Source organism: Mytilus trossulus, chromosome 6 (assembly GCF_036588685.1).
Source record: "Mytilus trossulus isolate FHL-02 chromosome 6, PNRI_Mtr1.1.1.hap1, whole genome shotgun sequence".
In the NCBI taxonomy this organism is placed as follows: domain Eukaryota; kingdom Metazoa; phylum Mollusca; class Bivalvia; order Mytilida; family Mytilidae; genus Mytilus; species Mytilus trossulus.
Genome location: NC_086378.1, coordinates 77,012,278 through 77,141,895, shown reverse-complemented (window position 1 = coordinate 77,141,895; position 129,618 = coordinate 77,012,278). Strand labels below are relative to the sequence as shown.

Genomic DNA, 129,618 nt, shown 5'->3' with positions numbered 1-129,618 from the left:
CATTGCACAAGTCATGTCTTCTTTGACTATTAATGACGTTAAAATACTAAATCCCTGTGATGTGTTTTAGTCGATTTTAGTCTCTGATGCATGATTTTTTACTATTAATTGGTTTTGGCTTTTAACTAGCTGTCAGTAACTGCGAGTACTCTCAAATCGTATTTTCTTGTTAATTCGACCTGTTGATACTGTTTATAATGCTTTTTTGTCATTTTTTATTTATATGGATCTTGGCTGTATACCAGCTTTGATTATTTGTAATATCTTCAATTTTTCACTTATTCTTACAACATTTGTATAAACTTCAAGATTATAAAAAACCGGTTTTTTTCTAAAGTGAACATTGATTGGTTAAATATTTCTCAGTGTGTTTGAATTTGTTTGATAGCCTTTTGGTCATGACTGTTTGTCTCTAATATTTAATTAACTGTGCATTTGTATTCAGATATCGCAGATCAAATTTATTCGTTCTTTGTGTAATCATACGTTTTTTGATTGAGTTAAGTCTGCTAATTGATATTTTATCGTATGTTTTTATATGTTGTGATGTTATGCTATTGTTTTAGAAAAAGGGAGAAGGTTTGGGCCCATTAAAACGTTTAATCCCGCTGCAAATGTTTGCACCTGTCCTAAGTCAGGAATCTGATGTACAGTAGTTGTCGTTTGTTTATGTAATATATACGTGTTTCTCGTTTCTCGTTTTGTTTATATAGATTAGACCGTTGGTTTTCCCGTTTGAATGGTTTTACACTAGTAATTTTGGGGCCCTTTATAGCTTGTTGTTCGGTGTGAGCCAAGGCTCCGTGTTGAAGGCCGTACTTTAACCTATAATGGTTTAATTTTTAAATTGTTATTTGGATGGAGAGTTGTCTCATTGGCACTCACACCACATCTTCCTATATCTATGTAATTAAAACAACCAAAAAGAAAATCTCAATTCTTTCTGTTTCCGTTCTCAGTTTCCGTTCCGTATTCCGTTCTGTTGTCCGTTTCCGTCGTTTAGCAACGCCCCAATCTAACAGAGACAAAATATCGTTGCTTTAGGCAACATGTATAATGGTCTCAAAGCGGGGGTTTTCGTTTCTGTATTCTGTAATACTAGTACTATAGTTTATACCATTTTTCTATTTATACTCTTTAATATTGTAAGCCATTTTTCTCTATTCTTTAAACTTTTTGCCAGTTATTCTCTTTATATTTGTACACCTCATTATTATATCTTATCTATTTTGGGTCCATTGTCTCTAATATTTAATCCCGCTAGTCTCTATTCCTTAAACGCCATCAACACTTTCTAGTATAAGTCATCATATAGCATTCACAAATGAGCAATACTAATAACGAAAATAAAATAAAAACAATTGAATGCTACTCGCGGCCATTTCAAATGTGAACTTGCAGAAATTATTTTTTTTATCATATGATGTTAATAAGCAAATAAATTATCGTCCCGTATGTTTGTATAATACTGGCAGATGGACACTCGGCATCATTTCTTACATGGCCGTTACTACATTTAGGTAAATGAGGCAAATGCATCATGTTGGAAATTTAGAAATTAAAACAAAAGCTTGTCTTTATATCAAATTGTTTAACGGCAAGTATCTTGCAAGAAGCAAGTCCTGTTCCTTCTATAACGTCGCCCCTGTTTTTTTCTGAATACATTTGTACATGTTTGTCTGTAATTTTTTAGTTTCCAGAGTTGATTGTCTATTGTTTTCGTTATATGCTTTCTATTGTCAGTTCCTGAGATTGTCTTTTGTTCATTCAATTTGATTGATTGTCCTTCTGTATGACTATTCTCGTAGTGTTAAATTTCATTTGTTAATTATATTATTAGTAATTTCAAGTTTTATTATATATAAGGACCTTTTATTTTAATCTAAAAACTGCTTAAAATTGTAGAAATATTCGAAAGTAGCTCTCGTTTTTACAATTGCGATGACCTTGAGGTCATTCCGATGTATTGCTATCGCCTAGATTTCAATTATGTATATTAATTTTGGGACTGTAACCGATCTATGAATTAGATAAATGCGCGCACATAAACGAGTGCAAAATAACATTACTAATAACTAATCGTTTGATATAAATACATCTCTTCAATGAACTGATCAAAATATTTTTGTTTAAAACATAAATTTATAACATGAAAATTTTTTGTAGTTAGATATATATGTGTGCTCCGGACCATATGAATATTTGGACCATACGCGTATGGTCATGGCCATATTGTCCGACCATACGTGTATGGTCCGACCGTACGTGGACGGTCGGACCATATGAGTATAATATTCGTTTGGTTATTAATGGGCCGGACCATATGATAAAGACCATTTATTAGTTGTTGGTTTTTTTTTCAATAACATTATAAACGTTTCAATGATACAAAAACTTTATATATTAAAATACAATGATGGTTACATCAGACATGACAGTTTGTTAATTTTATAATTCAAAAATTACGTAAAAAATAAATATTGATGCCGTAGTTAGTTTCATCGCTAGTTACATTTTTGCATGAAGGCTTAGGGCGACATTTACTACCACACGGTATCATGAAATTTTTGCATCTGCGAGTCTTGGTAGTGCACGATCCTTTTCAGTTACACTTTTTTTTTGCGAGTGAAAGGCTAGTTTTTTGCAGCTTAATACATTTATACCGAGGTCTGACCATTCTGATCTCTACGGTATTTTTAAGAAGCTCTTACAAGATCTCAAATATCGAAAATCGACTGGAATACACCATATTCACAAGACATTTAAAATAAACTATGTTACTTTCCAGTTACTTCTTGCACGGTAACAGTTCATTAAGAAATTTTTGGAATTTAATTATTTAAGTCGACATATTGCCATTCACCCTTAATAACAAATCGGCAATGGTCATCGGCAATGACCATCGGTTTAAAATATGTTTATAATAGTTTTGACATGTAAATAAAAAAACTTTATGAAACTTCTAATTTTTTTTAGCTAATCTTTTTATCATAATATAATAATAAAATTACCTATATAATAACGTCTTTTTAATGAACGGTCATGCCATTTGAAGAGTTTAGAAGTAAGCTGTATCAGAATTGTAATAACCCCAAACATACGCGTACGGTCAGACCATATGAGTATGTACCCATATGGACATGACCATACGCGTATGGTCCAAATACTCATATGGTCTGGAACATATATATATATATATAAGTAAAAAAACATTGATAATATCAATAGGCACGTACCGAAAAATTGTGTTAAAACATGCGGAATAATATCTCAAAGAAAGTTTTGCTGCAATACCGACAAGGAACGGTAACCCTGTAATTGTTTGTGCGGGAAAATATGAATGCTAACTCAAATCCAATCTGTTAGAAAAAAAACCCGATTTTTTACAGAAAAGTGTCCGCCATGCACTTGCATTGCACGGTTATTAGAATAGTAGAATAGAATTATATACAAATGGATGGAAAGCATATGTACATGTCACTGTTATTTTAATATAATATATAATATCAAATCAATGTATACTGATTTGTATAACTACAATATAATATATAGTTATTACGGTGAAGTTGAATTTTCTGTCATTTATTCATCATCCACGAACGATCTTGTCCCTGAAAAAATATATCGCTGTACATTAACCTCAGTTTCAGGTAAAGAGATATGTAAAAAAAAAAATTCTGAATCAAGAGTTGTACATGCCAACCTATGTCCAGATATTGTTAGAAATTGTTTTTGAAAAGTTACGATGCTACTGGACATAGAACATGTCCTTTTTTAATGGAAAATTAAACTGTTACGGTATATTACAGAACACAAAACTGGCTTTCATTGCTGTAAATACAAGTTAAAAAGCTGACGTGGGTTACATTAAAGCTAGAAATCCCAATCCTCCGGCATCAAATATTTAACACGAAAAAGCACACGACCTTTCGGCGTTTTACATTTGCGCCGATCTGCATTTCATTTGCGCCGATTCTTTTAATTTGAGGGGTAAACTTGCATTTAGCGGTGTCCAGGTCCTAAATAGAAAATAAAGAGATGCGGAGTAAACGAACACAAAATCGCACACAATACATAGAAAAAATACAAATTATCAATGAACAGGCCTTTATTCTTGTTATTCATGAATGGAGCTGGAGGGTTTTCAACGAGGAACCAGAGCATTTATACCCATTATACAATAGCCACATAAGTAAGTGCATCGGGCTACAAACACAAAGTGTCCTTCTGCGATCCCCATTCCGGGGAGAAAATTTTCAATCCACTATAAATAAATGTGTTTAAACTAACCATAGCCATATACTTGACTATGTGGAGTACAAGGGTTTTTTCTTTATCCTACATATTTGTATGTCTTTTGATATTGTTCCTATATGTAAATACTTAAAGTCTTACACTGTATCTATATATTTTGCTCCGAGACCAGAATATAAAAACATAAATAAAACAATATTTGCGCTTTAGATTTAAAAAGGGTCCGACAGAAACCTTCCAAATGCAAGATTTTACGTCATTGTTTCCAGTTCTCCTGGGGTTCTTTAGCTCTCACCTCGCCAAAAATATAGTTATGCTTTATTGTAATATATAAACTGATCAGAGATACCAGAACTAAATTTTGTTTATACGCCAGACGCGCGTTTCGTCTAGTACAAAAGACTCATCAGTGACGCTCGAATCCAAAAAAAGTTAAAAAGGCAAAATAAAGTACGAAGTTGAAGAGCATTGAGGACCAGAGGATAGTCACTATCTTAGAATCCTCTCCGAACTTCAAAGTAAAGATCACGCACCCTTATTGTTTAGATTGAAAAAGACTTTTGAATCCGTCGACATTATCTCCGATTAAAATAAGATTGATCTGACAACCGCTGACCTGTGCATGCATACTTTAAGTTTAACGGGATAGTTTTCTTGTCAATTTAAAAGTATTTACCCCCCTTGTTATTGAGATCCTGTAATCAATCTAGACTAAAAAACAAGAAGGAAAAAATAATAAGTAATGAAAATTGAATGTTGAAAACGAATGTTGAATGTTGGGAAAGTTAATGTTGAAAACGAATGTTGTTAGTTGAAAATCGGATGTTGAACACGAATGTTAAATGTTGAAAACGATGGAACTTGAATGTGAAAACAAACGTAGAATGTTGAAAATGGATACAACAAAAAATAAATAAATTGAATGTTGAATGTTGAAATCGAATGGTAAATGTGGAATTCGAATGTAGAATATGAAAATGGATACAACAACAAAAAAAATGAATGTTGAATGTTGAATGTTGAAAATGGAAACAACAAAAAAACAATTTGAATGTTGAATGGTGAAATCGAATGTTGAATGTTGAAATCAAATGTTGAATGTTGAATATGGATGCAAGAAACAAAATTAAAAAAGAATAAATTTGAATGTTGAATGTTGGAATCGAATGTTGAATGTTGGAATCGAATGTGTAATGTTAAAAAATGGATACCAGGGGGGAAAATGGATGTTGAAAGTTGAATATTGAACCATATTGACATCCGTTTTGTCTCCTGCAAAATGAATGCGCGCAAATGAAGTGTCACATATGATCTAGCATATAGAAAATAACGTTAATTTAGTCAACATTCAAATTATCGAATAATTTTATCTTTGAGTATGGACATTTTGTGCATGTACTGATTTTAAACTGGTATATATACATTCACCTTTGACTTTTGTAACAAATGGTGTTTTTCTTTTCTCTTTTTAATGTTTTATACAGCCTTCATTTATTATTGTTATTTTTTTTCAGTAAACAGCTGTGATTATGTTAGATTGATTAATCAATTAACATTCAGATATCAAATACTTCCTCATAATCAATTCAATTGTCTTTCAATGTTCTAACCTTGTTGAATGTCTCTCAGAAAAGGTAATGCAATTCTTTATTCTTTTGATTATATTTTGTTTGTTTTTAAGAGCCAGTCTGCTATAAAACCATGCAAATTCTCATATTTCGTCCAAATTGGTAGTAATAACTTTTCAACTTATATATATTTTCAAAATCATTGAGTATTTATGAGTAAGGATAAAAAAAAATGTGTTAATTCACACTACTTCTATTTAACAGCCTTATTTGCATATTTATTAAAAAAAAAAGCAAAAAAAATCACCATATTTAGGTACTTTTTAAATGCCTGGATAATTGATATTATCTTGTTATATTTTGCAAAGAAAATTATAAAAATTAAAGAAAAAAAGCATGTTGACATATTTTTACCTTTTGGCAGGTTGCCAGAGAGGTTCGTGCAACAGATTATTAGATAACTTGCATGTAGTACATGTACTCAGTAGGTGTTTTCTCTCAAGATCATATTTATTATTTTCAACTTTTAGGATTTTTTTAAAGGGACATATCAGTTCAAAGTCAAAAATTTAGCCTGGCAAATATTGGTAAATTGGTAAAAAAATGCTCCCTTATATCTATAAAATGCTGTGATTGTAATAGTGTTTGCCCCTTAATATTTTAACTAAAACTGATCAAAGTAGACTTATATTCCGGACAATAACGTTAGTTTAAGTGTATAGATCTTTATGATTTTTTTCAGAATGTTAAATACCACAAAAGGAAGTTTGTGTCGATTTTGGGGATGATGTTCCCAACCGTTTAGGAAAAGGGGCTCAAAACAAGCATTTTTCAGTTTAAGGATAATAACTTGTGTATAAGTATTTCAATTGCTCTGATATTGTATCAAAATATTTAAAACCACAAGTAGAAGGTTTGTATTCGTTTAAATTGGTCATGGGGTCAAAGTTAGGAATTGAGGGCCAAAAAGGGGCCAAAAAAACAAGCATTTTTCTAGATTAAAGACAATAACTTGTGTGTAATTGTATGGATCTCTCATAAAATGGCTGCGCCCTGCGGAGCACCTGGTTTTCACATACTTTTAATTGATGACAGTCTTTTAAAAAGCTTGCTATATGAACATACTTATACTTTAACAAATCTTCCTCTTTGAAACTTTTGATTGAAATGCAACCAATTAAGGGGCAATCACTCATTGAGTGTCTAGATTAGAAATTTGTGTCTATTAGAGCGTATGTAAAAAAAATGTGGCCATTTTTTTTTATCTACGAAAAAAGTTTATATGTGCATATATAATGTGCCATATAAAAGTTTTTGGTTTATATCTCAGATTAAATCAAGATAAAAGAAAGACATTGAGTTGACCCTACTTCTTCAATAATCGAAAGTTTTCCAAAATTATCTTGAATGTTCCCTCTCCAAAGAGCATTTTTTCCTGTTTGTTAATACTTTGAGATTTTGATTTTTAGTCCCATAACGGCTAACGTCTAAGTTGACTTAGGTTTGAACTGCATTTGTCTGTCTGTCAGTCTGTCTTTGTGTCAGGTCGACAAATCAGACGTTTTTGTGCTTGTAGATTTTGATTTGATATTTGGTTTATTGATTTATCATGACAGGTCAAATTCATTATACACGCTTTAAGCTTTTCTCTTTGTTCAGTTGAAGCCCTTTCTCTAGAATTAAATTTTTGATGAAATACTTATTCATTAGAAGATTTCTGTTCAAACGGAAATAACTCATTTTTTTAAAGACAAAATGACATTTAGAATGTTTTTTTCTTTTCTTTGGTATTTAGTGATTCATTTTTGTTCCAGTCTGATAATTGTGTGCAGAGTTGTGGTCTTTAGACATATTAAATTCACTAAGATAGTCAGAATTCAACAAGTTTTTTCGTTTTGCTTGGAGATTTTGTCCCGATATTTTTATGTAGTTTACACCATGACAAATTATAGATCCATTATAATGAATTTGTTACGGGTTGGGGACTTTGTATTACTCGCAGAATACTTGTTTTTATAAAAAAAAAAATCAACTCTGATGCTGCAAAATTGTTTAATATTTAGTTAGAATAGATATTGATGACTTTATATGTTAAATTTTTTCAGATCCATTAAACTTTTACTCTTTTTTGCTTATACCTTCATCATGTTCATTCATGACTAAAAACTTGTATTTAGACCATTTTGCACGTTTTTCCTTACGGTAGAACACCATAATATTACATGTATACAAACAGTAAAATCTTACCATTTTAATGCAATGTAAAAAAAGAAGATGTGGTATGATTGCCAATGAGACAACTGTCTACAATTAAGAGACCAAAATTACACAGACATTAACAACTATAGGTAACTGTACGGCCTTCAACAATGAGGAAAGCCCATACCGAATAGTCAGCTATAAAAGGCCCCGATAAGACAATGTAAAACAATTCAAATGAGAAAACTAACGGCCTTATGTATATAAAAAATTCACAAAAAACAAATATGTTACACATAAACAAACGACTACCACTGAATTACAGGCTGCTGACTTGGGACAGGCACATACATAAATAATGTGGCGGGGTTAAACATGTAAGCGGGATCCCAACCCTTCCCCTAACCTAGGACAGTGGTATAACAGTAAAACATAAGAACGAACTATAAAAATCCGTTGAAAAAAGCTTAACTCATCAGATGGATAAAAATACAAATGGACGTGGCCGGGTAATTGTATGTCTGTTCAACAGTTTAACAATTTATCTGTGTATGTTTGTTTTTATACGACCGCAAAAATTATAAATGTTGGTCCTATATTGATATGAAATTGTCGTTGTTATCGTCGTCGTGGTCCAAAAAAATTTGGTTTGCGCACTATAACTTTAGTATTAGTAAATAGAAATCTATGAAATTTAAACACAAGGTTTATGACCATAAAAGAAAGGTTGGGATTAATTTTTGGAATTTTGGTCCCAACAGTTTAGGAATTAAGGGCCAAAAAAGGGTCCAAAATAAAACTGTTTGATTTCATCAAAAAATGAATTATTGGGGTTTTTTTATATGCCAAATCTAACAGTGAATTTAGATTCCTAATTTTTTGTCCTGTTTTCAAATTGGTTTACATTAAGGTCCAAAGGGTCCAAAATTAAACTTAGTTTGATTTTAACAAAAATTAATTCTTGGGGTTCTTTGATATGCTAAATCTAAAAATGTACTATTTTTTTTATTATGGGCCCAGTTTTCAAGTTGGTCCAAATCGGGGTCCAAAATTAAATTATGTTTGACTTAAACAAAATTGAATATATGGGGTTCTTCAATGTGCTGAATCTAACCATGTATTTAGATTTTTTAATATTTGGGCCCGGTTATCAAATTGGTCTACATTGAGGTCTACAGGGTCTACAATTGAACATTATTTGATTTCATCAACAAATTGAAGTTTTGGGGTTCTATGATATGCTGAATATAACCATGAATTTAGATTTTGAATTTTTGGCCATAATAGGCAATGTCAAATTAAGTTTTTTTAAGTTTTAAAGTTTAAGTTCTTCGATCACACTCATTGTGTTGTGTCAACTATTTAATCCAAATCCAAATTCAGAGCTATATCAAGCTTAAATGTTCAGGGTTCGATCTCTGCAGTCGTATAAAGCTGCGCCCCGCGGAGTATCTGGTTATTACATGTGGTTATGAAATAAGTTTTATTGCAATTTGAAATATTTGTGTTTGTCTCAGCTGGTAGTAATAGGCCAACTGTATTTTACATGTCTTATTCCCAACCCTCAAATTGCTAGAGATTACATTCTAGGAGGAAACTGAACATTACTGTTATGTCCATTGTTCTCCAAGAATTGACATAGTGATAACTAACTGGTATATGTCAGCGTCACAAAGTTTCATTTGCAGTTTTATCAGGAACTACTAGGAGTAGTCTCTTTATATTTGGCATAAAGCTGTATCACAATATAGACAATATAGTACTTTTCTAGGTAAGAGGCACAATTCTATGAAATTCACAAAACTATTCAATCTTCCTCTTTTCTTGAAATAGATTACATGAATGTACAAGGCTTTCACATTTATGAATCATTATCAAATACAACAGGTTTTAAAAAGTTAAGACTGATCTCAATTGTGGCCACTTTGAATTTAGACAAAAAGCGTCTAAAAACTAGACTATTATAAAATGCTAAAATTGTGAAGAACTCATGATGATATTACTTGATGAGTGTGCATAGTATTGTAAATAAAACAGCCCATTTTTAAGTTTCTAAAGTAATTTTCTTTTGAATAAGTTTATGTTTTAAACATATTGTAAAAATGCTCAGTTTAGGGGCAAAAAAGGGGTCTTACCGGGTTTACTCCTTTAGTATATTTTCTAATTTATACTAAGTTAAACTTGGTTTATTCAATTAATATAACCAGTAAACATTAGTTCAGTCATTATCTTTCTTATATTTTGACTATCACATACTTTTGAAAAGTTTCTTTTGAAACAGATAAAAAATCAAAAATTCGTCAAAATTGCCATCATGCCTATCTTTAATTATTATTTTATCGTAAAAAGGTATCATTTACCGAGCACTATTATCTTGAATTTTGTAGATAAATATAAAAAATTCATGAAATATTACATTTAATTGAGAATAAAACATGATCTTACAAGATTCAAGCCTTTAAGAATAGATAAATTTTGCAGAATCGGCCTTTTTTCAAAACCATGCAATTTCAACCTGTCAGTATGGGTATTGAGAAATGTCACAACTTTTTGAATTATCCTAATTTCCTTTCATTTTAAGTTGTTTGTTAAGATATTTTTTATAATTTAGCTGTATTTTTTTCTATAAAACAAAAAAAAAGGTCAAAATACCCTAAAATAGGCTTGAAATGGCCTTTTGTCTGTACAGCAATTGACAATTATCAAAGGTTCGGCATACACAAATAATGGCTGAATATTTTTTCAAAATATTTTGCACAATTAGTTATTACATATAAGTTATCTAAAATACAAAATATCATTCTGATTGGAATATTTTGGATTTGGACCCTTTTGCATGGTTTTATCACAGACTCGCTCTTAAAATAAGAAATGTAATGTTGTCATATCCTTCGAACTCATCAAATCATTCTTAATTAATTATCTAAAGCCACCCTTTCTTTTTTCTTTTTTCTATTAAATGATAATTAATTCTACCATATAACAGGTATGTATATTTGATATACACATACACAGGCACTTGTCTCAGAAAAACTTTTTCCTTTAAACCTTGAGTAAATTTCATTTTGAGACAATTTACATAGTGTGCTGTAAAGTAATTGCATAAGTTTAATTGAAAACAAAACAAAACACAATATCACCATTCGCGGGCAAACTTATCGGATCTTGGGTATCCAGATACAATTTTATTTTTCGTCACTGCTTTATCATTTAACGTTCACATAATAAACGAATCATGAAATAAGATAAATATCCAAATATTTCTATTGCATTATTATCAGAACAAGCTGCATAGGAATGCACAATTATGTCATTTATATAACCTGTACCAAGTCAGGAATATGATAGTTGTTATCCATTCGTTTGATGTGTTTGAACTATTGATTTAGCAATTTGATTTTGGGACTTCCCTTTTTGAATATTCCTCGGAGTTCAGTATTTTGTGTTTTTACTTTTTTTATAAGAACAGCTGGTAATACGTTCATATATTCTACATACAATGCCAGCTTAAAAAGTTTATAATGATTCACAATTATTAAAATATTAACCAAATATTTACGGGATCAAAACCCTACATAGATTCATATCTTAAAATGATTTGTTCTGACCGATTGGTCAATTGAAAGGAATGAAATATAATTGAAAGGGTTGAAATATCTACTTCTTTAGAACAGAAATTGAAAACCGATGTTAATTAGTAAATGACTGTAATATGGTTTTTGTCTATGAAGAAATAAAATTCAAAAAATGTGGTTCACACTGAAAAACTCGGGAAGCGGGTTTTTTAAAGTCTGCATCACACTTTTAAATTTATTTCGTATAATCAGAAAACATATTACAGTCATTTCTTAAGATTCAATTCTAAATTGCATTATTAACCGGCTTAAATCATGGCAAAAGGTTGATGACATTATGGTCACATGACAAAATTATGTCAGAAAATTATTAGTCAGTAAGATCAAAGGAAAATTTTGAAAAATAGCGATAATAATCAAAACTTTTATTATAATTAGTTATATCATAAGTAGTATCATCATTAGAATCCAACGAATAATGTTGAAACAGTTTTGAGTATTTTTTGTTTAATGCTCTTCCAGATTATACTAGAGTTTAATAGTTCCAAAGGCGAAACATATAGTGCAATGGTTTGATGTTTAGAAGAGAAGTGTTCCCTTCTATGTATTTAACGAATGATTTTTTTGTACACTGTTAAGGGGATGATCCAACCGTTTTCAAATGTTGGGTTCCCAACCCCGGATTATATATTTGTTGATGCCGCCGACCACACCGCGACGAAGTCGACGATGGAATGTAGGATCGATATGTCTCGCTTTTTCGACTAAAGTCGAAAGCTCGACAAAAAATATGCAATCCACTAGACTAAAGTCTTACCAAAATTTATGTACATGTTAATTGAGACCCAATGGAAAGAAATTACTATTATTCTGTGAAACAGATTGCCATTAATGCGTCAATCGTATTGATTTTTCTTTCATGTATGTTTTTTTTTAATTCATTTGAATTTTCAAAGTATAAGAATTACTAGTAATTGCTTTCTTGTCCCAAAACACCGTATATTCAACTTTTGTTTTTAAAACATGCTAAATGTTTATAAAAGTACATTGATGTCTAAACATACATTCAAACATAACATTAATGGCATTTATTTCAAACGTGTCAGAAAACACGCACATATAATTGGAGATAGCATTTTAAAAAAAAACACGGTTCTTTGCTGCACCCTTCTAGGCGAGCTGTTTCCCATAGATATGTGTTTGAGTTTTTGATCATAAATACTTTATTTGCGTTTGAGGGCACGAACCTGTGCAGGCCCTTTTAACAGTTAAATCGTTAAATAACTGACGAGTAGAGTAAACTCTTCAAATCCTTTAAAACAATAAATAAATGTTTAGAACGATTATCTTCATTTTTACATCGCGATGACCGTGAGAGCATTCCGATCGATATATTGTTATCGCCTAGATTACCATTACGCAATTTACGTTTTTGGTTTGTAACCGATCTATATAGATATAGGACGTGATAAATACGCGGACATTAACAGGTGCAATATAACATTCCTTATCGTTTGTTATACTAAACTAAGAGGGAAATCAATTCGGTAAGTCCTTAATCACATGGCAAAATCAAATAACAAAACGCATAAAAAACGAATGGACACTGAGAACTGTCATATTCCTGACTTGGTACGGGCATTTTCAAATGTAGAAAATGGTGGATTAAACCTGGTTTTATAGCGCTAACCCTCTCACTTTGATGACAATTGCATCAAATTCCGTTATATTTACATTGATGCATTAACTAAACAGACACAATGAATAAAATAGTCAAAATATGGGAACATCAGTCATCATCGTATAACAATTTTAAAGGGAAGAATTTAACAGAATACAAAATCTCTTATCTACAAACACATTCATTGATTTATGTGTCTGACGTCAGAAAATTGTATACGTCACATAGATTTATCGCTAAATGCGCATACAAACAATTCTAAAATTTACATAGGCAATGTTATCATACAGGGTTAAAAAATCAAAAATATGTAAGAATGAGTCCAGAAGTTATATATAGATTTCATAAGAATCCACAAATAGATAATTCCACCACGCGATTGAATGATTTAGACGTTTGTGGTTCAACGTATTTTGTAATTCATAATAGACATATTGTTATGCCGGCTCCCCGTAGCTATTCAGTTTCTAATATGCATGTATGTTGTTGTTATGATCCATGATCAGAAGTTGGTTATCGAATGTGTTTGATAAGTCAGGAAAGGCTTATTTTTGTATATATAAAACTATTAATTTGTATGATTTAAAACTGAGTATCATTGTTTTTGAGACAGATGATGTTTATTCTCGTACTGTTGGAAAATGAAAGTAGGCCATAGATTTTTGTTTACGGCTGTAAATAATAATTAAATGGTGATTCATGTTGGCATAATTTTACATCTTATAATTCGTTATGTTTGGGTTTCTTTTGTGTATGATTGCTAATTTCTCGGAACAGTTAAAGACTGTAAATAACTCTCGTTCCGATTTTCAATGTTGGTCACCGATCTAGGTGATACTTACATGTTTGATGTGTATTGGTTATAATGCTCGTTATTTGTTGACTTTCGATTGCTATATACAGTAGTTTGTATCTGTTTGTATCCATTACAAAAGTTTTCCAAGCTTTTAGTTGCATTTTAAATACTTAAACTATATTTCTCTTATGGTTGGGGCCTGTTATCTATTTCTCGAATGAATAGATAATTCTCGTATCACACTGTCCGGAGTGTGATACGAAAAAGTGATACGAAAAATGCGTTAATTTGATTGGCCAACGAAACCTCCTGAAACGATATTGCGGCATTTTCATTGGCTATTCTTTAGGTCATTGTTGACAGTTAAAGGTCACAATGATGTACATTTCCTCCATTGCAACGGAGATAAGCGATTTCTTCAATAATATAGAAAATACGCACACTTTTCACCTTATTATATATTCTTATTCAAATATTATTACATTCTGAAGCGTACAAAATGTTTCAAAAAGTCTTATGTTGAAGATTGACGACGAACAGGACATATGACGTCACAATGCAGTTATGTTCAAGCGACTGGGTCGACGTTTCGCGGATTTTTTTTATTGAGCACAAAAAGCATGTTTACCATAAGAGAAATAGGTTTCACAACTCGGGAGAATTAGATATCGTTTGATATCAACTCTCTTTATTTAATTTAAATAGTAATAACAAACTCGCCACAGGCTCGTTTATTATTATATTGAAATTAAATAACTCGAGTTGATATCAAGCGATATCTAATTCTCACTCGTTATGAAACCTATAATTATTCGTGAAGAACATGGCATTGTTTACTATTTTGTCACCGTTAAGGGAATTTCCCTAAGAAGAGTGATGGCTCGTGATTGGACGTCTTTATATAAGCTCAATTCTCATTGGTCAATTAAAGATATAAATACGTGTGGTTGACTGCGTCAAGGGAGTTAGCTCAAACTTGTGGAAAGAGTCGTATGAAATAGATAGATAAACTAAAATACAATTATGTCGGATGTAATGAGTTTAAAAGTTAGTATTGTGAAATATATTATATTATTATAGTTTATTAAAGGTGACGGTGACAAATCTAAGTCCTGGTGATTAAATCTCGGTGACGGTGACTATAATATCGGTGACGGTGACTATAGCTGTCGGTGACGGTGACTATATAATATCGGGGACGGTGACTATACTTGCGGGTGACGGTGACTAAATATTTTTGTCACCAGATTTGGAGATTCAGATGTGTATAATATAAATCAATGAAAATATAACCGTGACTATTGAGATAGTAACAAAGATAGTTAATTGAAGAACATATATATATTTATATGTTTTTAATATAACAGTTTGATGAAGAACAAGGCTTTTGATCTTGTTTAATATAACTATGATTGAAACCTTGGTATTAAGGATTTGTGTTAAAGAAAAGCTATAAATATATAGTTTATGAGTAGTATTCACTCTGGTGAATAATTGTAAGACCAACCATACCCGGGGGCACTGACCAGTGACAGCACCAAGAGTCCAGACTCGTTCCAGTATTTTATCTCATTAATAAAATGTTGAACTTCATTATTATTCTATTTCATTTTAATGAAAACAGGACTACAATAGCGCATTAATACACCTTTATTGGTATATAATTCCTTCGTCCTATTTCGGGTTTAGATCGGTGGTTTAAATTAAGACACCTTTCTCGACCTCTAATAGATTCCTTTTTATGTAACCCTGTTATCTCTGGTGCCCGACTCTAACGCCAGAGAGGCAGCGTAACAATATATCATAATGACATAAGATAGAACAATATCATACTGACGGGATCTTTGAAAGTACAAAGTCACGTTATAAGAACCAAAGAAATATAAAAAAAAATCGCATATACAAAACACAACACCAAAAAATGAAAGACAGTACAAACACATTGACGAGATGTATAAGTACCGAACCACGTCAAACGGAAATCACATAAAAACATTCAACAGTAAAAGTAATATTAATAATAGAACAAGGACAAATGAAAGAACTATAAAACACGTTGTTAAGATGATAAACAACATCAGTACGCAGAATCTATACATCAAGACCATCGTGTATTACTTGTGAAGTCGATACGGAATATTTATCAACAATGTCTTGGTACCTTCCGATGAACTTTTTTTTAGAAAAAGGACGAGACGTTCTTTGACATACCCATGGTTCACCAACTTTCTACTCAGACACTGATGACGTTTTACAAGGTCTAAGTAGGAGCTGCAAGCTCTTGAATATCTAATAAGTTGGGAAATATATATCCCATATGCAGGTGAAGTTGGTATATTGCTACTAAGGTGGGGGAAATTTATAATTTCGAAATTAAAATACATCTCTTCAATGACTACTGATAACAATATTTTGATTAGAACATAATTTAAGAATATGAAAATAATTTGTCCTTAGAAATATATATAAGTAAAAAATCATTGATAATATCTATGCACACGTACCGACAAATTGTGTTAAAGCATGCGGAAGCAATTCAAGCGACAATCCCATCAAGGACCGGTATCTCTGTATGGTAGAAATTTATTTGTATTGCAGTCCTGTCATGTAATGTTGTCATTTTAATGTTATATTTAACATTGTCATAAAAGCGATAGGTTAGGCATGCAACAAAACCAGGTTCAACCCATAATTTTTTTTCTTAAAATGTCCCTGTACCATGTCAGGAAAATGGCCATTGTTATATTATAATTCGTTTCTGTGTTTGTTAAAATTTTAATGTTGTATTTCTGTTGTGTCGTACTTCTCCTCTTATATTTGATGTGTTTTCCTCAGTTTTAGTTTGTAAGCCGGATTTAATTTTTTTTTCTCAATCAATTTATGAATTTCGAACATCGGTATACAACTGTTGCCTTTATTTGTTCAAAACAAAATGTTAAACGATAAATAAAGAGAACGTGATGAACAATCTAAGTTTGTAAGCTTTAATCAGTTGACCTAAAATAAGCTATTACATATTACAAAAATGTATATGTAGAATAAATTTGCAAAATTTGACACACCTTGTGAAGGGCATGCATATAATCAATTGTCTAAAATAAAGATATTAAGATTAAGATTGAATATTTTTATAATACTATTGGTTGTGGGTAGTAACCCGTGCTGATGGAGGTTAGAAAAAGCTTATCATAATAGAGAAAAACCTCAACATGATAGAAGACAAACCTCAACATGACAAAGAAAAAGCCTTATCATGATAAAGAAGGAAGTACCATAGGGCAGTTACCGCGCTCCATAATATAACCTATTCATGCTAGATATGAAATTTGTTTAGCCTTTGTCAACTTTGAATATATTATCAAATCGCCGTGTATGATTACAATTCTAAAGGTATTGTTTTCGGATCACTAATTGGATCAATAAGTGAGCTACCATTTGATTTTTAGGGGGGGGGGGGGGGGGGGGGGCTAGGATGAAATTTGAAGAAAAAAAAGGCAGAACAGGAGTTTTGAGTAAAAAAAGGCAGGATGAGACACTTGCCAAAAAAAAAGCCAGGATGACAATTTATGTTAAAAAAAGTCAGGATAAACTAAAAAAAAAAAAAACAGGACCGGATAGAGTGAAAAATAAAAAGGCAGGACAGAGATTACAACTAAAAAAAAAATTTCATCCTAGCACCACTAAGGGTATATGAATAATATGAATAATTTGAGGGATAAAACAATGGTTGTGAAATGTAGACAGCACATATTTACCTTTGGTAAGACTTCGTTTGTTTGATCAAGCTAACCCAGAATTACAACTTTTATTAGATTCTTCTGCAAAGTGTAGATTATATAAATATGTGGTAACAAATGTATTTTTGCAATTTTATTTACAGAAATGCATTCCTGTACTTTTTCGTAAATGTATAACAAGGATTCGTTTGTCTTCACATAACCTATGTATTGAAACTGGACGTAATGTTGGTACTAATAGAAATGAAAGAAATCGTATGTAGTGTGATTTAGGAGTACTAGAGGATGAATTTCATTTTATCCTTCAATGCAGTAGACATACTGATTTGCGAAAAATTATATATAAAAAATATTACTGGTTTAGGCCATCAAGATTAAATTAATAGAAGGATTGTCAGGTGAAAGCACAAAACAGCTTTGTAATTTAGGAAAGTATATACATTTCTCTTTTTAATCAAGAAACAGTTTATTGTAATAAGAGATACGTTGTATTGGTAAAACTTCTGACGTCACCTATAGTTTGTTATGAATATTGTTTATATTGTTTGTAATATGCCATATGTATACACTGTACATGTACTTGATTATACTGATGAGTCGTAAGGCTCAAAGTTAATAAAGAATTTGAATTTTGGTACATGCATAAACATGTAAGGCGTCCATTGCATTGCAATTTTGAAAATATTTCATCTTGGTTATTGCAAAGTAATAGATTTACTAAAATGCTGCACATGTACTAGTAATTACTTAAAAAACTTTTTACATACGCAAAATAAACGGCTTGCTCTGTAATAGCTGATTATATTAAAAAAAGTGTTTGCATCCATAATTCACCAAGGAAAACAATATTCTTTGCGTATTTGTTTTCTACTTTGGGGTCAGAGGAAGACATGGAAAGGAATTTATTTCTGAATAACCTGCATTTTTACCCTTTTGCCATTTCAGTATAGATTTGGTACCAATTAGCAGATTTTCCATGGAAATTTTGTATTTGATGTACATTTTTATTTGTTTATTTTCCTACACTCAAAGTGTTGCTTTTTTGATAAAATTCCATCTTTTCCATTTTGTTAAAAAAAAAAAAACTCGAAAGCGAAGATGTGATAACAATAATAGATGTTGGCACCATGTAAATTCACACAAAATTTCATTGAAGTTCAGGGTTAAAGAAAACATACTAACCGATAATATTAATTACCAGGCCAATAGTCAGTACTTTCAATGATTTATCATAGAGAGGGTCTTTCTCTCTAAATTAATAGTTAATCAAATTTCAAATTATTCGAAACTCTTTGTTTGTTAACACCTAAAAAAACATAGAGGATAATAACTTTTGTCAAAACTCTTTAGAATTTTTGGTTTTCAAAGTGTTCGCTCTTTATTATATACTGGTCAACAAAAGAAACGATACAAGACTTTTTTTCAAATTAAAGATAAAGTTTTCCATTCAGTGGACCAATATTGAAGGTAGTAATAATTAATCATTATGGAAATATAAATCCGTTAAAAAAAAATATATTTTCCTTTCGTGACGTTTTTTTCGCTTTTTTTTGTTTTTTTACAAAATTCACATAAAACGACAATTTTAAAAAAACAAGTTCCAAATAATGATGCCAACCTCTTATTTAAAGGTAAAGACAGTGTTTGCCATCAAGTTGTTTTTAAAAATCATACAGTTTCTTCGTTTATTTGTTAAGCAAAGTTTGTCCCCACGAGAAATCGTTAAAATGTATTCATTATCAACTGATTTACCATAGACAGTATGTGTAAAGTGATATTCAAAAAGCGGTAACAATCTTAAAACTTATCTGAAAGGTTCCAAATTTACTGTGTGTTGTTTTCATATCTAAAGCATTGATTTGAGACGGAAAAAAAACACAATATTTTTGCATTTTTTGAGATTTCAAAAAACACTTTTTTTCCCAAAAATTTGAAAAAAACAATATTTCAACCCATTACTTACATCATGAACATTACTTGATTATCATATTGAATATTTTTAAACAAATTTTAAATTTTATTTAGAACTTAGAAAATTATGTGTCGATTTTTTATTCAACTTTCCGCAAAACTAATTTGCACCCTACGATCGTTTACACTGAATTTAGATGCTTTCCGACAGGTTTTGATTTTCATTATCACATGTGAATACATTGCAAATGAATGCTTTTTAAAAAAGTGTATCTCATTTTTCTTATATTTAATACTTTTTGATAAATTTTATTTCAAAGTCGTGTATCGTTTCTTTTGTTGACTAGTATATTAGGTATTTCAATTGTCGGATTTTTTAGGGGCAACCCGCAAAACCTAAATAGAGTCTTTGGTGAATTTATCATTTTTCTCTTAAACTCGTTACAATTTGAACATTTAAAAGGTGGTAGACATTTATTTAGAGACTTACTTCACCTTACAAAGGCAAGACAGTGATAATATGAACCAGTGGTGGATCCAGTGTATTTAAAAGGGAGGGCGTATTCCATTAAACGGAATCTTTAAAACCATTTGGACGATTTTAAACTAAACCCAGCAGGCACACAACGTTGAACCGACGTTGAAAATATGTTGAAATTTGGTTGTAACGTTGATCAACGTAAAATCAACGTTGTATCAACGTCAATTGTACCAACGTTTAAAACACGTTGTTGTATCAACGTTGATTTGTGGTTAGAATTTTCAACATTGAACTGCCAACATTGAATCAACATTGAATTTGAGTTCAATGCTTTAATTGGTTGAAAATATAACGTTGATAAACGGTTTAGTAAAGGTTAGTGACTTTAAGAGTCAATCAAAATTTCAATCAAGATGAGATTGATCGACCAAATTTTATATATTCCTTTTTGCTTAATTGATAATTTTTATATTGGTTTAATGATGTTTTTGAATAAATTCAACGATTAATGTTTCATATATAAATTAATCTTTAAATTGCGATAAAATTATTATATTATAATTACTCGAAACGGATATCTTTTTCTGATTGGCACATGCGTAGAAGACAGACATTTCGAATTTATTTGCGCCAATTTGGTTACCACATCAGTTGCTTTCGGCAGTGTAAAGTAAGTAAAATTTTCATTTATTGTTTGATTTAATGATATATAATTATTTAAGATATACAATCATTACAATAGTGAAGCGATTACCGTAATTATATGAGTATAGGCCTGGTTATTTAAGCAGATCAGATATAATTTACAATTATACACACATGTAATCTCGGGAACAGCAAGATTGACCGTAACATATATTTGCACATTGATTGGGTGCGGCAACTTATTATGGTAAGACTTGAAAAGGGAGAGTGTTTTTATGAACATTGATTTGGTAATTTAAAGCAAAAGCGTAAGGCAAAGAATTATATCATTGACATTGAAGATACTAGGATGGCGGAGTCATAATATATCATGGAACATCGGTTGAACTTTGAAAACAAAATATTCGTCTGGCAAATAATACAAAATAAATATTAAAGTTCACCTATGCGATCTCATATACTAGTTCTTTAACATGTTTTATATGTTGATATAATTAAAACAATGTAAAAGTCAAGGATTTACAACACATGGCATTCTTGACCTTAATTGCCACACATTCAAAACAAACAAATTCTTTTCTCTGGGTCAGAATAGATGTCACAGCATGTATTCCGAGGATTTATCAATGAAGCAATACGGCAGATAAGAAACATGTGTGACCATAACAAATTAGTACACAATAATCTGTCCAATTTCAAAGTGGTCTATATGATAACGTCTAAAAAGATGCTTTATCAATTGACCGTATTGAATTATTACAGCACAAAAAAAATCAAGGAAATAAAAGAAATATTATTTTATTTTTAATGTCTAAACTTAATCCATATGCATGTTAATGAAAATTAAATAAGACGTATCACTAAAGACTGGAATATATTGCAGTTTGAAGAAAAATGTAAACACAGGTTCAAAGTTTAGCAGCCATGCCGAAAGTATCTATTGATGAAAGATCATGAAAAATTAAGATGTAAAATGACATATATTGATATAGTTAAGTATACGTGAATAATATTTATTTTGAATTTTATTAAAGTAAAGCATCTTGAGATGACCATCGAAAGCACTTAAAATTATATAAGGACATTATTGTATCTTAGGAGGAGTGTGGGTTAGGATCGCGGTGCTTGCGGAGCATCATCTTATATTCATATGAGTGACTGTCAAGATCTCGGTGCTTGTGTTGCATTATTGTTTCTTAAGATGAGTGACTGTCAAGATATCGGTGCTTGCTGTGCAGTATTGTATCTCAAGATAAGTTACTGTCAAGATCTCGGTGATTGTGTTGCATTATTGTATCTCAAGATGAGTGACTGTCAAGATCTCGGTGCTTGTGTTGCATTATTGTTTCTCAAGATTAGTGACTCACGATCTCGGTGCTTGTGGTGCATTTTTGTTTCTCAAGATGAGTGACTCAAGATCTCGGTGCTTGTGGTGCAGTATTGTATCTCAAGATGAGTGACTGTCAAGATCTCGGTGCTTGTGGTGCATTATTGTTTCTCAAGATGAGTGACTGTCAAGATCTCGGTGCTTGTGGTGCAGTATTATATCTCAAGATGAGTGACTGTCAAGATATCGGTGATTATGGTGCAGTATTGTATCTCAAGATGAGTGACTGTCAAGATCTCGGTGCTTGTGGTGCATTATTGTTTCTCAAGATGAGTGACTGTCAAGATCTCGGTGCTTGTGGTGCATTATTGTTTCTCAAGATGAGTGACTGTCAAGATCTCGGTGCTTGTGGTGCAGTATTATATCTCAAGATGAGTGACTGTCAAGATCTCGGTGCTTGTGGTGCAGTATTATATCTCAAGATGAGTGACTGTCAAGATATCGGGGATTATGGTGCAGTATTGTATCTCAAGATGAGTGACTGTCAAAATCTCAATGCTTGTGGTCACCCTTGAGAGGGTGAAATTGGTTTATTATATAAGGAATTACTGAAGCATGACTTGAGCCCTCCCACTCTTTCATGCAGTCAGTGGACCCCTAAATTAAATGAAAATTTCAGGATCCGCTACTGATTCCAGAATCATGTTGGATTTTCAGTGAAGACAAACTTCCCGTAATGCTACAATAATAATTATTGAACTTAAAGTTTTTCAACCAATTATTGAAAAAATGTAAGATCACAACAATAGTGATCTCCTAGGAAATATAAAATCGGAAAGTCCCCTTTGAAAGGTTTGGATTTCAAAATTTTGTAAGCGTTGTTTTTTTAGGAGGGAATTGACAATTTGAAAATGCTGCAATTCAATAAACGTATTTTTTTTTGTAGATGATGTCTTACCAAAAAGTCCATGTCTGTAAAGTACATCTCGGTTAAAAAAGAATAAATATGCCTATGGTGCCCAAGCTTGACCGATTGAAAAAATAAGAGGTGATTATTGAAATATATACCATTGTTTTTTTTCGCATAAAAGTGTGTGAAATTTGTCACAATTTCTTTTAAATGGGCTCTACATCTTTGTCTACTAAAATCTTAAGGTTTGTTTTTATTAAATTAATTTATTATTTACTATCTGAACTCAAGTTTTAAAAAACCTGTCATGTTAGCTATTACTTAATATTCAAAGAAATAACTATATCATTCATATGACACTAGTGTTCTTTATATGGGCTGCATAATGAAATTAACAAAGTTATGTTAAAGATAGTACAATAAGTTTTTTTTCTATTGCAGATGCTGTAGTAACAAGTTTCGAATGTTAACATTAGACCTTAATATGGAACAACAGTACAAGATGTCTAGCAGATGGACTATTTTTTTCTTAAATAAAATTAAATATTCAAATTGTGTTTGTTTGACATTGTAAGAGGCATGTGTGGGTAACTTGTTTTTTAACTACTGTGTTATGTCACACACATATTTTGAGTGTGAACACAATAGTTATTAGCAAAGCAAAATCATGTCTATTAGGAAAAGTGAAGGCAAAATGAATACCAACGACACTACATAATACATGTACACCAACCACCAACATATAGTTGTGCGACAGTTTTATTACACATAGAATGGCATTGATGGATATAATAAAGGGTAATAATTTCAGCTGTTAAAAAAGCTCAATTCAACCATTGTTTAACATCCTATTCTCCACATTTACCACATTAAAGTTTACCTGGACACAAATCCCACCTATTTTCAAAATACACTGATCACAGTTCAACAAACATTCGACCTGATTTCAACATACACTGACCACAGAACAACCAACATTCGACCTGATTTCAACATACACTTATAACACTTCAACCAACATTCGACCTGATTTCAACATACACAAACCACAGAACAACCAACATTCGACTAGATTTCAACAAACAACAACCAAAATTCAACCAGCAATCGACTTGTTTTCAACAAACCTCGACCAAATTTAGACCGAAATTCAACCTATTTTCAACGTTGAAATCTGACGTTGAAACAACGTTATGTTTTCAACGTCATATCAATTTTCAATCCAACACTACTTTTCAACATGGATTCAACGTTGAAATCTGACGTGTATTCAATGTTGATTCAACGTTGTTGTGCCTGCTGGGAACGAAAACCAATATAAATAGTGAAAAACTTGATGTAATATTAAAAAAAAATGTCGATCAAAAAGGGGGTCTTTGTCCCTTGCATCAGCACCTGTAAACAGTTTGAAATATTTCATCATAATATGACTTTGTGGTATGAAAACAAAGTGTTATGTTTGTGTACTGCCATATACGGGTCCTTAGTTGAATAAAAAATATATTATTTTTGTCAACTGTATGTGTTAGCTTTGCTATGTTTTAAAATATCATTTTTTTGTACATAGAATACAACCTGAAGTTTTTAACTATTTGAATGCTATATTTCATTCCGTGTTCTGGTCCCTTATCGCACTGAATGTGCGTTTCAAAAATAAATACGACGTGCGATTGTCGTTGAAAGTTTACAATTGTTCTATAAATAAATTCAGATAAGAAGATAAACACTGTAGCCTCTATTTACATGTATATACAATTATAGTGTGTGTGTGTACCTGGTGAAATTTGGTTTGTTTATACACAATACGAGACATTTTAAAAGCTAGACTTTAGGTTTGTATACTTTCTTAATGTTATATATTTGACTACCGTTTATGCTTTACTAGGCATATAAGCCACATAACGAGTATACAGAGACGACACGGTTAATACAACGTACATTATAAATATAATACTTAGAAAGTGTCCTTGTGAATTGCATTCTATAAGAATCATTGTTTTAGTCATTATTCTGATTATTGATGTCGGTGAATTGAATTTTTAGCAACCAGAAGACGCCCGCTAAAATTTGGTATCTTAAAGTCTTTTTGACCGGGTGTGGTAGAACTATTCAGAAAACATATGCCTTTTTTACAAAGGTGTTGTAATGTTTTGGATACTCTATTTTTCAATTATCGTGTGTGATAATTTCATGGAATTTGATGTTAGCTATACCTTGATCCACTGAAGAAAAGGTTCAAGTTTTATATGTTAAAAGAGACAAACACTAAATCATTTGTAAATTAAATATATACTTTGCAGTTGTAAGTATATCGTTACTCACAGACGTACCTCAGTTTAAGAGAATTACAGTAATTTATAGATTCTTGATTATGCATATCTTATAATTTTTCAGTACGGGCCAGAATGAAGAAAGTCGTATTACTTATATTGACGTCTGGAGCCTGCATAATTGTTTACAGTTTCATGATCTATTGGGATACCATGTACGGCGCTATTAAAGACAACATTCCAAAGCTCTATCAATTTAGGTCCAAGGAGCTCACAACAACACAAAGAAGCGATCAGGGGTCGTTGCAGTCAAATGACCAGAGTTTTACAACAGGGAAGACAATTGTTTCAACAAAGTTACTGAATAAACTATATTTGGAAAAATCTCTTATGCCTGGCAACTTTACAAATAGTTTAGTTACTAGTACTCATTTCCCTGTAAGGGAAAGTTTTGCAAAGAATTACATAACAATTACATTTCAAGGTCGCTTAGGAAACCTACTTTTTGAATATGCATCTCTTTATGGCATCGCCAAACACCATAACATGATACCAGTTATTAATGAAGGATGTCATTTAAAGAAAGTTCTAAAGATATCTGCTACTTCCGGTCAACTATTAACAAATGTTAAACGATACAATGAGGTAAAGGGTTGTACATTTGAGAACGAGGCATTTAATCTAGACAGGAAATTCAACTGGACTCTCAATGGATACTTTCAAAGTTGGAAATACTTTGTTGACAAAAGTGAACAGATAAGAAAAGAATTCAAATTTAAAGACAGTATACAACATGAAGCAACTAATCAGTTTCATAAAATTATAAATCTAAAAGGTATATCAAATACATCTACTTATATTGCCGTGCATGTGCGTCGCGGTGATATGGTGCATTCTTCTGTTATGACCAAATATGGATACATATCAGCAGATAAACGTTATATTGATGATGCCATGGCAAGTTTTCAGTTAAACTTTTCAAATCCCTTCTTTATTTTTTCCTCTGATGACATATCTTGGTGCAAGACTCATTTTACCAAAGAAAACACTGCGTTCATTCAACAGAAGAATTCACCGGAAGTTGATATGGCAATAATGACTAACTGTAATCATTCTATTATAACAACAGGCAGTTATGGCTGGTGGATAGCATGGTTGATAGGCGGTAACACAATTTATTATAAACATTATCCAGTCAAAGGATCTCAACTTGACAAAGTATTCAATTCAGAAACATATAGACCTCCATCATGGATTGCTCTCTAGCTTTAGTATTTACCGTTTGATTATGCTGAAACATGATAGACCTCCGGCAGGGTTGCCCTCTGGCAAGTACAAATGTATAGCTATGACAAGTTATTTAATTCAGAAGTATGCAGAGCTCTATCATGTATTGTACTGAAGCTATGACAAACTGTTTGATTCTGGAACATACAAACCTCTCGTCATGAATTGCAATGAAGCTGTTATACCTTATAAATAAACTCATCATAGTTACCAGGACTAAATTTAGTATATGTACTGAAGTGTTCAGAAATGCTATTAGACAGGATCGAATCGAGCATGAAAAGGTTTAAAGCCTTCTGGCAAATTGTTTTCTTTTTATTGTTGTTTCATTCGCTGACCTTTTTTCTGTCCATTTTGCTTTTATATAATATCATAAGGTGTAGATTTCAGACATTCTCAATTTCTAGTAAAGATAATATCCTTGCTGCTAGGTTTTTTTACCTAACAAATCATAATAAGGGCAATGGAATATATAGCATTCGTTGTTAAAAATTCTCAAATTTACGTAAAAAAAACTATACTATTGTTCTTTAATCATTCATCCCTAGAATACAATATACAAACAAGAATGTGTCCATGGTAAACGAATGCCCCACTCGCATTATCATTTCCTATGTGCAGTGGACTGTGAAATTGGGATAAAAAAAAAATGTAATTTGGCATTTTAATTAGAAGCATCATAACCTAAGGAACATGTGTACTAAGTTTCAAGTTGATTGGACTTCAACTAAATCAAAAACTACCTTGACCAAAAACTTTAACCTGAAACTTGCACTATCATTTTCTATGTTTCGTGGAATATGAAATTGGGGTCAAAAGTCTAATTTGGCAATTAAATTAGAAAGATCATATCATAGGGAACATGTGTACTAAGTTTGAAGTTGATTGGACTTCAACTTCATCAAAAACTACCTTGACCAAAAACTTTAACCTGAACAAACGAACGAACGGACGGAAGGACGGATGGACACACAGACCAGAAAACATAATGCCCCTCTACTATCGTACGTGAGGCATAAAAAGAAGATGTGTTGTGGAATGGAAAAAAAATTAAAAAATACTGAACTCCGAGGAAAATTTAAATACGGAAAGTCCCTAATCAAATGGAAAAACCATTATCAATATATCTGAATGTGAAATGAAATGAAATGGCTTCTTTGATCTTCTTGCTTTTTAGCAAGAGTGTAGGAACTCAGATTCATAAGAACGTTCAACATAGGAAGAGGTCGGCAAGGAGAGTTGCACAATTCGTTCCATTAGGAATGCCGACAATTTGTTGAAAAAATAAACCTCCAAATTCAACAAAATGCTGTCAATAAGAAAGTCCAGCATACTGATCACTTGTTCCTATGTGTAGCTTTTTTTCATTATAAACTGTTTCAATAACTTGGTATCCCAAAGTAATTAATTCATAGCGCATACTAATACCAATTTTATATTGAAAAGCATTGTTGGTAATTTTGTTCTATTTCTTTTTAGACAATTTTTAATTTCACATTGGGAATGCGGTGTTCATGTTTGAAAAATCAAAAGTTTTGATAGACTTAGTTTCAGAGAAAGATCCAAGATTTAAAATCATCCAGAAATTCTTTTAGATTTTTTTAGAATCCAAATATGGTCAATACCAGTACGCGCGTAAACAGTGGACATAATATTTGTCAATATAATGGACCATTTCTTTATAGAACATGAAATGAACCGGCAACAAACCGTTGTTTGTATATAATTTTTGAAGCTAAGGTAAATCTTCAGATGTGTTGTTCAATATTTTTTTTTATTGAAACCATGAATGACTCATGATTCGCCAAACTCTCATCCTTGTCAAATGATAAGTTGTTTAATGTGGGATTGCCCATTAAGCAAAAAGAAATCATTTGGAGGCAATTGTCATTTTTTTAAAGGTGTCTTCCTCGAATGCCAACATTTTATATGTTACCTATTGCTTGAATGCCAACAAAAATATTTCAATAGATGTTTATATAATAACAATAGGTGTTTTATAACTATTTTACAACGAAATTTTTTTTGAGTGGGATAACTATTTTACATCCCAGCTGTTTTAGATTAGACGAAAAACCATTTACAATTCATAAAATCTAGTTCAGAAAGCCACACAACCATTATAATATACTTTATATGTTAATATATGATGTGTACCCTTTATGACCCCCGAACACGATGAGTAGATATCAAACAATGTTAAGTCGCCCCACTGGCCAATAGGCCGACACTATATCGCCACTTTATAAAAAATCGTCCACTCTTCCTTCGTAAAATAAATGAAATTTTGACTGAAACTAAAAGGAAAGACATATATTTTTGCTGTCTATTTGAAATAATCTAAAAATGTGGTGCACACTGAATACCTCGTACATTCCTTAATTAAATGTTTGTTATCATATTGTCATCTGGTACACCTATTTAAATTAAGTTTTAATAGTCTTATTGTCATGTTTAAATGCGTTATAACCTATTGTGATTAGATCTTCTTATACTGTTAAAATTTTATCATTTGCTAATCATCTAAAAACTATAAAACCATACATTTGTATGTAATGATATACAATAAAGTGGATGTCACTATGTTATACAAGTAAGTAGATCATTACTACATAAGATTTTTTTCTCATTTTCGTATTTATTTAATGAAATATAAGCACCTTATCTAAAGCCATGCACCCATCTTGCCCTCGTAAGTCTAAAATATTTTTTTTTAACCATGGCTAAGCTGTATCGTTCGGCGATTAGTCTGGCGTCAATTTCACTGAACAAGTATTCATTGTTTAGGGGCAAGTTGAAGCTTATCTCTCGTCAGTGTTGACCTTGATACTATATCCCAACACTTTTAAAATTTCACTTCTGCTCTCGTACTATGAACAAAAAAAGCTTTTTTGTTGTAGAATATATATTTCCTAACTTCATGTATACCTTAGATTACCCCCAGTTGGTTTTGTTTGGTGGGGTTCGTGTTGCTTTGTCTTTAGTTTTCTATGTTGTGACGTATGTACTATAATTTGTCTGTTTGTCTATTTCTGTTTTAATTATAGCGTTGTTAGATCTATGAGTGAACTATCCCTCTGGTATCTTTCACCCCTCTCTTTCAACAAAACTATTTCTATTTACCTTCATTATTTCTTTTGGCGGCATTTTGTTCAAGTTTAAGGTTGTCTTTCTGATATCGTTTTATATCTCCCCCTTCTTTTTTTGTATTAATTGCATTTACAGTGTCATAGATCAAATTAATTCGATCAGTATATGTACACATGTTTTTTATACCTTTTGATTAAGTTATTTCATGATATTTTATAGTATGTCTTGCTTTGTCGTGATGTTACACTATTCTTTCGGGTTAGGGTGAATGTTGGCATTTATTAAAACCCCGCTGCATTTGTTATCACCTGTCCTTTGTCAGGAACCTGATGTACAGTAGTCGTAATTTGTTGATGTGGCTCATAAGCGTTTCTCGTTGGTTTTCTGTTTGAATGGTTTCACACTGATCTTTTGTCGGGCCCTTTATAGCTTGCTGTTCGGTGTATCGGTGTAAGCCACGACTCTGTTTCGAATGTCGTACTTTGACCTATAATGGTGTAATTTTACACATTGTGACTTGGATGAAGATTTGTCTCATTGGCACTCACAGCACTGTGGCACATCTTCTTATACCGATATCCCCGAACATTTGTTGGCGTTGACCTAAAGGATGTGCAGCAACACATGTCATTGTTGACCTAGCTAAAGTACCTGAACACTTGTCAGGGTTAATCTCTTTGGCTTAAAACTTGGTTGCAAATGTTGACCTAGATGCTGTACCTTAACGCTTATTATTGTTGATCGAGATCCTGTACCTTTAAATTTGTCTGTGTTGACATATACAATGTATATGAACATTGATCAGTATGTTACATTATTTATTAACAATCCCACAATATAAAAAAGAAGATGCGGTATGATTGCCAATGAGAAAACTCTCCACAAGAGACCATAATTACACAGAAATTACCCGGTAACACTGAACTATGAGGTCACTGTACGGCCTTCAACAAAAAAGCAAAACCTATTTCGCATAATGAGCTATGAAAGGCCCCAACATAAATGACAAATGTAAAACAATTCAAACGAGAAAACTAACGGTCTAATTTTTTTACAAAGAAAAAAATGAACGGAAAACAAATATGTAACACATCAACTAACAACAACCAGTGAATTATAGGTTCTATAGGATATGGAAAATCCGTTTAATCATATCTATTAAGAATTGAATGCTCCTCTTTACAAACCGTAGCTCATTTGTGTTTAAAAGCGTTGACCGAAGTCCATTTTGTATGAAGCACTTCCGTGCTTCATTCTAAAAACTGCCCACGGTCATGATCAACGCTTTAACAACCCTATGAAATTACAAAAAGAAGCATTCAATACTTATAATTGCATTTTTTCGCTAAGATAATGAAATCGTTCATTTCTTTAAAAACCATGTGCACTTTTTTGTGATATCACGTGTCATCATGAGTATTAAACTGCATTGGGACATAAAGGTGAAATTTAGTATGACGCACAAGCACTGTTATCCAGTCAAAATAGCAGATTCTTCTGAAACATATGAGGAATGTAATTATTTCTATATATTTGCAGGATTGCATTTAAAGATAGAAATATGTCTCCATGATGTGTGTGCGAGTTATTGCGCGTATTGTTCGTTTTATATACAAAATCTTGTGGATAGTTTTGCTGTCAATTGCTTTGCTAAATTTTTGTATCGTAGTAAAGCATCTGTATAATTCAAATCATACAAATAGAGGAATGGAAGACAGTACAAATACGTGGTTTCTCGTCCTGTGTACAACATTTGTGCCTACCGAAAGGCGAAATATCGTGTACAATAACACCATGAATAACTGGAGAACACTAGGTTCTGATATATTACCTGTGCTTTTTTTAAGTGATGAATACAAAAATGTAAGAGATACATTTATAAGAAACGGATGGAAAGTTTTCCCGATTGAGCATTCTACATTAGACGGAACGCCCATTTTACGTAATTTTTTATCAGTCATACAACGAAGTTTCAAATCGAAGTACGTTGGTTATGCAAATGCTGATATTCTCTTCACAGCTGACTTAAAAAGCTCTCTTTATTTGATTGACAAGCATAGACAAGTTATTCCAGATGAAAACGTTATATTCATATCAGGATGTCGCTTTGACATTGAAAATATTACATCAAAAGATATTTCCACGTATGACAAAATACTACAGATAAAAGAAGACTCTAAAAAGCACCCGCCCTCAGGACAAGATTATTTTATTACAGATTTCAATTATCCATGGGGAGTGATACCCGATGTTGTTGTGGGGAAACACAAAATTGACAACTGGTTATTAATAAATGCCATTGAAAATAATCATACAGCCATTGATGCCTCGGTTTCAATTACAGCAGTTCATCAAACTGTTGACTTGGGTTCATGGGAAAGTAGTAAAATAAATTCTAGTTCGAGTGACCATTTGTACAACGAAAACCTTTTGCAGTCAGCATTTGGTCCTATTCATTTCGCCAGTGGAAATCTCGATTGCTTGCCACTCTATATGACGTATACTTACGGGGGAAAAGATAGTGTGCTTATAGAAAGAACTGTATACCCTGTTTACTGTATTAGACAGCAGGTTTTCAGAGATTTGATTGAATTGGAAAGGAAAAATGCAGAATTGCAACGTAAAGAACGTGAAATACGACTTCAAAGCATGTTAACAAAGCCTAAAATTAAGGCTACTAAACCAACAGTTCTAGTTAAACACATTCATATCACACCAAAAGATGGTGGAGGAAATAAGGAACAAGTCGGACAACAATTACATGCACCAAATCCTAGTTCTCGATGTCATCTTTGTTTTCAAGAATTAAATCAATTACGAGACATAATAGAAAATGTATGTAAGCAAAACTACTAACATGCTTCGGCGAAGAAAATAAACGGAGATGTAAAAAAAGATTGTATATAAAACGTTTTAAGTAATTTGCAATGTATAAATAGCATATATAGGACATAAAGATATGCTCATTTGTCTCTGCAATATGATTCGCGCAGAATTTCAAAATTGAAGAGTGACTGACACAATGTGACAAATCCACCTGAAATTTAAATATCATCATCGAATAGCTTCAATTGTGAAAATCATGTGTTGGGTATTGCTGAAATGGTATTGTCTTTGAAAATAAACACTTGTATATTGTCTTCTGCAACATGTATATACCATATTTCATAGCTTAGATTTAACTTGATTTTATTTACCGGCGTTAACACATGTATAAGGAGTAGATTAAGTCGAAACCGTTGTATTTATGGAGCTATTAGACACCTGACTCAACAAGAATCACTAAAAATACAACTCAGTACAACATATCATATCCACCACCGACACCTGACTCAACAAGATTCACTTAAAATACCGCACAGAATAGCAAACCATATCAACCACCAACACCTGACTGAACAAGAATTACTAAAAATACCGCAAAATATAGAAGATCATATCAACCACCGACACTGGACTCAACAAGAATCACTAAAAGTACAGCACAGTACAACAGATATCAACCATCGATACTTTAATCATCAAGAACACCCCCCCCCCCCCAAAAAAAAATGTACACTAAAACCATCAACACCTGACTCAAAATCAATCACTAAAAATACAGCACAGCACAACAGACAATATCAGCCACCGACACCTGACTCAACAAGAATTTTTAACTAGAGGCTCTCAAGAGCCTGTGTCGCTCACCTGTGTTAGCTGATGCTTTGAAAATCCTGTAAAATAAGGTTAAAATCATAAATATTATAAAGATATCTAAAACATTACCAAACAACTGCAGAATTTCTTACTCAGGGGCAGCAATTAACAACGGGTTGTGGGATTCGTCTGATATTTCTGAAAATTTATATTTATGAACAATTTTGCCATCAGTTAGATTTGCTCTAAATGCTTTATGTTTATGTAAGCCAAAAACTACATTTTACCCATATGTTCTATTTTTAGCCATGTCGGCCATGTTGGTTTGGCAGTTGGGGTCATTGGACACATATTTTATTCTAGATACCCTCATGATTGTGGCTAAGTTTTATTAAATTTGAGCCATTGGTTTCAGAGCAGAATTTGTTTGTAAAAGTTAACAGACGATGGACGCAAAATGATGAGAAAAGATCACTTGACCTTTCAGGTCAGGTGAGCTAAAAATACAGCACAGTACAACAGACAATATTAACCACCAATATCTGACTCAACAAGAATCACTCAAAATACAGCATAGTACAACAGACCATATCAACCACCAATACCATACTCTACAAGAATCACTAAAAAATTAAAATACAGCAAAGTACAACAGACCATATCAACCACCAATACCCGACTCTACAAGAATCATAAAAACACAGCACAGCATAACAGACCATATCAACCACCAACATCTGACTCAACAAGAATCACATAAATTACAGTCAATATTAACCACCAACAACTGACTCCTTAAAATGGGACTAATGCCTTATTTCAAAACACAGTTAATTCAGCATTTGTGTTCTGTTTATAAAGAGACATACATTTGTACCTCAAAAATCCTAAAAGGGATGCCACCCAAAACACTTAATCTGTATTCAGTGGTAACAAATATTGTGTAACTGTTTTATGATATTTGGTAGAGGCAAGGTAAAGTTTGCATGGAAATGATAAACTCTAGGGAGGTGAAAGTGATACCACTCAATATCGATCTTGATCTGTGTTTAATATTTATAAGCATTGTGAAAATTTTTCATAAAATATGGTTGAATCAAACTAAAGCTAGAGAACATCAACAAATTTCCAGACTTGCGCTTGAATAAAATGATAAAAAAACAAAACTTTTGATGGAAAGGATATAGGAATATCAATAAACAATTATTATAAACACTATCGATATTACACATATAAACAACAAACAATAACAATATTACACATTTACATATATGTTCAGTTCTCCTTAAAGACATTTTGGTTTTTGATGACGCAGTACAACACTGTCGGATTTCAAAATGTGAGACCAAAGGCTGCAAAACTTAATTACAGATGCTGAATTCACTAGCAATTTGACCAAGAAGTCATATTTTACCAGAAGTTACGATGATCTGAATTGTAAATCGATAAATGTCGTCTACGGATTAGAGTGCAACCTTTGCGGATTGGTATACGTCGGTGAAACGAAAGGAAGGCTAAACAAACGTATGTGCGGTCATACATCAGACATTACCCTCAATGCTAACGACATTCTATACCAGCATTTCAATCAGCCCGATCATTCCATCGTTTCTATGACAGTTCGCATTATCGAAAAAATATACCATAGCTCTAACAATCCTAAACTTTTAACGACTCTCCGTAGACAAAATGAAGACTACTGGATAAGACAATTGGGAACTTATGGCTGCAATGACAAAATTGATGGTATAGGTATTCTATCTAGTCCTTCGTGTAACTCAGTGAATGTGATGAATATTTTCAAATCGACTCCTCGACGTAGACGCAGTCATGGTCATCGTCATTATACATCAACTTCTCTGCATGATGTCTCTATTAATGACTTGCTGCAATTCATACAAAAGCCGTTAGGTATTCATCACATTCGCACGAAACTTTATTCATTACCCCTTTCAAAACTTCATTCTCTGTTCAATTTATGTTTGGAATCCACTGTTACAAACCCTCATTCAAACCAATACAAACTTGAATCTATAATTTCGGATATTGCAAGTCACAGACTTTTCAAACCAGTTCGCATTGGAAAAGATGAAAAAGAGAAAAGATCTTTTCTTAATCTTTCCTTTGCCAACAAAGGTCTCGATGGCGTCAACCTAGGGAATATCCTTCATCATAAATTAGTTAAATCGAAAATACCTCCTTTTTTCAAAGACCAGTCTGTCCCCAATAATATCTTATACCTATACCAAACCTATTGCAACTAAAAAAAATTGCAGGATATCGATATTGACTACTTAACCTAAACCTCCTGATTGCTAGTTCCCAATTCAAATATAATCCTGCAGGCCACGTTATTACCGGTAACCTTAACATTATTAATAACACTTCTCTACGAAATGTGTTATCGAAAGGTCCGAAATATCGTGAGCCTAAATCCATCAATTGGAAATATAACTTTAAAATTTTGATGGATTCAGTCGAGGATTATGCCAGGCAATGGGCTAAGCGCGAGAAGGAAGACGTAGACTCTTTCCGAATGGACTAAGGCAGTGAGGTCGTTTATACAAATCAGAATTAAGAAACTGAATGGGTCCATCAATACCCATGCTACGTCAGTCTTTAAAGACCCAAATGTTGCAGAACACCTATCCGACCCCCATGACAAATATGTTGTTGTCCCCGCAGATAAAGCCCCAAATAACATCAATTTTGTGTGTAAAAGTCATTACATTAACTGCTTGATAAACGAATTAGGAACGAATTAGGTATTGACAATTCACTTGGAAACTCAACATATACCCTCACGACACTTACTTAAAAGGAAATCCGGGATAATCATAGGTCTGTTCTATGTTCCTTTGGAATTTTAACCAAAGATGAAGAACTGGATCTTCCATAACTGTATTGGATACCTAAACTACATAAGTGTCATTACAAACAACGATATATTGCTGAGTCTTCCAAGTGCTCCACGAAACCTCTTTCTAAATTATTAACATCTATTTTATCAGCAATCAAAGATGGGCTTCAAAGTTATTGTGAAACTGCCTATTCTATAGGTGGCGTGAATCAGATGTGGATACTTAAAAAATTCAAAGATCTTTTAGAGTACATACAATCTAACTCTCTTTCATCTTGTAACAGTATTAAAACATTTTACTTTTCTACTCTTTACACAAGTATTCCACATTCCAAACTAAAAGACAAATTGAAAGAGTTGGTATTACTTTGCTTCATAAAAAAGAATGGCCAACGTAGATACAAGTATCTTGTCTTAGAGAGGGATAAATCCTACTTTGTAAAGAATCACTCTGATTGAAACAAAAAATTATCTGAAACTGACATTATCAAGATGCTTGATTTCTTGATTGACAACATATTTGTTACGTTCCGAGGACGTGTTTTTCAACAGACTGTCGGCATTCCAATGGGAACAAACTGTGCCCCTCTACTTGCCGACTTGTTTCTTTATTATTATGAGGCTGACTTCATGCAGGAACTTCTTAGGAAGAAAGATAATAAGTTAGCAATATCCTTTAACTCTACTTTCCGCTATATAGATGATGTTCTTTCACTAAACAATTCAAAATTTGGTGACTTTGTGGAACGCATCTATCCCATCGAACTAGAGGTAAAGGATACTACAGGTACAGTTAAGTCGGCTTCATATCTTGACTTGAATCTAGAAATTGACAATGACGGTCGGTTGAAAACAAAACTTTACGACAAAAGAGATGATTTCAGCTTTCCAATTGTGAACTTTCCATTTCTAAATAGCAACATTCCAGCAGCACCTGAATACGGGGTATATATCTCCCAATTGATACGATACTCCTGTGTTTGCATTTCCTATCATGATTTTCTTGATAGAGGGTTGCTACACACAAGGAAGCTATTAAACCAAGAGTTCCAAATGGTGAAGTTAAAATCATCCCTTCGTAAATTTAAAGGACGCCATCACGAGTTGGTTGACTGTTATGGAATTACCATTTCACAAAAGATATCGGATATATTCCTTACGTCGTAACTACAATCCCCTTCCCTTTCATGAATGTGACCTACAGAATTAGACTATTTACCGGATTTGTAATCACATAAGCAACACGACGGGTGCCACATTTGGAGCAGGATCTGCTTACCCTTCCTGAGCACCTGAGATCACCACTAGTTTTTTGTGGGGTTCGTGTTGTTTATTCTTTAGTTTTCTATGTTGTGTCATGTGTACTATTGTTTTTCTGTTTGTCTTTTTCATTTTTAGCCATGGCATTGTCAGTTTGTTTTAGATTTATGAGTTTGACTGTCCCTTTGGTATCTTTCGTCCCTCTTATATATAACATTTTTACTACAAATTCCTCTGAAATAATTGCAGCACCCAAGTTACTATTAAAATAAAAAAGATTACAATAACTAAGATGTAACTGTGCTCCTACAGGAATATATGGTACACGAACTATTAAAAGTGAAACTTTGAATACCCGAATCCCTAACTTATACAAAACAAAAACTATCTTTAAAAAAGATATCCAACGTATTTAAATTTAAGTATATGTTTTAAACTATCATTTCGATAACCTTTAGAAGCACAATCAATGTTTGTGTTCAGTACTCTCGGTCCTCGTATCTTTCTGCTTACATTCACCAAAACCCCGCAGAAAATCTCACATGCCACCGGTGCGTTCTAAAAGTTCACTGTTCTAAAAGTTCACTGTTCAAAAAGTCATGAACGTTTGTACAACAAAGTTTACATTAAAAATTATATAATTGTCCCAAATAAACAGCTGTCATGGATGCAAAGAGCTATTGGAGAAACAATTATTTTAATAAAAATATAAATCTTTGAAAGAAATAGTTCAAATATTTATAGTTTTTCACTTGCTTTCCATCACGATATAATTAACAAAACGTTTTTTAAAACACAACCAAATCACCCACCATGACAACATTTTGTCCAATCACAGAAAGGATTTTTGAGCATGCGTATTCTGTTGCCATAGTTAAGCGTCCTTAAGTTCAAATGGCACAAACCGAAAACTATACCGACTATGTCGGAAAAATAAAGTGTACAACACAGTAAGCGATCTGATTTAAACAAAGATCACTGATTCAACAAAGGATCTGACAACACTCTATCTTTTTTTTTTTGGTAATTATCACATCAGTCAATGAAATTTCAGCCTTCAAATTTTTGATAGTGTTCATTGGTGACAAAAACCAGAGGATCCCAATAAATGACATAAAACAGAAAGTAGAATGGAGTGCTTGCATATCCTTATTAGCAAAGCTTGAACAAAGGATATATGTTTTAATCAGATTGCCTATTTTGTTGTACACTTTATTTATTTTAGAAGTAAGTGCTTCAGGTACACTTAAAGTTGGACTCAGGGTCTGTATTTCAATTAGACTGCACAAAATAGTCATGGGCTTTGATCATTGTTGAAGGTCGTATAGTCCCCTATGGTTGTTAATTTCTATGTCATTGGGTCTCTTATGAAGAGTTGTCTCATCTTCTTTATTATATCCTAATAAGGATAATAGGATATTATGAAAACTCATCAAATCAAAGATAAATCCAGTTAATTGTATGTCATATTGAAGGTAGATTTTTTTTTTAATTTGAAGAGTACGGGTAAACAAATTCATTGTATTGCAGCTACAAACTATAACTGAAAGAAGTTAAGGCTGGCCGATGTTTAAAGGGCAGATAACTCAACATATTTTAAACACATAAACAATTCAATATTTATTGTATTCCTCATACAAAGAGCTTACTAGTAACATTCCATATCAAGTAAACAAAAACAATTATATGGCACTAATACCCAAGCAGAAGATTCAACAAATTGCAAAACATTGAAATAGTTAATGCTGAAGTTTATCTACATCCATTTTAATATCAACTCTTACAAAGCATGTTGAAAAAAAAAAAATGTCGTCTGGAAATAAAATTTCATTAATATTTATCAATAAACAATTGCAGAAGATTTTTTTTTTGTCAAAGGGTCATAGCAAATATTTTGTAAAAATTTTATGAAAATTAAGTGCAAGGTGTTCAGAGACACTTTAAGATTAATAACAGTATTTTGCCATTTGTAGTACTGGATCTCTTAAGTTAAACTATACCATTTTTTTTTTTATATTTTGGTGAAATTTTTTGATACATGTATAAGCAGATTAATATATTTTTAAGTCAAATAATGAATATAATATTATGCTATACATAATTATTTTACCCAATCAAATTGAACAGAGTATAGAAAATTTGAGAAAAAATCACTACAAATACTATATTTAAAATACAAATGAAATGTAAAAGGCAAAAATAAATAAAACAAAAACAGATCTTACTTAAATAAATATTAACAAAGTACAATACACAAGAAAGATAGCTTTAAGATGGGGGCAACATAAAGATACTGTTAAAGATTTTTGGTTGGTATTTATACTCAGATTGATTTCTTTAAAGACAACAATCCAATGCACCAATTGCGGCCATTCTGTCTTACATGTTTTAGTAGAACAATTTTGTGTTAAATATCTACAACAGCTTCATAATATTCATACAGATCAGGATCACAGAGCAGTGACAGAATAATATACTATTTAGAAGATGTTTGTCTATTTTCTATTTTTCTTAATGAAATTTATAAGTCCATTTGTAGAGGAATCATGTGATGAGACTGGGTCTTTGTCCTTCAGTTCTGGTTGGATGGCTTTAGCAAGCTGTTTGCCCAATTCAACACTGAAAAGTAAAAGTAAATACAGTTAAACTAATGGTTTGCATCCTCAGTATGCATCGTAACTATAAACAACTCCATCTAAACAGCAAAAATAATTACAAATAATATTTAGGATCAATTACATTCCCAATTTCAATAAAGCTCAATATATTTTAAGATCAGTTCAAAGTCATTTTTGTTTGACATGCGACAAAAGTCAGGGGAAAGAGAGCTATAGGGATAACTTTCCTTGGCTAAGGTGATGGTGAGGATGACAGCAAAGATGATAATGTCATCAACAATTGTTTAATTCTCTGCTTTGTTAGTTAGTTTTATAAAAAGTACTAGTGACTCATCATTGATATTTAATATAAAGTTCCATTACTATCAGTACTATCAGTACATATCAGTTTGAAGACTAATTTGAGGCCATGTCTCCTAGGTCATTGTCCAGTAACTTTGAATTAATTATCAATTTTCAATAATAATAAAATAATAATCTATCTTATTATTGTGTCACATATTGATTAACATACATAGCATACAACAATATTAAAACATACATTAAACAATCAATACCCAGCCATATTATTTGGCTTATGAGATACATTGCAAAAAATATATATTCATGTTCTTAAAAATCCAACGATACTTTGAAATACATTGTACTTTACTTTTAATAACTATGATTTAAGAGTATTTTCAACATGATTAATAAAACTTTGTAAGTAAAAAATATTTACTTTACTTGTATATAAAACTTCACACATATATGTTAAAATTTTACGTTAAGATATTGCAGGAAAAAAATCAACTGATATGCATAATTTTAAGTTAGTTTTAAAAATAGGATCCAATGATATTTTGTAAGAAGTTGCATTACTATCAGTTCATATCTGTTTTAGGACTATTTCAAGGCCCTGCCCCTAGGTTATGGTCCAGACACTTTAAATAAATAAGTAATCTTTAATGTTTAGGGTTCTATTTAAGAGTCTGATATAAACTTCTAACAATAGACAATATTTTCTATAACATAACATTACAGTCTATACATCTCAGTTTGTTGACCATTTCTAGACCTTGCCCACAAGATCATGGTCAAGTGACTTTGAATTAATAAGTAATGTTGCTGTCTATCAAATTGTCTTCTTTCTGAATTTTATGCTGACAAGCAAGACAGATCTCTGTCTCAACATTTACTTTACATATTCAATTGATCGAATTCTTAATCTGTTTGTGTTCAATATGAGTAAGCAATTAGGTTTAGAGTATACATACCCCCACTGATCATATGAGTTGATGTCCCAGATTGTTCCTTGTACAAATATTTTGTGTTCATACATAGCTGTAAAACATGAGATCCATGGTCATTGAATAATCAAGATATAATGGTGAACCTATAGATTTTTTGTGGTACTTGATATGTCGTTGAATGTCGTTTATTTAGCAAACTTTTATCAAACAAGCTTTAACAAATTTTGTTAACTTTATGACTTAGATGGGGAGTTGTCTCATTGGCACTCATGCCACATCTTCTGAGTTCTATTTAAATACATTTATGTTCCTCAAATTTATTTCATCACTATATCATTAGAAATGGCAAACATATTTGATGGTTGATGTTCATAATTATTAACTACAAAGTTTGATTGTTTTCTTTTCATTTTAGAATACTTATAAAATAAAACATGATCACTGAATTTGTTTATCTTCTCTCTCTTTCACGTTCCTGTTTTGTTAATGCAGTAATATGATAAAATTGTAAAACAACTTTGAAGAAAACCTACTAAAATGAGTTAAGTGAAATCCTAAGGGTTACTGGTCTTCAATTTTTCATTTACTTAATGCAATAACAGTCCATGACCAGAAAATACAATCTATAGAGATCAACTTTAACCTCAAAATCCTGGAGTAGCTAGAAATTGGTGTTATATAGATTCCTACACTGCAACAAGTGTATTACGATATTTCTCCACTTGAGACAGTTAAATTTTATTATTTAAAGCGCGAGGCTTGCCCCACACTTTAAATCACTAAAATTTAACTTTCGAGAGTGGAGAAATATTGTAATACACGAGTTATAATGTCAGAATCTGTTTCTCTAATGATTTTTATCCTTCTTTTTCAAAGATTTTCAGAAACTTGTGTTCTTTATATGCGACGTCATCAGGATTGGCACCTTTTTTCATGGCGTCACAATAGGAAAATTCAGAAGAAAACAAAACATTTAGACGTCATAATCAAATTTCGACTAAAAATTTGCCGAGAACATATTTTTCTCACACTGGTTAGGAAATGTGAAAATAGCACAAAAATTAGAGAAACAATATATCCTATATTCACCTCCGATACCTGATTTCTGGTGAAGTCATAAGTTATGACTCATAACTGATCTTTGCTTTAACATGTTTAAGTAACTGGGATTCATAATAATTTGTTGGATACCAATTTTTGTGAATTTCGTGGTTATAGGTGAACCACGATATTACATTTTCAACGAATGACAACATTTCTATAGGTTTGTATGCAGACTAGGGCAAAACCACGAAATTAAATTTCCACGTTAATTGGTATCAACCAAAAATAAATGAATCAGATTTTGTTGACAGCCTGTGATATACTTACCTATCAGCACACCTAGCATAAAAGGTGTTAATTTCTGGAATACTATGGAATTGCTGGGACGATTTCCTTCAAAAACCTGTAATGGCAAATGGCATTTGAATGGTACTAATTATTGTGTATTTTGTGAATCAGGGGCTCTGCTAAAAGGCATCCTTTGATCAAAGGTGTTAATATACCATTTGCAGTACAAAATAAGTTTTTCAACAATTTTTTTTTATATCGTGCATCATGTTGTATACAGATTTTGGTAAAATTCCAAAATAAAGAATCAATGAAATATTATTATTTTACTTCTCATATCTATTGCTAAAAAAAATTGATGTCAGTTGGTTTTTAAATACTTTAAATATATTAATGGCCTAATCTTAACAAAAATTAATAATAGCTCTAGAAAAGTTATAAAAAGACAGAACAATTTATCTTCTTTTTGCATGTCCTACATGTATATATAATTTCTAACCAATTTCAAATATATTCAGATTAATTTGATAAAACACTTAGAAGGCAATAAGATTAGATTTTTTATATCAGATTTTGATATCATGATGTCAGCCTAAGAGCCAAAAAGGCTCAAAGAACAATATCATGAACAAGGGCTGATGAAGGGTCTGATATGAAAAATGACAAGCATAAAACATAACTTAATCTGTTTAATTCTTCAATCAGAATGGATTTTTTCTCTCATTGATTATGTTTACTAATGATTTTATTCTGTACACAGAGTTGATTGATAAGTATCATATGAACTGTTTTTTCTTGGTGATCCTTGTAAACAAGGTCAAGGTCAGACTAATCCTACTAGGCAGACCTTACTATGAATTTATTCACCAAAAATAGTTAACCTATTGCTTATAGAAACAAGGTCAAGGTCAGACGAATCCTACTAGGCAGACCTTACTATGAATTTATTCACCAAAAATAGTTAACCTATTGCTTATAGAAACAAGGTCAAGGTCAGACTAATCCTACTAGGCAGACCTTACTATGAATTTATTCACCAAAAATAGTTAACTTATTGCTTATAGAAACAGACAAAGCCAAGATAACTTCACATTGGCCAATGTCAGATGATACCTGCCAGACAGACATGTTCACTGTATCAGTTGACTATTGCTGAGAAACAGACCAAACAACAAAACTTTAACATAATAACAATGAAATTGAGGTCAAAGTCAGATGAAATCAAACAATTGGACATGTACACATGATAATCTTTCTATACACCAAATATAGCTGACCTTCAGCTTACAGTACCCAAGAAATGGACCTTATCACAAAATTGTTACCTTAATCACTGTTCATTCAAAATTAAGTTGAGGTCAGGTGAAGCCTGTCTGACAAACATGTAAACCTTGCAAAAATCTCAAATACCAAATATAATTCACCTGCAACTCATAATAAGCTAGAAATTAACACAACAAAAAAAACCTGACCATAATATTGAGTTTCAGGAAAATGGACAAATAACAGACTGGAATTTTGTATTTTCCTGCTGGAAAAGCACATCTATATCTCGCATCCTGTAATTTACGTTAATAGCTAGAAAAAATTGTACTTATCAAAGTATCTTATTCAAATAAAACAAGTGAATCTGTGAACAGTAGCTCACTAATGATACATCTTTCCCACTAAAAGTATAAAGTAAACAGGAAGTTGTTGAATGATGAATCTGAAAACTCATCACATGGTATAGCTGACTCATATAAACCCTGAAAACAAATTTAGAAATCCTTGTAATGTAGTTCCTGAGGGATGGACAGATGGCCTGATGGATGGACAAACAGACAGAGGTAACACAGTATACCCCAACTTTTTTAAGGGGGTGTATAAAAATACTTTGACTTTCCATTTCTCATAGATGAAATCTAAAAATCAAAGATGTTTTTTTTCCATTCGAAGAAGAATATCTATTAAATTATTCAATATTAAAAGAAACGATTTTACCTTGTGAGGCAATATATTTTCTAAAGATTCTCCACCCATTCCTGCCTCTACCAGTTCCTCTAGAGCTTCATCTTTAGACTTTCCTTTCATTAAAGCTTCTGTCTGGGCCAGAAAATTGGATATCAAAATCTGAAATAATATAACTTCTGTTTAATACTTTAATCACCTAATTTCATTATCCACCAAGATAGTAACATATTTGAAAACAGTAGAAATATCTGAGATGAAAATGGGGTTAAAAAGCCTTGTAACAAGTAAAATTTACATGCATTTTTATTTTAAATCAGGTGCATATAACAGTTATAGTTGTTTTTGTAAACTAAAGCCCTCCAAATACAACTAAAGGATAGAAATGAGAGCAATCACAGAGCAAACTCGAATTAACAAGTAAATTAGAAGTTATAAAAGTTATTTCATTTTAATAATCAAAGCATAAAAACTTTTCCATTGTACCATTACTTTCATCCAAAATCACAAAAGAGTTTTCAAATAAGAGAGCTCATATACACACAGGTAACTATGTTGATCAAAGACTTTCACCATATGTTTTTTTCTTATACTTGACATCCCTTCTAGTAGTGGTGAATAATCATGTCAATTATTCATAACCCAACTCTAGGGTGATTTCGGCTGATTAATCATTGAGGCCCTAATAGAAAATATTGTAACTTTTAAAGTTTTAAATCAAATTATTTTTTTATAATGACTTTTATGTTATATATGCAATGCAAACGTACCACATCATGACCAAAAGAAATCTGAAGATTTTTAAAACTCTTTCAATCTGTTACAGTTCATCTATTGCTTGGAGATTTATCTGTTTGATTTCTTAAATAGGAAAAACTGAAGGACGCCTCTGGGTGCGGGAATTTCTCGCTACATTGAAGACCTGTTGGTGACCTTCTGCTGCTGTTTTTTTCTTTGGTCGGGTTGTTGTCTCTCTTTGACGCATTCCCCATTTCCATTCTCAATTTTATTACATTACATTTGTCCAAAATGCAATTCACATCTTTTAACTTGCCTCACTGTCATAGATATTACTATTGGACATTTTTATATGGTTCTAGTTTAAACATATTTTATTTGCTTAAATATATGCAAAAGGGATGAGACACAAATAAATCAAACTTATAAAGCAATGTCCCATATGTTTCTAGCATGTGTAGTTTACATTTGACCACATAAAACAACCATTACTTGATGATGTTTGCCTTCTTGTACAGGATTCTGGGTTTCTACTGGCATCATAAAATCACAGGGTATAAGCCTTGTTCCTGAAACGAAAAGGTGAACAAATGTCAGTCTACTGCATATACTGTGGATTTATTTTTATTCGTTGGGTACCAATTTTCATGGGTTTCGTGGGTACATCGGCAGTGAACCACGAATTCAAATGTTTAATGAATAACATATTTTCAACAGGCTTTGTATACAGCGATTGGCAAAACCACGAAATCAAATATCCATGAATTTGTAATGTGCATGTGCATGACCAGATTTTAAAGAGTTCCTATTTTTTAGCGTTTCTGTGTGCAGTTTTTTTTTACTCTTGAAATGGTATCACGTCTCTTCATTTTTCTTTTGGTATACTCATGATGAGGTAATAAGCCTTGATATCTTTTATTTGCATGATTCTTCTATTTATTAAAACAACTTAAGAAAAGAGAAAAAAAAATCCACAAAAATAAACGATTCATAGATGCACAAAAATAAAAGATTCATAGTTAAGACCCCATTTTCCACTTCAAAGACCTTCTTTAACCTTCTACCATAACTTAAAAGGCCTGAACCTAAATATCTAAAAAGTTACAACATGAAGACAGATCTTGAGTTAGTCTATCAGTATAAATGAGAAAAAATGGATAACATTCTCAATTGGATCTAATTGGGATCAAAATGATTGGGAAACACCCTTCTTCTGTATTTACCTTGATGTATAAGCTGATAGAATGCATGTTGACCATTGGTTCCTGGCTCCCCCCAGATAACAGGACCAGTGGAATAATCCACACGTTGTCCATTTCTGGTGATGTATTTACCATTACTCTCCATATCACCTTGTTGGAAGTAAGCTGCAAATCTATGCATATACTGTAAAAAAAATAGTAAATAAAATATCATTGAGGCCAAATAAAATGAATTGATAGATTTTAATTCATGCCTGCCCCACTAAAATACCCCCCTGTTTTTTTTTAATTTTCAAAATTTACAATTCCTGGATTTTGTTTATTTCAGTTACTAGTAACCGTCCGTTGATAATTCGTTTCATTCAAAACTTCCTGTTCAAGTTTGTTTTTTTGTATTCAGTTCTTCCAACAATTAAACCAAAATGATTAAGTGGACAAAGTTGGCTACTCTATGATGACAACATAATTACCAAGAATAGAGATTGATTACGAAAAGGGCATGAAATATCAAAACATCTGGATGAAAAACTACTAATTAATTTAAGTTGGCTTTATATCAATAATCAGTGTTTAATTTCTAGCTATTGATATTCTGAGAAAAACTTATAGTTCATATTTAATAGTGCGTTTTTATATGTTGTGATGTTACACTTTTATTCCAAGTGAAAATGAAAGTTTGTACCTGTTCAAAAAGTTAAAACCTGCTGCATTAAATTTGCACCTGGCCTAAGTCAGGAAACTGTTGTTCAGAGGTTGTTGTTTGTTGGTGTGTGGCTATCTAACCTACCCTTTTAATTTCTCTTATGAATAAGAAAGTGTCCATAGTACACAAAAGCCCCAATCAGACTATCATTTTCTATGGTCAGTGGACCATGACTCTAATTTGGCATTGAAGAAGGAAAGATCATATCATAGGAAACATGTGTACAAAGTTTCAAGTTGATTGGACTTCATCAAAAACTACCTTGACCAAAAACTGAAGCAGAACAGACAGACAGATGGACCTACAGGCAAATGAATGCACAGAACGAGAAACATAATGCACCTAGATGGGACATAAAAAGGAAATATGGCCTAAATTAACAATTTAATCTGTAGTGATCTTCATAATATTGTAATGTATATTACCTACCTGATCGTACGGAAGAAGTGCCTGAGTTTCAGCTTTGTAGAAGTTACTATACCATATACCAAGTAAAGCTAATATAACTGGTACCTAAAACAGAAATTATTGCACCAATTCAGTAAACATGGTAAAAATCATTGGTCTATTCACCAAGTAAACCTGCAATAACGGGTAACATAGACATAGAAACAATCATTATAGGATGATTTATTAAGTAAACTAAAATATTTCTTACCTGTGATTATTGCATCATTTAAAAGTTTATGTTCAAATATTCGAAGTTATATATTTCATTTTCACTGTATAAAATAAAGAAATCATCTGTTTTGACAGTAATTAATTCAATTTCTACAAAGAATAGCAACAGTTTAAAGTATCTAAAATTTATTTAATATCAATACTCTATTTTGATCTATATGTGTATTTTTTTTTCATACAAGAAATAGTCAACATTGATGTTTAATTCATTTTTTTTCTTATTTAGCTTTTTTATATTCTTTACATGATTGATGTCTGTCTTAAACAGTAAGATATATATCTTTTCCAGGACTGATTAATCTGTTCACATTACAGTACTCACATTTTGTTCTAAAGGAGCTGTGCAGAAATGCTGATCCATAAAATGTCCCCCAGCGAGTAATTCTTCAAAATTATCCATTCCTATTGATGCAAAAAATGTTAGTAAGAAAGCTTCTATATATTTATATGCACTTTTAAATGGTAAATATAGTTATTTCAATACATCTATACAGGCATGCAACTTAGAAAATCAGAAAATAAGTTAACTTAAATACTCTAATAGATATCAAAATTATCTCCCCTTGACCACTGATCCTTTCCTCATGCATTTAAATTATTATTTTATGTTTTTTCAATCACTCTGTAATGTTTATGTCATGTATTAATTAATGTTATGCTCATAATGGGCCCTTTATTTTAGAAAATAAAAAAATTGTATTGTATTGTTGTATTGTAATGTATTGTATACACATTTATTCTATTTTTGTTTTGAATCCTAATGTGGAATTCCTACCCAGCCCTACCGATAGGATGTGGCTTTTTATATACAAGAGCAATGCTATGAATTTTATTGATACAATGCATTTTAATTCATGTTTTAATTAGTACTCACTACTGCATACTTTCATTTCATTTGCTATAGACATTGTTTAAGCACTTGAAGTGTAATCTTACTTAGAATTCAACTATTGAAAATACTAATAAAAACAATCTATACTTACCTATAAATAATGCTATAAACATACCAATTGCTGACCACAAGGAACTTACCAATAAATAATGCTATAGACATATCAATTGCTGACCACAAGGAACTTACCAATAAATAATGCTATAGACATACCAATTGCTGACCACAAGGAACTTACCTATAAATAATGCTATAGACATACCAATTGCTGACCACAAGGAACTTACCAATAAATAATGCTATAGACATATCAATTGCTGACCACAAGGAACTTACCTATAAATAATGCTATAGACATATCAATTGCTGACCACAAGGAACTTACCAATAAATAATGCTATAGACATACCAATTGCTGACCACAAGGAACTTACCAATAAATAATGCTATAGACATACCAATTGCTAACCAGGAACTTACATATAAATAATGCTATAGACATACCAATTGCTGACCACAAGGAACTTACCTATAAATAATGCTATAGACATACCAATTGCTGCCCACAAGGAACTTACCTATAAATAATGCTATAGACATACCAATCGCTAACCAGGAACTTACCTATAAATAATGCTATAGACATACCAATTGCTGACCACAAGGAACTTACCAATAAATAATGCTATAGACATACCAATTGCTGACCACAAGGAACTTACCTATAAATAATGCTATAGACATACCAATTGCTGACCACAAGGAACTTACCAATAAATAATGCTATAGACATACCAATCGCTAACCAGGAACTTACCTATAAATAATGCAATAGACATACCAATTGCTGACCACAAGGAACTTACCTATAAATAATGCTATAGACATACCAATTGCTGACCACAAGGAACTTACCAATAAATAATGCTATAGACATACCAATTGCTGACCACAAGGAACTTACCAATAAATAATGCTATAGACATACCAATTGCTGACCACAAGGAATTTACCAATAAATAATGCTATAGACATACCAATTGCTAACCACAAGGAACTTACCAATAAATAATGCTATAGACATACCAATTGCTGACCACAAGGAACTTACCTATAAATAATGATATAGACATACCAATTGCTGACCACAAGGAACTTACCTATAAATAATGCTGTAGACATACTAATTGCTGACCACAAGGAACTTACCAATAAATAATGCTGTAGACATACCAATTGCTGACACACAAGGAACTTACCTATAAATAATGCTATAGACATACCAATTGCTGCCCACAAGGAACTTACCAATAAATAATGCTGTAGACATACCAATTGCTGACACACAAGGAACTTACCAATAAATAATGCTATAGACATATCAATTGCTGACACACAAGGAACTTACCTATAAATAATGCTAATAGACATACCAATTGCTGACACACAAGGAACTTACCAATAAATAATGCTATAGACATATCAATTGCTGCCCACAAGGAACTTACCTATAAATAATGCTATAGACATACCAATTGCTGACACACAAGGAACTTACCTATAAATAATGCTATAGACATACCAATTGCTGACCACAAGGAACTTACCTATAAATAATGCTATAGACATACCAATTGCTAACCAGGAACTTACCTATAAATAATGCTATAGACATACCAATTGCTGACCACAAGGAACTTACCAATAAATAATGCTATAGACATATCAATTGCTGACACACAAGGAACTTACCTATAAATAATGCTATAGACATAACAATTGCTGACCACAAGGAACTTACCAATAAATAATGCTATAGACATACCAATTGCTAATCACAAGGGACTTACCAATAAATAATGCTATAGACATACCAATTGCTGACCACAAGGAACTTACCTATAAATAATGCTATAGACATACCAATTGCTGACCACAAGGAACTTACCTATAAATAATGCTGTAGACATACCAATTGCTAACCACAAGGAACTTACCAATAAATAATGCTATAGACATACCAATTGCTGACCACAAGGAACTTACCAATAAATAACGCTATAGACATATCAATTGCTGCCCACAAGGAACTTACCTATAAATAATGCTATAGACATACCAATTGCTGACACACAAGGAACTTACCTATAAATAATGCTATAGACATACCAATTGCTGACCACAAGGAACTTACCAATAAATAATGCTATAGACATACCAATTGCTAATCACAAGGAACTTACCAATAAATAATGCTATAGACATACCAATTGCTTACCACAAGGAACTTACCTATAAATAATGCTATAGACATACCAATTGCTGACCACAAGGAACTTACCTATAAATAATGCTGTAGACATACTAATTGCTGACCACAAGGAACTTACCAATAAATAATGCTGTAGACATACCAATTGCTGACACACAAGGAACTTACCTATAAATGATGCTATAGACATACCAATTGCTGCCCACAAGGAACTTACCAATAAATAATGCTGTAGACAAACCAATTGCTGACACACAAGGAACTTACCAATAAATAATGCTATAGACATATCAATTGCTGACACACAAGGAACTTACCTATAAATAATGCTAATAGACATACCAATTGCTGACACACAAGGAACTTACCAATAAATAATGCTATAGACATATCAATTGCTGCCCACAAGGAACTTACCTATAAATAATGCTATAGACATACCAATTGCTGACACACAAGACACTTACCTATAAATAATGCTATAGACATACCAATTGCTGACCACAAGGAACTTACCTATAAATAATGCTATAGACATACCAATTGCTAACCAGGAACTTACCTATAAATAATGCTATAGACATACCAATTGCTGACACACAAGGAACTTACCTATAAATAATGCTATAGACATACCAATTGCTAACCAGGAACTTACCTATAAATAATGCTATAGACATACCAATTGCTGACACACAAGGAACTTACCTATAAATAATGCTATAGACATACCAATTGCTGACCACAAGGAGTACCTGCCTCCAACCCACTACAATTGTACAAAATGTTAGAAACACATATTTACATACATGAACAAGATGGTTCTTAACTGTAAAATGTTCAAACAGTAATGAGCCAAAGGCTTACATGTAATAACTTTTTTGCAGATTTATATTTTAAGTGCATGTCTAGACTAGCCCTTTCAATTTTCACCAAATAAGTTTTTCATCTGTAAGATTTTACTGTGGATTCATTTATTTATGTGGTTACCTTTTTTTAGTTGGTTGAGGAAAATTTTTATTTCCTTGGATATTAAATTTTTTTGTTTAGCTAATGTCTGCAGAAAAGCCTATATCATATCCATAATCACTGAACTTGTACACATTTTTGTTTAGGGGTCAGTTGAAGCATGCCTCTTGGCATGGGATGTTCTCGCTGTATTGAAGACCTATTGGTGGACCTCGGAAGTCTTTGGTTGGGTTGTGGTCTCTTTGAGACATTCCAAATTTTCTTTCTCCATTTTATAGATCAGGAAAACTCAAACTAACTAACTCTACCTTATCTAAACAGTTATTTTTTAATATTGGTTTTATTGTTATATGTACACACTTTCTCCATACTTCCTTTCCTTTAAGCAATGTTACTTGTTATAAGTCAGGAATAAATGTATGAACATTTATAGATATTAAACTCCATGATGTGAACCAACGCCTGTGTGAATCATCCCTTCGTAAATTTTACGAACGCCATCATGAGTTGGTTGACCGTTATGGAATAACCGTTTCACAAAAGATATCGGATATGTTCCTTACATAGTAACTACAATCCCCTTCCCTTTCATGAATTTGACCTACCAAATTAGACTATTTACCGGATTTGTAATCACATAAGCAACACGACGGGTGCCGCATGTGGAGCAGGATCTGCTTACCCTTCCGGAGCACCTGAGATCACCCCTAGTTTTTGGTGGGGTTCGTGTTGTTTATTCTTTAGTTTTCTATGTTGTGTCATGTGTACTGTTGTTTTTCTTTTTCAATTTTAGCCATGGCGTTGTCAGTTTGTTTTAGATTTATGAGTTTGACTGTCCCTTTGGTATCTTTCGTCCCTCTTTCGATAGAGTCCTTAGTATTATTTATAGATATTGTATCCACATTTGTCTGCCATAATTTCAAATTAAACAAATTCCTGGAACATTTTCTGTCAAAGTTTCACATATGACGTCCTAAATAAAAAGTGACTGATGCATAATGCCAGAAAAATAATTTGAGAGAGATCTAGGGTAATTCAGAGCATATTAAGCTATATGCTCAAAATTGTAAATACATGTACATATATCAAATAATATAGATGTATGTTAAAAATGTTATAAATATACTTACATCCCAGAATTCAAACATATTCTTCTCATTGATTCCAAAAGCTTTAACCAATGTCTGTAAAGAAAAATAATGAATCAAAATTAGTCGAACAAATTAACAGAAAAAATTAATTCAGGTCATACAATACATGCAATATGCATATACCATTTAGATCTTTTTGTTTATACCATGCAATATTGCTATTTTTTTCAAAATAAAACACATCCACTGAAAGATATTATTCTTACAAATAAATGGTTTTCACTGCAAGATTTTCACTGAAAAGAAAAACTAAATAGTTCAAACATTTTTCAATTCAAGATGTTCACAGATTTTTTTCAATGTTATCAAAAACATTTTTTTGCATATATGTGGCAAAATTGATGAAAAAATAGCAATTAAATAATAGGAGCAAAATAATAACATTCTAATTCATAAAAAAATATATACATGTGTTCCTTCTGAAATGCAAAGAAGGTGTTTTAACTTTTAAAAATCGCCGGTATATAGAAATAAGAAGATGTGGTAAGAGAGCTGATGAGACACTCACACTCCAAGTCACAATGTGTAAAAAGTAAACAACTCTGGTATTGTTGTTAATGTCTATGTCATTTTGGTCTCTTGAGGACAGTGTTACATTGGCAAAGTATGGCCTTTAACATAGAACCTTAGCTGACAACGAACAGCAGGCTATAAAAGGCCCAAAAATGTATGATGCAAAACATTTCAAACAGAAAAACTAACCGTCTTATCAATAAAACAATAAACCAGAAACAAGTATGAACCACATCAACACATTCCATATAAGTATGTGAAAGGCATTAAGTGTCAAACTAAAACTGACTGATGGTAATATATAGCAGTATTGTAAGTGTGTGCACTTAAGATTGTTTATCAATATCATGCACATTAAGGTGGTCAAAACACATATAACTTATTCATAAACTTATTTTTCCTCATATTTGCTACTTACAACATTAGTTGACAGAGCCACAAAGTGTTTTCCTACTGCACTTTTCTACAAAATAAAATGATCTTTATATTAATCTAATAAAACATCATGTACATTAAACATTAAACTCAAAGGTTTACAAATATTTTTGTCTTGAGTTTGTAGTTTGATATGCTGAACTTTACTTTTTCTTACAAATTTTATGGCCATCTAACATGTTTCTTCTACTTAAATTAACGGTAACAATGGTAACACATCAATGGCATATGAATTTTGAAATAGATAGACATGTTAGAATGGAGTACTTAATGTTAATCAAATTATGCAAACCTGTTCCACTAAGTTACTATCAATATTCATTTGCAATCCAGTTTTTAAATTCTCTTTCAAAACAATTGAAAATATATATCCAAGACAGTTCTAAATGTACAGTATTTTTTTTTAAGTTGATATCTAAACTATAAAACAAAAATTTTAGAAACTTAGGTGAGATGAATATGTCAGAAATATAAATAAAGAGGCCTCGTAAATTTCAATACAAGCTTCAACTTCAACACAATTACACAATAAAATCAATATTCTTCCATCACCATACTTATTTCTACATTTAACTATCTTTTTATTAATTTGAAAATTTCTACTGTACAATTCTCAATAAATAAATATTACTTACATCTTTAGCAGCGGCCAGAAACCATGCTTTTGCTGACTCAGCATTTGTTATTGTTTCCTGTGTGGTAAAGGTCTGAAAGAATACAAATGAAATTACAACTGTACATTGTTGTTCGGTGTGAGCCAAGGCTCTGTGTTGAAGGCCGTACTTTAACCTATAATGGTTTACTTTTTAAATTGTTATTTGGATGGAGAGTTGTCTCATTGGCACTCACACCACATCTTCCTATATCTATGTAGTCCCACACAAAATCATGATTAATGATCTCTCCCTAACTGTGTGGTAAAGGTCTGAAAGAATATAAATGTAAATACAATTGTACATGTAGTCCCAAACAAAATCATGATTAATGTTCTCTCCCTAACTGTGTGGTAAAGGGTCTGAAAGAATACAATTGTACATGTAGTTCCACACAAAATCATGAATAATGTTCTCTCCCTAACTGTGTGGTAAAGGGTCTGAAAGAATACAATTGTACATGTAGTTCCACACAAAATCATGATTAATGTTCTCTCCCTAACTGTGTGGTAAAGGGTCTGAAAGAATACAATTGTACATGTAGTTCCACACAAAATCATGATTAATGTTCTCTCCCTAACTGTGTGGTAAAGGGTCTGAAAGAATACAAATGTAAATACAATTGTACATGTAGTCCCAAACAAAATCATGATTAATGTTCTCTCCCTAACTGTGTGGTAAAGGGTCTGAAAGAATACAATTGTACATGTAGTTCCACACAAAATCATGATTAATGTTCTCTCCCTAACTGTGTGGTAAAGGGTCTGAAAGAATACAAATGTAGATGTAGTTCCACACAAAATCATGATAAATGTTCTCTCCCTAACTTTAACACTTTTAAATGATACAGGAAACAAAAATTATTTCAATCTATGACTAGAAGTATATGTAAGCAAAAGGCTCACAAAAGGATGCCTCTCCTCCCGTTGACGTTATTACACAATGTATTTATCTTGACATGCAGACAGACAGCCTTATCTGTAACACAATTATGTTGGTAAGTAACAATAAAATCTATCATCAGTAATAACTTTAAACACAATCAAAAGACAGAAATCAGACATACTCTTTACCTTTTTGTGTGGGGTTGTTGAAATAAATTTGTGACCTTGCAATCAGATATTCCACCTATATTAATGACAAATTGCCTTGTGTTCGTTATAGATAATTATAGATTATCGTTGGTCATCTCAATGAAATTGCTTTTCTCGCTTGAGCCAGCATGGCAAAAGTGAGAAAAGGTATCGAATTAAGATGACCAATAATAATCTGTTCATCTATTTTACCATTTTGAGACATTAAAAACCGCATATTTTCAAGTGGTAATTTTTCATATCACTCCACTGTGCTGTGAAAGGAAATTATCAGTCGGTGAGATCAAAGGAAAATTTTGTAAAAGTGATAAAATTGTGATAATGTCAAATATCATTAATATCCTTCCAGGCACATACACACTTTAAATTTTTGACAGTTTATGTACATACTGAAATTATGAATCCTATATACCACTAAATATGACTTTGGAATATAATGAAACTTATAAACAAATCTTAAGAGTAAAAATACTGTTGGACATACTACTGACAAAAGAGCACCACAATAAAACAAGACATTCTATTAAATTATTTTCAATAAATGTTATCATGGGTTTAAAGGTAAAAGCTCCTATTTTTTCAATCAATACATAACTTGCCTATACTATACCTACTTTTGAAGCAATAATAAACAAAGTTGTTTCTGGATTTAGATTCTTCAAGGTCTTTGCTAAATGTGTACCATCAATGTTTGATATGAAGTGAGCATTGGGTCCTTTCTGGTATGGTTGTAGAGCTTCTGTTGCCATCAATGGACCCTGAAATCAACATTTAATCAAATATTATGTTTTCACATTTTAGTTATAAAAAAAACAATAGCACAATATTCAGTTAAACTAAATAATTTGTGAAACATTCCCAGATGTAGATTTAAAGAGGAGACAGGCCCTTTTGACTACATATATGGTTAATACAGATATGCTGTACCAGTCCCACTCTGAAGGTTACCTTGATGCTCCCTTCCTAAAATATTCAAAATTCTGAAACTGCAACTGATTCAACCACCATTACACCTAATAGGATATCACCAAAACAGACTAGAATATGAAAAGAAGATGTGGTATGATTGCCGATCAAATTTTCAACTGTTCCATTACATGTTAGAAAGTTTCTTAATGGTCTTTTTCTTTGGTAAAACTCCTTTACCCCCGTTTAATGTTATATATAAGCTTTGTATACTTTGACCAGTTGGAAGTGATTTAGTGATAGCAAATTTCCTAATCATGAAATAAATATTGTAAAAAAGTCACACATTAACAAGGGAGCTAATTTTTAACTTAAAAAGTCACACATGAACAAGGGAGCTAATTTTTAGCTAAAAAGGTCACACACGAACAAGGGAGATAATGTTTAGCTAAAAAAAAGTCACACATGAACAAGGGAGCTTATTTTTAGCTAAAAAAGTCACACATGAACAAGAGAGATAATTTTTATGAAATAAGTCACACATGAACAAGAGAGATAATTTTTATGAAATAAGTCACACATGAACGAGGAAGATGAATTTTATCTAAAAGAGTCACACATAAACAAGGGAGATAATTTTTATCTTAAACAAGAGGCTCTCAAGAGCCTGAATCGCTCACCTTAATTCTTTTGGTTAAATCTCTTATCAATGATTATTTTGGCTTTTCAATTTATTTAAATGTTCTTTGGATCCTCCTTTTTTCTTCAAAAGCAAAAAAAAATCATTTTCTCCTATGTTCTATTTTAGCAATAGGAGCTATGTTTCTTTACATACAAGGAAATAAAATTTATACTAGATACTCTGAAACTCATTTAGCCTAAGTTTAGCTGCAGTTTAAAAGGAGAAGATTTTCTAAAGTAAGTCAACATGAACAAATTGTGAAAAAAGTCTTTAAAGGGCAATAACTCCTTAAGGGGTCAATTGACAATTTTGGTCAAATTGACTTATTTGTAGATCTTACTTTGCTGAACATTATTGCTGTTTACAGTTTATCTCTATCTATAATAATATTCAAGATAATAACCAAACTAGAGGCTCTAAAGAGCCTGTGTCGCTCACCTTGGTCTATGTGCATATTAAACAAAGGACACAAATGGATTCATGACAAAATTGTATTTTGGTGATGGTGATGTGTTTGAAGTTCTTACTTTACTGAACGATTTTGCTTCTTACAATAATATCTATCATGAACTTTGCCCATTAGTAACAGAGAACTATATTTGGTAAAAATTTACATAAATTTACCAAATTAATGAAAATTGTTAAAAATTGACTATAAAGGGCAATAACTCCTTAAGGGGTCAATTGACCATTTAGGTCATGATGACTTATTTGTAGATCTTACTTTGCTGAACATTATTGCTGTTTACAATTTATCTCTATCTATAATAATATTCAAGATAATAACCAAAAACAGCAAAATTTCCTCAAAATTACCAATTCAGGGGCAGCAACCCAACAACCGATTGACCGATTCAGCTGAAAATTTCAGGGCAGATAGATCTTGACCTGATTAACATTTTTATCCCATGTCAGATTTCCTCAAAATGCTTTGGTTTTTGAGTTATAAGTCAAAAACTGCATTTTACCCCTATGTTCTATATTTAGCCGTGGCGGCCATCTTGGTTGGTTGACCGGGTCACGCCACACATTTTTTAAACTAGATACCCTAATGATGATTGTGGCCAAGTGTGGTTTGATTTCGCCCAGTAGTTTCAGAGGAGAAGATTTTTGTAAAAGTTAACGACGACGGACGACGACGGACGATGGACGCCAAGTGATGAGAAAAGCTCACTTGGCCCTTCGGGCCAGGTGAGCTAAAAACAGCAAAATTTCCTTAAAATTATCAATTCAGGGGCAGCAACCCAACAGCAGAATGTCTGATTCATCTGAAAATTTCAGGGCAGATAGATCTTGACCTGATAAACAATATTACCCACTGTCAGATTTGCTCTAAATATTTGGTTTTTGAGTTATAAGCCAAAAACTGCATTTGACCCCTATGTTCTATTTTTAGCAATGGCGACCATGTTTGTTGATAGATCAAAATTTCGGATACAATTTATAAACTAGATACCCTAAGAAACATTCAGTTAAAGTTTGGAAGTATTTGGCCCAGTAGTTATAGCGGAGAAGATTTTTGTAAACGATTACTAAGATTTACGAAAAATGGCTAAAAATTGACTATAAAGGGCAATAACTCCTAAAGGGGTCAACTGACCATTTCGGTCACGTTGACTTATTTGTAAATCCTACTTTGCTGAACATTATTGCTGTTTACAGTTTATCTCTATCTATAATAATATTCAAGATAATAACCAAAAACAGCAAAATTTCCTTAAAATTACCAATTCAGGGGCAGCAACCCAACAACGGGTTGTCTGATTCATCTGAAAATTTCAGGGCAGATAGATCTTCACCTGATTAACAATGTTACCCACTGTCAAATTTACTCTAAATGCTTTGGTTTTTGAGTTATAAGCCAAAAACTGCATTTGACCCCTATGTTCTATTTTTAGCAATGGCGGCCATGTTTGTTGATAGATCAAAACTTCGGATACAATTTATAAACTAGATACCCTAAGGAACATTCAGTTAAAGTTTGGAAGTATTTGGCCCAGTATTTCCAGAGGAGAAGATTCTTGAAATAGTTTACGACAACAGACAACGACAGACGACAGACGACGGACGACGACGGACGCCAAGTGATGGCATAAGCTCACTTCGGGCCAGGTGAGCTAAAAAGTCACATGAACAAGGGAGCTAAATTTTAGCTAAAAAAAGTCACACTTGAACCAGGGAGATAATTACCAGATCTGATCCACCAATACCAATATTTACAACATCTGTGATAGATTTTCCTGTATAACCTTTCCACTTTCCACTGATAACCTCCTCTGTAAATTCTCTCATGTGCTGTAACACTTTGTTCACCTCAGGCATGACCTATAATATAAATTATCCTTCAACAAATCTTTTGGATTTCTTTTGTTTTCCTTACTCTTAATTTGAGAGAACAACTTAAGTAACATGCATAATATTTTACTTTCTAAAAGCAAAACATTAATATATGACCTCATACCCAACTCACTTCTTCAATTGATTTATTTCTTTTTTTCTGTCTGGGCAAGTGATATAGTTTTATCTTCTACCCCATGTGACAGTTAAATACAATTCAATCAAAATCAAATGTTTATAGATGCCCCAAATACCCTCAAAAACCTTCATGTTATTAAAATGTCCTTTCTGTCCCATGAAAGTAATTATTTTTTCGACAAAAACCCTATGCATTGCCTTACATCTTTGTCATTTACTAAGATAGGTGTGTTTGATCTGTTTCTCAGGGCAATGTGTAGTACAGCTCTGTCTTCTGTAAAATTAATCTTCTCTCCACTAAACATAGCCTGTCTCATTTCTTCTACTTTACGGTCTCTTGCCTGAAATAAGGAAATGTCGAAGTTATAAAATATTTACACTTTGTATTTAGCTTTCAGTGTTCCTGAATAGTGCCCCTGTTAAGTTTATCCAGAAAAACGCCTTGTAAGCATTTAAAGTCATATAATACTAGTGACTGGTGTAGGGTGTTCATTGGCTCAAAGGTGTCACATTGGTGACTTATGTTTTTGATTTATTTCTGAAAGCACTTTATAAAACCTATCTTAGTTTTTCCTCCAAATTCTGTCATTTAGTTTTCTTTTCATATACATGTCTGATACTTTTCCTTGTATAATCAAAATGGCATCAAGATTTTGCTAACTTTTATCATGTTATAGAATATCTGTGTTAACAATGTTAAAATTGACCACAGATAAGTTCCATGTGTCTAAGTCATGATCACAATTCTGTCCTCTTTTTCTCAATTGTGACATGAACAAATTTGTGTACTTTTCTTGAGCAACACAACATGTATATTATCCTTCAAGAGTAAGAGCACTTCAGTTCATCCAGATATTTGATTGGGTTTGTGTAGCTCAGTTTTTACTTTCTGAGTAGTGCTTTGAACTAAATGAAGACTGTTGTTTGTGTTTTCAATTTCAAACTATGATTTTGTGCCTGTACCTTTTTGTATCTTCTGTCTCTTTTAATACAAAATAGATGTCAACTTTGTTTAACATACATGTACATGTAGATAGAAGTAAGTTATGTGACCAATACTTCAAATAAAGTATTTGAAAAAAGCATTATAAAAAATACATTTTCTTAATCAAATTTATGCTCCTGTTCCACTTTAAGGGCATACCATACAGATTTGCTCCCATATTGAAACTTTGCTGATAATTTGCATATAGTCAATTTTTGCCTGACCAAATCAAATATGCAATAAAAAGTATACCTCCATATGCTACTTTTTAAGTAAAATGAGGTCAAAATTTGATAAATTTGCTCAAAATTTTGAATTTGTGGATGTATTTTTCCTTTCGAAAGAAATACATAACTTTTTTTTTCAAAGATAAACACAAGCTGTATTTGGTTAAATTATTTGTAAACTCAGTTTATATAAATGTCCTTTAATTGTACATTTTGTAGTTTCGAATAACTCATATTTATCAAACGTTCATGAATGTAGCCAAAAAAAAACAACATCATTTTTTGCTGAATATTTATCAAATTTAAAAAAATTACACAGTTGGCGTTTTCATCAAAATTGGCACACATAATCCCCTTGTGTATTCAAAACAAATGACATTTTAAAAATGAGTGGTCCATGAAATTGTTTTCAAGTTAAATAAGTTTGAATGATAAAAATCAGTCAAAAAACTGAATCATTTCCCGAGAAGTCATAGTTTGACATCGCTAAAATAATAATTTATGTTAGCAACATCATTACCTCCCCTGTTACTGGATCATAGGGCCTATGCCCTTAAAATCAATTTAGCATATACATGTATAAATATGTCTTACCTAGGAATGGGATTATTTGTAAATACAGATTTGTTATTTTCCTTGCAACATTCTAAACCATGTTAATTCTCCATGTTTTTTATATTGTCAGGAAGTTAGGGAGGCAGGTAGTTAGTTAATAAACATTATAATACAACAAAAAGGAATAATTTACCAGTTGAAATAACATCTTGAGTACTTCATCATTGATCAAGTTTTTGGAATAATCAAGGAGCAACTCTCCATTTTTAGTCAGCAAATTAATACTGAAAAATAAACAGTTATAATGGATTAAGTATCATGATTTACATGATTTATGTACAGCGAAATTTTATCAAAATCAATTACTATAATTTTCACATCATATTACATTTTGAGACTATTATGACAAGCAATGTATGCAATAAATTTAAGAATTCATTCATACAATTTTGTATTTTCCCAAAAATGTCAGTCAATGTGTGTTCTACAAGGATCTCCAGTCTCTCACCTTTCATCTGAAACCTTTGATGCTGAAATCTATTCTACAAAGCTTTGTGTTTTTGCATGGGTCTATGCATAGGAACGATTTTGTTTTGTTTTGTATTTCTTTCAGTGTGGTTTTTTTTTACCCAGCCAAATTTGGTGGTGTAATATCTTACATAGTCTGTCAAAAAATTCTTCTCATGTCAGTGCTGGGTTCATCTTAAACATGCAGTGAGATAAAAAAAATTGTATCTGTGTTGAAGGCCAAACTGTGACTTTGAGATGAAGAACAGCAAAAACAGCAGTGTGTTTTACAAAATTTACTTCTGGATACCATACAATGCCATACATTGCCATAACAAGCTTTTGTCCTAGTTTGGTAGAAGTCCAGGATAGTTTTAAGAAAGTTATTAAAAATTTTAAAACTTTAACCACAGAGTGAATGTTATGTTAACTGTCAGAAAAACCATTTAAGTCCATTTATAAGTAAAATACAGAAAAACAGGATTTTTTTTTACAAAATTCATTTCTGGATACCGATGAAGCCAAAAGAATAAAGGATCGCTAAGTCAAGATATGTCCTGTTTTTCAACAAAAGTTGAAGGCTTGACAAGTGTTTATTGCTGTACATGTACATATTTTGTGTCATGGATTGATACCCCATTCCTATTGTTTTATATTTTAACATGTACTTGTTATAATCTAATTTACCTTAGAAATTATATTTAAAAAATTGATTTACATGTATTCCACTTTTTTCAAAGTCACCAAATAGTTTTTCACATTTTAAAAGTCCTGTTCAGTCCTGGACAGATTGGAATGTTGCTGTTCTGCTTGCAGATAAATCATAATTTCTTGAGCTGCTTATATTTTATGTTGCTTTTGGTTGCTCTGGTCTAGAATGTTTTACTTAATCTAAGATTGTTGCTTATTTGTATTGCATGCCATGTATGTGAGTTTCAACTGTGTACTACATGTTGTTTTAAATATCAAATGGGATTGTTTTTATGTTATTTATATGTTTTTATATTCGGTCAAAAGCATTGTATACATATATTTGTACTACTTTCATGCCAAATCAAAATAAAGTTTCTTATCTTATCTTATTACCATGATCACCAGCATCTACACTTTCCACTTAATTCTGAATTCAGGTAAATATAATTAAACATTCATTATAAAAACTACTAACATGTTATAAAAGTATAAAAGACTTTGTAAATATTGCAATTTAAATGTGATTGAGGAACTTTAATTTTGTATTACTTTGTCCTAAATTTTCAGAATCAAGAAACATTACAATCATGACAATTGATAGTCATGGTTTTCATTGGTATTCTAGTCATTATACAATATATCCAAAATTGAGACTGTTTCAGCGTAGAGAATTTATTTATTTGGATTTTCTCGAATGATCACAAAACAAATGCAAAAGCTTATTATATATAAAATGTAACATCTTTATGCAAATACCCGAATATATGTTTAGAACATGTTGAACATGTTTATGATGTTGAAATAATAATAAGACAAAAAATTGAAAATAAGTTTTTGTAAGTTTCTCTTGGTATGAATAGTATTAAAACAGGTATATGTAACGGTTTATTTCTTCCTCTGTGATATTTTATCCTGAGGATAATTTTTCCTTGTAATTTTTTCCAGAGGAGTGAAAATCTATCTGTGTTATGCGGATAGTATCTACCGGTATATATCATCATAATCAAATTCTTCTATTACTGTTAACAGTAGTAATGCAACTATATTTCTACCTTACTTTTAAATTTATATTTGTACTGAGATCTGAAAACAACTCACTTTTACTTGTATTTCACTAACTTATAAATCATGATATTATTTTCACAATTATGATCTTTGAAATTACTTCTGGTTTTTCCCTATGTTTCATGATAATTTTCTTTTTAAAAGGATGATATCGACTTGAATATTTCAGTAAATTGTTTCAAGGATAATTTGTGAAATTATTTCCCATTATAATACACTTTTTTTTTTAACAATTTCCCTTTATTTCAAATACACTATTATTATTTCATAGTATTTTTAAAGGATAAGTTTTTTCTAATAACTATCATGACTATTCAATAAATTAACTACCCAGATAGAATTTCACGGCAAAGGAAAAAATATCCCAGGGAAATATTTTCCTGCGGATAAAAAAATAACAACAACTACTGTGACATTTTTTCCGGTATCAGGTTCGTTCGCGCCCAATACACTTTCGCACCCTATACGTTCGCACCAAAGGTCCGTTCGCACCCAATAATTGGAAAATCATAATTAGTGTTAAAAATTGCTTTGGTGTAAGTAAAACATTCAAGATTTTAAACGAAAAACAAAGAAGATAATAATTTTTAAAAGCTTGGTCCCTTTGATCTGAAACAATAAAATATAGCAATACACTATTATAACCAAAACATGATAAAATTTATACAACACACAAAAAAAAAACGTAGTCAAAATCTCACTTTATTTTGAAACAAGTCAATGAGACAAAGTTGTAGCAATACACTAACCAAAACATGATTTAGAGTTATTCGTCACAAAATAAAACGTTGACAGAATCCCACTTTATTTAGAAAGGATTTTTTTTCTTCAACAATACACTATCCAAAACCATGAAAACATGATAAAGATTTATTCAAAACACAAAGAAAATGCTGTCTCACTTTAATTTGAGACACTGACAATAAATATAAGAATACACTTGCCTAAACATGATTAAAAAGCTATAGTTATTAAACAGAAAACCAATACACCTTATCGCTATTTAGTCCATTCCTGGAAAAACAGTCATTTATACAACTTCCTGTTTAGGTCACGCGGGCCGAAAATGGAGGTCATCAGCAGTGAGCTGAGGGAGGAAAAACTTTAGAAAGTGATGATCAAGAAACTTAGATAAAGTATGATCCACTTTTTTCGAAATTAAAATTGAAGTAAAAAAACATTTTGTTTGAAGTATTTACGGTAGTTTAAACAGGTCTCATTAAAAAGTATCATGCACGGTGAATAGTTTAAACAAGGACCCAGATAGCTTCAACTGGATGAAAAAGTTGTGTAATTTTAGAACTTATCCGGAATGGAATAAATAGCTATCAGGTGTATTAAAATTGGGCGCGAACATGTAGGGTGCGAAAGTGAAAGGGGGCGAATATGAGTGGGTGCGAACGTGATTGGGCGCGAACGGACCCGGATTCATTTTTTCCTCCGGATCAAATTTCACCTGGTTATAATTTTGCTTTACATATACACCTTATCGCTATTTATCCGCCATTACTGGATCCCGTAAAATTTTGACGTCATAAAACAAAATATTGAGACTTGACATAAATCCATCCATTGTAAAAAAATGAAAATATAGAAAAAAAGCAAAAAAATCTTTATGGGCCCGAAAAAAGGGGAGCCATGCCCCCAAAACCTGTGACCAGGATGTGTTTTCTAACTTATATTTTTATAAAAACCTTAATTTATCAAATCTGGCTTCATCCTCTTTAAACATGTCTGGCATGTTAATTTTTGATCCATTTGCATCATAATATTTTTGTAGATTTTGCCATGCAGCTTCTGAGGTTAAAAGAGGACGTTTGATTCCAGCCATTCTGCAACAGAAATATGAATCCGTCTGCTTGTAACCTTGACCTTTTTTGACCTGATCATCTACATTAAAGTGGTGATTATTTCATAGTTTTGATGCATTGTGAAAAAAGAAACAATTTAAAATCAAATCAAATCTATACATAAAATACTCTTATTAAGTAGATTTTAATGAGACAAAGTTCTTTGACTGTCAATGCATTTCTGAGGTTTATTTTGGTTTACATGAAAATGATCACTTTATACTTCAAATTCAACTTCCGGTACAAACTTTTGCTGAATCCAAAAAGTGAAAAGTAATATTTTCTATCTTTGCCCCCATTTCCCTTCTAATAGAGATACTAATGAACTTTACAATTATACATGATGTTTAGATAAGTTGTTTTGAATTTGATAAGTATGTTCCTTTGGGTCTGATCATAACGACAAGTCGAAAATTATGCACGAATGGGAGGTTTTTTTCTAGTGTGAATAAGCCAGGAGAGGAGTAATGTACATATTTATTTTAAAGAAAATATTAAATTTCCCATGATTTAAAGTATATTTAAAACCCAATTAAAGTATATATTAAACTTCCCATTTATGGTCATTATTTGAATATATACCCTGTGAACATAAAGTTCATGATGAAATCCATAATTAATCATGTAGTTAAGGTTTGATTCAGCCCCTGTATACATCCACACCCAAGTTACACTGTATGGTGGTGCGCCTGACAGAGGTGAAAATTGCAGATTAGGTTACAGGACCCTGTGCAAAAACTCAGACAGATGTATATATTCTAAATTGGGTTATCCCTCGTCATCTTAAAAAACTGTCATTACTCAAAAAAGACAACTAAATTGTGTTTTCTTGACATTTGTTCATATACATGTACATGTAATATCATCATGTTAATACAGGTATCGGGCCCGTTCGCGCCCAATACACTTTCGCACCCTACACGTTCGCACCTCGCACATTTGCACCCAAAGTCTGTTCGAACCCTACATATTCCCCCCCCCCCCCCCTACTTGTTTGCAGCCAAAATTAATGCAAATTCAAGTTGAATAATTAGAAAGTCATGATTGTTGTTTAAATTGCTTTGATGTAAATACGGCATCTATTAAGCTTGGCATGATTAAAAAATTGAAGATTTTAAATGGAAAACACAAAAGATAATTGTTTTACAGTGACAGCTTAAAAAAAAAACGTTGTCAGAATCTTACTTTATCAGGTTGGGGACAACCCACCAAATGGGGAACTGCTCCCCAAATGAGTAACAATCCTTCATTTGAGTAATCATTTGGTAGTGCTAAAAAACAAAATTATCTTAACTGACTCTTTTTTCTTAAAATGGCACATATTCATGAAAAATGCAGCAACTTTTCCAAAAGATGATTATCCTTATCTTGATTTATTGAGAAGATACAAGCCTATGAAAAATCAGAAAATTTAACTATTTTCAAGGCTTCTAATTTTTTATTCAACACAAAGAAAAAGTTGTCTAAATTTATTTTGAGACAATGACAACAAATTATAGTTAAAGGATTACACTTGCCAAAACTTGAAACCAATAAAGAATTGTGTGCGAACGTGTAGGGTACAAAAGTGAAAGTGTGCAAAACTGCGAACGGGAGTAGGTGCGAACGTGAATGGGCGCAAAAACCATGAAAACAGATTAGGAATTGTTTATACATATATATCTTTTATCTGGACTTATTGCAGAAGGCATTGCCCACTGTTTGTTGCATACGTTGACATGATCATGATGATGTTGAAATGTAAACAATAATAAAAAAGTAATTTTTACATTGAAGACAAAAACATTTTTTGTAAAAGAGGGACAGTCATCATTGTCATCATGGTCATGGCTAAACGTTAAAAAGACTTACTTAAATGAGTGATTTTCTAAATCACTGATTCAAGTAACATTATTTCCAACAGTTGGAAGTAAGAGTTGTCTTTCTTTAATGATCACCTATTAAGTAGTACAAATTAAATTAATCACTTAAATAAGTGATTTAATATTATTGTAGCTTTGAGTATAGAATACTAATGATCCATGGACTAATTACAATGTATCTTTCTAAAATTATCAGAACCAGCATCTGTGTTGATAGGATAATCAGGTCATTTCAGGTGATGACCTTGTACTGAATCTAGGATTATCATCATTGATCAAAATTACTTCTTTAAGTATCAATGATTTCAACACCCCTGAACAGTGAAAATTTTATCCCAAACAGTAGAATTTTATTACATAATCTGAAAGATAAAACCTTGATCTATACAGTAAAAATACTCCCACTGCTTGGAAAAATCTGTTAACGGTATCAGTTTATTATGTAAAGCCATTTTTACAGCATTTTCAACTGGATTTTTGTGACAAAAATGTCGGTTATTGATTTGGGGATGCTCTGCGGCCAGTCAGTCGGGCAGCAATCAAATGTTGTCCGTGCATTAACTCATGAACCGTTCAACCAAAGCTTTTAATATGTTGTTACTGACAACTAAATGAAGGTCAAGTTCAATAATGGCGATTTTGACTTTTACCGTTCAGGAGTTATGGTTCTTGAAAGATTGAAAAATGGAGTTTCCAGTCGTGTCCGTGCATTTACGCATGAACTGTTCTACCAAAGCTTCCCAAATTTTAATATGCTGTTACTGGTGACAAAATGGAGGTCAAGTTCAATAATAACGATTTTGACTTTTACCGTTCAGGAGTTATGGTTCTTAAAAGATTGAAAAATGGTGTTTCCAGTCGTGTCCGTGCATTTTCTCATGAACCATTCTACCAAAGCTTTTCAAATTTTAATATGTTGTTACTGATGACAAAATAGAAGTAAAGTTCAATAATGACAATTTTGACTTTTACCATTCAGGAGTTATGGTTCTTGAAAGATCGTAAAATGGTGTTTCCTTTCTCGTTGTTGCATTTACTCACGAACCATTCAATCTAAGCTTTTCAAATTTTAATATGTTGATACTGATGACAAAATTGAGGTCAAATTTGATATTGACTATTTTGATTTTCACTTTCACTAATCATCAATAATGGTTCTTGTGATATTGCCAGGACACAAATAAATGTTAATAAATTGGGTTTGCTGTCGTTGTGACAGCCTCTTGTTTCAACTAAAATAGAATTTGCAGCTAAATGATAGCATTAGAGGCATAAACCTTGCTACTTAAAAGAAGCAAACAGTTCATGTTTTTTAATTTTACTAATTAAAAAATATTATTTTAACCTGTGTTTAAAATTATGGTAAAACTACAAAATCACATTTTGTGACAAAACTTTGAATTTCGAACTCAAATACACAACATCCAGGATGGATTTTGCTTTTTCCACCAGCCCAGTGTGGGCAGTCCACTCTATAATCTTTTATTTTTTGGGTAAACATATGGATTACAAATGCTTATCTGCTTTTTCAAGTGATTATACTTGCAAGTCTTTAGATTACTCAAAAATCACTTATTTCAATAACAGACAAATAATAGTACACAAGACACAAAATAGAAAACTAAAGACTAAGCTCAACAAACCCTATCAAAAACTGGGGGTGATCTCAGGTGCTCCGATGGGGTAAGCAGATCCTGCACAACATGTGGCATCCGTTGTGTTGCCCTTGGTCCTAAAATAAAAATATGGTTTGTTTCCCCAATCCCGACCCACCCTTCAAAATTGGTACGACTAACAAAATGTTATTGTCAAAACTATATCAAATATTATTTTATTCATTTCCAATTGTCAGGCTTGCTGGATCAATCAATACTGTTCCAGCCTTTTGGAATAAATAAAATTATTTCCCTTCCTACATTTTTACCTACATGTACCCAAATGGCTTGGCAGGGTTGAGATTGAGGAAACAAATTAAACAATATATTAATTTAGGCTTTGTTATTACAAAACTGGTAAATAGTCTAATTCAGTAGGACACATTCTTGAAGAAAAGGGATGGGGATTTTTGTTCTGACATAAGGAAAATATCCTATATCATCTGTGAAACGGTTATTCCATAACGGTCAACCAACTCATGATGGCGTCCATAAAATTTACCAAGGGATGATTTTAACTTCACCATGTCATGCATGTTCACCATTTGGAACTCTTGGGAGATATATAATCTGTATGCAGCCTGCATTGCAGGCACTGCTGGAATGTTGTGTAACATAGAATTGGAAAGTTCACAATTATGAAACTTTTTAATTCAAGGGGACAACAAAAGTGGCCTTATCAATCATATGAATAATATGTTCTCCTTTGTGGAAAACGTTATAACATCCTGCATGAATTTTTTTTTTTTTTTAAATAAAACTTTTTGAAAAAAATTTGAATTATTGTAAAAAATGTAAAATGATTAACATGATTAAAATTTTAAAATATGCCCATGATGACTATATTTTGAAATATACTTTTGATTCAATTAACAAAAAGATTATGAAAAAAATATGAAAATTGATAAACCTGTCTTTGAATAAAAGATATTTAATTCATCAAATCAATTAATGTGTGGGTGTTGCATTGCATTACAAAATGTCTATGTAACAGCTTGCTGTGTCAAGACATAATACAACTAACTTTGACATTTAAAACTATTTTGTTGTGCAACTTTTAGATATCATTATATTAAAAGTTATTTCTTCATAACATTTTTGATTTATATATCAGAAATATATTTTTGTACATGTAAGTATATTGTAAAAGACAGTATTTTAAAAACAGTTGATAACTATCTATTTTAACTTGTAAATGTTATCTTTTTCAATTTAAAGAAATGTGAAGAGATCTAGATTAGTAATAGCTTATTATCATGATTATGTTAGTCAGCACTGAATATTGCATTTTGAGCCAAGTCAAAAATGTATTTCTTTATTCAAATTAGTTCCTCTCATGGAATAAGACTTAAACCATGTGAACTTCCAATATTGAAGGGCAAAGAATTATGATTTTATTGTATAACCTAAATACTATATTAGACTATTTTAGAGAGGATAATAGTTTGGTCTGTGTATTTATCAAGTTTTTGGTTTAACCCATTCAAGGCTTTAGTTGGCAATAGGTCATCACATGGTAAAGGTTGTGTGGTGCCATTTGTTTCTTACCATGCTCACTGTATTTTTTATTTGTGCGTTAATTTGATAACCAAAACATCTTTAATCAACACTGTGGCTATGTGATTGTACTTAGTACAACAACTAGTACTGTATCATTAACCTGTCAACACTGAGATTGAACTCCGCATGTGATAGGTACATTCAACTCTTATTTTAATTGACAAGAATTGTCATGTCTTGTATTCTCCAGTCACTCTGGCTTATATATATTCTACAAATAAAAACTGACCATCATTGAATAACCAATCGTGTTAAAACTAACATATCAATCTTTAACCAACATGGTTTATTTATACTTTGATTGTGTCTGCCCCGCTCTCATGCCCCACAAACTACATCTCAATTCCAATATTTTAGTCTGTTACATAATAGTTTCATCTGGCCTAGCAATTTCGTTTGGTTATACATGTACATACATTTTGTATTTGCATGGATGATGACATGTGCTTCCGAATCTCCTGGACCATGGACAATTCTCCATAAACTGTTAATTCATTATCTATTTTATCATTTGTTGGATGCCATCTTTCTTGGATATCATGCACGCCATGGGTACAGGTTTGGGGTAATTAATTTAAACTAAATTAATGTATGCAGACGTTCACAAAACAATGAAATCAAATATCCTGGAAAATGCAACCACAAAAATAGGTACCTATTGGAATAATTTTTTATCAACAACGTATATGTATCTCTTTTTTGTCTCATTTTATGATTTCATATATCTTTGTAGCTCTATAAAGACAAGAACATCTAATGAAATAAGTATGGTGCTTGAGAAGAGGCAGAGATATGACCAAACCACTGAACATGTTTCTATTATATAAGAAATCAAACCATGGAATCATTGAAGAAGCATTTTTCTATGAATGCAGGAGGTAAAGGAAATGAAACGGAAACATCAAAATCTAAATTCTTCTTGGACATGAACAGCTCTTCGTTCATGTCACATGTTGTGAATGGATATGAAGGTGTGGTGGAGTACATTGATGCATGGAAGAAGTTTGATGGGGCTGGTACCCACCTTATTGATTCCCTGCAGAGTGCTGTGAAAGGAACATGTTATGAGAATCTTGGACAGGAAACCAGTAATGCCTTTAAGTCTGTTCACTCCAGTAGTAATGGCATTGATCCATCAGGAAAGTTGAGAGAGATGGAAAATTTACTGTTTGGTCTGAAAAATCAACTTGAAACAGGAGATGAGAATGACAGGTGCCATTCAAATTTACAAGTATGTTATTAAAGTTGACTTCATTATTTACATACCTGTCAAGTAGTAAATAATTTGTTAAGATTTTTTCATTTCAGTCTTAGCTAAATTAATGCTTAATTAAATGTGTTGAAGTAAATTTTGTTGCTAATGTTTGTTTTAGCTTAGGAACTCACTCATCTCCAAACCATTGACTAACATATTAGTAAAAACAATGATCCTGAATATAGATGTAAAATTGAACTCAATGCAGTGATCCCATAGAATACAGTATGTTCAAGTTAATTTTGAAATTCATTTGGTGATAATGTTCAAGGATTTGATATTACTTTTTAGAGATAGGTGAATATTAAAAAGAATTATTAAGATTTCCTAAAGGGATGTGAAAGTCCTAGTTTGCCCCTTTTTCCATTCAAATTTTTTTATAAATCGTTGATTTAAATTTAATTTATCTTTTCAGATTTTATGTCGGTGCTTATTGCTGTTCTTAAAAGTACAGTTAGACTACCATCAAATGTGTTCTGCCACGGTTGCCTCATTACTCAGTGTACTAGTCCAATCCTACCAGTGTTCAGAAAACAAAGATATTTTACTCCAAATGAGCAACTTAGACATCATACCTCCTTCCCCTAGGCAATCCCCTAGTCGTAATAACTCTCGTAAAAAACAAAACCAAAGCAGCTACTCACCAAAATTGCCTACCAAGCAAAATACTCTAAAATCATCATTTCTCTCACTCTTTGAAAGGAAGAATTCACCAGATGAAAGTAGCAGTGGAACTGCTTTTTATGTGGACATAAGTAAAAACGATCAAAGTGATGGACCAACTAAAGATAACCAGAAAGTGCTAAATAAAGATGTAGTTGTTGACAGTATTGAAGAGCCACATAGTGAGCCTAGGGGAGATGTTCAGACAGGGATTCTGGTACAAATAGGACCAGATCCAACTGATGAAGAACCACCAGAGACCAGTTTAATGAAACCAGTTAGTCCAGGTACAAATTATTGATTATGAGTATGATGGTCAAATATTTGCAGTTCACACATGCAATTGGTCTTTCTCTCTCAGTCTCTCTCTTGGTTTCTTTTATTCTAAAATATCAGCTGCTTGAAAATTGTCACAATGTGAATCTTATTTTGCTGGGCTCACTCACTTGAATAGTTAACATTGTGACTTGCTGCATATATTTTATGATATCAAAGTGTAGAAAACCCAATAATCTTTACATACATGTATTAAGCAAAAGTTTTTTAACTTCTCTGTATCTGCCAATTGTATTTGACCATTAACCAATTCTTATTCATTGTATTCAAATCAAAAGGTTTTGATTGATTATATTTTTACATTCATTTTATTTTTTCAAAACACATAATACTTAATCATGATAATATACAAACATGACAAAGTTACAATGTATATAAATTATTCTTAACAGTGCAGATAATTATAATTAAGTTAATTTTAACATTTCTTACAATCAATTACTAATATTTAAGAACAGTTTTGAGTTTCCCCCTGCAAAGTGACTAATATGTCTATGTTTTGTTTTATTTTTAAAGCAAATTTTTTAAGAAGTAATCAAAAATTGGGAGAGAAAATTTAAAGAGAAAACAAAAACATGTCAAAACAAAAAACAAAATAAAACTGATTTGAAATTCTTGGAAAAAAAGAAGAATTGGCCTTAATATAATTTTGATTGATTATGTTTTAAGTTATTTTTGGTAAAATAATACAAGATTGTTTTCCACAGGTTATACAAAAGATTGAAACTCAGAGAAATAGTTGTTCTGAATAAATTATTTGACAGTCTCATACATTACTTTATTAAGAAGATGTAAAAATAAGGAGATTTGGTATTATTGCTTTATTATTTTGGTCACAGACTAAAGAGTTTTTTCTAACAACCCATTAATGAATTTACTACACATTGTATTTAATATAGATATTGTTGATGGAATACATGTACTTGTATCTTTATATGGTTCTTGCTGTACACAAAGAAAAACTATACCAGTTATTCTTTGCAACGATAATTATAACATGTAGTTCAAAGGATGTCGAATGCAAGTATTCAAGAAAATAGGTGCTCCAGTTAAAAGATATTGCATTTTCCCATTATAATGAGACCTGTTTTACAGAGTATAGTTTGTGTATTGATAATTAGGACAAAATACATAAAAAGAAGAACAATGGATTGAAATGTACAATATTAAAATTTGTATTAGATACATTGATTCAGATTTTATCATTTTTTGTAGCTTTTGATAAGTTCAATGGAAAAAGCTTCAGAAATTCATCTTTCGCCATTTTTTACTCAAAACTGAAATATTTTAATCATTGATTCATTGATATGCCATATTTGTATATTTCCAGATCATAATATAGTAAAACAGACATCAAGCATAACACCTTTAGCATCTGCTGAAGAATTAGATAGTGTTATCAACTTATTGTCTGCATGTGGAACCCAGCCAAAACACATGGAAACCATCCATGAAAACCAACTTACTGTGCCAAGTATTTACACATCACGCACACCCTCTCCTGGGAGTGATGAAATGAGGCCAAGCAAAGTTCAACCACAGAGGCACTCAGAAGGATCTCTGGATTTTTCTGGAATGGGAGGAGTTGGTCGTAACACCTGGCCTCATCGCTCAAGCTTGCCTAGTGTAGCATTGAGTGGCCATATGAATTATCATGATGTGATGGGTACTGGGGGTACATTACCAAGAAGGTTTTCACATGAACTGAACCGTCCTAATCCAAACTTTCTAAGTCCACAGCCATCTACCAATGCATTAACTGGTTCTAACTGGTCATTCCCAGATTATAAATATGGAAACAGGACCTGGCCAATGAACAGCATGTCTGCACAATGGTAGGTATCATAAATACATATTAAGTTACAAACATATCGTAAAGTGGGTTATTTTTCGCTTATTTTCATGGATATAACAAAATCTCCAAAATAAATTCTGCTTAACTAAAAGTTTACATGCAAAGGTATTGATAAAAGTTTTAAATCCCCCCAAAATAACTGCCAAAATATTTTGTATACCTTATTCAATAAAAATCGTGAAAATTTACATCCAGGAAAATGACATGCTATACGGTAGTATGCTTGTTTGAGACCTTTTTGGAGAGAAATCACCAATTTTTTGTCTTAAATGTTATGAAATTGTACGTCATTTTTGCAGCAGTCTCTATCATTAACTCATAAGATAAATAAAAAAAATGAAAATTGAGGGTTTTTGGATGGGGTTTACATGATAGAGAATAATGGGCATATTAGATAAAGAATAGAGAAAATCGGCACAATAAAATAAAGAATACAGACAAATCACTATTCAGCAAAATGGATAAAGAAAATGGTAAATCATGGTAAATTGGCAAAAAAAAATAAAGATTTGAGAAGAATTGTGTGGTTTAATATAGATAATTAGTTTGCTTAAACATAAAAAAATAAATTTAGTTTGTTTGAAAAATAAAGCATTTTTTTAATTTTTTTATTCAATTGTTTTTATTCTCTTGATGGAAACATAATAATTTTGCTATTTAGTTCATTTGAAATATATAGTAAATTTCTGAACAAAAAAAAAATATGTTTATATCAGCAGAAAATAATAACCTTCAACAACAAATATACAACCAAATAAACAAATAAACCTGTGAGTGTGACAACTCTACTGCTACTTTTAAAGGTACCAAATAGATATTAAAATATCTATCCAGAAATGGCCCACATTTTTGGTTTTGTTAAAAAAAACATAGTTTATCAAGAAAAAATATATTTATTTCAGCTCAGATACTCTAAACAGTCTAAATAGTAGCTGGTCTGCTATACAGGATTATATAAATGATTTTTCTCTTTACTTTCAGCTCAGATACTTTAAACAGTCTAAATAGTAGCTGGTCTGCTATACAGGACTCTGACGATCTCAGTGACGATTCTTCCTGCGGAGAACAGTTTTTTGCTGTAGGGCTGGACCTTGTACATGCAATGGATTCAAAGTAAGCTTTTTGCAAATATATGTACTTTGAATAAACTAAATATGAAATTTGTACCATTGTTAATCACATTATTTCTAAAAGACCATCTGTGAAAAACATGAATAATAAACAGCTGCGCCATGAGCGCATGATACGCCTGACGTCTTGCGTGGAATTTTCATGCAATAATCAGAAATAGTTTCTAAGAAAGTTTTAAGCAATAACCATATATTGTTTTTGAGACACGGAGGGACATGTGAAACCCCCCACCTTTTTTTTTTTTTTTTACAAAATACTAAATATCACTAAGATAAAATTTTGAATCATCACCAAAAAGTATACACTACAGATCTTTACATTAATACAACATAGAAGTGTGTAAAGTTTTAAGCAATAATAAAATTGTTTTTGAGATACGACACAACATGTAAAAAAAAAACTCCCCCTTTTTTACAAAATACTCCATTACTCAAAAATGAAATTTTTAATCATCACCAAAAAGTATACAGATCTTTAGATTAATATAACAAAGACATGTGTAAAGTTTTAAGCAATAATCATAAATCGTTTTTGAGATATGGCGCGACATGTAAAAAAAACCTCCCCCTTTTTTACAAAATACTCAATAACTCAAAAATGAAATTTTGAATCATCACCAAAAAGTATACAGATATAAAGATTAATATAACTAAGAAGTGTGTAAAGTTTTAAGCCATTATGAAGAATCGTTTTTGAGATACGGTGCGACATGTGAAAAAAAACACCCCCCCTGTTTTAGTTACAAAGTGCCGTAACTCAAAAAGTTTAAATCTTATTTTCACCAAAAAGTATACAGATCATTTGACCATCATAAGAAACAACTATATTAAGTTTCATGAAATTTGGATAAGTCGTTCTCAAGTTACGGTGCGACATGTTTACGCCGGACAGACGGACGCAATTGAGTTTCCAATGATATTAATAAGACATTTAGAGAATTCAATCAAAATAGAAATTAAAAAAAACACTGACAAAAAAGGCACTAAGATGATAGATCACCTTTACCAGGTGGAATTTAATAAAACCATTAAAAGAATTTATGTCAGTTTTAGAATGACAGTGCAATCTGTGTATTACGACACAAAAGGGGAACAGAAAAAAATATCAGATTAAGCAGGGTGTAGGAATAATCTGTTTTTTTCTGCAAGGATAGGCATATTTCATGACCAAATAATGTGTTGATTATAGCAGGATGTTTTAATACTCAGGTGTCAGATTAGGCAGGTTACACTGTTTATTTAATTTTGTTGTTTATTACAATAACAGGAATGAAAGTAGTGACGAAGAAACAGACAAAAACATGAAGAATACAGATGAACAAAATGTTGTAAGTTTTACATTTTATGATTATTTTAGCTTTCAAATATAATTTACTGTATAAACTGATTGATATCACACTTATGCTTAGAGTGAAAAAATATCATCTTACAGTATTAAAAATTTGGAACCCTGTTTTGTTATTCATGAATTGTATTGAGTGTTTGATGGCAGAAGTATAGAATTCCTTAACAATATCTTTATAATTAGAGTTTGTATGAGAATTCACTAGCTTTCTATAAGACTTACTTTAACCTTATAATTGCATTGGTATTATTTGGGTAAAAAAAAAATCAAAAGAAAAAAATCAAGAATCTGCTTAAATTTTGGCAAATGGCCTTTTATGAGCTATTAAGGCTGAAATAAAAAGATGAATAAGTGTAATGGGCAAAATATTTTATCTTGTACAGTATGGGTAAAAAAATCAAGGATTCGTAACATCTAAAACAAATTCCAAAACCTCACCTTAGTACATCTTTAAAGGGAACTTTTAAAAATAAATATATCACATGTCTCATTTGAGAACTTGTCCTGAAATGATCTTCCATGTAATTTTAGGACATCTTGTCATCAGTATCATGGTCTCAGAAACAGTCATGGCCATCATCCAATCAGACTGCAGCTGTATCACCATGTGACCAAGGGAGAAACCAATCACATCGTCCATTATCTATGCAGTGGAGTGACCCCCTTGCCAATAGAAACATGTGGCCTTCTGCACCAGGTTTGACTTAATTACAAATTAATATACAAATATAAATTGAAAAGCAAAAATAATCATTGATGAAAGATATAAGCAAAAAATTACAGGTGCGCATTTCAGGCTCTTGATAGCCTCTTGTTTGAATGGTGATGTTCTTTTTCCCAATTCTTTAAATGTGTGCATATTTCCCAAAATCATTGACTAGGCTTGTGGCAGTTGTGACATTTTAGATTTCAATGTACAAAATATTGGTATACCTTGATAATTTATTAAGTCAGGTATTTTGTATGCATCTATCTATTTAAAGGTTTGGTATATATTTAAGTAAAAAAAAATATTGTTTTTATAGTTTCATAGTTATGGCTGATATGTTATATATATTTATATGTTTATTTTATTAGGACTCCAGAATGTTCAGAATATACCTGGCTTTGGACACTTACAATAAAGAAAAGAAACAGGGTACCAGTTTAAAATGGATTCCTAATGGTCACAGATTATTACAACACAGTATTGCTATTGTAGTCTATAACTTTCATATAAGGAATTGTATCAAGCCACTTTTTTTAATTCTTATTATTTATCTGATATTTACAATACAGTATAAACTCATCAATTATTATTTCAGTGAATATGGGACGCTGATTATTTTTTTTATTTTGACAGCAGTAATTTGAAAATGTTAGGATTCACAAAACAAATCTATTTATAGTTGATTCTATTCACACTTTTAAAAAATATCCCTCATAATCCCATTATTATACACATGATTTGCTTTTGTTTCAATTGATTCGACTTTAATTTTTGATGAGTTAAATCATCTGTTTAAATGATATCTGTTTAGCAAATTTTTTTCAGTTATAAGATCTCAATTATTTAACAGTTTAATAAGTTGTGGAAAATTAAGGTGGTACCTAACACTACAGGGATATAACTCTGTAAAATCAGCTGAACATTTTTTTAAATTACTTTGCGTTGTGAAGGCAATTTTAAACTTCTCAATGATCAAAATTAGTGTTTGTCAAACTGCTATATAACCAGTGTAATTTTTCTGATGAAATGGTTGGTTCAAATTTTTGGAAATTTTTATATTCTTGTCAAAGGGTCAAAGTAAATACTTATTCAAAATTTTATAAAAATTAAACAAGCCAAATTAATTTTGGTGAAGGTGTTGGGTACCACCTTAACACACACCTAAATGTGTTTATTTTTATTTTATAAGAAAAACTAGTCACCTTTTTATATAAACAAGCACTCATGTTTGAGATTACCTATTGAAATGTCATATGATAATGTCACATGACAACATGTGTTTGTTATTTAATTGACCTTTTCAGAATCTAAAGTACATAATGAGTAATCTCATTGTTCGTACATGAAAATGAAAATAACTTAACTTCATTGGTTCAATTTCCATTGTTTAGAATGTTTTAAACCAATCACAACATTTTGTTGAATGCTTTTGAAATTTTACCTAGTATGCAATAGATTCTGAAACGGCGAATTTCAAATTTATTTACCAAAATATTAGACAGAATTGAATTCCATTTCCATATATGCATGTTAATTTTGTTGTTTACAATATAGGTCTTGTTGGTTTATGTTTGTTAAGTTGTTGAAGTTGTTAAATACTTTTAAAGTATTGTCATTTTTTTGTTGTTTGATTTTATGATATTATGAATAGTTTTTGAAGTACCAAAAATTTACTTTTATATAATAGTTTTTCTTTGTCTTTATTTGATGATTAACATCTATAACAAAAATATTTATAAATCAATAAAAAGAGATGTTGAATATATATCAATAAGACACCAACCTAACATTACAAATCCTTAATGACAGATTTTACTTTGTGTCCTATTTAATCTTGATAAAGCAAATTTATAAAAGTCAAATACTTTCTGAATTAACATGACATACATTGATTCACATTACTTTTTCTTCCGTCTTTGATTACTTTCTTTATTCAACAGATGTGATTTTGACATCAAGCCAATTTTAAAATCGATAAAATATAATTCTCCAAAGACAATGTTGGTATTATATTTTTCCTTATTAAAGGGAAATAATCCAATACAATGTGTATATCATGTGATATCTTTTAATTGACTTCTTAAATTACATGATGTATTGTTCTGTGTAAATCTGAAAGGGCATTGAGATAACGGCACAAAAGTAAACAGTTTTAAATTACTGTTTAACAAATAATTATGTATGATGTTATTGTTTATTTCTACTGCATGATATTTATTTATTTACTCAAAACCAAACTATATAAACTTTTCCCCCAATGTGGATCGACTTAGTGATGGGTTTTCTGTTGCCCAATGTTTTTTAGTTTTTTTATATAGTATATTACAGAATGTTGTGAATCTTTTTATGTTTTTTCAACCTTTTTTTGACACTTTGTTTTCTCCTTTCCGTTTTTGCCATGTAAAATATATCCATTGAAAATGATGAATAATTACAACAGTTACATTTATATTTAAGATTCATATTGGTTGTTAATGGCAAGCATCTTGCTTACACTTAAATAATCTGTTTGCCAATTTCCCATTATTGACCCTGTAATTAGAGATCCTTTTTAGCTCACCTGGCCCGAAGGGCCAAGTGAGCTTTTCACATCACTTGGCGTCCGGCATCGTCCGTCGTCGTTATGAGATGACAATACAATACAGAGGCAGATCCAGTCATTTTTGAAAGGGGGGTTCCAACCTAGCCTAAAGGGGGGTTCCAACTCAATGTTCTGATTTAAAAACATTGAACATCCAAAACAAAAGTGGTGTTCCAAGGAATGACTTTCTTCCAACTAGTGTAGATTATAAAAATCTCTAGTTTAATCATATTCATTTTATTTTATTAAAAGCCATCTGAGAATCAATGTATGGTGCTATACTGTAGAAACAATTGTTTTCAACTATTTGACATTTTATAATGTCTTAAGGTGTGATGTTTTGCATTACTTTTGATGCAACATTAATATCTAAAGCCTTAGAAGTAGTTAGTTATTTTAAAATAGTCATATTTTTTAAAAATTTCAAAAAACTTCAAGCATAGAATTTTTTTTTTCTTTTTACACAATATAAAATATTCACACTAAGTATCCTTATCACTCCACATACTTTGGATTTGGATACCTGATGTGATACTGTTGTGTCATACAATATTGCTATTTAATTGATCTTAACTTGTCCTTAGAACAAACTTTAAATGCCATTAGACTGCATATAACTCAAAACAAGGACAATTAAAAGTTTTCTTGAAAATTTCAAATTTATGTACAAAATATCCCTTGAAAAATTTGAATTAAAAGAAAAAAAAATAATGAAAATATAACTGACCACTTTTTTAAGTTGCTTTTCTTCTAAAAGAAAGTATCTTTTTACATTTATACATTATGAAAGGAGTAGGTCGGGTAAGGGCGATTTTGGCCTCAAATTTCAGGTTCATCAAACGAAAAATTTTGAACACTTTTTAAACACTTAAGTGTCTATTTCAATTGATTCAATTATATTATGTAAACGATTTTAACTGATTTTGTCATTAAAAGGCTCCGATTCTAGCTCAAATATGGAAAATCTATGAAATATGCCAAAAAACTGTCAATTTTTAGATCGCTTTTGTCAAAAATGAAAGTGGCCGCATCCGTGTTCATCCTCAACCTTTATATATGTTATGTATTATCATCAAATACAACTTACATTTTAATATTATAAATGAACACAAATGTGGCCACTTTCATTTAAGACTAAAACCGTCAAAAATTTAACTAAAATGCTAAAATTGTGAAGATTTCAGTAATTTGGCATGACTTTATGATGTTAGTACCCGATATATGTGCATTGTATTGTCAAAAACAACACATATTTATGTTGCAGAACCATTCTTCTTTCCAATAGATAACTAGAAATTTACATTTTAACAATTTTGTAAAATTGCTATATTTTGGGGCCAAATAAGGGTCTTACCGGTCCTACTCCTTTGTCACAGCCTTTTCAAATTTCAATAAATGATATTACTTATTGTTCTGATATGTAGAAAGTTATACTGGTACTACTACAGGGGTGTTGGTTGCACAGTCACTCTATAAGTTGTATATGTAAATATTTTTGTCATAACAAAATTTGTTCTTTTATGTTTCTGTGATAAATTAATTTTAGAAATCGGCATGTTCCAGGTGAACATGGATGTTTAGATATGTTACGTGTATTTTGATTGGTTTACAGTTGTTTAGAGATGAACATTTAGATATTACGTGTATTTTGATTGGTTTACAGTTGTTTAGAAATAATAATGTTCTCATTATATGTTATGTGTTCTAATTTTGTATTTGTGTTATTATGAGGATTGTATTACTTACCTCAGCTTTTTTATGGGCAGACATTTTAATTGATATGCTATTCAATCTTATTTGAGAAATATCAGGGTATAATTTAACCAATTAAAAGTTCTGAATAACGCAAAGTAATGGTACATTGTTCGGAGTTTTTAGATGCACTTTAATTCTCAATGTTTCACCTTATTTCTTTGACAAAATCATTTCCTGATTTGAATGTGGCAATGTGGGTCAAATTTTCATAAGGGTACACTACAACATTGTGATTGGTTGAAATCATCCAAAACAATGGATAACCAACCAATGGCATACCATCATTTTGATTTTGTTGCTGAAGTAATGAAATTACCCTAATATTTTGAGATTCTGACACTGCAAATTGAATAAGATGTATTGAGAGTAACACTAAATAAAACAGAGTAATATATGCTTTAAACAGTTTTAATTTTCCTGTCCATCAGTTTCAGATTAATTTATTTCCATATCAATATATATCGTTTTAGTATTTCCATACTTTAAACTTTTATATCATTTGCTGCAAAATTTTCAGTTCATATATTACAATTTTAGGGTGATTAATTATTAGGTATTTTTGAGAAAATGACTTAGTGATCATTTTATTTTAATTTCAGTGTTATTGAATATCAGTATTAAACAATATGAATATTGTAATTTATATGGTAGACAAATATACAGTGTATTGACTGTCAGGAACAGTAAACAAATTGTGAACCTACAGTATAATGTTATGCTCAATGCTTTATTAGAAAACTTTCTTAAATACCATGTATAATTATTATTGAGAATTATCTTTTTAAGTTCTTTTTGAAAATCTAATTTTGTATAATAATTGTTTTTGTAAAATGAAAGTGTAGTTTTAGATAATTATTACTTGCAGGAGTCAAGATTATAAAATTAAGTTGGACTTGGATGAGAGTTAAAAAATATAAAGTCTCTCCTCCATCTTTGCGTTGTTAATTATGAAAAAATTGTTTTGTTTAAAAATGTAATAGCGAAATAATTCAAACTTTTATGAAGTATGAAAGGGGTCACTTGTAAATGAACTCCTCCTCTGCCTTAACAATAGGTCTTTGTGTTTACCCATAATTCCCTAGTTGCTGAGATATTATTATACTAGTGCTTTAATGGTGTTCTGATTCATTTTTTGTATGATATTAATTCATCCAGTTTTTGGAAAGTTGTGGGTATTTTTTAGATGATTTTTCCTGTTTGTAATGTCATCTGGTATGAATTTAATTATTTTGGAAATAAACTTTGCTGTGCAAAGACTAATAAAGAATAAAATGATATGTATTTGTCTTGTTTTGAATGTTGGAAGGCATCTATGAGCACCATCTTGTGACACATATCCTTCAGAACTACTATTGTTTAGTTTAATTAAGATTCTCCTTATCTTCTTGGGCAGGAACATTTGTATTTAAGGAATGACTGTAACATTTTTGTTCTGTCTATAAAGAAGTGATATAAAAATATTACAGTCATCCTTTATAATTGAATTCTAAATAAGTCATCATGAAAAAGTTAGTGACATCAAGGTAAGATGACATCTATAGGCTGATAGACCAAAAAATTCAGAAAATCAGTAGACGTATTACATTTAAAATTAAGTTATTAATATTTAACACCAAAATGTTTTTCATGTGAATCCAATATCCAGTTTACTTAAAGTTTAACATTATAAATTGTTATAGAAATAAGAAGATGCGGTACGAGTGTAAATGAGACATTTCTTCATTGATGTAACAATTTGTAACAGTAAACCATTATAGGTATTATCAAAGTATGGCCTGTTACACAAAGCCTTGGCTTAGACAACTGCAACTATTTAGACCCCCCCCCCCCCCCCCCCCCCCCCAAATGACTACTGTCAAACCATTCAAAACGGATAACCAATGGTCTATCCTATAAAATAAATGAGAAATGATAAACACTTATAAACTACATCAACAAACGATAACTTCTGAATTTCAGGTTCCTGACTTAACCCTGAAACAGTAGTGTAACATCATAAAGTATCAGGTTATAAGTTATAACTTTATAACCATTTGAAGGGTATCACTTAAACAAGTTCATATAATTTATGATGGAAGAAAATCTTTTGCCTTTCTTTTACATGCATATAAGGATGATAACATGCTCATGTGTATAAATATAATCATGAACTCTCCTTTGTAAAGTCATAAATGCTGACTTTAATTAATTACATGCTAGTTTACATTGCAAGTCTCTTTCTGACCCTGACATTATACTGATTTGGATCATACCCATCTCTGCTCTTGCTTTTAAACAAGATGGTAAATAAAAGAAGCTGCAAGTGCCAATTTTGACACCTTTTGTTGAAAGTGATGTTTTATAACATTTGGTTGAGGCAAACTGATGTTTTTATATGCACATTTACGGGACGTATTATGGTAAAGCATTGTTCTTCAGTCCATCACACTGTCCATCTGTAGGTCGTCAACATGTAGAATTTTAACTCAAAAAGGCTTTAACCAGTTTGCATAAAACTTTCGTCAATTGATTATATTTATTGGAATCCGCTCCCTTTCCTTTTTTATAAATTTTAGATTTTACATTTTGGAGCAATGGGGTGTTTTTCAGTAAAAAAAAGTTTTATATTTTTCAGATTTCGGACAATAACTAAAAAAAATGTTCAGCAGTTCTCATGAAACTGGTGAATTGTTTATATCTATTGATGTAATCTCCCTTTTGATTTACTCGAATTTCTAATATGATATTGAAAAGTAATTGAACTTTATTCTTTTGAAACGGAACAGCATATCATGCTCTTTTGGCGCAATTGTTTATAACATTTGTAAAGGGGCATAACTCTAGAATGGATAAAGTGACTCCACTAATATTCAACCTTGATCTATGTTTTGTAGTTATAAGCTTTGCATATATAATTTTCACATCATTAATCCTGGTACCTTTGATAACTTTTAGTTGATGAGGCAAACTAAAATTAAAGAACTGAAACCAACATTGGGACGTACGGACACACAAGGGTTATACTTAATGCCTTCTCTGCTTCAGGATATTTCTTTTATATTTTGAACCCAATGCTATTTTTATCACTTACTCACTCATTGTCTTCATGTCTGTGAGCACATAAAGCCTCAACCAGTACTCGCCTCATTTGCCTGTCTACCAGCTTCTCAATCTCTTTCTTGGTCTCCCCTAGGTCTTTCATCTCAGTTTCTACCAAACTACACCAGGTCTCTTTTGACCTTCCTCTTTTTCTTCAGGTGTCAGTAATCCTGATTATATCCCCATTTCCTTTCCTCAACACATGATCAATCCAGCGCCAGCTCTTCTTTTTAATCTCCTTCTCAATACAACATTAATTGGTTTTGTGATACAGGTCTTTGTTGATTATCTTATTGGGCCTGAAACGCTTGCAGATTTTCCTCAAGCTGGAGTTATTTAATGATGATAGCCTTTTCATGTCTGAATGAATAATTCTCCAGAATTCTGCCACATATAGAAGTACTGAATTCACATTGCTGGCGTATATCCTGATCTTCGTTTTCAGACTGAATGACCCTCTCTTACATATGGGCCCTGATTGGTAGAATGCATATCTGGCTTTGCTAATTATTGATCATTTATCTTTTGCTGTTTCATTGGAGTAACTTGGCATGCTTCCAAGAGTATGCAAAGTCCTCAAAATGCAACCTCTTCTTTAATGAGTTTTCAAAGTACACTGGTTGTATTGTGTTACTGGTAATGTTCACGAGCTTGGTCTTCTTCTCATTTATAGTCAGGCTCATACTTAGCGCTGTTTCATTCAGTCTGTTGGTTTTGCTCTGCAAGTTATTGCTGTTGCAAAAAAGAAGACAGCTATCATAAGCAAACTTTATATCTTCTAATAAAGAATTCATAGTCCATCTGATGCCTGTCACTTCATTTCCAAATGTTGTTCTCAAACACTGTGATGAATAAGATCGGAGATATAATACACCCTTCTGGTACTCTAGATGTTACTATGAATAATTCTGACTGTTGACCGTTTATGTAATACACAGCATACATAGTTTATCTAAAAAAATTGTATTAAGGTGATTATTTTAAATGGTAACCCATATGCCCTAAAGATGGCTCATAATCAACTTCGTATAATGCTTTCAAAGGCTTTGCGAAAGTCGATGAAATTAAGGTCTAGCTTGTTTTGCCACTCTATACTTTTGCTCTATTTCATTTCTGATGGTAAAAACCATACATTTTCTATCTGATCTAAACCGTGTCTGCTCTTTTCTCAGAATGTCATCTATAGCATCATCTGTTTAAAAGTATCCACAGTAGTATCTTGCTAGGTACTGACAGCAAAGTTATACCTAATATCCCCCCCCCCCCCCAGTTTTTGGTTCGTGTTGCATACTCTTTAGATTTCTATATAGTGCATTGTTTTCTAATGTTTGTCTGTGTGTCTTTTTATTTTTTAGCCATGCCGTTGTCAGTTTATCTTCGAACTATGAATTTGACTGTCCCTCTGGTTTCTTTCGCCCTCTTTCATACCACTTAAGTTGTTGTAGTCATTTCGATCATCTTTCTTGAGTAGATTTATTATCAATTTATGAGACCCTTCGTCCAATCATTGAGGAAAGTGTCATGCCTCCAGATATGTTTAAACAGTTCATGAAAGATGATTGTGCTAGTTTCTAGGTCTTCTAGGCAACAGTAGCTTACCGCTGTTCAAAATTAATTTATCGATTATTGAAGAAGAAAAAACAGTCCGGGTTACAAACTAAAACTGAGGGAAACACATCAAATATAAGAGAACTACGCCACAACAGAAACACACCTTTAAAATGTAACACACACAGAAATGAACTATAATATAACAATGGCCATTTTCCTGACTTGGTACAGGACATTTAAAAAAATTAATGGTGGGTTGAACCTGGTTTTGCGGCATTCCAAATGTCCCGCTTTTATGGCAAATAGGACCAAAAGTGTGCCTAAAACGTTGTGCTGTAAGCAATTCAGCTGATAATGCATCTAAGCCATGCGATTTCCCATTCTTCAGTCTGAGTATTCCCTTATTGATCTCATCCCTTGATACTTCCCCAATATTTATGTCTAGTTGCACTCCGAACTGTTATATAATTGTAACATCTCCCTGGTGTTCAGTGCTCAATGTTTCTTTAAAGTGTTCAGTCCACCTTTCCTGTTGTTGACGTTCTGATATTATTACTTTACCATCCTTGGACTTATATGGTACACTCGAGCTTGTGTGTTTACAACTAAGTTCTTTTTCTGATTTTATAAACAGTGTAGTGCTAAGTTCTCCTGCTTCTTTGGCAAGTGACTCTAGGTATATTTCCTTATCTGCTTTGGCTTTACGTTTTACTTCTTTGCTTTTGATTTTTATGTCCTTTTTCTGCTGAATTATAACCCAGGTGTCATCACTTCTTTCTTAATCGTTTTCTAAGTCTTAGATAAAGAAATGAAGGCAACAGTAGTATACCGCTGTTCAAAACTCGTAAATCTATGGACAAAAAACTAAATTGGGGTAACAAACTAAAACTTTAAGTATTTCTTGGTGTTCCACAGTTTAGATCTTGCTTTATCCCTGTACTAAGCTTTCTATACTGATTGGCTCATTGTCTTGTAGGTCTACTGACACTTAAAATCTGTTTATGTGCTCGATCTTAAATTTCTTCATAACTTTTGTTAAAGTTTGGCTGTGTCGACTTTTTTCCTCTGGTTGGTTTTATTCTTTACTGCTTTCTTAGCTTCAGCCTAATTTTACCACTAATCAAGTGATGGTCACTACCACAGTCGGCTCCCCACATAGCTATTACGGCACACGGTGAGTTTTCTATCGTCCATTAATCATCAAATGATTTTTTATCACGTTTGGTTTTTATCACGACCATTTGGGGAGTTCCAAGTGATTTTGTGAATGTTTTTGTGTGGACAAAAAGTAACTCCAATAACAAGGGCATTATTCCACAAAAATCAGCTAGTAGTTCTTCATTTTCGATTATAGTGCAAAGTTTGTGCTGGTCCATTACTCTATCTCTGTTTAATTGTCATTTCCACTTTAGCATTCATGTCACCTAAGACTATAAGGTGTCATGGTTTGGTCTTTTGCAAGTCATACTTTGCAGTTTCTTATTAAAAGGTTCTTTTTGTTTCATCATCCGCATCATTTGTTTGGTGCATAGCATTCAATCATCTGTTCATATTTGGATTGGATTATTGCAACAATCATTCTCATTTACTGGTAACCATTAAATGAGCACAACTTTCGCCTTTTTTTTCATGATGACAACAACCTCTTTCTGATGTTTATAATTATCCTTTATACCTGAATATATAAACTTTTCATCGGTAGATGCAGTACAAGACCCACAGACACTTACTCAAAGAATATCAATATTGTTCTACGATTGCATCTCTTTAACTATCTGGACAGTCTTCCCACATACATACATTTTAAATCAACCACTATTTTCCAATTCAAACGAAAACAGCACAGCAATGTTTACCATTTATAAAGGGACATAACTCATGAAAATATAAAATTGACAACATCCAATTCTAACTAGATATGTTTTTTTTGTGGTAATAAGCATTGTGTGTAAGTTTTGTAACAGGTTGAGACTAGGCAATCCGAAATGAGAGAACAGAAAAGTAAAAGTGATGCCACTCAATTTCTAACTTGGTTTGTTCCATTCTTAATCTCATACTTGCCCCTGAAGCACTTTTCAGGTTTATCTTTTATCAGGATCACATGGCAGAAAGTCTTCTTCCAATGGAGTGTGAGTGCAGCATATAATAATTGTCTGACATTTCTCAGATCACTGGAGTGTGTCTAGACAAACATTTCCCTTTCAACTACTGTAAATTCAGATATTATTGCGATTTTGTCATTTTAGACTTAAATGCGATTTTAATTTTTACGATTTTAAGAAAAATCCTGTAAAATCCATATAAAATATTTCAAAATGCGAGTTTAAATTATTGCGTTTACAATTCATTCGCATTTTTCGTAATAATAAAAACATCGCAATAATTTCTGAATTTACAGTAATCCATATGTACCAAAATTAATATGACATTTCTAGGTCTTATTAATTAAAAGGGATATGGCCTTGCTGTCAGAAAACACAACTCTGAGTACTGAATACAGAATATGTGCTAGACATACTAAATCATGTATTTTTATTGTTGTTTTTTTTCGAAAACAATAATCCTGTATAAATTTCAATGTCAGTAATCCATGGTGTAAACCCAATGACAAGAAGGCATCATTTTATCTTGTCAATGCTTCTTTTTCTGATCGTTTTTTGTTATGGTGATGCAAGATTAGCTCACTCCTACCAAGAGTAACCACAGACAGGGTCAGAAATGAAGATGATTTTGTTTCACATGAAAGGAAGACACATGAAATGATCTGTTTAAGGTGGTTACCAAACACTTCGACTGAAATTAATTAGACTCTTTTAATTTTTGATGAATTTTGACAAAATATTTACTTTCAACCTTTGACAAAAATATGAAAATTTAAAAAACTTGAACCAGGCCCTTCATGAGAAAACTTTCATTGGATATATAGCAGGTTGATGTACAATAATTTTGATCACTAAGAAGAATTATATTTCCTAAACAATAGATTGTGATTAGAACGTTCAGCTGATTTTACAGAGTGATCTCCCTGTAGTGTTATGTTCCACCTTAATAGATTGGTTTATTGTTATTTTTTAAGCTGTTTTCAGCACCACTAGCTATATTGTGACAGCCACTTTTTATTGGAGATAGTAGTGATGCTCATTGAGAACTATACCATTGGAGAGGAAAACAGGCAAACCTAGTCAATTAGGATTAGACGCATGCGCAGTGTTCAACCTCATAACATCAGTGATAAATGAACTACTTTGACCACTTGGGCAACAGACCCTCATAATAATCTGTCCTATTGGTATACATGTACATTTCGTTATAAAGACAACAACACTATAGACCACTCAGGCAACAGACCCTTATAATTATCTGTCCTATAGGATGTATACATGTACATTTTGTTCTAAACACAAAGACACTACATCATGAACATACAAAGCTGTTGTGTTTTAATAACTTAATAAAATGCTGTATTTTATAATTTGACTTTAGGATGGCAATAATTAGGCTTGAAGTTAGCAATACTTTGGCTTGAAGATGGCAATAATTTGGCTTGAAATTGGCAATAGTACTGCAGAGAAACTTTTTGATCCAGCATTGTCCTCTGATATAGTGAAATGATATTAAAACTTTTCATTTTATCAATTTATTAAAATACACATCGAAAATTTCTTATTGTAATTATAAACAAACATTTATATCAAAACATTTACAGCTGATTTGTAAATACTCTAAATGCAAATAGTACATATAATAACAGTAATTGGATCAGATTATTTTAGGTCACATTTTCTACTTTTTTTTTTTTATTTAGATTTTTGTTCCCTTTATTTTGAACACAAACACAAATGGTGAGAGAAGTTGTAGTAATACAAAATTTCATGTATAATGGTATTGGGAGATATTTCAGTCTAAGATAATTCTGTATGAAAAAAAAATGTTTAAAATGTTTTCAATGGCAGGTATGCCAATGAACCTTTGCAAAACATGAAGTTTTCTAGAATCAAAATGTTTATCTCGAATCTTTTCTAAACTTAGCTACCCATCTCTATACTAATGGAAATTCCAATGATAAATGTACAGTATTGTGAAAGGACGCTTTTCATTTTATCCATTCATGCATTAATGTTAAATAACCATTCCCTGAACTTCTTAATGTAGATTTTTAGGAAAAATAATCAACAAACACATGTCTAATTAATTAGCTCCCCTTTTCACACCATCACATTTCTGTAAAATTGTACCAGAATGAAATGTACAGGGTAGGAAGGCTTTTATTTTCAATTGTTGTTATACTTAACAATAATGTGAAAGAATTTAATTTAAATTCATGTATGTTAAGATGACATGATTGTTGCCAGCGAACTACCCAAACCCTGCATCCCTTTTTTTAAACTTTATTTGTAACCCTCCAAAACTTTAACAACAACAACATCTGCATGTTAGACCCAAAAAATCATCGGACAATTATTTTTAACAAACTCTAAGATAAAATAGTCTAAAATGTGTTTTAAGGAAAATACTTAAATTGAATATAAATATACACATCAATGAAGGCACAATTTATCTTTAACAACGCTGAATAACATTACTTGATATTTTAACAAATTTTACACTATCATGTGTATGGCTATTTCTTTTATTAGAAGACTTTAAAAGTACAAATATTAAAATGTAGATATGTATGAATTTTTAGCCAAGGTGTTAAGTACATTTAAATAATCATATGTAAAGTATGTTTTAAATATAAAACGCAGGTGGGCACAATAAAATAAATGTAATAATGTTCATTTAACCACAAAAGTCATAAAAATATTCATATATTTGTAAAAACATCACAATTACATAACATTGTATTTTCATTATCAAAAGAAATAGAAATATAAATGACGTTACTTGAGGCATGTTTATATCATTCAACATGCTATATAGATCATAATATACAAGATGAAACAGGGACTTAAAAATTGACCAAAAAAACTAAAAAAATTTCTTCTGAAACAGATGTCTATTGAAGGACAATGCTTGAGATATAATGCAATGGAAAAGAGCATCTTATAAAAAGATATAGGTCCAGTGTGTGAAGATATGGATACAAAACATAACATAAAATGATGGATTCTTAAAGACAAAATGACAAAATACCCCATTGGTTCCCCATCCTAAAGAAAATACAGTTACTCAGAAGCACCATTCAAAAGATGAATTTGATATATTTTCAGAAGATTTTGATGATTTTAGAACACACTTAAGAGGTAATGTTACTCATAAAATATTTCAATAAAGTTAAGAAATTATCAGACCAAATAAAAATGTAACACAACCAAATGAAAAAACAAAACAAACAAAATACATTGGCTATGTATTGAAAACTGTAAAATAAGACTTACATAGAACTAAATAAAATAATGTGAAATGAAAACATAGCAGTGCAAAAAACATCTTCAGATCTATAACATATATACAACTTATAACTGAATGATAATAGTTAACTTATAAAAAATATTAACAAACAACTTTTCATGGAAACCTTTAAAAAAACTTATTCTTGATAACATAACAAATTTTTCACAGAACAAATAGGTTGAACTTTAAGTAAAAATAAATAACTGTAGAATGAAAAAGAAATAACCAGCTGAAACACTGATTGTTTAAAACATTCAAACTATAAATACATGAAAGAAAACAAATCAATTTCATGTGGTTTAAACATTGCTTTTAACACTAATAACAGCTGCATGTATTTATCATTTACTAGTCCTCTTTTCATGTTTTCTGGCAAAACATATTTGTATTCAAATTTTTTGGTACTGTAAACACAAATTTTCGTTGTCTTAAAATTTCATGGTTTTGTCTGGGATTTAATTTTCGTGGTTCCTAGTAAAAAAAAGTGATATTATGTGTAGATTCAATTTTCATTGGGGTTTTAATTTCGTGGATATATTCTTTCCACAAAAAGGAAATTAAATCCTTCACAAAAAAAATCTGCTTTTACAGTACCTAAAAAGGGCATTTAGCTGTCAAATGCATTTTCAATATACTAAAATGTATACATATATAATTTATAATGTCAAAAAGAAACAATTCACAATCAACATAGATTGTTTATGAGGTACCACCACTTCAAGAATATTTCAGACAAGGAGCCATCTAATTAACTATTGAGATGACCTCTAAAGAGAGTTATAACCCAATATAAAATAAAATGTAGATAGACAGATAAGAATCTAGTGTTGAATTTAATTTGTTTGATTTCATTTCAAAGATTAAATTAAAAAAAAAGTAAACAAAACACAACCAGACAACGCAAAGGAACTGCACTATGAATGATATAGATATATATTGTCATGACACCGTCCTTTTATCAATGTTCATTATACACACAATAACAAAAATTTGTTCTTTATACTTGACGATTTCAATGCTGAATATTCACGACCAATTACAATTAAGTATCCATTACTCCTTTCACTTTATTAAACAATATGAAAAAGAATATATTTGATAAATCATACATATACCAAAACTTTCTTTTGTTTCATTCTAAACACTTAAACAGATTCACAATAGGTAATGATAAAAGTTTGTTTTATATATAAATAGAACTTGATCATACACTAATGTGGACTAACACATTCAGACTGAGAGACAATTTCAGACACCTGCACCTGACTCTACTTCATATCTTGAAGACCCTTCTTCTGACACCCCTCCCCACATATGATTTTTCACCATATACTTAATGTTAAAACAATAAATTGACCCAATCATCCTTACAAATTTGTTTGTAAGAGCTGATATAATAATTTGTCTAATACAAGCCTAAAATTGATGTAATAAATGTCCATTCCCATAATCTTCCATAGTTTTGATACATACATTGTACGTATACCTCCAAAAATAGGGGGTTTAACACAGACTAACAGACAGCCTATCAAACAAACTTATTCAGGACAGTTGATTTCAAAGTTTGAATGAACCATTTTCCTTTAAGTGTAAAAAATCAAACTTATTCTATAAATTTTGCTTTCTGACATTCATTTATTCAACACAAAAACATATTAATAATTCAGAATTTAATAATTAGTCATAGCTGTCTGATTTTTTTGTACTTCTGGGTTATATATGTAGAAATTATCCCTTACATAATTTTTAATGAAGTGAAGTTTTTGTTTAACAATTTCTGAATCACTGCAAAATTTAATATACCTAACAACCTTTTGGCTGCCTTTCACTTCAAATTCAATGCTGTACTAAATTTACAAGTGCAACTGATTCAGTATGAAATGTGGCAAATTATAAGAAGTACATTTCAAGATATTTCTTATTAGAAGTTGCCAACTTTGTGCAGCTTCAATCTCAGGAAAATATTTGACAAGTATCAGCTTGTTAATTTTAACATTAACTAATTACTGTGTCAAGAATACAACATCACGTAACAAAAAAGTGTATCATTAAATAGTGGATTTGGATTAATATTAAATTATACACTAATAATCATTTGACAATACTGAATGTTGAAACCTAGTTTAACATTTTTCAGATCTTATATGCTTGAATAATTTGATATCAAAATGTCTATTTCAGATCTTAAAGGCATGATATCAAAAACATCTGTTTTACCTTATACACGCTTGATATCAAAATCATCTATTTCAGATCATATACACGCTTGATTTTGAATTAGTATGTTTCATCTTATACACGCTTAATATCAAATTCGTCTACTTCATCTTCAATAATTTCCTCCTCGTTATCTTCATGATTTCTTTCAAATTGTTTAATTACTGCTTCTTTGTCAACAAGTTCTTCTATTATCTTTTCTTCCTTAACAACCTCTTTCACATCCTCATCCTCCTCCTCCTCTTCTCCCTCATCATTATCATCCCCGTTCTCATCTGGACAAAGGCGACATTTTGGTTTGTTAAGGCCATAATTAATACATGCCGAACCAATACATTGACAGCATCCATGTTCATGGAACCATCTGTAACGGGATGCTCCCATAGATTGGCAAGACATTTTACACCGTTTTAATGACAGACAGTCAGACATAAAGGCTACAGTACAATTGTCGTCTTTTTTGCCTTGTTGAAGAATACTTTTTCTGTTATGGTCCTTTTCTGCAGCACCTACAAATAGAGAATAAATGTAAAATAACAAAATGAACTTTCGGATCTCCTTAACCTTCAGTAGACAACCAATAAATTCACTGCATACACATAAATCACACACACACATGTGAATACCATGGAAGCTCAAGTTGTGAACATCATTTTTTAAAATGTAGTAAAAAACTTTATAAATCATTTATAAACAAGTGAAACTGTGAGCTACTGCTCTCTGATGATATCCCTGCCACAAGTGGATAATTTTAATAGTGTAAAAATATGTAAGTGTTAGGTAAACAGGAATTTGTTGAGTGATAAATCTGAAAAGGCATCAGACAGTCACACTATAGCTGACTTGTATAAGTCCTGAGAAAAAATGTGACGAAAATTTTCAACTTGGTTATCATGTGTAAAATAATACAAGTGTTCAGTAAACAGGAAGATGTTGAGTGATGAATCTGAAAACGCATCAAACAGTATAGCTTACTTATACAAACCCTGAAACCAAATTTCAGAAATCCTTGTATTGTAGTTTCTGAGAAAAATGCGACGAAAAATATTCATGGGACGGACAGACAGAGGTAAAACAGTATACCCCCCCTTTTTTCACAGCGGGGGTATAATAATTAAGACAAACTAGAAATAAATATTCCAAGGTTGTTCTTAAAATGTCCTTGTCCTTATGAAACAAATGTATGCATGAAAGAAAGAAAAACTTAATTATCATTTTACAATCTGAGCTGTCTACATGCTGATTGATTTTTCTTAATGTTGAACAGAAGGCCATATACTTATTTGAATTTTGATGGACAATTGTCTCATTGGTAATCATACCACATCTTCTTATTTTGATATAAGTTACATGCACCAAAACAATGTCAAATTTTAGTATTTAATGATGTATGTTCCTCGTTTGTCCTTATGTATATCTACTATAAATAAGTTTTAAAAAATTGGCAACATTCCCCTATAAATCTGTGTCTTCCCATTGATTGGTGCTGTCAGCAATGTCAGTGTTAAAGTGTAATGTTAACTGCCAAATACTTTTAATTCTCGAATGGTTTGATTTAATCATGCAGAGGCCATCTGAATTTCAGTAATTCAATGAAGGTTTTTTACATTTGTTGGTACCACAGACAGAACCTAAAAGATAAAGATGTTGATGAAAGAAAAGAGGATCCCCTTGTCAGGCTAGACGGAATAATCTGTCTCTTGTGTCGAATTATCTGTCTCTTGTGTCGAATAATCTGTCTCTTGTGTCGAATAATCTGTCTCTTGTGTCGAATAATCTGTCTCTTGTGTCGAATAATCTGTCTCTTGTGTTGGTACATTTGTCATTTTATATTTTCTTTGCATCATTTGGCTATTTAAATTATTTTTTATTGTGTCCACACGCAAGAGACAGATTAGTCTGTCTACTTGTCAGGCCTACTCAACTTTTATATCATTATTATAGACAATATTGGGGTTTAAATTTTGTTTCAATTTTACATAGGAATTTGAGTTATCATTTTAACTGGGATTATAAAAGTCTATATGTGGTCTCAGCTATAGCATATTTATAAATGCATAAATAAATCATGTTCATAGTATATTATTCTGTAATATATTTAGCCAGACTTTCTCCCTGTTAATAAATTGTGTCTGCCTTATAATTTGTTTTGATTTGTCATCATTAAGATGTGTCCAGACATCAATAGGATTGGTCCAGATAAAACTTATCAACCCACAATCATAAAAAAAAAACCAATATACCGAAACAATACATTACCACAAAAATCTGTGGTTATACTAAGTAGACATATCTATGTCAATCAATTCAAACAAACCATTTTTTTTTAAATCCCTACACAAATCAGTAAAAATAACAAACTGGTTAAAAACCAATTTCACCCCACAGTACCCCACCTTGTTTAGCAATCAACATTTTGACTGATGTTTATTACAGAAACAAATTAAAGGTATTTATAGGTGAGCACCTGGTAACTTTGAAATTTACTAATTTCTATAACCCAGGTGCAGTAGTCTACCTCAGGGGGTCTGTAGAGGGATGGAAACCAAAAAATGTGAAGAATTTTCAACAATAAATGTGTGTCCCAGACAGGAACATTTGCACAAACTAATTTATTTAGATCAATGATTACCTTGTAAAGTGATTGATAACAATCTATCAGTTTGAGTAATACTTAATGTATGTGGGTGGTAATTAGACATGTTTTGGTCTTGCATACATTTTTGTACTGTTTATCTTTTTTATTTCTATTGGAAAGTTTTAAAGCATATATTTAAAGTGCTCCTAAAGAGATAGCTTAATGTACTAATGAATACATTCTAAACATGGTAAAATATCAAAGTTACTAAAAAATATTAATAGCAGTTTTGCAATATGATTTAATCTTTTAATGTAAACGAAAAAAGATGTGAACATAGAAAAATTGGAAATTGATACCTGATTTTCAAAATTTTGGTTACCTCAAAACAAGGAAATATTTTGACATAAATCCAATAAAATATCATTGTTTTTCAAATGGTTCTCATTTCTAATTGGCCATTTATTTTCATTATACTTTATGTTCAAATGCCAGATTTAATTCCATTGGTTCTATCATCTCATATAAACAACCACTGGAAAAGACAATTATTTAAATATATATATAAACTGTATTTGTGAAACAAACAAATGTTAATTTTAGTATGTAAAGAAAAAGATCTTTAATTTTGAATAAATATGTTTATAAAGACAATAATAACAGTAAATGATTCAGCATCTGTTGAAAACAATCCACCTCTCAGCTATACATGCTATATAAGAAGGGTAAAAGATACTAGAAGAACAGTCACTCATAAATCGAAAATAAACTGACAATGACATGGCTTAAAATGAAAAAGACAAAAAGACAAATAAAAGAACACAAGAAACACTATATATATAGAAAACTAAAGACTGAGCAACACAAACCCCACCAAAAACTGGGGGTGATCTCAGGTGCACTGGAAGGTTAGGCAGATCCTGCTCCACATGTGGCACCCATTGTGTTGCTCATGTTATTACAAACACTGTAAATAGTCTTAGCTATATGTTATGCATACAATTCTTTGCAGATTTTTGTGGGGTTTTGTTTTTTTGCACTGTCAATTTACAATATGTATTTAGTCAATAGTTAAAAAAAAACAGGAATAACTTTCAGTACATTTCGCAGCTGGATTAAACAAAAATACAAAATGTTCTGGGATACAGCTATTTGAAAGAAGATGGTCTAGACACAAATGTATTATAGTTTTATATGTTTAGTTTAATTTCAAGCTACATTTGTACATGTACCTCCCATTTCAAATCAACTAATGTAACCTTTTTATTTTTCTAACTTTTTCAGAACCAACAATTTGTAGACACAGCCAAACCCAAACAGAAAAGGCAAAGTACATACATGGATGCCCCAATTGCACTATCATTTTCTATGTTCAGTGGCCAGGGAAATTGGGATCAAAACTCTAATTTTGCATTAAAATTAGAAAGATCATATTATAGGAAACATGTGTACTAACTTCGACTTCATCAAAAAACTACCCTTATCAAAAACTTAAACCTGAAGCAGGACAGATGAACAAAAGGACAAACCCACAGAACAGAAAACATAATACCCCTCTACTATGTGGGCCATAAAAAAGCTTGTTATTATGAAATCTTAAAATATTGTTGAGAGGATTTAAGCTGGAAAATGAACATTGCAATGCATAGGCAATAAATTTTTGGCAGAATTTGAGGTGATTGTTTGAAATCAGCAGTGTTCTCCGCCAAAAAATTAACATAACATCCTGCAGTCAGTCATACAGGATAATTTTTAAATGCCATATGGTTTCTATAAGTGATAGCATAAGACATCCTTTTAGAAAATAATTCCAGATAGGATCACTTTTAAGAAAAACACAATATAGAACCAAATATATATATAATATTATGGTGTTAAAAAGTGCTCACTCAATATGGGAACAAAAGTGAGGAAACCACTAAACGCATGAATGATGTTCACTAAAACCAAAGTTTTTCACGGAAATGCATAGAACTCTTAAGTTGTCTATTGCTTTTATCTTTTGTCATTTGAACAATGATACAACATCTCCTTTTTAGCTCACCTGGCCCGAAGGGAGTTATTGCCCTTTATAGTCAATTTTTAACCATTTTTCGTAAATTAAAGTAATCTTTTACAAAAATCTTCTCCTCTGAAACTACTTGGCCAAATTAATCCAAACTTGGCCACAATCATCTTTGGGGTATCTAGTTTAAATCAAAGCCTGAAAGGCTGTAAAAGCAATTGCTGCCATGTTTATGTTTTGGGGACTTTTTTTTCATCCACATATATTTAAGAATTAAACATGACAGGAGTGTTGTCTAGTGAGAATTAAGAAGGTTTTAACTTTATATCAATTAAAGACTTTAGCAGAAAGTCATTTTTAATATGTTTTATATTTCACAAGGAGACAACACGTTTACCAGGCTAAAGTTGGGGTCAAATATACATGTGCTGAAACATATAACTCCAAGAGAAATTATTATGGATTATCCCCTAGTAGTGTTTGTAACTGGGCAATAATTTCCTTTATTGATTTAATTTTCATAATTAATTTAAATTTAACACTTCAGTTAAAACATTTCAACTTTCCAGACGCAAATGTTGAAAAGCGGGAAAGAAACAAAATATTTTACAAGACATAAACATGTAAAAAATAAATATATATTTCAGCTGACTAAAAATATTTTCATAATGTTACTTTGTCATCATTTCTTAAAAACTAAGTCCCAAACATTATTGCTCAGTTGATATGTGTCAGGGGCGGATCCAGGATTTGCAGTTAGGGGGGGCGCACTTTTTTATTAATTGCCGAGCGGAGCGAGGCGAAAAATTTTTGGAGTTTTTTAAGGTAAAATTATTGAAATAATCTTCTAAAGGGGTGAAATGTAGATATCTCGAACTGTAATGTGGTAAAATTAGTGAAAAAATTAAAGTTTCAAGCTGAAAGTCCACACATGACAACAATCTACAGATAGACGGACGCAAAGTGAGACGAGACAGATCACAAGATCACAGCTCACCTAACCAAAATATTTTTCAAACGAAAATTTCTACTTTTACCAGCAATTTTTAATTGTCCTTTCATACTATCTGTTGTTTTTTTTACTTTTTGACTATAGGAGGTCGTGCCAGACTTTACTGTGTTCGCCACAAACAACTAACATAAGAATGGGATGCATGCATTTACGCAGTTATATTTATTTTCTTGGGATCTCAAGCATAGTTATACGGTACATAATTCGGCTAAATATTTAGGTTGCAAGTGAGAAATAAATACAGACACAGAGATACAAATTAATAAACTAACCTTTCTCTTGAAACAGTTTTTCTATCTTTCATTACAGATATTATAAAAGAATATCACCTGCGTACTGTTTTCTTGACCGTGTCATGATGAAATTGTGAAAGTGAGTAAGGGATGTTTTGGAACTTCGATTATCAAACAAATTGATTATAAAAACCGCAAATACAATGTAACATTTGTTTTTACTTTAACTGCTTAAAACCTATTATATTTGTCATCAAACGCAGCTCCGCGTTTGACACCTTCCGTTGAAATTATTTAAAGAACTTTAATAAAGCGCCGACGGTCAATTGATTAGTTATCACGTTGATTCTGTTAAACTGACTGTTTTATATGCTTATGATACTTTGAATGTTAAAAAAGATTGAATTGTCTCTTCTGATTCTTAAATATGTTGAAGTCAACCCATGCTTTGCAAATTTTAGGGGGGGCGCACGCCCGCCACGCCCCCGCCTAAATCCGCCCCTGTGTGTCATCCTCATGCGGTACGAAATAACTATAATTCTCGTGCAATCCCGAAAAGAGGGGCCATCACAGACAAACATGACATTAAATCGTCATTATACGAACAAGAACAAACAGCTCTAAGTTGCTTTGATATTTATCCAATTTTCAGGAAACATTGTGAAAATGATCTTCAATATTTCGAAAACATGTGAAATAAAATTGCAAACACGGTGGACCTTCGAGGGTCAACAAACGTAGTAGACTCGTCCATTGGAAAGACGAGGATAATGGTTTCATCATTTGTCATGCATACCCAGTTTTGAATATGATATCCAAAAAGGATGTACTTTTTTTAATCTATGAAACTAGAAAATTCCAAATTGTAAATATCTCTTCATCTGGACTTGGCATCAATCACGTTTGGACGGGTCCATTTCATTAGTAAGGTGATCGATAAATCTTACGGAGTTATGACAAAAAAGGAAAACAAACTTATTGTTATGTGTTTTTAACAAGGGTTTCGTTCCTCTAAATTATTTGCGCAAACAAATCAACAAAATAGGTCAGTTAACTTTGTCTATTTTTAGATTACAGGTAATCATTTGACACTACGTATAACCTGATAACCTGTGTAGTGATTTTGATTTTACGATAAATTTATGAATGAACGACAATTTTATGAATGAACAAGAGCACCTGACCTCTTTCTTAAAAACACACCAATTAAACATATAAAACCGTATATTATAAAAGATAATTCAGTCAAATTTTCAAGACTAAATCAACAACTGAAATGATTCCATATTTTGTTGAAACATCGTACGAACGGAAAACGGAATCGCAGGTATAAAAATGCATTTTTTTTCACTCGGACGTCTATGTTTTTTGATAGTCAAACGGTTGTCCCCCTAAATACAAAAATACATCTACAAGAACGTATGCTGAAACTTCTTAAATCCACTAACGTTTTTCAAAAGTTTCAAGCTATGTATTGCATTAGAAAACACACATAGGTGTTTAAGAATGACAGACCAGGAGCCTGTTTAACAAAATACTATGGCTTGATCTGGGCGGAGTCTCTGATCTGGGTCACAAAGATGGCCATACACGACGGCATGAAAGCAATTGCTTTAAAAATGTGTGGCGTGACCTGGTCAACCAACCAAGATGGCCGCCACGGCTAAAAATAGAACATAGGGGTAAAATGCAGTTTTTGGCTTATAACTATGAAACCAAAGCATCTAGAGCAAATCTGACAAGAAGTTAAATTGTTAATCAAGTCAATATCTATCTGCCCTGAATTTTTCAGATGAATTGGACAACTGGTTGTTGGGTTGCTGCCCTCCAATTGGTAATTTTTAAAGAAATTTTGCCGTTTTTGGTTATCTTGAATACTATTATAGATAGCGATAAACTGTAAACAGCAATAATGTTCAGCAAAGTAAGATCTACAAATAAGTCAACATGACCTAAATGGTCAATTGACCCCTTAAGGAGTTATTGCCCTTTATAGTCAATTTTTAACAATTTTCATTAATTTGGTAAATTTATGTAAATTTTTACCAAATATAGTTCTCTGTTACTAATGGGCAAAGTTCATGATAGATATAATTGTAAGAAGCAAAATCGTTCAGTAAAGTAAGAACTTCAAACACATCACCATCACCAAAATACAATTTTGTCATGAATCCATTTGTGTCCTTTGTTTAATATGCACATAGACCAAGGTGAGCGACACAGGCTCTTTAGAGCCTCTAGTTTATAAACAGAAGCACTTTAAACAGCTAGAACAACATGATATTTTAGGACAAACATTTTAGTCACAGCCAAGTCAATATTGTACTCAGGAGTCATGATATTAAAGTGAGAAAACACTAATAACAACAGCAGATTTTAGAGATGGTATCTGGTGTATTGCAGGATGTTTACTGTATTTTTTTGTCCTAATAACATGTTTTGTAATGATGTAGGACATGTCTACTTTATCTCTTGTGGAAAAATAACATGAAAAACATGAAAAACTTTACTTTAAATTTGACACCTGTTATCAAAGTAACCTATTGTATTTTTTTCTTTTGGATAAAGAATATATATATATATATATATAGTTTAAAATTTGTATAATATTCCTACACAAAAGTTTTATTTTCTCATTAATTGCACTTTAACAAATGTCGGAACATGAAATATGTCAAATTAACCAATGAACATGATGAACATGTACCTTTTATTGTTATTTCAAATGTATACCACATTAATCAATGAATATGTAACTTTTTATTGTTATTTTAAATGAACATTTGACATTCCCATTATTATTTTTTAGTTTTATAACATATTTATTAATTAATTATATTCTCGTACATCACATTTCCTGGTTCCCCATTAAACCACAAATCTAACATTTATGGTTTTTATATCTTTTGGTATAAAATATACATTATACCTTCCTAAAAAGTGACGGATCCAATATATAAACATTTATTTTCAGCTGAATATTAATAATATTCTACTAAGTATTTTGTCACTTTCCTGTTCTAATTTTAAAGGGACATTTGCTATAATTTAAAAAAAAATTATTCAAATAGGAATTTTCTGGTAAATATTAAGCATTTATATAAGCGGAATACATGTATTTAAGAAAAAAAATCAAATTAAGTAGAATTGGTTAACAATCTAATTAAAATTAAATCTCTCACTCGCTCATTTTTTAATGCTTGGTCGCTGCCACGGCATTAAAAAATGAGCGAGTGAGAGATTTGTTCTAAATGTCAGCTGGACAAGTGAAGTAGAGAAGGCAGCGAGAGGAAGACTGATTTGGTTTATTGATTCAAAAAAGACCCCAATTTAACAAGTTTAATACAGGCTTTAAAATAATTGATTTATATTGCATTTATATGATTTTATCTATGAAATAACATTAAACAGAACTAAGAACTTCAACCTTAATTCTTAATTAACAATTGCATGCTTTCTTGTCAAATATCATTCTGTTTATTTTATGAAAACGTATACTTAGATTAGAAATTGCATTATTAATTTACTTGTAAATGATTTCTCTCCCCCTCTAAATTCACTGAGATCTCTGCAGTCATTATTTGAATAAAGAAGATATTTATATCTCTCCCCCTCTAAATTCACTGAGATCTCTGCAGTCATTATTTGAATAAAAAAGATATTTATATATTATCGTTGATCATCTCAACGAAATTGATTTTCTCGCTTGAGGCAGTACGGCCAAAGCGAGAACAGCAATCGAGTTGAGATGACCAATGATAATCTGTTTATAACTATTTTACCTATGACGACGTTGTCAATTTCATTAGAAACGCCACGTGCCTCCTAAGTTTCTAGCGATTATCATCCATCTCAAGCGAGTAGCATGATATGAAAAATTATTATGATTATTACAAAAAAAAAAACCAGATCAAAGGTAAAATGCACAAAATAGCGATAATAATTGATATTAAATATTACACATGTAATAAATTTATATATAATACATTCACAATTCTTTCTTTACATGGTACATAAAAATGTACATACATGTATCGAATAATATTTTTTTTCTAAATTCTTATCTTGCGCTAACATGGCTAAGGACAATAAAAAGTTGGCTATAAACATGATAAAGTTCCCCTATTGACACCTCAATTAAAAAATAGAAATATTTCATTCATAACAGAGTACAATACTACAAAGTCTAATTGCTTTGAAGTAGTGAATTATGTCTCTTACCTGAGTGACATATCACTGACACCTGTGTAAACTTATCTGATCTTATTTGACCTTTTTGACCTCCACCTGGATTTAGGTTCCACAAAAGTTGTTAAAGCAGTAAATTCAAAAGTGACTATATAAAAGACCACTCTTATCTCAAAATCAGATAAAAGTGTACCAAGGTATATTACAATAGATAATAATGTACCTTAGTACAATATGTGATTTGTTAAATACTGACAATTAGTGCTATTAACATGATTAAATAAGGTGTGGTTAATATTTGAGATATTACACATGTATAGGCAAACCAGCACAGCTAGTACTAATTGTCTTGTACCGTTATTGTAACAAAAAATATTCAAATGAGACATTTATTTACCTATGGTACATAAAAGTTTAACCAATGTGTTTATCTATTTGCAAACTACATGAAAGTAAAGTATCCTGACTTTTCTTTTACTGTTTTTATGAACAGGGGCTAAAGGATTTTTGAGGGGAATTCTAAAATTTAGCGTTCCATTCACATGGGTTCAGGAATACATGTACATATGTACCTTTTAGATCATCAGGAATTTGGGAATTGATTATATAGTTGTGCAGGAAAAGACACATTATTTTCACAGGACATTTTTGAACTTTCTCTGGATTTCAGGATGGTACCTTTTCCCAGGCTCTCCCCTAAATGACAAAACTCATATAAACTTAAATCAGAAAGAAATCTTACCAAAATTGACATCTAACATTCCATGACCAGGTTTAAAGTAAAGTGCATCATAATGTGCAGGATATGTATATGTCGTCCATCTCATTTCTTCATCTTTCTCCTCAGTCAATACATCAAACAGCTCTGGTATTGGAGCTTTCAATTCTTCTATAGTACTAGTAAGGTGTAGACCCTCTTCTGGGTCAGGTGCTGGACACATTCCTGAAGTCAGAAATATTTTGGCATGGTGAATATGTGTAGTATATACATGTACATGTTACATGTGAAAATTATAATTTGTATGCTTCGTTTATATAATACATGTAATATGTATTCTCTCACCATGTTCACCCTGTGATGCAAATGTTTCTTAATCACAGATTTACATGTATATCAGCATCAGATTTACATGATTAAGCATGATCGTCTTTCTCACAAAGCTTCAAATTAGTACAATTTTATTTACGTTATTTTGTCTGTATACATGTATGTACAATATGCACATGTACATTTACATGATATAGAAGATTCTTGGTTCCCTAAATCATTTTATAATGACATACATGTATGTCCTTGCATGTACATTGAACAATCTTTGTATTAGTGTAGCATGAATACATGTACATGATAGCATGAGAGTAATTATGAATGAATTACATGTAGAAGACTTTTTTTTATCAAAATATCATTAGAGGATAGCAAATAAAATACACTCTCTGTGTACAATGTTTATAAAAGCTAAACTTACCAACACATGAGCAGCATTCTGTGTACAACGTTGACAAGCACATATTACAGTCCTTACAACAAGAACAGTTTCTAATGTCTGTCATGTCACAATCACATGACTTGATTAACATACATTTACTGACAATACTGACACACAATGCTTCATTACATCCTTCTGATACATCCAAACAACACCACAACACTAAAAATCCAATGATATACAAACGCATGGTTGTTGGTATATTCTGTAAAAGAAAACTATGTTAAATAATGTATACATGTAATTTTTCATGTACTGTGTACATGCTTGGTTCTTGTAACATGTGTAAAGACGCATACAGACATCATATGTTGTACATGTACATGTAAGTATATCATACAATGGCCAGAGCTTGTCTGGAAAAACAGCCGTCAGAGTAATCTCGACTATGCATATGGCTCAACAAGTTACTGTTAACATGGTTTATGAAAAGAATGATGACCCTCAATAATAGGCTCAATTTTGTAAATGCAAGCATAAATGATGTTTGCCCAAGTTTTTATCAGAATGCAATTAACTGCAAAGTGGTCTACATGTACATTGTATATAATATACACATATATATCAATGTATATTAATCCTGACTGTGTGACAATTTCAGGCAATAATTATGTTCCAGTTCTGGAAATTTCCAAACTAAATATCATAACAGTAAAAAATTCAATAAAAAAAAAAATTGGGGAAAATTTCCCGAATATTTCATTGTTCTAATGAACTCAAAATCATTCAATTTTTTTTATGTCATGTATCGGACCTGCGCAGAAATCTACAATGTACTTCCTTTTTCCGGTCTTGTTTGTATGAAACTTTGAGAAAATATATATTTATCAGTGTACATATAATGTAGTATAAAATAGGAAGGAATGCACTACCAATTTTCTTTTTAATAATTCCTTGATATGAAAAAACGTTACCTGATGAAAGCGATGCTTTGTTTACATTGCATATGACAACATAACTTAAATAAAGTCGCAACTAAAATCCATAACAACAGAACCAAAATCGGAAACGTTACGGTATTTCCGTTTCTTTTTTTTTACAAATATTTTCAAAGTAAAAAAAATCATACAGACTTCGTTCCCATTTACCGGTTATGCCTGCCTCATATTAAGTTAATGAATTTCGGTAACAGTATACTAAGTTCATTAACTGAATCATTAACATATTCGGTAACTTCAAATCTATTTATTTGGTTTATAGCCTTTAAAAATTAAAAAATGGTTACTGAGAATTTCAGACAGAACTATATTTAAAAAAGAAGATGTGGTATGATTGCCAATGAGACAACTATACACAATATACCAAAATGACACAGACATTAACTGTAGGCAGTCTGCACCAAAAACTTTTTCAACTACATTTGTACTAGTCTGAAGACCAATATTCTGACATTTTCCTTATGGGTCCAAACAAAGTTTTGCAAAAACTTACTAGTCCAATTGAAATTTTACTAGTCTGGGGCATCGGACTAGTGGCTAACCGTGCAGACTGTATAGGTCACCATAGGGCCTTCAACAATGAGTAAAGCCCATACCGCATAGTCTGCTTTAAAAGGCCCCGATAAGACAATGTAAAACAATTCAAACAAGAAAACTATATGCACAATTCTAGAATTCTGCCTGTTAAATTAAAATCTTTCTACGGGTTGATAAAAACCAATGACGAATGTTCAAAAATCCTTCTCATTTACTTATTAACATATATTTATAAATACAAAATAAAAACGAATAAATTCTGGAGTTACTGAAATCATTAATGGTTCAGTAAATTAATTCGTAACTGTTACCGAATTCATTAACAATACTGAATTCAGAAATTTCCAGAACTGATTCAAGGGGGTCTCAGTGGGGGGTTCAAATTCCGAATCCCGCTTACTGTTTTGACAAATTCCTGTATCCCGCTTACACTATATAAATAAGAAATTCTCATTTTTTTGTCATTTCTCGGGTCCCACAAGACCTCATTTCCCGTTTTCACGACACAATTATTTGATTTTTTCATGTTTCAAGCTTACAAAAAATCGACAATCCATCCTCACGCTTAGACCCCAATGAGACCCACATTCAACTCATTAAGCATTTCAGGTACATATTTTTTTTGGTAAATATAAAATTATTTCACGAATGTTAATTTCCAAACTATCTTTAACATGTTCACCAGTTCAAAGACCAATGTTGAACTAAATCCAAATTTATTTTTTTCATTTACCCAAAAATACACAGATTTCTTTAAATTATTTGTATGATTCTTTCACAAAACTAAACACATATATACGAACAGAAAAACAGAAAACAGCAAATACATAATTTTGTAAGTGATCGCCTAAGTCGAGCCAAATGAAATCTAATGTTGTCAATTATCAAATGAGATTCACAGTTTATAATGTATACTTTTAGTTTACTTACTTTTTTAATCTAAGCTCACATATTCACAGAGAAACAAGTAATGTTATTGTATGTCAAGCGAGAAAACCAAAGGCTAATAAATCTCAGTGTTTACAGCGCTTAATCGCTTTCAACGGAGTGTTTGAATTAAGGGGCACCTCAGGGGTCTCGGAAAAGAGAACCCTACAATTTTGTTTTAATTAAATCAAATATTATCTCTATCCCTAATTAACGGACCATATAGAGCATATGGATATACGGCTGACGTATGAATATTAATTTGAAAAGTTATGACGATAAGAGAAAACTTTTCTAAGTATATTTGTAATAGCAGAGTCACATGTATAGAAATGGACTTTTAATAAATCGAGACATATTAGTTTTACAAGCCAAAGTGGACAATAAGAGCTATTTTTTATTTTAAAAAATCCTTTTCTAATATTAAAAAATGATTTCCTAATATTAGAAAATAGCTCTTTTTGCCCACTTTGGCTTGCCATAGAGACAATTCAGCTAAGGGAGCTACCATTTGATTTTTAGGGGGGGGGGGGGCTAGGATGAAATATGAAAAAAAATAGGCAGGACAGGAGTTTTGAGTAAAAAAAAAAGGCAGGATGAGACACTTGCAAAAAAAAAAAAGCCAGGACGACAATTTAGGTAAAAAAAGTCAGGATAAACTAAAAAAAAAAGGCAGGATCGAACAGAGTGAAAAATAAAAAGGCAGGACAGAGATTACAGTAAAAAAAAAAGGCAGGACAAAATTTTTCATCCTAGCCCCCCCATAAAAATCAAATGGTAGCTCCCTTAATATCATTTATAAACTTCAAATATAATAGCACTACTGATTCATTACTGACGTGTTCCGAACGGCAATTTCTTGAATCGTTGAATCATCGGCGGAGAATGTACATATAATGAAATTATAGATTTCTATAATTGTTTTATATTGAATCTTATCAGCTAAATAAAGGTGTTTACCTAGATTGTTACAAGTTCTCTAATGTTATTAACAGACCTTTATTATTTTTTATCCTGCAATTGGGTATCGTACTATACAGATACAGCCCTACAGATATTACTATGCTGTATCTGTATACTATACAGATATCGCTATAAAGCTCCGCCCACTGCCGGACTGAGTATTGTTTGAACCTGTTTGACCTCAGAATGTGTATTCCCGTTGCATTCCAATGACAATTGTCGATTTCAAAACTTGAATGTGTATGATTGTGTTAATACAAAATCAACCATGTCAATTTCAGCATGCATGTTAAGTGAAATTCCATGTCAAGTCTGAAGCGTACGACAACTCGTACACTTCTGTTTCAAATTGGACAATGTTTTGTTATTTGATTTTACTATTGAAATTAGTTGTTATGTTAAAATAGATAATCATTCATCTTGAGCAATGTATTATTGTCGCCCATTCGAGATTCTTTTTTTGCGAACCCGTCTTCAGCGTAATGTGTGATTTTGATATTACTACGCGGGCCTCAAGGGTTCACAAATCGAAAAAAATTGCTAAATATGTTAGTTTTTGTGTCTTTCAATACACAAACAATATACAGAATGAATTGCAGGATAAAGACAATAACTGTTTAGTGTCTTTAAATAGCAGCTGTATTTGTACTCGGCTCGAAACAGGTGTAGTAGCTCGCTAAAGCTCGCATACACCTTGTTTCCTAGCCTCGTACAAATACAGCTGCTATTTAAAGACACTAAACAGTTATTGTCTATGTAAATTTCTAACAAGATGTTTGTTTCCAAAAATAATGTTTTAAATATTACTAACAATTTTAGTTTCCGGTATGTTTAGCTGATTAATGACAGAACAGCCAGATATTTGATGGACAATTATAACCATTTGTATACGTTTTACTTTGTACTTTATACATGTCTGGCCGGAATAGTATTATTAGAGACATATATAATAAATGAAAGTATAATATGTCTTTGGGTATTGAATTGTGATAAAAATTCCAGTTTCACTTGGTTTAGAACGTAAATTTTTATAATATTTTTTTTTTAAATAATATCATTTCCTGCAGGATGAATGGCCTATTTCTATATTTGAGATGAAATGATAAAATCAAAGTACTGAAGTACTGAACATCGGATGACTGCAGGTTCTTGTGGATGGTCAAAAGCACATGTCACAGAAACAGATCACATCTCTATACCTGAAACTTGGGTTAATTTACAGAGATATTTTTTTCTGATACAAGTTCGTGCTTGGATGATGAATAAATGACAGGAAATTCAACCTCACCGTAATAACTATTATATTGTAGTGCAAGAAATCAGTATACCTTGGACTATTATACTTGTATAATAATAGTCGTAGAGAATACACTGGTTTGTTGTTATATATATTATTAATATAACGATTGCATGTATGTACCAATTATCAGGTTGTCTGCATGTTGATATCGTAAAATATCAGCTGCGAGACATAATATTAAGCTTTTTGTCGAGTAAGCGCAGCGAACGAGATCAAAAAGCCTTCATATTATTTCGAGCAGCTGATATTTTACAATATTAATATGCCGATAACCTGATAATCGATTTATCGGGCTGCATTTGCGTCTTTTGGAAGTCATGATTGTCTTAGTTTCATCAGCAACCGGAAGTTGACTTGATAAGTTCGGGGCAAACTTATCAACGTCGGTTCAAACATTATGACGTCGCTGATATGTCCGGGTCAAAGTTATTAAGGCCAGGTCAACGTATTTGACGTCACAAAGCCATGATATGGAGTTTTATTAAGAGCTGAGCAGATTGATATAGACAGTTGGACGACCGATAAATGTCATTTTCATCTATTTGTATAGATGATAATTCTATTCTACTATTATTATAGTGCAGTGCAAGTGCATGGTGGACACTCTTCTGTAAAAAAATCAAAGTCTAATAGGCTGTAAAAGCAATTGCTGCCATGTTAATGTTTTGGGACAGTTTTATTTTTCGTCTACATATATAAGAATTAAACCTGACAGGACATGGTTGTCTAGTGAAAAGCAAGAAGGTTTTGACTTTATATCAATTAAAGACTTAAGCAGGAAATCATTTTTAATGTGTTTTATATTTCACAAGGAGACAACAAGTTTACCAGGCTAAAGTTGGGGGTAATTATGGATTATCCCCTGGTAGTGTTTGTAACTGGGCAATATTTACTTTTATTTATTTAATTTTAACAATTTTCATAATTAATTTAAATTAACCATTCAGTTAAAACATTTCACCTTTCGAGACGCTAATGTTGAAAAATGGGACAGAAATAAAATAACTTACAAGACATAAACATATAAAAAATAAATATATATTTCAGCTTACTAAAAATATGTTCATAGTGTTACTTTGACATCATTTCTTAAAAATAGTCCCACACATAATTGTTCATTTGATATGGGTCATCCTCATGCGGTACGAGAAGTTTTCATGTCGCTAAATAGTCTTCTTGTCGCTTAATTTATTCTTCTTGTCCGTTCTTGACGCTTCTTGTCGCTAAAAGTTCTTCTTGACGTTATTAGTGAGACCGCTATTTTTAGATTACAGGTGGTCATTTACACTACACGTATAACCTGTGTAGTGATTTTTATTTTACGATAAATTTATGAATGAACGATAATTTTATGAATGAACAAGAGCACCTGACCTCTTTCTGAAACACCAATTAAACATATAAAATCGTATTTATTAAGATATAATTCAGTCAAATTTTCACCACTAAATCAACAACTGAAATGATTCCATATTTTGTTGAAACATCGTACAACCGGAGAACAGAAATCGCAGGTATGAAAATGCACTTTTTTCACTGGTGTTGAAAACCCAAAACTAATTTGACTAGAATTTATGAATGACGGAAATTTAAGCGATAACAATACATCGGAGTGACCTCAAGGTCATCCTCTGTAAAAATCATAACACATTCGTACCAAATCTTTCACTAAACATTTATATAGATTCTAATAATTACATAATGTTAGGTAGAAACAATTAGAAAAAACACACAGAAGAATAATACGAGTGTTCTGCGTACCCTTTGCAATGTCTTGCTCATATTTTTTTAGCACATTTTAGAACTGAAAACTTTTCGAAGGAACTGGAGAATGCTTTACATATCCAACTAAGTTAGACATCACGTGACTTTTGTGACGTATTATAGCCGCCATTTTGTATTATATTTCCCTATGTAAAATGCATATAACTTCAATAAAGTTTAATTTTCTCATAAATCTGATCCGTTTTCTTACTTTTGCAAATCAATCCTTGATATTCAAACATATTTCTATCAAACAATGTTGGTCCTAACAGTTTAATTTTTGATTAAAATCGGTCAAATCGACATCTCAAAACATGCACTTTTTCTCGTCATTTCTCCGTTGACTCAATGCTAAATTACTGATACCCATGTCTACTTTTAAAACAAATACAGAAATTCTGTAAATAAAACACAAACTTTGCAAATCGATCAAGTATATTCAAACATATAGCTGGCGAAAAACACTACTTAAAACAGTTTAATTTCCGGGCAAATTCGGTCAAACATCGATTCAAAAAAGGGAATTTTCCGAGAATTTTCAAAATGGCGGCTGATTTATCATATGGAATTTTGCATCAAATCAATGATTTCTGTAGTAAGACTTTCCTAGATAATATCTAATTTTTAATAAAGAATCTGATGTGTCTGTTATTTTCCTTTAATGATATTTCGATATCATTGATTTCAAAATTTCTTAATATTTTTTTTTATTTTAAGTGTGACACGGGAACATTTATTTTGACAGATATTCATCCAGGAGATACTCTTACTAGAAAATGGTTTACAATATCTATAATAAAAAAAAATGTTCTTCTTTTTTTTTAGATATTTTTTAAGTTTTCTGTATATTTGATTTTTCTTTAGAAATATATTATACATTCCTTTAAGAACAAAAAAAAATATTTTCATCCTAAGAGAAAATAAAAAAACGATGTCCAATTATAATAGATAAATATTCTATACCTTTGCATTCATTGACCGAACAGGTGAAATCTAACTTGGGTTAAATGTTACATCACAATATATTGTCCATTGGTGCTTGGTGACAGGACCCGTTTTAACCCCTAGTGCGGTCCCCTTTATTATCCTGAATAGATATATATATATAAATAAAGATGTGGTTTGATTGCCAATGAGACAACTCCTCACAAGATACCAACTGAATTTTAATGTGCGTATTGTTATGCTTTTACTTTTCTACAATGGTTAGAGGTATAGGGGGAGGGTTGAGATCTCACAAACATGTTTAACCCCGCCGCATTTTTGCGCCTGTCCCAAGTCAGGAGCCTCTGGCCTTTGTTAGTCTTGTATTATTTAAATTTTAGTTTCTTGTGTACAATTTGGAAATAAGTATGGCGTTCATTATCACTGAACTAGTATATATTTGTTTAGGGGCCATCTGAATGACGCCTCCGGGTGCGGGAATTTCTCGCTACATTGAAGACCTGTTGGTGACCTTCTGCTGTTGTGTTTTTTTATTTTGGTCGGGTTGTTGTCTCTTTGACACATTCCCCATTTCCATTCTCAATTTTATGCAAACCAAAAGCAACCAGGTGACATTCAACATCCTGTCAGTGTGTATACATGTATTACCAGAGTTTAAATTTTGTGATATACAAAAGTTTTCATAAATGTACAAATAAATATCTTCTCCTTCCCGTGTCAAATCAGAAGAAGTATGGTTCATAATAAACTTTAGAAGAATATTTAATATTATGAAAATTTCTTTAAAAAAATATTTTTTGCTTAAAAGTCATTCAAATATTTATATGTTTCTATAATTATTTCAAAAAAATATTCTGATTCAAATTTTAATTTAAATGAATTTCGATCATTGAATATGATTTTATTGTTATTTATTTTTTAAATTCAATATTTAAAGCTAAATCCAGGCAATGAATCGATATAAAGTTTAAATTCTGTAAAAAAAAGAGTTATTGTATACATTCCAGCAGAAACGTATGATATGATTGATCTGGTTTTAACAAGGATCTGTATACCCTATAATATCTATCGACAGAGTTATCGGTCCTGAATATGACTGATATAGTTGGGTATGACATATTTTGTTTGTACAATCAGATTCATGAATAAGCACCATACACACAATTTCGTGTTCAGCTGATTGAATGATTTAACAAACCGAAAAAAAACTTTTTCCATCGCACAAGATAACTAACGATTCCCGCAGATCTCTATTGCAATAAGTTTTATTTCCTTTATAACTAGATCATAAATGTTTAACGCAGAGCGATTTATTTGCAGTTGTTAAGAATATACCAATCAGCTTTTGTATGTGCCGCGCTTCATCATCGGCAACGTACGTTGTTCTTTTTTTTTTATTATTATTAAAGTATATAATGCAACTTTAAAAAAGTTCTATTGAATTTCTACTTAATACATACAAAGATTTGTTTTATAATGATGCACATAACTGTAACTGCATAACTAGTGAGGACGTTTGCTTCATGCAATTATCCATAAATGACTTTATAATAAATTCTTAAAATATTTGTCCAAGACTTAAGAGCACTTGTCATCGTTTGATCATATTTATTTGTCAAAATAATCAATAGAGATAAAATTCCAGTCTTTTTACTGCCAGTTTACTAATGATGATGTGATCTCATTTGAATCAATGTCAAAACTGAGCGAATTTGACATCTCGTACTTTCTATCTACAGTCTGAATGCAATGAGTTTTAAACGAGAGCCCCCATGAAGAGGTCACATCCGATGTGAATGCCTTCCAGAAATACCAACGAAAAAGAATTTAGAATACAATCATGCAAAACAACATTTCGGAAGAAGTCGTTATCCTAGACCAACCAGAGAGTGGAACAACTTGCCCAGTTGGAAGGTCTCTGCCTCGAGTCTCGAATCACAAATACAGATCATAACGGAAAGTCCTTTATAAAATGGCGAAATTAGAAGCTCAAACACTTCAAATGAATGTAAAACAACTATAATATTCCGACTGGGTACAGATATTTCCATGTACATGTAGAAAATGATGGCCAGTAGTTTATAACACTCTTTGAAATATAGTCGTTCTATATTTTGATTATACCCTCACAATTTTATCTTGGTATGGTACTAGGATAAATTTTACTATTCTTGTGCATTATCTCTTTCAGAAGTTTGCCATTTTTATTCTATTCCAAATGATTTCGGAGATGCATGTATGAACCATTTATACCAATCAAATTATTCACTAAATTCGCACCGTTAATATTGTGTGTTGCTTGTCAAAGTTACATCCCCCCCCTAAACAAAGCAAATTGAATTTTAATCGGATTTTTTTTTTAAACACTTTTTATAGAAGAAAGAGAGCCATATAATAGTATATACTAGTAAAGCGCCGGTTTCGGAAATAGTTCAGGTTATAGAAACGTATTGCTATTATTTGTGGTTTTTTTTTCAAGATCGGATGAAATGCTTGACTATGCTATATTTCCCAATGTACAAAATAAACGTTACAATTAGGTGTTCATTCACTATTTGGTTGAGACAAAATAACTCAACACCTTGAACTCTTTATCATTTATTGTATTGTTTGGTAGCTGTCTCCGTGACAAATGCCCAAAATCTTTTATTGATATCCCAATTTAAAACGGTGAAACTAATGTCATATCTGGTGTCCTATTTTCCTTGGCCTTTAAAGTCTTGAACCAGGTGAGCAAAAGGGTATTAATTTAATCAGCTTTGCTGCCAGATTCCGCATACCAGATTGAAGTGGCTGAAGAAATCGAATTCCGATTTTTGTTTCATTTTAGTCTTATTGGAAAAAAACAGTTCTTCTGGTTTGGCAAAAGACATCTGCAATGAAAAAAGTTCTATTAATCTTACTTGGTGATTTTTAAAAATATATTTTTATCTCAAATACTTAAAAATTTAAGAAATAATAATTAGAAAAACCATTTGAAAAAATAAATAACATTGACATTAAGAAGAATGTTCTACAGGGAATCTTAATTTAAAGTAATTAATTTGCTTTTACTAGAAATGTAAAGTAAACTTCATCTTTTGTCTACATTTTGTTTGTTTTGTTTTGATTTTAAATGTTTTTTATGCATTTACTTGTATTTTGTAGAATTGTCAATGATAACAGCAAGGAAGAGCCCAGTTCCAGAATATCAATGGCCACTCGGAAATAAATCTCTGCTTACAGAAACAATGAGTAGAGTTGATTTTGTACGAGAACCAGTCGGAGATTGTTACAAGTTTGAAAAGAAACCGGAACAGCTACCATTTGATGCAATGTCTTTTGGTCCAACATCAGACGATTTGAAATATTTGAAAACAAACATTCGAGACGACTCGGAATTCAAGAACCTTTCGATCTCCTTGTTTGTTTATCCTATCGGAACACCAAAAGGGACATTATTACATTATGTATTGGGACAAGAGGAAAAGATAAGAATTAATTTTATTATGACACACACTGTTGTTTCATTCCGTGATGAATATGCCAATCCCACTGGATTGGTAGCCGAGGAAGATTTACTTGAAGCAAATGAATGGAACCATTTGTACATAGAGCGTCAGTTTGAATCAGGACGGATTAAGATTTACGTAAATGGTGAAGAAAAGGTAAATGCAAATGATGACTTTCAGAAAAATATTCCAATGCCAACAGGAGGAACAGTATACCTAGGAAATGCTGTTGCTAAGGGTGCGTCAGAAGACGACCAACAATTTACCGGTTACATCACGTGCTTTCAAATATATACTGAGCTAGTTCCGAAAGATAACATAAATGAAATGTGGAAAAATTGTCTACAGAAGAATTGGAAATATCAACCACCAGGTAAGCAAATACATAAAAATAAAAATAAAATTATCTTGAACTTGAGTCAATATCTAGTTCAAATTCAGACTTTCAGGCCAGCTGAAGGCCACCTCTTGGTGCGCCGGGAATTTCTCGCTGTATTGAAGACCTGTTTGTGACCTTCTGCTGTTGTCTGTTTTATGGTCGGGTTGTTGTCTCTTTGACACATTCCCTATTTCCATTCTCAATTTTATTTTCATTAACTCGCGTGCTCGAACATGAACTCATATGAGAATAACGAAATTACTTTTTTTTCTTTTTTTTAGACTCTTGTCACCGATTTCAATATTCAAATACAGATATTCAAATAAGAGTATGCAGATATTTCGTCGTCATTGTATCCTGCTTCTAATGAGTTACTACAAAACAGATCTCTGATTTCAATTGGCTCGACAAGCACGCTAGTTTCGATAGATCTGAATTTTAATCTGATTCAGAAGAGGGAATCCTACTCAATTTGCAATTATCGGCAGGGCCCATCTTTATCCTTTTTGTATACCATGTTGAAACAATGTCACTTTTTCTACAAAAAAAACATGAGCAATAGTTGAGAATGTAAACCCCACTTGTACCAGGCAATGTAAGTAACCTTTGTCTTTATTAATTGGTTCACGTTTAGTTTCTTTTGTGTTTCCTTTGTATCCGGTCTGTTCCATACTCGTCGGTTTACTTTATATGCAGTCTGTCTCTCCACTAAACATATCAGTAATCACTGAAATACAACATAAAGTATCTATAAAATTAAAGATATGGTATGACTGTCAATGAGACAACTCTCCACAAGCGACCAAATGACATAGAAATTAGCAACTATAAGTCACCATACGGTCTTCAAAAAGTAGTCAGCTTATTAACCAGTTTATGTTTATGATAGACAAAAGAAGTTGTGGTGAGAGTGTCAAGGATATAACTGTACATTCAAGTCACTATTTGAAAAAGTAGTTTTAATGTCCCTTTGGTATCTTTTGCCTTTTTGCCGAATAATAGTTCGTGATTGTTTGAAGAGAAGGTGCATATATAGTTACTATAATTTATTTGTAACGATTGAGTATGTATGAATGCACAGATTCAATAGGTAAGATGGTGTTTCTTATATCAATTAAATAGAGCTCAAGCTTTAAAAAAGATACGTTGTTTTGAAACATTATTCTTTTCGTTTTAGTGTTTTATCTTATTCCAAACGAGAATTTGAAATGTTTGAGTAGCACCCCACCTACAACACCTGCCCCTCCTGCTATTACAAATCTTGTAACAAGAAATATCTTGGGCATAGAAAAGGAATGGAACGAATTTCGACATCAATTCAATTGGAAATCTAGCCCAAGAACAACTGGTTACTTCATGGTGAAAGCACGTGACATGAAACCTTCACCATTCTCCTTTGGGATTGTCAACGCAACAGACACAAGCGTATGCACTCGACTGTGCATGCGCATAGATGGTTGCCAGTCATTTTCAATGGACGAACGAATCGCGGATTACGTTACATGCCATATGTATAATTCTGTCTATGGCGATTTGGTTGCAGACCCTGGTTCAAAGTATTATACTATTGTAAATGTAGACTAACATTCTTGTTTGCGCATGTATTTGTTGATAAACAACGACAAAATGAAAACATATGTATTCCGTAGAAAATACATAAAACATTCTTACTAACTTAACTAAGTAACCACTAATTGAAACAATCAAAGAAATCTAGAGGGTTACAACTAGTTTATTTAATTACATAAATAACGTGTGTTCTCAAGTAACATGAATTGGTGTAAACGTGAAAATCTGATAAAAAAAATGTAGACAGTTATTTGAATAAAATTAATACTGTTCATATTTGTTTGCCTCATTTTGAAAACAATTCTGTATTAATTATAAGGTTCATGATATACCCGGCATTTCTGTAATTAAGAAAATAAACTCCACGTTCTTGCAAAGCGGTCGTGTTGTACCGACTGACAAATCAGCCAATAATGTATTGATGCTATGACAAAATATGCTACACAGAAGTGATCCAAAACATAATAATCAATTCTATACTTATAGGGGCGTACCTTCACAGACAGTCAAGTTGTAAACAAGCATATCACTGTCATTTCCCGACTTAGAGTCTCTTTAAGTTCTTCCTACACATTATATATGTACGTTACAGCGACGCAGTCTATCGACAGGTAGTAGGTATTCCTATGGGCACCTATTACTATTGCGTCCATTTAATAGCAGATTTACTCCTGTGTTGCTATGAATCACAGCTATGGCCAAACACAGGAAAGACATGTCATTGTTACCTTTAGTTGACACATTCAACCATACTAACCGTTATCTCAATCCTATATACTACCGAAATTTACCAAAAGGTTTTGACTTTACGTAAATCTACCATAATCAGCAGTAGTTGTCTTTTTTCATATTTAGACATTTCGATTTCTAAAGGGAAAATCCAATCTAACAATCACAGCAAATAGACAATTTTTCATTTCCTATTGTTAATTTCCTTTTTTAGAGATGTCGACGTTTTTTTGGCTGCTTCATATGATGTTCGTTTGTTATGCCCTTTTGTGGAGTGATGTCATACATTTTAAAGAACATAATCAATGTATCACTGGTAAATTATCAGGTAAGATTGCGTTATCATAAAATACTTACAACATGTACCAAATCTCAAGTATATTTGGCTTTCCCTGTAGAAAACATGGTAAAACGGTATTTCACATCCTAAATGTGATCCATGTAAAGAGTAAAATAAAAGGAAAGATATGCAATCTATGTGTAAAAAGTAAAATCACAAAAAAAAACTGAGCTCCGAGAAAATTCAAAACGTTATGTCTTTAATTAAAGTCTCAAACATGTCAAACAAATGGATCACAACTGTCACATTCTTGACTTGGTTCAGATATTTCCTTATGTAGAAAATAGCGTATAAAACCTGGTTTTATAACTAGCTAAACCTCTGCATAACATTCCATTATGTTGACATTGTGTGAACAAAACAGACAAACACAATCGTTAAAAAATGTAAAAATAATGAGTCGTACAACAGTCAACATTGTTCACACTATAAAACAATCCAATATATGTCAACAATTCAAGACAATTTTTCATTGGTATATACCCAAACAAAGTTTTCCTCATTGGAGTTATTTGAAAAATTAGGACAAAGACTGTTTATATCTTTGATAAATATCTTGATAAAAGTTAAGCTTTACTTCCAAATTATGAATACTCAGTTTTTAACAAATATAATCAGAGATATATGATAAGTATATTATATGTCTCTGATATAATGTATGGAAGAATACCAGCATCCTATATTATTAATAAACATTTTTTGGTTACACATATGGAGGTATCATTAGGTTAATCGTCTTTCATATTTAAAAAAAAATCTAAACCAATATTTCAACATTGATAATACAACTAAAAAAATTGAATCTCTCCTAAGTTAGAATATTTTTTTTGGTGTTTACATCTATATAAGGTATACCTTATACATCTTGAATTTGATTTATTTAAAAAAAAATCCTTCATACATATGTGCTATAAAACATTCACTTACTTTCTGGCAAGGTGCAGATCTAGTTTTACAACATGTAATTTCACTGACACACATTAAAATAGATTTTATTGTATGGTCATATATATATACCGATAATAGAGTAAAATGATTGGATTGAAAGATGAAAAAGATCTCTGTAATTCGTATATACCAATTTTAGTGATTTTTTTTATATTGATATGCTTTGAGGGATATAACGTCTCAGACATCAAATCAAGGCAACAGTAGTTTATCAGAATGGAGCTATTATTTGATATTTTTAGGGAGTATAGGATAAGATACGACAAAAGGCTGTATAGGAGTTTTGAGTAAAAGGAAGACAAGATTAGCAACTTAAAATAAGATAAAAAAGGCAGGATGACAATTTATTAAAAAAAAGTCAGGATAAACATAGAAAAAAGACAGGACCGAATAAGTAAAAAAAAATAAAAGAGCAAAACAGATATCACAACCACACACAAATTAATGAAGGACAATTTTTATTATCCAAGCCCCACATAATAATCAAATGGTAGCTCCTTAAATCGATTGAGAGAAAATAATCCCGGGATGGTAAAAGTTTGGCAATATTTAAAGTTATAAATGTTAAAAAAGAAAAAGGAATTGTAGAAACATAAGATAATTTTCTAATTCAGAATAATGCAAATGATCAAATCACATTAAATCACATAAGCTTAGAGATATATAAAGAAATTAAAATATGATTTTTTTTCTCTTCAATTATCAATGAGAGTGAAATAATTAGTAGATTTAAGCAGCCAGTATGGTTCAATTTTGTCAAAATAAACTCAGAAACATTGCTGATGAATTATGCAAGTGAAAAAAATGACCTCATTGAACCTGTAAATATGTGAACTTCAATTTTACTCATTAGCTAGAGATGGATAACGAATGACTTATGCGTGTAAAGATATTTATAGGAAAATAATGTCAACATTGAAAGTGAAACAAAGGTAAATTATTTTATATACTGATTTGATCCACAAAAAATCATTCTTATACAGGTGAAAACGAACAAAAACATATGTTTTTAATCTATAATATGAAATTAAGCAGACATAGAACACCCAATTGCACGAGTTCGCTTAATTTATTAATAAATATATTTATGTTAATATCGCTTATATGTTCACCAGAGGACTTCGGAGGTCAACTCTATAGTCAAAAAGATGGTGTCTAGACTATAATACACACGAAACGAAGCTACATGATATCTAACTCATGCCTTGTAAATTGTTTATATTAGACTTTTAATAGTTTGGATAAATGGTTTACGTTGTTATACACCAAATATGAGAATTTGAGTCAAAACGGTTAGTATGAATATGACAGCTAGTGCCCCTTGAAGTGGAAAGACTAAACACTGTCTGCAAGAAGAAAGAATTTAAACTAATAAAATACAATACTTCCAGACCTGAACGGTGTGTTGTAAACAGGTAATGCTTTATTTTTGTTAAAACTTACAAAATTGAATTGGCAGGAAACAAGATAACTGATTTAGCAAAGGAATGACTGATTTATATTCTTTTTAGATACACATTATATCATTGATAATAAAAACATTATAGCGAAATATATATTCATAAAATTGAGAAAGGAAGTGGTGAATATGTCGAAGCGACAACCACCCGACCATAGAGCAGATAACAGCCGAAGGCAACCAATGGGTCTTCAATGTAGCGAGAATTCCCGCACCCGTAGGTGTCCTTCAGCTGGCCCCTAAAAATATGCATAATAGTACAGTGATAATGGACGTCATACTAAACTCCGAATTATACAAAAGAAACTAAAATTAAAAATCATACAAGACTAACAAAGGCCATAGGCTCCTGACTTGGGACAGGCGCAAAATTGCGGCGGGGTTAAACATGTTTATGAGATCTCAACCCTCCCCCTATACCTCTAGCCAATGTAGAAAAGTAAAAGAATAACAATACGCACATTAAAATTCAGTTCAAGAGAAGTCCGAGTCCGATGTCAAAAGATGTAACAAAAGAAAATAAATAAAATGACAATAATACATAAATAACAACAGACTACTGACAGTTAACTGACATGCCAGCTCCAGACCTCAATTAAACTGATTGAAAGATTATGTCTTCATCATATGAATATCAGGCACACTACCTCCAATTAGGGGTTTAGTATCATAATATCATAAAATATATGAGAAGAACATAACCCGTGTCATGCCAACAACTGTTTTTTTTAGAAATAAATGTGTTTAGTTCCGATGCAAAGACCCTATCAGTTAATCAATATTAAAGCCAAAATATGCAATCTTTAATGACCTGACAATAGTATCGTAACTATATCCCCTTCTTATAAGTCTATTTAAAGGTTTTGTTAGTTTCTGAGGAGAATACTGACATTTTTGTGCTTTATAAAGAATATTTCCATAAAAAATTGGATGTGAAATACCTGAACGTATAAGATGTCTGCATGTTGAGTTATATTTACGAATTATTTCCTTATACCGGTGATAAAATTTAGTAAATGTTTTGACCAGTTTGTGATATCGAAAGCCCTGGTGTAATAATTTTTCAGTAATACATAAATTTCTCTCGCTAAAATTTAATACGTTGTTACATACACGAGCGAATCGTACGAGTTGAAATATATAAACACCATAAGATGGTGACAAGGGAACGTCATCATCTAAAAATGGATAATTAACAATAGGGAATGAAAAATCATCTCTTTTATCATAAATTTTTGTATTAAGCTTCCCGTTTATGATATAGATATCAAGATCGAGGAAAGGGCAGTGGTCATTATTATCCTTAGCTTTATTCAAATTAAGTTCTACAGGATAAATTTCTTTAGTATACATACTGAAGTCGTCATTATTGAGAGCCAGTATATCATCCAAATATCTAAAAGTATTGTTAAATTTTTGTATCAAATGTTGTTATGATGGGTCTTTGCTAATTTTAGTCATAAATTGTAACTCATAACAATACAAAAACAGGTCCGCAATAAGTGGTGCACAGTTAGTCCCCATTGGAATTCCAATAACTTGACGATATACGGAATCTCCAAAGCGAACAAAAATGTTATCAAGTAAAAATTCAAGCGCATAAATAGTATCAAAGCATGTCCAATTGACATAATTCTTTTGTTTATTGCTACTAAAAAATGATCTAAAAGAGTTTGAACATATGTACTCGCATTCCGACTTTTTAAATGCCCAGTTAATTAGGGATGTGATTTTTTTCTTAATAAGAATATGAGGCAAAGTGGTATATAGGGTAGAAAAATCAAAAACTTTGAACAGATTCAAAATGACCAATATATGCATGCAATTTATCAAGTACTTCCAACAAGTTTTTGACACTCCAAATGTAATTAATTCCACTATTTACAAAGGCCTTATTTGAACAATTTATTATCAGGTTTTTTATTGTACCAAGTGTACTAGTAAGTAAAACAGACAATTTAGTAGTTGAACAATGGCTAGAAGATGAAATAAATCCATATTTGTAAGGTTTTTTGTGCAGCTTCGGAAGCCAGTACATAGTTGGGACTTTCATTGTGTTTGGTTCTGCTTGTAAAGAAGTAGCTAAAAGTTTATGTTTGTTACAGATGTCTTTTTCTGAAAAGGAAGTCATTTGGAATGTTGGTGAATTCGTGATTTCCTTTTGCAGAACCTCTATATAAAATTTACGTCAAACAATAATGATATTATTAGCAGCTTTATCAGCCGGGACAAAAACAAATTCCTTGGCTAGTTCTGTTAGTTTATTTTTACGCGAAATAGGGTTTTTTTAAGTTTTTGTTAATAGTAAAATGTTCTTTAAAATGTTGAATTCGAATATCAACTATTTTCATTACTGAATTAAAAAAAGAGTCCAAAGATTTTTTGTCAACTTTTTCCCGTTTTACCCATTTCAAACAGTAGGCACGGAGTGAGTCGTGGATGATATTACGAAACTCATTCCAGTTAATAGTTGACGGGGGACGATATTTAGGTCATTTACTGAGAAATGATTGGATACAATGGATACAATACAAATACATTACAGTGCCCATATTAATTAAAAATAGTATAATTACATATTAACTATTCAATGTATTACTGCAAGACACAATATACACTAAATGTAACGGATCACATCAAAGACATCAAATAAGGCGATAAGTCGAGAATGCGGTCTACATAAGTATCCTTATTCTTCAAAACTACATATAATTATCTCTTACCGATTATGATCTCTATATAGAATAATGATGTGTATCCGAATTAAGAGATAACTGTATTGTATTTGAAGATTTGCGGACGTCCATCGGTTGTTTTACTGTCGCAGATTTAGTTTACCTGGCGACGAGTAGCGGAGGCAGTTAATCGGGTATTTGCTACAGTAAAACTACCGTTGGACGTCCGCAAAGCTTCAAATACTTTACAGTTATCTCTATTCTAATGCAAAACCAGTTCATATTTAAATTTCAATCATTATTTCAGTGTAAAATCTTTATTAAAGACAATTCCGCGAAAAGATGTTATCTTCTTTGGTCCCTACACTACCCTACACACGTCAAAGGTATGCTACCGGCGTCAAACATAAACACCGGGCGTTTTCTTGCTTCTTTGACGCTTCAGAAGGTAATAAAAGTTGACAAACAGAAGACTTTTAGATGCAGCATATGGAACGCCATGACTGTCTTCTGATGTTGATTGTTTTATATGTTCGGTGCTTGATGCATTATGTTCAGTAGTATGTATTTTATGTTCAGTAGATATCCTATTATGTTCAGTAGTTATTACATTATGTTTAGTAGTTTTTACATTATATTCGGTGCTTTGGTTATTATGTTCAGTAGTTTCATTATTATATGCAGTGGTATTTAAATTATGTTCGGTACTTTGGACTTTATATTCAGTACATTTTTCATTATGTTCAGTACTTTCGACATTATGTTCAGTAGATTCAATATTATTTGCAGTACATTATGTAATACCTTCAGTAGTCCCGGTTTCTTTATATTCAGTAGATTATTCATTATGTTCAGTAAAAGCATCGGTATTATATTCGGTTCGTTCAACTTTATGTTCAGTGGTTGTATCATTATGATGATGTAGTAAAAGTCGGTAAGTCAATAACGGAAATTGTCGGGAAAAAACGAACGCGGATATTTTTGACGGAATACCTTCACATGATTGAATGAAAATGGAAGAAATGGAAGCAGTTTTAAATCGATGTTGTTTACGTTCCCAAGTTGGCATTTTCTACCAGGAAAAAATAACTCCTGACTCAATTTGTAAGTTGTCGCTACAATATTTTGCATATTTTGGTATGAGGACAGGAGTAAAATAATAAGCTTGTGTTCATTTTAGCAGCAATATTTTTGACTCAGAATTATAACAAGTTTTTCATTCCCAAAGAAGCACTAGAATCCCTGCTTGAAATCGATTTAACTGTTATGGAAATTAGTGAGATGTTTAGTGTATCGGAGAGTACAATTTATCGAAATATGAAAATGTATAATTTGAGTAAACTTGAATTTTCTAATATTTCTGACGAGGATTTAGATGATGTTATTGCAAAACAGGTAGTGAAGTCTCCTTGCTGTGGAGTGATTCTTCTAAAGCAGATATTAGCCCAACAAAACAGTAAGGTTTGTTTCAAAACCCTAGTCCTAAATTGAATATTTTTAAACACTAGTATGTTTCTGACCTTTTCCAGGCTTGACGATGCGGTCATTCGATGTTCAGTACTTCAGTTGTTTGATTAAAGTTCGTTATTACGTTCTTACTTGTGTTATACTTTTACATCACAATCTCATGTTAGGGGAGGGTTGAGATCCCCGCGCTAACATGTCTATCCGCGTCGTATATTCTGTATATATGATGATGTGTCTGTCTTCAACCATGAGCCTGCAATTCATGATTGATTGTCGTTTGTTGGTGTGTTACATATTTGTTTTTTATCACTAATACGACATTAGTTACTGTATATAGTAATTCGTTTTAATTGTTTTATAGCTGAATTGCAGTATGGGCTGTGCTCATTGTTGAAGGCCGTAAGGTGACATATAGTTGTTAATTTCTGTGTCATTTTGATCACTCAGTGTGGAGAGTTGTCTCATTGGTAATCATACCAAATCTTTGTTTTTACATTGACCATTTGGTATATGGCCGTGTTTTAAGCGACACGTACATACATGTCATACATTAACTATTTGAAAGAAATCAAATCGTTATTTACTAATGGGTGCCGTTGGTGGTTCACCGGGATTTTCTTAGCATGTTTGAGATAGTAAACTCAGGGTGTTAATTCATAGATCAGACAAGGGAAGTGTCAAATGTGTCATGTATATTTTGAACATAGAGAGGCTTACCTCGGCAGCTTTGCCAAAACAAAGACTCCTAGCAAACAACATGTTTATAATGGCACCACATTATTAATGCATGTACCTGTCCCAAGTCAGGAGCCTGTAATTCAGTGGTTGTCGTTTGTTAATGCGTTACATATTTGTTTTTCGTTAATTTTTTTTTACATAAATAAGGCCGTTAGTTTTCTCGTTTGAATTGTTTTACATTGTCTTATCGGGGCCTTTTATAGCTGACTATGCGGTATGGGCTTTGTCCATTGTTGAAGGCCGTACGGTTACCTATAGTTGTCAATGTTTGTGTCATTTTGGTCTTTTGTGGATAGTTGTCTCACTGGCAATAATATCACATCTTCTTTTTTATATTGTAGATTTTCTGTTTAAATAAATGATAAAGTTGCCGATCCGGTACATAAATAGATCGGTTAAAAGGCTTTTTTTTTAAATTTTAGTTAGATTGGAAAAGCTTAATACAAGGGTTAGAAATTGCGAGCACAAAGGGGGGGGGGAGGGTCTTTGACAGGGTAATTTTGATCTTATGAATTCTACATTTGAAAGATTAATATACTACATGTATTTATAATTAAAAGAGAGAAAAAACAAATGTGAAACAAATTGTGAATGGTCTTTCTTCCATGCCTAGAACTTGCTTCCATTGAAATTTTGCAAACATCCCAGAACAAATCACATGAATGATTAATATTGACCATTTGGTATAATATATATTCAAATATGATGTAACGTGTTGCGAAATCTATGCATTTTTGAAAACAGCCTGATCCGAACTTTTCGCATCTTAATTATGTTGAAGCAACGAAAATTCTGACCTGGAATTATCAAAAAAAGACCAGGGGCGGATGCAGCAAATTTAAAAAGGGGGGTCCTAACTCAGGTCAAAAAAGAGAGGGGGTTCCAACTACGTGTCCCCATTCAAATGCATTGATAGTCTAACAACCACATAAGTCAATCAGTTTTTGATTAATGAAGCGATCTTGCTTCTTTCAGAACACATTTTAAGCATACTATGGATAATAATATCTGTACCAGATCTTTATTTGATTTTAATATATAATTGATAATGTCAACAATTCCAACTAAATCAATGTTGATCGTATCAGATATCGTGATTTTCAGATCTATTGTAATGGATCAGAAACGTACTAGTGTTTAAAAATATTCAATTTAGGACTGGGGTTTTGGAACACTCAGCAACAAACCTTACTGTTTTGTTGGGCTAATATCTGCTTTAGACGATCACTCTGAGTGATTCTTCTAAAGCAGATATTAGTCTCCACAGCAAGGAAATTCCACTACCTGTTTTGCAATAACATCATCTAAATCCTCGTCAGAAATATTAGAAAATTCAAGTTTACTCAAATTATACATTTTCATATTCCGATAAATTGTACTCTCCGATACACAAAACATCTCACTAATTTCCATAACAGCATACTAACATATGAATTGATTTCAAGCAGGGATTCCAGTGCTTCTTTGGGAATGAAAAACTTGTTTTAATTCTGAGTCAAAGATATTGCTGCTAAAATGAACACAAGCTATTCTTCATTCCATTATTTTTCTCCTGTCCTCATACCAAAATATGCGAAATATTGTAGCGACAACTTACAAATTAAGTCAAGAGTTATTTTTTCCTGGTAGAAAATGCCAACTTGGGAACGTAAACAAAACCGATTTAAAACTGCTTCCATTTCTTCCATTTTCATTCAATCACGTAAAGGTATTCATGAATAAAACGTCCGTCAAAAATATCCGCGTTCGTTTTTTCCCGACAATTTCCGTTATTGACTTACCGACTTTTACTACATCATCATAATGATACAACCACTGAACATAAAGTTGAACGAACCGAATATAAAACCGATGCTTAAAATTACTGAACAAAATGAATAATCTACTGAATATAAAGAAACCGGGACTACTGAAGGTATTACATAATGTACTGCAAATAATATTGAATCTACTGAACATAATATCGAAAGTACTGAACATAATGGAAAATGTACTGAATATAAAGTCAGAAGTACTGAACATAATTTAAATACCACTGCATATAATAATGAAACTACTGAACATAATAACCAAAGCACCGAATATAATGTAAAAACTACTAAACATAATGTTATAACTACTGAA

General features: G+C 31.7%; 6 protein-coding genes and 1 long non-coding RNA gene across 7 annotated transcripts in view; 4 read left to right on the top strand and 3 right to left on the bottom strand.

Annotated features, from left to right (window-relative positions):
- Window positions 1-24,802: 24,802 nt before the first annotated feature.
- On the top strand, window positions 24,803-29,005 carry LOC134721895 (galactoside alpha-(1,2)-fucosyltransferase 2-like). The gene is made up of 2 exons (XM_063585166.1): window positions 24,803-24,916; window positions 25,479-29,005. The coding sequence occupies exon 2, from the start codon at window positions 25,490-25,492 to the stop codon at window positions 26,618-26,620; it is 1,131 nt and encodes a 376-aa protein (XP_063441236.1). The 5' UTR covers window positions 24,803-24,916; window positions 25,479-25,489; the 3' UTR covers window positions 26,621-29,005.
- A 2,032-nt stretch (window positions 29,006-31,037) lies between these two features.
- Window positions 31,038-32,718, top strand: LOC134723758 (uncharacterized). The gene has a single exon (XM_063587306.1). The coding sequence runs from the start codon at window positions 31,301-31,303 to the stop codon at window positions 32,585-32,587; it is 1,287 nt and encodes a 428-aa protein (XP_063443376.1). The 5' UTR covers window positions 31,038-31,300; the 3' UTR covers window positions 32,588-32,718.
- A 6,379-nt stretch (window positions 32,719-39,097) lies between these two features.
- Window positions 39,098-65,899, bottom strand: LOC134721894 (glucose-6-phosphate isomerase-like). Its single transcript, XM_063585165.1, has 17 exons — window positions 65,715-65,899; window positions 61,949-62,039; window positions 60,192-60,329; window positions 59,704-59,838; window positions 56,540-56,683; window positions 54,814-54,885; window positions 54,162-54,206; window positions 53,210-53,263; window positions 51,819-51,879; window positions 48,269-48,348; window positions 47,695-47,778; window positions 46,584-46,746; window positions 45,853-45,929; window positions 44,656-44,784; window positions 42,712-42,787; window positions 41,365-41,431; window positions 39,098-40,109 (listed from the first exon to the last, which is right to left on the bottom strand). Exons 1-17 carry the CDS (start codon window positions 65,849-65,851, stop codon window positions 39,986-39,988), a joined length of 1,677 nt encoding a protein of 558 aa, XP_063441235.1. The 5' UTR covers window positions 65,852-65,899; the 3' UTR covers window positions 39,098-39,985.
- Window positions 65,900-66,099: 200 nt separating this feature from the next.
- Window positions 66,100-78,866, top strand: LOC134721893 (uncharacterized). Its single transcript, XM_063585164.1, has 8 exons — window positions 66,100-66,143; window positions 71,681-72,178; window positions 72,618-73,152; window positions 74,532-75,036; window positions 76,038-76,169; window positions 77,454-77,514; window positions 78,063-78,228; window positions 78,609-78,866. Exons 2-8 carry the CDS (start codon window positions 71,786-71,788, stop codon window positions 78,653-78,655), a joined length of 1,839 nt encoding a protein of 612 aa, XP_063441234.1. The 5' UTR covers window positions 66,100-66,143; window positions 71,681-71,785; the 3' UTR covers window positions 78,656-78,866.
- Window positions 78,867-90,826: 11,960 nt separating this feature from the next.
- Window positions 90,827-108,838, bottom strand: LOC134721891 (twisted gastrulation protein homolog 1-A-like). The gene is made up of 4 exons (XM_063585163.1): window positions 108,731-108,838; window positions 106,305-106,530; window positions 105,578-105,778; window positions 90,827-95,328 (listed from the first exon to the last, which is right to left on the bottom strand). Exons 2-4 carry the CDS (start codon window positions 106,513-106,515, stop codon window positions 94,895-94,897), a joined length of 846 nt encoding a protein of 281 aa, XP_063441233.1. The 5' UTR covers window positions 106,516-106,530; window positions 108,731-108,838; the 3' UTR covers window positions 90,827-94,894.
- Window positions 108,839-116,843: 8,005 nt separating this feature from the next.
- On the top strand, window positions 116,844-119,370 carry LOC134721889 (uncharacterized). Its single transcript, XM_063585162.1, has 2 exons — window positions 116,844-117,563; window positions 118,747-119,370. Exons 1-2 carry the CDS (start codon window positions 116,855-116,857, stop codon window positions 119,151-119,153), a joined length of 1,116 nt encoding a protein of 371 aa, XP_063441232.1. The 5' UTR covers window positions 116,844-116,854; the 3' UTR covers window positions 119,154-119,370.
- The window catches only part of LOC134721890 (uncharacterized), a 24,860-nt gene continuing 13,351 nt past the window's right edge, over window positions 118,110-129,618 (bottom strand). Inside the window, exon 3 of the long non-coding RNA XR_010107942.1 lies at window positions 118,110-118,296. This is a non-coding gene — a long non-coding RNA (uncharacterized LOC134721890). The remainder of the gene's footprint in view (window positions 118,297-129,618) is intronic.

What these genes read in the sequence shown, in the direction of transcription:
- LOC134721894 (XM_063585165.1), bottom strand. Translation starts at nt 65,851, where the DNA reads ATGGCTGGAATCAAACGTCCTCTTTTAACCTCAGAAGCTGCATGGCAA. An exon ending in TGTTTATTATTGCTTCAAAA is followed by an intron (nt 54,886 to 56,539) that starts GTAGGTATAGTA and finishes GTATTCTTTCAG; the next exon opens with ACCTTTACCACACAGGAAAC. An exon ending in AAGAAGGCAAACATCATCAA is followed by an intron (nt 44,785 to 45,852) that starts GTAATGGTTGTT and finishes ATATTATTTCAG; the next exon opens with ATTTTGATATCCAATTTTCT.
- LOC134721893 (XM_063585164.1), top strand. Translation starts at nt 71,786, where the DNA reads ATGGAATCATTGAAGAAGCATTTTTCTATGAATGCAGGAGGTAAAGGA. An exon ending in GTACATGCAATGGATTCAAA is followed by an intron (nt 76,170 to 77,453) that starts GTAAGCTTTTTG and finishes TTACAATAACAG; the next exon opens with GAATGAAAGTAGTGACGAAG. An exon ending in CATGTGGCCTTCTGCACCAG is followed by an intron (nt 78,229 to 78,608) that starts GTTTGACTTAAT and finishes TTATTTTATTAG; the next exon opens with GACTCCAGAATGTTCAGAAT.
- LOC134721895 (XM_063585166.1), top strand. Translation starts at nt 25,490, where the DNA reads ATGAAGAAAGTCGTATTACTTATATTGACGTCTGGAGCCTGCATAATT.
- LOC134721889 (XM_063585162.1), top strand. Translation starts at nt 116,855, where the DNA reads ATGATAACAGCAAGGAAGAGCCCAGTTCCAGAATATCAATGGCCACTC. An exon ending in TTGGAAATATCAACCACCAG is followed by an intron (nt 117,564 to 118,746) that starts GTAAGCAAATAC and finishes TTTTCGTTTTAG; the next exon opens with TGTTTTATCTTATTCCAAAC.
- LOC134723758 (XM_063587306.1), top strand. Translation starts at nt 31,301, where the DNA reads ATGATGTGTGTGCGAGTTATTGCGCGTATTGTTCGTTTTATATACAAA.
- LOC134721891 (XM_063585163.1), bottom strand. Translation starts at nt 106,515, where the DNA reads ATGCGTTTGTATATCATTGGATTTTTAGTGTTGTGGTGTTGTTTGGAT. An exon ending in AGAATGCTGCTCATGTGTTG is followed by an intron (nt 105,779 to 106,304) that starts GTAAGTTTAGCT and finishes TTCTGACTTCAG; the next exon opens with GAATGTGTCCAGCACCTGAC. An exon ending in AATGTTAGATGTCAATTTTG is followed by an intron (nt 95,329 to 105,577) that starts GTAAGATTTCTT and finishes CTCTATTTGTAG; the next exon opens with GTGCTGCAGAAAAGGACCAT.